The sequence below is a fragment of the Eublepharis macularius genome, chromosome 1 (assembly GCF_028583425.1).
Source record: "Eublepharis macularius isolate TG4126 chromosome 1, MPM_Emac_v1.0, whole genome shotgun sequence".
Lineage (NCBI taxonomy): Eukaryota > Metazoa > Chordata > Lepidosauria > Squamata > Eublepharidae > Eublepharis > Eublepharis macularius.
Window position 1 is genome coordinate 100,393,323 of NC_072790.1, and position 144,179 is coordinate 100,537,501.

Here is a 144,179-nt window from a genome sequence, read left to right on the forward strand (position 1 = left end):
TCTAATTGATCAAGGAATATAAAACTGAATAAAGAGACAGCCAAGACAATTGTTTGCCAAGTATACCTATTACATAGTTTATTCTGAAAGATATGTTAGAAGAAGTATTCAGTACAAGCGATGGACTTGATTCAGTTGCACTGTGGGCACAGTACCTGTGCATAAAACATCCCAACAGGTCTTAACAGAAACTGATCACAATCCTGTCCTTTGTGTATCTGGGCAGATACATGAGAAGTGCTGTGAAACTTTAATGGGAAGTACGCTTGCATCTTCCATATTCTCATCCAACTCCCCCCTCCATATGTTGCAAGTTATCTGGGCTTAAGTGTGCATAATTGGCTTTGGGTAATCTGAATGATATCAAACAAAGATCAGTTGTGAGCAGAGACCCATGTTTGAAGTACAGCTGCTGTGTCCCAAGACAAAAAAATGTCATGAAGCCTTCTGCTGCTGATTCAGGCAGCCAGAGAATCACAGTTCTCTGTCTAGTGCATGTCCACCTCTGAGGAACATATTCCTAGATGCTGAGCAGTGAGATCATATTAACCAATGACAGCAACTGTAATCTTATGCAGAGTTACATATTGATTTCATTGGGCTTCAGCATACTTGACTGCATAGGGTTTATAATCTTAATCAGTTGCTGTAATACCAGAAAGGGCTTCTATATACCTCAGGAACTGAGTGCATTGCAGAAAAGTAAAACAGAGTCTTTTATTTTTCTTGGCAGCAAACACATTCTCAGTAGTGATTATAAGTGTGTTGCTGTATCATGTATGTATACTAAGCAACATACTTCTATTTTCTTGGTATTAAATACAACTCAGCATCTGCTGCTTGGTTTTTTTCTTCAGTGCTGTACAGATCTCTGTAGCTTATCAACTTCTCAGGTGGCAGGACATGTATTGATGCTTACAGCACCACTGACCAGAGCTGCTTTACTGAAACTCACTGGCCTTTCATCAATTACAAAGTTACGAATACATCCATTGAAGGAATTACGTGTGGTCAGGCTGAATGTCAGGAGAGATTCTGCAGAAAGGTTGGAAAAAAATATAGTCATAAGTTGTTTAAAAACTAAATATCTACATACAGCAATGCATGATGATGATACAAAAAAAGGAACAATCAGGTGAAATGTGATTTTTTTTTAAAAAAAGTACTGCTATATGGCCAGACTTTTGACAGTTTTCTTTCTTTGACTTCAGTAAGATTTTTGAAATCAATTGCTGAATGATTCAGAAACATTTTCATTAAGCTAAAAAAGGATTAATGATTATTGAATCATTTTGATAAAAAAATCTAAATATTTTACAAAAATGTATAATCCTTTTCCTGAATGCAATGTAAATTTTAGTTCATTGATTAAAGAAAACAAAAGTGTAAACTAGTGATAACAACGTTCAAAAAATCTTGGGCCATGAATCTCCTGCCTGGATGTGCAGAGAGCAGGATGTGTGGTTCTTTACAGGGCTTCAGCATAGCTTTCCTCTTCCTTCCCTTGCCGCGCAACCTCTGCGCAGAATGCCCTCTGATGCGGCTGGTCTTTCTATGCACAACTGAGACTCTCTTGTTTTTCCTGTGGAAACACTTTGCTCTGTCCCACAGACCTGACCTGGAGGTCACTTGTTGCAAGGACAGGAAGCATAGCCTAATGGGTGTTTCCACTGATGTGCAGGAGAGCTTAAGCTTTCTGCCTTCTGTGGCTTGCCTGCCAGAGCAGCAGTGTTCTGGGGGTGGAGATGGTATGGTGAAGACAGAAAGCTTGTGCTGGAACTCTCCGAAGAACTGCCCTGTGCCCTGCTTTCTGCACATGGAGGAAACCAGATTATTTCTTTGATCTTGTAAACACCAAATTATAGAATTAAAAGGCAGAAATGGGACATTATGGCATATGTTGCATATGTTCAAATGCAACAACATACCATGTTTTCAGTGTAAAGGAATTTTCTATTAAGCAAATTTATATACTTACATTTAAACAGTTAATTAAAATGAATGATTACATTTCAAGCATATAAAATTGTCTGTTGAACGTGAGAAATAAATGCAGTGATCGTGACACACTGCTTCAGCATGAGTCTGTAAATCACACTGTCAAATTTACAAACTGCTATATTAAAAGTCACCTGAGAAGACTTCCCATCTTTTGTATTCAATGTTTAGAAAATTGTTGCACTGAGTGGGAGAGTTTAGTGTCAAATAAAGACACCAAATTATTAATTGGGAACCATGCTAAGTAAATGAAGAATATAAGGGAAACAATTTTATTTTATAGAAAAATGTATAGTTTAAAAATTTTGGGAAAAGGTATTACCTGGTACTCCTCCAACAAAAACAGGTTCCCTGTGATCAAGTGCTCTTGGATTAAGTGGTCCTACAACATGGTTCACTTCTGAATCCACATCCAGCTGTACCACGTTAGAATCTCTAATAACTGTCATGCAAAGCAAATGACACAAAGTAAACATGGATCACTGTTTTTCTTTCATTGCACTTGGAATATGCATTGGATAACAGCATGGTGCTCATACCTGCAAGACCAGAGTTCAAGCACCATTCAAGTCACTCTAACAAGCCTTACAGTGCCTGCTTTATAGGAAGGGACAACAACTAACTAGTAGTTGAAGGCTCTGGAAGTTAGGTAACACAGAACTGGGGAAAAGCTATGCTTGTGGCCTTGGAGAACAAACAGCTAGCACTGGGCTAGATGGACAATACCAATCTGTAACACAAAGCATTGCTCTCTGAGAGACATTTAAAGCAGTTCCTTATGCCTTGGCGCCTACAAAATTAAGTCTGAAATTAAGTCTAAAATAATAAACATTTTAAGCAGAAATCCTTGACTTTTGCCATGCTCCTAAATCTTTAACCTGAAAACACCTAATTGTTAAACCATTCAACAATTAACAGATGGCTCTCAGATACTGTGGAATTAGTTTACATATAACTGATATTGCACCCATGTAGCTAGGGTAAGTCAGTGTAGTGCAGTGGATAAAATGGAGGAGAGGAGAATTATATAAGCCACCTTGGGTACCTATTGGGAGAAAGGGGGAGTATAAATAAAGTAAATTAATACATACGTAAAGAGGCATAGATTAGATACCATAACTGAAGAAATAAATATTTAGAAGTAAGTAATGGTAATACACTATCCTTCAAGTATAAATTGCCTTCCTTTCTAAACTGAATATTTAATTCCCCCCCCCCCCCATAACATCTAGGATAATTTTAAGACATCACAGTATTATTCTCCCTCTCCACCTCCCTTGCCCAGAAATCCCAATGATAACATTAGGAGCATGGGAATGCAAAATGCTGTGTCGTCAAGAAACTGCTATGAAAGGCAATAAACTCAGGGCCAAACTACATGATGTTTTTTGGTGATTTAGATCTGGAGAACAGCAAAGATTGTATCATGTAGTAAGGCCCTCAGGATATAGTTAGAAGGCACATGATGCAGTAAATGTGTTGAAGCTAAGAAGGTCTGGCCTGTGCAGGGATGGTATATATCACAGTCAGGTATCACAATAATTCATTAGGCTTTAATTTGTGCATGTTGTCAAGATGTTTCTGACTTATGGTGACCTTTATAAATGAATTGTCTCCAAAACATTCAGTCACTGACAGTCTTGCTTATGTACTGCAAATTGAAAGCCATGGCTTCAATTATTGAGTTAATCCAAATATACTTACCTGCAATTCTGTGCCATCTGCCATCACAGAGATTCTGTTTTGGTGTAACTGAGATTGAGAAGTCTCTGATTCCATTGTTCAACTTCACAATTACCTGATAAATAACATTTTAGAATTCTTAATTTTTTCAAAACCTTTGACCCATCTTAAAAAGTTAAGGTGATATTAAAATCTTGACTAATATTTTATATTATCAGCATAGTTATATTGGTGCAACAAGGTGGCCAGTCACAGTTTATGGGATCTCTCTGTTCTGCAAGGTACTGCAATCCACCTTAAGGAAAAGAGTATGGCTTGTGGGAGCTCTTCAGCCTGGGGCTACAAATGGAAACACAGATCTTTGTAGCAAGAAGAGCAAGATTTGGGTCCAGTAGGACCAACTAACTAGATTAACTAGATTTCCAGAGTATGAGCTTTTGAGAGAAGCACTTTTTAACTATCCTCTTCTGTGTGCTCCTGCTATGAGAGGAAGCACCAAATACAGTGCCTTTTCATTACTTCCATCTTGTCTGGGTTCAATTTCAATTTGTTTTCTTTCAGCCAGTTGACAACATCTGTCAAGCAGTGACTCAGTAGTCGGTACATATACTGCATCACCAAAGGATTTGGATAACTAAATATGGACCTGGGTATCATCGGCATATTGATGACATCCAGTTCCATAGCTATGAATGAGTTCTCCTAAAGGCTTTACATAAAGGTTGAATAACATGGGGGATAAGATTATACCTTGTGGAACCCCATGAGATAGTTCAAAATATATTCTAATAAGAAAAATGAAAGTTCATAATGATCTACAAAGATTCATAAAAGGGTAAATCTTATCACATATTTAGTTATTTTATCATTCCAAAACATAATGAATAACACACAGTGTTTATTACATTTATCAGTCTTTTGAAAATTACTCCTTCAAGTAACTTGTTAATCTTTGAGTCTAGTAGCACCTTAGACACCAAAACAATTTTACTAAGTATAAACTTTTGTGAGTCAAAGCTCACTTCAGATAATTGTGTTAATCACGTCAATTAAAAAGTACACCAGATTTTATTAACCCATTCATTTATAGAAGGAGGTTCTGCTTTTTTTTTCAATTTGCTGCTGTAACTATTTTAGCAGTAGTAAATAAATTTAACACTAGCACCATTCTGCAGGATCCATATGGCCTTTCAAGTCCACCAACTAATTGGATCATGGCTCTCTAAAACACTGCAAATATCTTAGAGCATAGAATCGCACCTCAAATGTTTATCCTGAAACATATTATATATAAATGGTATGTGTAGTATGTGTGTGAGGGAGAGACCACTGAAAATGTATACTAAATTTTAAGAGTGTAACTGAAATCAATTTGTGATAACATTTTTCCAAACCCCTTCCAATCTTCCATTCTAATATTAATCTATAAGCCCTTCTTTGATTTTAAAATATAATTTAATTTAAAATATCATTTATATTTTAGCAATATAACCCTTAGGTTTTTGAGCACTCACCAGTAATTCAAAAGATAATTTCTTCCACCATATTTTCTCAATAATGTATATACCAATTGTTTGATCTAAAAGGGGAGTAGTCCTAATATTTTTGGAATAAACTATTATTAGAGAGGGCCTTTTAAATAGTGGCACAATTATGGAGCTGCTCCCTACAGAAGCTTACCTAACTTCCAGTTTATGATATTGTAGGTGACTGGCAAATCAGCTTTTCCCTAAGTCTTTTAGAAAAATCCTTCTTCCCTTGTGGAGTTTTATTATCAGTCTTGCTTGTATGCCTCTGCTGCTCTTTGTTTCATGCTGTTATGTTTTTGAAGATCATTTTTCTGATTTTTAGTCTGAAACTTAAATTTTTGTCTACAATTTTTTTAAAAATTGTTTCTGTTCTTACTATTTTTATCGTTTTATTTTTGCTTACTGTGTTTTAACCTGCCTCATGGACATTTATATGAAGCAGTATGGTATAAACATTTTAAATAAATTAATTTCTCCCTTGTGGACTAGATTGTGCTCATTTTCATCCCAAAAAGCATAAAGGTGAAATCGGCAGTTAGAGTGGTGGGCAGATTCTACTTTCAGTATGTGTGTTGATGTCCACCTTGAATATTTTTACTAACCTCCAATGTCTTTTGAAGGTTTTTAAATGCATTTTAATAAAAAGAAAACTTTAGGTTTACCTTACTGTACTGATGAAATTTGTAAGCTCAGTGAGCTGAAGCTGCACTTGTAGAAGGGCTGCCCAGGTCTAATACGCAAGTATATAAGATCAATTGGATTGGCTCCTTAGAATTTATGTATTGTATTCTGGGTGTTTAACCTACCTAATATATAATGCACCAGTAATTCTTGTAAAAGCTCTGTAAGCAGGTAAATAGGTCCTTTCCCCCCATCTCCATAATGCAGACAGGTCTGAGGGGGATGAGAAACAGAACTTTTCCTAATAGCTATATAGAAATCCTTTGGCTAAAGCAGGATTTGGACACGTAGTTCATAGTTTTTACCTTCCTAGTACAGCATTAAGCTCAAATATTTGCAGCAATCTCTTAAAATTAAAATTAGACTAACCCTCAGTCACAGTAGAAAACTCTTTAAAACCCCCAGGGTTCCCCCAACACAATTTTCTGATTGAATTTTTTTTTCTGAGGTAATTCTCTCTGACTTCCTCCCTAGAAAAGTTCACTAGCCTCTCTCTGAAACAGGCCTCAGTAGACCTCCAAAATTTGTTTCACTCCATAAATAAAAAGTAATCAGCTTGATCTGAAAGTGAACAAAAAGAAATCACATAACCTGTAACCCAAATCCAGAGGCTATCAATTTTTAATGCTTTGATAAGGTAGCAACACCAAAATGTCAACATTCTTTCCTTTCATTACACCTTGAAATATAAATGAAGTATGTTGATGTTATATTGATGGTACAGTCTTGAAACTGAGGAAATACAGTTGTGGTATGTTTTGCCGTTTGTGGTTAAATGGAGTCACTTGTTAAAAAAATTAGAATCCACTGATATCAAATGTGAATTTGGTTTGTATACAATATGCTTAAAAGAATGCAATACACTCAATTTGGAAAGATAAGAGATAAGAGTATGAAAGGGAATGATTAGTCCTTCATCATACCTGCCCTTGTTTCATATGTATGTTCAAGAATTCCCTGTTTACACTGTGTGCATGCATTAGGATTCCTGAACTGCTTCGAGGACGAATTTCAAAAACAATTTCAAATCTCAGACCCAAACTAAAGGATTCATCTGTAAGAAAAGTAAGAATAATCTTTACAAAATAATAATAATTATGAAATTAGTCACTTGTTATAATATATGAAGAACAAATTGCAGTTTATACTTCTGTATTTGTTCAATGTTTTTCATTTTGGAATATGAGACTTTAATGCTAGTAGCCTCTTCACTCTTTTGTAAGTCACTTTCTGAATATTTTGTAGGGTTTCCTTAAAGTGTGGAGGATGGATTCTATGGTATTATTATACCCTACAGAGGTTTCTCCCCTTCCCAAACCGTGCCCTCTCCAGGCCCCACCCCCCCACATCTCCAGGAATTTTCCAACCTGGACCTTCTAACCTTAGTTCACAGTGTATGTATTCAGAGAATCTCAATCACTATTAGAAAAAGCCAGCCAGAACACTGATTTCCTTGTTGTGTTCTATCTTACCAATTTTTAGGCATCATTTCTTTCCAGAAGAGAATGTCAAAGATTTAGTTTTACTCTACATAGGCCATGTAAACATCAAAGACTGCAATCCCTAAAAACATTTTGCTGGAAGTAAACCCTATTGAATAAAGTGGAACTTACTTCTAAGTGGACCTGCTTAGGATTTATTTACATTATTTATAGTCCACTTTTCTCACTGAGACCCAAGGCGTATTACACAGTGTGCATTAGTAAAGTCAATTTCAAGGGAACTTCAATAAATAATATTAATAGGGTTTATAACTAGACATGGGCACGAATGGGAAAAAAACCCCAAACAGGCTGTTCGGTGTTCGTTCCCAACGACGAACATGAACAGCCGACCGGAAGCGAACATGTCCCATTACCAAACGTGTTCAGTGTTCATTGGGGCCAGAGTGCCCCCCCAGCACTTAGAGAGCCCATATTCACAGGGAATGTGCAGTAGTCTCTTCTCCAGCCACCACCCAAGTTTGGTCAAGATTGCAGTATGAATCTTGGAGTTATACATCCCCAAATTTGACGCCCCCAGGAAACTCCAAATCAACACAAATGGAGCCACCCTCCCCAGTTCACCTGTGCCCCATGTGGTGGTCCTGAAGGTGTGTCGCCTCCCCTCTTGGGGACAGGGGGTCTGGCCACTTGCTGGCAGCACCCCCCATGTGCCCGCCCACCAGGCCTGCGGATCGGAGGCAGACAACACATTTGCTTGTGCAGCAAGGTGGGTTAAGACTGTGGCCACTGGGCCTGGCGGGTATGGGGAGGCGGTGGCGTGCTGCCTCCCCTCAGGGGGTGGGGGGTTTGGCCGCTCGCTGGTGGCACCCCTCATGTGTCCACCCGCCAGGCCTCCGGGTCAGAGGTGGACAACGCATCCACTTGTGCAGCAAGGTGGGTGAAGACTACGGCTGCTGGGTGGTCAGGGAGAGGAGGACCCAGGGGTTCCAGCCGCGATGACGAGCCGCACCTGGAAGATCCTGCAAGGGGGACGGGAAGACCCCAATCTGTCAGTGGCTGCTGTCTTCACCCACCTCCCTGCCATCACAGAAATGAGGGGACGGGGCGGTGCAAGTGTTGGGGAAGGGACTCCTGGTAGTACCTGGGAGGGAGAGGTATGGACCGGGAACTGGAAAGCTCCCAAGCGAGAGGTAGTTGGGAGGGGTTGGCGTGGTCCCAGAGAGGGAGAGGACGAAATAGGGCAGCGGCAACAGCTGCCATCACCCACCCTTCCTGCCTTTGCAGAAAGGACGGGAGTCGTGGGACACATTCCCACGCGGCTCAAAGGGGTCCAGTCAGTCCTATTGACAGAGGAGCCCCCATGCAGTGCAACCATGCCGTATCCCTATACGATACAATCGGCTGTGCGATCGCAGCTGAGCTGCCCCTCGTGACCAAGAAGGGAGTAGTAACAGGATAATCCCTCGTGAAGTGGCGGCTGACATGACCCGCCGTCCTGCCTTTGCAGAAGGAAGGGGATGGGCAGGATAGGAGATATTGCTTGGATGGGTCAGAGTGGTTCCAGAGAGGGAGAGACAGAAACGGGACAGCAGCAGCAGCAGCAGCAGCAATAGCTGACATCGGCCACCTTCCTGCCTTTGCAGGAAGGACATGAGTCAAGGAACCCATTCCCCCCTGCTTAGAGGGCACAGCGTTTGCAATAGATAGGGGCACTGTGCAGCTCAACTACATGTGCAACAGCTGCTGAGCTGTTGTGCAAGTGCCCAAAGGAGGCTGCCGCCAGCATCACCCACTTTCCTGCCTTCGCAGAAAGGAGGTGTCATGATGATCTGGCTGTGCCAGGAAGGCCTATCAAGGTCTCAGAAGCCTATTAGCAGTGGGAGTGGGCCTGGCTAAACCTGACCCAAAGGTGTCAGCCCTCATTCGAGATACCCACAGGACTCGATGGGCAAGGGTGTGCGGTGATGGCATGGAGAACCAAGGAGCGAAATGTTTTAGTAGCCTGCGGAAATCCACATACTCCACGATGGATATGGGCAAACCATGTAGGACAATAATCTCTGCCAGGACACAAAGGCCCGCCTCCTGAGCCCTCAACCTCGAAGTTCTAAGCGGCACTGTCCCAGACCCCGAGGAGACAACCTCCATGAGCGTGGCCTGCCTGAGCGCTCCGCTCCCACCAGCGTCACCCTCAGGGCAAGGTGACCCTCCCACTGATCCCTGCTCAAAAGAGCAGATCACCCTCTTTCTCCCCCCAATGGATGTTTCGCTGGGCGAGGATGGAGACCACAGGCTTGGGTGGTGCATCTTCAGGTGCCGAGTCAGGACCTTCGAAGACAGGTGCTTCGGGTTTTTGCCCCTGTGCACCAGGACATCACAGGAATGGCACCGCATCACATGGGGGTCATTAGGAAGGGCCCGAAAGTGTCTCCATACAGAGGCATTGAAACGTGGACCACTAACTGTCCCAGGGGAAGGAGGATGAACGGTTGCAGGCTGCACTGCAGAGCTGGCCATGGACGACAGGGTGAGGGGTAGACTGCAGGTGGGGACACCACCAAGAGGTTTGTGATGCGGATGGGAGGGATCTTTCATAAAACACAAACCATTCCTCCAGGGATCCCTCACCCAACCCCTCCTCAAAATGTTGAGAGAGATCCTCCCCCCCCAGCGGAAAGACCTTTTTGGCCTCCTCCACATCCCCCACAGGTGAATTTGGGGGAGCAGGAGGACTCTCTGCTGCTCCTGAGCCACACCCACTACTGCTTTCCACAAGTAAACCAGGAGGACTGCCATCGCACTTCACCCCACGACCACCCTTGATGGCCAACACAACAGGAAGACTCATTGTGCCATCAAACTAGAATTAAGGAGGACAGAAAAGGAGATGTGAGACCTCAGCCGCGGTGCCCACTGAACTTGGTCCCAGAGCCTGGCAGCAGCCCCGGAACCAGAGGGAGGGAGGGGGCAGAGCCCAAGCCCACCACTCCCACAGACCTGACCAGATCAGGCCCTAATAATACTGTGTGAGCCCTCAGCTGAGGTGCCCACTGAGCTTGGCCCCAGGGCCTGGCAGCAGCCCTGGAACCAGAGGGAGGGGGTAGGGTCCTAGCCCAACACTCCCAGAGACCTGACCAGATCAGGCACTAATAATCAGGGTGAGCCCTCAGCCGAGGTGCCCACTGAGCTTGGCCCCAGGGCCTGGCAGCAGCCCTAGAACCAGAGGCTGAGGCTAGAGCACTAGCCCAGCACACCCACAAGCCTGACCACCAGATCAGGCACTGTCTGATACTGATAGTAATAATAATCATAATCAGGGAGAGCCCTCAGCCAAGGTGCCCACTGAACTTGGCTCCAGGGCCTGGCAGCAGCCCTGGAACCAGAGGGGATAGCTCCCTATCCCACCCACCACACACAGAAAAAAGCCCAGCTCCAATGCAGTCTCCCACTCTTTCCTCTAAAACGCTATTAACAGCTCCCACTCCACTGCTTGCTGAAAGTGAAACCAGAACTGGGAGCGCAGTGCCCTTTTATAAGCTGAGGACTCATTGAGAAATGCAGGAGGCCTGTGGTTGGCAGTCAGAACTGCCTAACAGGGTTTGCAGGGATGAGATTGGAGTTCCCATGGCCACAGAACACCCCCCTCCTCCCTCCCTCCTCCCATGTTACCAATTGTAACCGATTTGCAGCTCCACGCTTGGAAGTTAGACCTGCCCATCAAGCTCAGTTGGGCTTTGATTGGGGTGTCCGGGGCAACAGAGGGAGTGTAGACAGAGTTCAGGCACTCCCCACCCCATTGCTGAGGCAATTGATTGAAGGCGCCTGAGTGTCTAGCTTCCCGAACGGCAGCCGAGCGCAATGAACAAGGCTTGCGCCGACCGCCTGTTCAGCATCACGAACGGCCTGTTCGCAAGCAGCCGAGCAGCCTATTCGGTGGTTTTTTTCATTCGTAATGCTGTTCGTGCCCATGTCTATCTATAACTGCCAATTTTCAAGATTTAAAACAAGCAGAAGTCCAATACAGAGTTGAGGAAATGATGAAACAGAGCACAAGGAATTCTAAAATTGACATATTAAACAACAAAGAACTTCCCAGTAGGATTGTTCCCAAAGATCCTTTTTTTCTATACGCACCTGTCTGATTTGTAAGATCTGTGTCAGAAGAACCCGTTCCTTGGGGGTTCCCTCAATCTGAGATCAGGCAGGTGGCAAACAGCCTTTTCAGTGGGTGACATCCTTCTGAGTACGGAATGGCCTCCCCAGATATTTTAGGAAGATTCCTATATTACTTATGTTTTATGTGCTAAGTTAAGACCTTTTTAATGATTGATATGTGCTTTGCTTTATGGTAATTTTATTGAAATACTGTTTTTTCCCCTGCTGTATTGACTATAATATGTTTATTTGTTTTACTGCCTCTAGCTGTTTTCATCTATTGTTTTATTTGTTCTTACCTTGTTTACCCTATGTGGATTTTTTAAGTTTAAAAAACTCTTTATTTTATTTGATTCACATACATCATTTATACCCTACCTATCTCTCCAATGGGGAGAAAACAGCTGACATTTATTCTTCTTTCCTCCATTTTAGCCTCACAACACCCTGTTTAGTAGGTAGGCTGAGATTGTGCTACTGGCCCAAGGTCACCCAGTGAGCTTCCATAGCAGAATGGGGATTTGAACCTGGTTCTTCCAGATCCTAGTCCAACACTCTAACCACTATGCTACACTGGCTGTCCAAGCAGTTCCTAATTTTTCAATTCACAGTGCTAGAATAAGGCCACTATATTCTACTAGTGGTGAAGAGGGTTGCCAGGCAGGAGTGAAGGAGCCAGCACTCACCTTTTTAAACTGCTCGTGTGTGAAGCACGGGAGCACTCCTGGGGGAGGGGTTGCAACGTGATGATGTCACTTCCTGGAAGTGACATCATCACACCACCCCAGGAGCATGCCTGGGAGGCCTGTTCCCCTCCCTTTCCCCTGCTAGCCAGGTGGGTAGTGGTGGTGGGTAGAGGGTGGGAGCAGGAGATCCCCAACTCCCACTGGGGGACCTGGAAGCCCTAGTGTTGAACCATTCCAAGGAACTGTCATAGAAATAGTGTTACTGTTACTGTGAATGTAAGATAGTCTTCCAACAATGTGAAGAATATGTATGGACAAGGAAGAATTCTTACATTGTCCCACTGTGAGCTAATATAGCCTCAAGATTGCCACCATAATTTTGTGCATAGTTTTTCTCATCAGTATTGGACCAAAGTGAGGATTTATCTGGTTAGAGGCATAGTTCAGTAACTTAGGTCTGTTTGCTAGACATATGATTTTTTTTCCAGCTGCAGATACATAAGTTTGAGCTGCTATGGGGTAAGACTAATCTCTAGGATCATGCTATCAGTTGAGGCTTTCAACTGAGATCCTTTATTTGACATGTTCTAATAAATAAGTAAAATATATTCTGGAAATTAGTTTTTGTTTTGCCTCCTCCCATAGACAAAAGATTTCAATATTGGGCATTGTTTGCTAATAGTATCACAATACACATTACCAAGAATAATATATCCTCCTTCAGATGAAAAATACGTTCCTTCTTCTGATGGTCCTTCAAAACAAGGAGTTACACTAAATGTCTGGGAAGGAGACGTGACTGGCCTTCCATTCAGCTGTAAACTGCCAAGACAACCACTGAAACTATAGACTGAGTTAATCTGGAAAAACCAAAAAATCAAAATGGAGATTAAGTTTCATGGCTATCTATGGAAGCTCTTTTCATGGCTATCTATGGAAGCTCCTTTGGTCCTTCCATTTACGTTAAGTCTATAATTATTTATGAATCATATGAATACAGGTCTCCATTTTAGCTAAAGGAATCCAATGCTAGAAAGAATGGAGGGAGATTAACATAATAACAGCACATTCTGTTTTTCTGTGCTTGATGTCAGTCAAAGTACCTAACTAATATTCTAACTATGCTATCCTACACAGAGATAAACCCTTTTATACCCATTAACTTCAGTGTTCTTAGAAGTGAATAACTCTGCTTAGAATATCAACATAAATTATGTATTGTCGAAGGCTTTCACGGCTGGAGAACGATGGTTGTTGTGGATTTTCCGGGCTGTATAGCCGTGGTCTTGGCATTGTAGTTCCTGACGTTTCGCCAGCAGCTGTGACTGGCATCTTCAGAGAGATCTCTGACTTTTGGTGCTACACCTCTGACGATGCCAGTCACAGCTGCTGGCGAAATGTCAGGAACTACAATGCCAAGACCATGGCTATACAGCCCGGAAAATCCACAACAACCAACATAAATTATGTTAACTTCTTCAGGGTTATTCACAGTATACTTCTAACACAGCTCTCAAATAGCAGTCAAACAGAAACTATCTACAGATTCAAATGCAGTATATATTCTGTGTAATTGCCAAGGCTTTCCAGGAATAGACAGCTTTGAAAAATGGCTCTAGCATCCCTTTCCCATAGACTTGTATGCTTGAGAGATTCACAGAATACTTTATTTGTCAGATCCTTCTGTTGTTTACCAGCTTTCATTCAATGCTTTGTAAAGGGCCAGAAGCCTTTAGATAAGGTGACCGCACGCGCGCACGGGCGTGTGAGTCAGTAATGTTTGCTGGTGATGTCTAGGTAAGACTGCCATCCTCCAGGAAGGGCCTGAAGATCTTCCAGAATCACAACTGATCTGCAGACTACAGAGATTAGTTGTCTTGGAGAAAATGGCTGCTTTGGAGGGCATACTGTATGGCATTATTCCCCACTCATGTCACTTCCCTCACCACCTCAGGTCCATTTCCATCTTCTCCAGTCTCCACCCCCAAATCTCCAGGAAATTCCTAACACAGTGTTGGCAACCCTGTGTGTAGGCAACTCTAAATGGTGGTTTGGATCTTGTAAAGTGGTCTCTCAAGTTTTTGGCTGTCATTCCCCAAAGTGCATTTAAAAAAACAAACAAATCCTGAATTGTCTGCATCTGTTCAAATGTTTATACTTATTTTTGTTAACTTCTTAAGAAATAATGCATGCCATTGTATAAAAAAGTCTACTTTCACCTGGATGTTTTTGGCAGCTTTTCCTGGAGCTACACCTCCTACATAAAAGGGTGCCGTGACTTGCCACACACTGTCAAAGGAAGGAAGATTTTCTTCTAATACTCTGAGACCATCAATTACCAAACGGCCAGTATTTTTATCCCGAACAAACACCACCTTGCAAATAAAAACAATAATATGCTTAACTTAAAGAGACTGGAAAATGTATTGTTGTACAACAAAATAATTTTGAAAGAACATCATGGGATTTATTTGGCAATTCTGAAGTCTTCCTTCTGAATAACTCTTTATCTAGTTGCTTACATGTAAAAGGCTCGTCATGATGATCAAACATTTTATTTATTCCATATGATAAAACAAAAGAACAGAAATGCTTGTTCTCTCAATGTGTCTTGTCTTCCCTAATTCTTATGCAGTCTGATCTTGTACATTTATGCAACTTAATTTTGAGAAAGCTTCCATAGAATTGGAACATTATAGTACAATTGTAAACAGTTATACCCTTCTATACCCACTGCCTTCTGTGTTTAAGATTGCACTGCTAGTCATACTTCTGCTTACCACATTTGAACTTCCAAACTTCAATTCAGTTGATTGGAGTGGGGGCTTCATAGAGGAAGGGGAAGGAGCAAAATCACTTCTCTCACCTCTTCTGTCAGTGGGGCTGCACTGATGGAAGGAGGAGGAATGGGCAGTTTTACCTCCTTCCTCCTCCATCGTGCACACCCTGACTCACATAGTGCACATGGGTCCCATGACCCTAGGAATCATCTTTCCCAGGGTCAGCAAGTACTACTAGTGAGAGGAGAAGAAGGAAGAAATTCTCAGTCCCAGTACAGATGGATTGCTTATTCCAATGCATAGCAGTGATTTGGTTTGCTATGTTACTGCAATAAATCCCCAAACAACCTAGCCTTTTTCTTTGTTGGAAAGGCAATTTTCTGAAATGTGTTTTTTTTTTCAAACTTACATTGTGCCACTGGTCATCATTGTATTTCTCTTGGCTTCTAATTCTTAATTTTCTGTAGCCACTATTAAACATAAATACTAGTCGGCCATGGGCAATAAAAAGGGCCATGAAATTTTCCTCTTCTTGATCAGAAACATAGAAGATCATTCCATGGGATGAGTGAGTCTTCAGACTAATGGAGAACTGAGATCTGTCAAATAAAAATGGCATTTTATTACGTGAATTAGCATCATTGAACATCTCCATATAAAATAGGAAAATATATGCAGTATACAAAAAAAAAATTGTGTAAGGTCAAAAATTACTCTGCATTACTTAGTATCCCACCACCCCTTAATTATAAAAGGTTTGATAAGCTTTAAAAGTATCTGTGCTAGAATTACTTGCTTACTATACCTTTCATTGAAATCCTTTGGTAAGTAATCAAATTCTTGCCGGCTGTTTGCCGTTCCTCCAAATAGATACATATATTCATTTGCCTTTGGGGTGTTCAAGAAATGGCAGTGTGGGTCTGCTTGAGTTCTCAGTTCTTGATCTATTTTTTTAATGTCAGATGGATACTGTGAGGGTTCTTCATTGTCTTTTCCAACCTTAATACAAAGAAAGCCTTAAAGAACTGACACAATTTATAGTCTGCCTATCTTTATTTTTATATGTCATCAATGAACATCTGAAGTTTACTGCAGTGCTGTAAGGGTACACCAGCTATATGTTACATGATCAAAACAGCACTGAGCCATAGAAAAATAACAACTAGTGTAGATGTCCTATGTTTTTAAAGAATTTTTTTTAAAACATAACCAAAACACACACGTGGTATTTATTTTTTTTAGGTTCAGTTCAGCACCATTAAAGCTAGAACTTAGAACATTTTTTATGAAAATGTGCAATAAAATGTCGATTCATCTATAAAATAGTGGATGTGGGGAGGGTCCAGGGTGACATGAGGGGAAAGTGCTAAACTTTCCTCCATGTGGGAGAGTTACACAGGCCACAGGTCCCTCCCTGTAATCTGTTCCTTCAGGCAGTTTTTTCCTCAGCAATGATTCGATGAAATGAGCTCAACTGGGAGAAAAGGGCTTGATGAGACGGGGGACAGATTGTGAGAAACAAGCACAGAGCATGGGAAATGTTCAGCTCACCTCACCTGTGTATCCCTTTTGCTGTTAAAAATGGGACCCTGTTCCCTGCTTCTTAGATGATTCGGGCAGACCTGTCAGCAGCCATATTTAGTTTAGATTCCCCTCACCACAGCAAGTGAAAGAAATATCTCATTCTTCTGGTTCAGCAATGCAGCAAGCAAATAGGAAATACCTTTAGAAAGTGGGGGTCACCTTCACACTTGGGCCACTAGAAAATATTAACTATATATATAAAGTTAATATTATAAGCAGGAAAAGGTGCCATGGGGGCTTTCAGGGAAGGGAAAGAAGGAATAGTGGAGGAGGGGAAAATGAGACGCCCCCGCAAATCCTTGTAGGAACTTGCTTGGACAAAATGTGTAAAACAGAATTGTTCAGGAGGGCACTTTTATAAAGGGAATAAGCTGTATGATAATAGAATGGAGAGCACTTTGGGAACATGATTGTAGTCTATTTCACTCTTTATGATATGCAGTATTATCTTACTGCCTTAAGAACCAGTATGGTGTAGTGGATATAGTGACGAACTAGGAAGATTCAGGTTTGAATCCTTGCTCTGCCATGGAAACTTGCTGGGTGACCTTGGGCTAGTCACACTCTCTCAGCCTAACCTACCTCACAGGGTTCTTGTGAGGATGAAATGGAGAAGAGGATGTAAGCATGACGTAATCTGCTTTTGGGTCCCCATTGGGGAGAATGTAAAAATAAAACAATTTCCACTTTTATGATTCTTTTATTTTTTGCATTGTTCATGACATACTTTTTTGGCATTGTTTCCAATGTTTGTGATCCTAGTCTTATTGCATTGTTTGCTGGATGTCTCATGGTATTTAACTACATTGTTTTACACTGCATATTCTGCCTTAATCGGAAAGGTGAGCTATAAATAAATAAAATAAATGTAGTCTTTGTAACCCACACTAACGCCCATGAGGCTGACAGTGGTGTTGTAAGTCTGTTCCCAGGAGACATCACTGCATTCCAGTTATGAGGAAAACAGGCTCCTTAAGGCTTATAAAAATACATAAAGTTAGCATTTGCTGGAGTGCAGCATTATCCAGAATGTTCATTGAATCTTTGAAGGAAATTCATCACACTTGGATAATTGACTGGATATTGATTAAAAATACATATTGCTTTTTTTCCTGTAGGGTTTATAGATTGTCTCTAGGAGAGTTCATGCATGCATGAATCATGCATGATCCAAGTGAAATTTCAAAATGGCTGAAGGGACTAACCTGCTGAACAGCAAACAGACAATTATTTTTGGATGCTATAATGACTACCCATGTATTTTGGAATATTAATCATGTTATTTATTTGATTGCATGTAATTATTTTAATGCATCTGGTATATTTGACTAACTCTTTTATTGTGGCTTCCTTTAGATTTGGATGAATTTTTTCTTTTCTTGTGCAAAAGAGCAACTGGAGGAGATTCAACAGGGCATCCATAAAGAGACACTTGGACCTTTTCAGAGTAACGTTGGAAGTCTTCTACTTCAACATCTCGATCCAACCTGTATTTTTTAAAAAAGGACAACATTATTACCAACAGCCAACTATGATTTTCCTTGTAGAGATGTTTACTTTTCCTTTATAACCCCCTATTTTTTAAAAAAAAAATGCTTATCAATAAGATCCACATATGCATAAACATACATTATTTGAGAAAAAGATCAATGGAACACAAAGCCTTTGCTTTTCCATGGCCAACAACAGAGCTGTAGCATAGTGATAAAGTGGTCAGGTTGTGAATCAGCACTCTGCTGGTTCAAATCCCACTAATGCCATGAGATCAGTAGGTGGCTTTGGGTAAGGCACTTCTCTCAGCCCCAGCTTGCAAGCTATATTGTGGGGATAACATTAACACTGACTTTGTTCACTGATCTGAGTGGGGACTAATCTGTCTAGAAGAATGTTATATAAGTGCAGTTATTATTATTATTATTAAAATATTACTGCATATGCAGCCTAGCTCTGCTGGGTCACTGCATATATTAATATGATACAAGCTAGATCTCATTTCTGTTCCAAGGTAGAAAGCTGTGAAAACACAGAGCTGGCTGTGAATTAGAAGCTTTGTGACTAAAAAGTGAAAGCCATTGGCAGGCTCCTGGTTTACTTTAGAGAAGTAATCTAATGTTTATCAGAATAGCATAGTATTTCTCACTATGTTTTATACCTTATAAATGCATTCATTATATTTTTCAGATCCATCCCATCCCAAAGGTGCTTAGCAACAGATTTAAAACCTTAGGAACAATGACCAAATCAGGATAATGGCTTAATACTATGAATTTACATGGGACACAAAGAATCAGCAAACAATAAGATTATCCTTAAAAAGGTTATAGGGTTTTTTAAATATATATCTATTGAAGTACTCCAAATTATACTTTGTGAGTACAATATGCTCTTTTGTTAGATTCCCTGAAGAAGAATTTAAAAATTACATTATATTACTTGAAACATTTGTACTATATACAATCCATAATGCCATTTAAAATGTCTGTATAAAGAGTGCCCAATAGGACTTTTCAATAACAACATAGAAAACAAATAAAATATTCTTAACCTGCTTCCATTGTATAGATGTTCACTGTTACACGATTGTATTCACAATAGATATGCCATCAAAAAGATATATCAACGCGCTGCTTTTATTATTATCAAAAGACGTTTTCTTTTTTGCTTATAGGACCAATTTGTAATTCACTGAAGCCTAATCCAGTCCAGGACTGCCACACTACTATATCATGGGCTGCTTCCATATGGGGATGTGTGGAAATGGTATTTGCACACCCTGTTGCCATGACACCTGCTGTTGATACCACCTACCAACACCCTCCTATCCCTTTTCCTTCTGATGCATTGGTGCAGGAGCACCAACATAACAATCCAGCCTCCCACAGCTTGGAACCCTCCTTTCAACTCCTCCCCAGTTAAGCGGCAGAGTAAAGCTTACTTTTGCTCCTTCCTTGTATCGTCTGCAGGCAGAGCATCCACATGGGCATTCCTCCCAAAGTTCCCCATATTTTCCCTGAGGAGCTAGATCAAAGAAGGTTTTCCTTTCATCCAGCTCAAAGGGGAAAACTGAATCTACTAAACATTCTCAAAAACACCAGGGACATCCTGCTGACCATACAGGGGGAAAGCCCCATGTGGAAGCAACCCACATGGCACCTGGCATGGGCTGTTAGACATACTGACAGTGCAATCCTAAGCAGAGTTACGCCAGTCTAAGCCCACTGAAAGCAATGGGGTTAGACTGGAGTAACTCTGTTTAGGATTGTACTGTGAGGATTGTACTCTATGGGAAAGGGTGATGGAAAATGAAGTGAAATGAATAAATACATTTTGCTGTATAGCAATAATAGGTTTTGGAACAGCATGGAAAGGAGCAGTATAATTGGTTCTCTTTTTATTTGTCTGATTGGTGACTTTGCTTCAGCTGTAGTGCTAAAGACGTGTCTTTGTACTTCTGCAACTAAAAGAACACTTTATTGGGATATTCTGTTTAAAACATGTCAAAAACTTAAAAGAATTTTTTTTGAAAAGTACAGCTAACCAACAGTTTCATACCAATAAAGCATCATTATGTAACAAGGCAAAGTATAATTTCAGGAATTCATGAGAATTTGCTGTCATGAATTCATATTATACAGTCAGTGGTGTGGTCAGTGGTGTCAGTGGTCTAACTGAAATGCAACCTGATCTATGCAGATTACAGTAAAATCCTAAACAGAATTATACCCTTCTAAATCCATTGATATTACATTGAAATGCACGTACCTTTTTAAATAGGCATTGCTTATACAGCCGGTAAAATTAGCAAATTCAGTACTGATGGGAGAGCCACCAAAGTAGAACTTCTTGAGCCCTACAAGCTTTTCCTCAGTTTTGTCCTTTGCTGAATTCTGTGTGCTCTGCTTTCTTTCATCTACCAAAAGCTCAAGCCTGCAGGAAGGAAGCATACTTTTTACAGGTAGGTAGTCATGTTGGTCTGCAGTAGAAAAGCAGGATTCGAGCCCAGTGGCGCCTTAGAGACCAGCAAGATTTTCAGGATATAAGCTTTTGAGAGTCAAAACTCCTTCATTCACCTGAAGAAGGCAGCTTTCTTTGATTCGTGAAAGCTTACACCTTTAAATACTTTTTACAAAGACCCTTAAGTGACTGATAATACAGTTTCTATGATGCTGAACTTTGATGAATAAGTCACTAGGTGGCACCATTAACAAAGAGTGTGTTCTAAAAGAAACAGTACTGTAAGCACCTCTGCAAGTCACAATATGTTTCGGCAGCGTCTTGTATAATGTGTATGCTGCAGGTGAAATCTCATTGAGTTACTATCATGTTTCAGGGAGTCATGGCTTGTGTTAATATAGCTGGCTGAAAAGGTATGAAGATGCTGTGAGGCTTCTCTCCCAGTCCTGAATTCATATTTCAAAAAGGCTCAGTGGCCTTTATGGCCACTGAGCTGCACCTCTTCTGGGGTGGAGGCTGGAGGTGGCGGAGATGGCTGCACCCAGCAAGTCAGGATTATTAGACTGTATTTTTACAGTCATCATGGTATACCAGCTCTTGTCTCTGAGTCCTTACATTGGTGTTATAATGAGGCATTGTTCTGGTGCTAAATAGAAGGTTAGTATGAATCTTACACTGCTGTCAAAGGTCCTACCTGGAAATACAGCTCGGAAAATCCACAACAACCATCATCCTACCTTTTATTCTTTAAAAATATCTGATGCATTGATCTCCTTAAAGAAGAGCTTACTCTGGAAAAGGAGTATGGCTTTTTGGTTTCCCAGCAACAACTAGAATAATGAACTGCAAATGTTTGTTAGACAAATCCCCTCTCATTTGTAGGCATTACCTTTCCAGTGAGATAGATGTAATGACAAAATGGGCTTTCCCATCATTATAAGCCTTGTCTGCTGCCTGAACTTTGACTCCCTTTGCATTTAAAACAACAGCTCCTTTATCCATTGAAATGGAGAAAACATCTGACTGAAAAAACACACAAAAATACAACATTGGGTCTAAATGGCATCAAAAGAAAATGCTGTGAAGATTCTTGTATTACTTTTATTTACTTTATTATTTATTAACAAGATTTTTACCTCACCTTTCAGCCCTCATGGGTCCACTAAGGTGGCTAACAAATTAAAAAACACAAATTAAAATGTTATCTTAAAAACCATTTAAACTAGCCTACAAATGCATCATTAAAACAATTTAAAACTGGAACTTTTAATGAATACAAAAGATTAAAAAACAGTTAAAACACTGGAGAGGAAAAGGACCATTTTTGAAATGCCAAGTGAAACATAAAAGTGGGTGGTAGAAGACAGCAATGGAAGGGGACAGGCAAATCCTCCTGGGGAGAGTATGATGCACGGTACTCTCTGCATTCCTCCCTGCCAGATATTCTCTCTGCATTCTTCCCTCACCCCAACAATGCCTAAGCTCTGTGAAGGGTGAGGAAAAAGAGGCTTGTTCCTGTTGTTCCTTCTGACTCCCCATGCTTGGAAGTCAGAGGAATCCCTGAACTCCCTGACAAGAACACCAGTTAACTTTCCTGGGTTCCAGAGTTTCCTGGGTTCCAGAGTTAACTTTCCTGGGTTCCTGAATTACTCACAAGTAAAGACAATTGAGATAAGAAAAATAATCTCTTTATTAAACAATTCAATTTAAGTAAATAATTAAAATTACATCCAGTTCAAAGTGTTGGTTCTTACCTTTAAAGCCCTGAGCGGGTTGGGACCGGCATATCTTCGGGACCGCCTCTCCCTGTATGTTCCCCAGAGATCACTTTGATCAGCGAATAAATATTTACTTGTGGTCCCCAGCCCTAAGGAAGCCCGCCTCGCTTCAACCAGGGCCAGGGCCTTTTCAGTCCTGGCCCCAGCCTGGTGGAACGCTCTGTCAATGGAAACCCGGGCCCAGTGGGACATATTATCGTTCCGCCGGGCCTGTAAGACAGAGCTGTTCCACCAGGTGTTCGGTGGTTGAAGGGGGCGGTGCCATGTCGGCCTCCCACCTTTGGGGTGGGGGAGGGTTCTCCCCACCACTGCACTTTGTTCACTTGTTTTATTGTTTGTATATTGATTTTAGTTCTTGTTTTTATCGATTTTAACTGTTCACCGCCCAGAGCCCCTGGGGATGGGCGGTATATAAATTGAAATATAAATAAATAAAATAAATAAAGTTCAGGTCTCCATAGTTCAGAAGCATAGAAAATAAGAAAAACCTAGCAAGATGTTACAGCTAGTTACTTGGAGCCTATGTTGTTCCTTAGCTCCTTGCACAAACGGTCTGAGTAACAGCTGAGCAAATATTCTCATGAGGCACCAACAGCTCATTAACCTTCATCACTCTGCTTGTCTAACGTTTGTCCCTATGCTCATATACTCTTTGCCAAATCTTAGGCCAGTTATAAGCTCTGGACCCGCTTCAGCCAATCAAAAGGTCAGACTCTGGTAATTTTCCAGAACTGTCCTTAGGGTCCTTTTTATCCCCCCCCTTCCAACTCTGAATCAGGCTGTAACACACTCTGGCTGAAATGACCTTGACTAATTAGTTGAAAGAACATCTTCTAGCTCAGGTGCATGGAATTCTGAGATATTTTTATTAACTCTTGATGCACCATGACTCCATGGCATCACAAGAGCTTTCCAAAGTCTTGGTGCCACCACTGCGAAGACCCTCTTCCAGGTTACAACCCATCTAGTCTCAGAAGGTGGGGGCACCAGAAGCAGGGCCTCAAAAGATGACTGCAGTTGTTAGATGGGTTCATAAGGGAGTAGGCAGTCCTTTACTTATCAGTCAATGAGCAAAATAACTTTTCAGCCACTTAACAGTAAAAAGTGGATGAGACATTGTTCTTGGGAAACATGTCAGTCAGGATGCAATGCAATCTCCTCATATATACCTATCTTTTTTCTTGATAGTTATTCAGAAAGTGCCCTGCCAAAATTTCTTTTTAAATCACCATTGCATTTAAAAAGCAGTCTGGAAATCAGGCAAAAGAACTTTTTATAAGAGAAGCCTTCATTGCAGTTTGCCCAGGGCCATGGAATACCTCACCCCAAAGAGGTTTGTAGATGCTTTTCTCTCTCTCTGCTTTTCATAAAGGACACAACATTTATTTTGTGTGGTGCAACAGAGTTTTTGCATAACAATTGTCCGTACCTATCCCTCTTCCTGGTTGCCACCCACCTAGTCTCAGAAGGTGGGGGCACAGGAAGCAGGGCCTCTGAAGATGATAGCAGTGACCATTCAGTCTCTGATTATTTATTTCTGTTACAAGGTATCAAAGTTGTGTATGAACTGACTATCTGAGGTGTGAAAATAACCTCACCCAAGGCTGACAGTTCAGTGTGAAAGTACTTTCTAAGATACTCTCACCTGGATGTGTAGAAACCTGTCATCTTGGATCATTATGTGCCTAATCCTTTGAGCCATGTTTGCAGAACAATAAAATACTTTTGAATTGTTACATTTTTTTCTATCCACGCTGTAGAAATAAAAAATAAAAGCAGTATGGCCTGAAGAATCTGTTCCAATTGACCATTCATTGTCCTTTGCAATGTTTCTGTGGTGAAAACTAGGGCCGTTTCCAGATGGCTTACCTTCCTCCGGAACGTCATGCCATGTTGCAGGGAAAACGCGAAATATAGCGTTTTCTCGCGTGAGTTTTACGCGATGTTGCACAAAACTCGCGTGAGAAAACGCGATATTTCGCGTTTTCCCCGCAACATGGCGCGACGTTCCGGAGGCAGGTAAGCCATCTGGAAAAGGCCCTGGTTAGTGAAGTATTGCTTGGGCATTTTTATAATTTTGTGAGAAGGTGCCATATATTTAAACAGAAGAAATTCTTTTGCTCATCTCTTTTTTCTTAGGTTGGACTTGAATAAGTAACATTTTTTTCCTTCTTACCGTCAAGAATCCAGACTCAGAACAGAACACAACTTAATTTTTGTGTCATGCCTATTATTAAACTGCACACAAGACATTCACTTTTCAGTACATAGCATTTTCATGTGTCTTTATCAGTCAGTAAGAGCTGACTATTATAGCTCTAATACAGAAAAAGCTGGCTTAGTTTAACTCCCACAAATCTATCACACAATTTAAGTCTTTTTGGAACTAATAAATGCAACTAACTTCCCCTCCATTGGAGATTTAGTACCCTGAAAACATATCTACAGATATTTAAAGTTCTTTACAAAGGAAAACAAAATCTCTAGGCAGTATTTATATGGGTATGTTCCTATGAAAGAAGTGTTAGAGCTTTCCTGCCCTTACCTTCTAGCCACCTGCGGCCTCCTGTGACTCCATCTCAAGCCACTTTTTAAGGTCAAGGAAGTCTCAGGAATAATTTGGCTGTGGTGCAGGAGGCTATAATGGGAGGAAGGCTCAGTGGAAATTGTACGTTCTCCTTGTGCAAAAGAAACGCCTTCTGCTCTTGGAAACAGCTCTTTGGATCTAGACCATTATAAACTTATTCAAGTTATAATTTATGTAAAAAGTGAGAAACTATACTTACTCCTTCAGCACAATAGAATAGCAACCCATTGGGTTGTAATGTTCGGAAATTAAATCCTCCTTCAAATCCATGAAAAGGAGAAATTTTCTGACTAGAAGCAATGTAACTCTGTCCATTGAAATATGCTTTACGGGACATCTGCACACCAAACAAACAAGGAAGAGTTACAGAAAATTTTGAATAAAATGACAGAATATTTATTTTTACAATTCAGGCTAGATTAGTTTTCACATTCCAAAGGTTCACCAAATCATCTTTTGTTTAGCATGTGATAGTGGTGCTATCACATGCTAAACAAAAGGTTACGCTCCTTGAGAACCTGAAATTCTAGTACACAAAGCACTGGTGCTGGGCAGTATTCATTCCTTTTATTGAAACTCATGCAAATGATATATTGTATAGTAGCTATGCTCCAGCAGCTCTCAGATCAGACCATGCTTGAACCATCTGTACACAGTCATACTGGGAATGGGTCTTTTCATCTGCTTTATTTTTTCCTCTTTATCTGAACTAGAAAATAACAGGGTCCAAAGCATGGGAATTTGGTTCACACAGGAGCACATTTAGGTGTACAATAAACACACCTGGGCAGAGGAGTGGGATTGCAGCAGCAGATAGCACCCCCAGCCTATGCCCATTCATCTGAAGGTTTGAAGAGCACCTAAGAATCTACATTTGGCACTGCTCCCCCACTCTGGGTGTTGATTATACACCCAGATGTCAACCGAAGAGGGGTGCAGAAGTTTACAAAGGGCCTTATTACCTGACCCAAGAGAATCATCCCATTTAGAAGTAGTACAATAAAGAGGTTACAGCTCTTGAAGGTGCCTTTCAATTTACATGATAAAATGGGCATAGTCAGTCTGTAGATTGGAATGGAGTGCTTCTGAAACGTTTGATATGTGGTATGTTTATCATGCACAATTTCAGGAATATCTGCTCAACTACTTTCAACACTTCCTCAGCACTATGGCCCTGGCACACATTGGGTTCCCCTAATGCACCTGCTTTTTAGGGTTAAATGGCACATCAGTCACAAACCTCTGGAGTCACATGTAATTTGGCCCAATTGCCAAGTAGCATGCAAAGGGAAGAGGGAGTGCATGTGTCTTGAGAATACCCAAGGCTCATTCCCTTAATGACAAACCAGTTTGTTATTTCATCTGCAATTATTAGAAATCATCTGCAAGTATGTTCCAGGGCTGTTTTGGCCTTTGAGGGAGCACTCATTGGGGTTAGGCCTGGCAGTAACCACTAGAGATGGGCACAAACAGCAATATGAACAAAAAAAAGTCACAAACAGCAGAATCTGCTGTTCATGAAAAAGCTGTTTGTGAGGCCCCATTCTAAATGAACAGGTGGTCATTGCAAGCCTTGTTCATTACTGTTCGTTGCTGTTCATCAAGCCAGACAGTCTGGCACCTGCACTCAATTCCCTTGGCAACTTAGGCAGGGATTGTCTGAACTCTGTCTGAACTCCTGCTGTTGCCCTGGAAACCCCAATCTGAGTCCAATTTAGCTTGACAGGCAGGTCTTCCTTTCAAGTGTGGAACTCCAAATTTGTTACAAGGGAGCAAAGACCAGGGGGAGGGGGGCTCCCAGCTCTGACTTTGCAGACAGTGGAGAGACAGTTGCTGTTGGCATTTTGATAGAGAGAGTGCATTGGAGCTTGAATTTTTTTTTGTGTGTGATGGGATAGAGATCTACCCCTACAAGTTCCAGGGCTGCTGCCAGGCTCTGGGCCAAGCTATTATTTATTATTGGTACTTTTCCTGGTGCCTGCTCAGGTCAGGTTTCTGGGAGTGGTGCAGTAGGGATCTTGACTTGGATGATGGCTGGAGGAGAGCCTGCTGGCCCCCAAGAACAGCCAACCACGAACATATTCGTGAACAGGGCCATGTTCATGGTTGTTCGTGAGTCCCTGTTTGTGGATGGCAATGAACAACAAACATCATGTTCAGGTTTTTTTCTGTTCGTGCCCATCTCTAGCAACCACTGGGCAACTTGCTGCCATGTGGCTTATATGACTTATCTAGGACTGGCTGCTTGCTACTGTTCAACAGCCACCACTGAATGAAAGCCAGTGTGGTATAGTGATTGGAGTTCCAGACCAGGATCTGGGATATCCAGGTTTGAGTTACCACTCTGCCATGAAAACTCACTGGGTGACCTTGCCCCAGTTATGCATTCTCAGCCTAACTTACCTCACAGGGTTATTATGAGGACAAAATGGAGAAGAGGAAAATGATGTAAGCTGCTTTGTGTTGTCATTTTGGAGAAAGGCAAAGTATAAATGAAATAATAAATATAGCTGGTGGGGGGAGGCTAGATAAAAGGTAAGATGGTCAGTAGGTGGGAAGGAGAGAAGCTGAGCAAAATGAGTGTATGGGGGTTGCCAAGAGAAGGGAAAGGGGAAATCACACGAGGAAGAAGATACAGGGGGGAAAGAACTGACACCATACAACTGGTCACAGTTTTCCCTGGTAGAGTCTACCACAGGTGGAAAAAGGTGAAAACAGGGAACAGATAAAGGTAGGTTGGCTGATGGGTGGAAAGGAAATAAGGTAGCAAGAAAAGGGGAGAGCCTAAGGGGGCTTTCAGGGAAGGGGGAAAGGAAAGAGAAAATAGTGGGGAAAGGGAAAATGAGATTCCCTCTCTCCCCACTCAAGTACTTGCAGTTCTTGTCTAATATTTTTTGGAAAGGTCCCTTGAAGAGAGAATGTTCTATCTAAAGAATGGTTTATTAAAAAAATCTCTGAAACTGACCCATGCTTCTGCTTCCACTAGAGACAGTAACCTTTTAAATTAAACAAATGTTATATGTTAACAACAACCAAAAGTTATAAAAGAGAAGCTTTTAAGTGGGATATACAAGTAGGATACTTACAAGTGACTCCTCTGGACAGCCATAGCCAATTCCCAGAGTTCCTTTCTCTTCCAACAAGTTGAAGTCTTTCTTTTGGAATTGGAAACCTTTCATACAACCTCTAAAGCTTGTGCTGATGGCTAGGTGTGAACTGACACCACTGCAAATATATGACATTTGTTCAGAGGCAAAGACTAACATCCCTGTAATAAATACATTCATAGTTGTAACATTGCACACCTTCATTAATCCCCTTTATAATGATATTAGAGTAATAACTATCCTTAATCACAGGGTTTTGACAGAAATTAAAAAAGGACAGGAAGAGGAAGGAGATTGAGAACTGGTTTACAGTAACTCTGAAATGTAGCCAAGTATTGGTATTGCCATAGTGCAGACTAGGAATGGGCTGAGGGTGAGAACGGAGGCTTTAATTTAGTCAGTATCCCTGTATTGCAGATTGGGGAAGAGGGAACTTTGAAACCATACAATTTAACCCAGGATTAATATTCTCAGCCCAGTGTTGTTATCCTGCTTTTGAACATTAGGGTGGGAGTTGCAATCAACATGTAGTACAATATCTGCACTATAGATCAGGTACAAGTAGGGCAGCCATCTCTGAGGGTGTAAATTCCTAGAGATCTGGGGGTGAACCCTGAGGAAGGCAAAATTTGGGAAAGGGAGGGAGCTCAGCAGAGATGTTATGCCATAGAGTCCAACCACTGAAGCTGCAATTTTCTCCATGGGAATTGATTTCTGTGGTCTGAAGATCTGTCATAATTCAGGGAGAACTCCAGGCCCCATGTGGAAGTTGTAAACCTATGTTCAAGGCTGATAGATAGTTGTTCACAGTAGTTCTTCAATAAAGGTTTTAACCAGTCCAGGTGCTTGGGCAATGAAGTTTGTCTTGGTCATTAACTTCAGAACCTTCTTGTTGTCTGGTGTAGGGGAATAGTCTTTTGGGGCAGCGTCTCTCAGTCCAGTTGTGGTATGTAGACAAGGATCAATGAGGAACAGCTTGGCTACTGGTCTGTGCTTGGAATTAGGGTGGGATTGCTCATATGCTAGGAAACCCAGTGGATATAAAAAGCCAAAAACATTGGATAGCATCTTAAGGTGCCTGTCTTAATTGAAGTGCTAAAGATGCATTAACTGGGATGCTTCTCCTTGCCTCCATTTAATCCTCACAACAACCCTGAGAGGTAGGTTAGGCGTAGAGTGTGTGACTGGATCAAAGTCACAGAGTGAGCTTTTACAGCAGAGTGGTCATTTGAATCTGGGTCTCCTAGATCCTACTCTGAAACTCTAACCACTCTACTACAGTGGCTTGGGGGTATGGGGTGGCTGTTGTTGAACAGTAGCAAGCAGCCAGGCAAGTTACGTGGTATCAAGTCACCCAGTGGTTGTTTCTGGGCCTGGCCCCAGTGAGTCCGAATCCTCCCTCAAAGACCCAAACGGCTCTGTATATAGCCCTTCCCCCTCTCCTTGCCTAGCAACAGCCACGGAGGACATCTGGTTATAGCTACAGGCATTCCCTTTGTAATTTTTAACACCCCCCCAATGTTTTTGTTTTTAAGATTTCAGATTTTTCTGCAAACCCAGGGCACTTTTTGGGTGTATAGGAAGATCTGTCTTGTCCATTCATGGCTTCGGTCTCCAGATTTAAATATCCACACATCTGGGTTGCTTGGCTATTAGTATATAAGATACTACATCATGTTCAATACCAAAATGCTACATTTCAAACAAAGATAACCAAATTATAGGAATTTTCTTTCAGTAACACAATGTAAGTGAATATGTATATATCTATATCTTTACTAGTATGACAAATAAAATGGGCAGTTAGTGTTTTTGGCACAACTTAGCAGGAGCAAGACAATCAAGTTAGGCTTAGTTGTAGCATTATATGGCTCAAACTCCTCAAGATACTGCAGGTTAGATTTGTACTGTATTGCTCACTATTTTGTACTTTGGGTTTGTCTTATGGTACAAATACCACAAAGGTTGGTCTCCATCACTGTAAGGTGCTGGATGCTCTGGGGGCTCCTATATCCCTGACTGGTAACTGATGCAGGGAGAGGGATATGGTATCTGGCAGGGAGGCCAATTGTACTAGGACTCCAACTAGTACTTGGCTGGGCAGTAGCAGAGGGGAAAGCTGGGGCCGAATGCTGCCACAGCTGTGCGCCCCTTTAATTGTTCTTCTGGTGCCCGGCTGATTGGCAGTGTGGAGGCAGGGAGCTACAGGCCTCAGTTGCAGGGAGGCAGACCTCAGGGAGGCAGGCTGACCCCTGGTGGGGTAGTCCTGTTCTGATCAGGAAGGATCCTGAAGAAAAACACCCAGTGGGGACCCACCTGAGAAACAGCCCCAGCCTTCTTGAAGATGACACATTAAGTGGAAAGCAACAGGAAGCCTGTGTAGGTAGCCTGTATATCTGCCTTCAGAAAGGGTAGGGGGCAGGGGTGATGAAGATATACCTGGCTTCTCTCCACAGGTCATACTGGAGAAAGCCAGGTGAGAGGAGGAGGACCTGGATGCGACCAAGTTTCCTGCCCTCTCACTTCTGAAGCCAGGCTGGCTAGTGAGGAGAAATCCTCCATGGTGTTGAGAGATGGTACCATTTGTACTCACTCTTTCATGTAAACCAGCCTGCATAAGAATACATTATTTCCTTGGTATTTTTTTAAAACATAGAATTGCATTGTTTATTTTACTTAGCAATGTGGATGCAGACAGCATACATCAATGTCTAAAACGAGAAATTTAACATAAATAGTGACTAAATCAGAATTACAAACCTAGATTTTAAAACCTCTGTAGGAGCTCCTCCAATATAGACATCAGTAAATGGCATATTTTTCTTCTCATTTTCCATGCTTTTCACATGTCTCCTATCCACTACCAAGATCATTTTTTTGGAATTGTGGTATATAACAGATATCTGAAATCAAAAACTGAAAAGTAAGAACTATGGTACTAAACTAAATATAACTATTCAAGAAATTTTCTTCAAGAGTTTGTAAAACAGAAGTCTTTTCATGAGAAAAGAGCCTTTATTTATTGTTCACCATTTATTTGCATTGTTTTTTTACAGGAATATCCAGATCAAATGGTAGAAATGATAAAGAATGGAGAACAACCAAAAAAAAAAAAAGCTCAGTGGTAGAGCACATATTTTACAAACAGTCTCACATTCAATCCCTGGCATCTCTAGTTAAAGAATCTCAGAGTCTCTCTACATGAGACATCTGACACGTGAAGAACATGTGTTAGGAGATGCAATGATAGTTGGGGAGGGTAGTTTAAAAAGATAGAGCTGACAGTAGGGCTAAGGCTTTGCTATACACTGGAGCTATGTGAAGGGGCTGTGAAATGCCAGAAGAGAAACTTCAGCCCATTATAATATCTCCAGGTTCAACCCTGGCTCTGGAAGGCAGCTCAAGCCCATTTCCATTCCTCGCTGCCCTCTGGTTGCGATTCCACAGTTTTAGACTAGAGAGGTGAAATTGACAGAGCCTTCTGTTTGGTGGAGATGAAATTAACAAACCCTGTGAGGAGTAATCTCTGCCAGCTCTGTCTTTTTAAACTACCATTCCTGGTTACCATTGCATCTCCCTACACTTGATGAACATATGCCAAGGCGTCTCATGTAGAGGGACACTCTCAGTTTGCAGGACTTCCAACTAAGACCACAGAGAATGGTATCATATTTAGTTAGTGAATCAATGGACTGACTTGGTATATGACAGCTTCATATATTTATTTTACCATAAGTGTCTATAGTGAGATAGTTAAGAATGCTAATATTTTAAAATATTTATACAAATAATGTATATAAGTAAAAAAATAGAACTGGTTGTGAAGCCTAATCGTTGCCCACTTAATTTAACTGGTCAATAATTATTGAAAATATATTTGCTTTTAAACTTTTAATTGTAAATTAAAATTGTAAATAATTGTAAAAATTGTAAAATAAAGAAATAGAATTGCAAACAAAAACATTTCATTGTAAATGGAAGCTGATAATTTTAGGAGGCCTTTACAGATAGGTTATAAGAATACTTGTGAAATTCGTCCCATCTGATTTTCTCCTCAGATTTTGTGGAACCCATTTACCCATTCAGTATAAAGTTTTATTATGATTTCAGAGAGAGTTTGCTGGTACCTTACATCAAAGAATAAGGTATTGGGACTATCAGAGTAAACAGGGTTTTTTTGTTTAATTAGAATGACATGTTGTCTTAGTGAAGGGGAATCTCTTATTTCTACTTCCATTTGTACCTCATGGAATTTTGCATCATTAATCTGAGCCTTTTTCAAAGAATCTTCTAGAATCACTGGGCCACTGCTGAAGCCAAAGTCGTACTGTAGATAAAGGTATCCATTCTGCATCTCTAGGCTGAAGAACATACTCTGCACAAGATAACAGGAAGGTTTTACAGCATGCACTTATGTTCCACAAATTTTACAAAAACCAGTGTTTGTCAGGATAAACCTACTGATCATTTGTTTGAAATGCCTAGCTAGCAACATGTCTGTCTTTGGTATAGCTTTCAAAGATGTCTGTATAGAATAATTACTGATTAATGGAGAAGGAAAACATAATTTGCAGAGAAGCAGAAATGCTGACATTTTTCCTTCTGCATAACTAAAGGTCCTATGAGTAAATACAAGAAGGGAACAAAACATCTAGGAAATATGATCTAAAACTTTCTGTCCTTAGTGCAGAACCACACCACAAAAACATCTTCCATAAGTACCTGTACAAATAAACTAGGGTATACTCTGAGGACATGTGATACAACAGCCTTGCTGAAACTAAGCAGGTCTTGGTCTGGTTAGGGTTTGTATGGAAGCCCTCTTGGGAAGCCTATGTACATTAACTTGAGTTCTATGACAGAAGAAAGGTGGAATAAAAATAAATATACAAAACATTAACAGTGCTGATTTTTACATCCCTCTCTATTTCCAAGGTGCCAATTCATAGGCTTCATTGTTCTAAGGAAACTTTTTTCCACGTTTGTATTCTGCCTTTCAAAATACCTCTGTCTGCCTTGAAAACACTATGGGGCTGCCATAAGTTGGCTGCAACTTGATGGTATATATCACATATATACATATACATATACATACTGTCCTTCAAGACAGTGCCGTCGTCATCCCATTTTATAAAAATAAGAGCAATAACAACTGGCCTGAGAACACCTAGTGGATTTCCATCTAGTGGAGCTTTGAATCTAAGTTGCTTTGGTTTAAGTCCAGCATATTATCTGTATAGTCCAGTATACTATACCTATTAGCTGAGATGTAATTCAGGTCTCACTGGGTGGTCCAGCTCTAATCTACCACTGTATCCATTGACAATACCTTGGCTCAACTTCATGACATGAAAAGGATTTGGGATTGATCCATATCATTGCATATAACTGGATAATTTGCCTTCAGAGTCAAAATTTAGGCTGGAGTTAGCTGATTTATTTACTAAGTGACATCTTCAGTTTTACTTCAGCACAGAAACCATCCATGCTGGAAAGAATTTAGGATTTTGGAATGGTCTATCAGAGTGGGTGTGAAGGGCAATTTCACATGCTGCATGTAGGAAAGGTATGTGAATAGTTTTATTTCAGAGGGCATAGGGTGGAGGGTAAAGTGTTTGGGCAGTTTGGGCTGTATTTTTAAACTATATGCTGTTTTTACTTTGCGAATGGACTGTTATATTGTTTTTGTGTCCTTGCAAACTCTTGTTGTATTCATCTTATTAATAAAATTATTGAGCAAACAATGACTGAAAATATCTCAATGAGTAAAAAAGTGAAATCATACACCACTGGGAAAGAATTGCAAAACAATTATCAACTTATCACTATCAAGATTATTTTGTCATCACTGCCAATTAGACATGGGCACGAATGGGGAAAAAAACCCCACGTGGTTTGTGGTTCGTTCAGTTTCACGAACCACAAACCACAAACTTTGCTGAACTTGAGCCAGTTCATGAACTGGTTCGTGGTTTGTGGGGGCCCAGAACGGCCCCCTTCATGCTCAGAAAGCTGAAACTCACAGGGAGTTTTCAGCAGGCTCTCCTCCAGCCACCCTCCAAGTTTGGTGACGATTGCGATATGGATCTCCGAGTTATAGAGCCCCTCTATATGACCCTCTGGTGAGACAGTTATAGAGACCCAAAGCTGGTGCCCCCAGGAAAGTCCCATTCGATAGAATTGGAGCCATCAATGCCAATTGCCTTATGCCAAGAGACCCGAGTCCCCAAAACCACTTCCACCCAGCACTGGCTGTAGAGGTGCTCAAAATAAAAGTAAAGGGCACTGAACGGTGGCCTGAGCAATGTATTCAATGGCACCAAAGTGTCTGGCTTCCCAAACTGGCCACGGAACAGTAGGAAAAAGTTGTTTGTTTCATAAAAACGCAACCCCATGGAATGTGTGTTTCTTTGCCTACAAACCAGCCGTTCTGTCTGGAATTTTGTTTCATGGTTCGTTTTGTGCCCATCTCTACTACCAATACATAGAAGTTCAACAATGAGTGCAATTGTTAGTATCTTTCAATTTCTTTCTTAACATGATTTTATATTAAAACAACAAAAAAGCTCTGATTTACACTGTAGAGGCAGATCCATTTAAACAGTCTACATTTCTGTATTTCCATTTAATGCTTCCAAGTAGAGGTGGGCACGATCCCAAAAAAATACCGATCAAGCCGTTCGTGGATCCGGGCTGCCGCCGAACCCAGGTCACCAATTCTAACCAATCAAGTCCCATTTCCAATCCGGAATCAGGAATCGGGGAGGCCAAAGCGGGAGGCGCCCCGCTGTTTCCAGCAATATAGGAATGGTGGTTGGTGGCAGCGGCCGCCAGGCCTGGCGGGCACGGGGAGGTGGCAATGAGCCGCCTCCCCTCAGGGAGAGAGGGGACGTTCACACACACACACACACACTTAGAAGAGAGGGGGAAATTTTTTTTAACCCGGCAACGAGCCACCTCACCTCAGGGAGGGGACATTCACACCAGGGCCGGATCTACAGTTGCCAGCGCTCAGGGCAACCGTAGTCAGGCTCTTGTGCTCCTGGGTCGCCCCGCCCACCCATGCAGCAAGCTGGCTGTCCCAGTGCGCTGCGGAGCTGGCGGCAGTGCGAGTGGCTCAGAGGCTGCCCGAGCCATTCACCTGCCCCGCAAGACAAGGGGTGGCCGGCTTGCCCGCGTGCCCCTTGTCCTGGGGAAAGGCGAACGGCGCAGGCGGCCTCCCAGCCTCCCGTGCTGCCTTTTGCCTTTCCCCAGGACAAGGGGTGGCTGGCTTGCCCGCATGCCCCTTGTCCTGGGGAAAGGCGAACAGCCACCCGTGCTGCCAGCCACCCGTGCTGCCTTTTGCCTTTCCACAGGACAAGGGGCAGCCAGCTTGCCTGCATGCCCCTTGTCCTGGGGAAAGACGAACGGCGTGGGCAGCCTCCCAGCCACCCGTGCTGCCTTTTGCCTTTCCCCAGGACAAGGGTTGGCTGGCTTGCTCGTGCGTCCTTTGTCCTGGGGAAAGACGAACAGCACGGGTGGCCTCCCAACCACCTGCGCTGCCTTTTGCTTTTCCTGCAAGCCGGCCGCCCCTTGTCCTGCAGGAAAGGCAAAAGACAGCGCGGGTGGCTGGGAGGCCACCCGTGCCATTCAACTTTCCCCAGGCGTGCTCCTGGGGCTGGCAACCGTGCCCGGTGCCCCCTCTTTGGCGGCGCTGGGGGCGGACTACCCCCTGCCCCCCATCGATCCAGCCCTGATTCACACTCACACTCACACTCACACACACACACACACACACACACACACACACACACACACACTTAGAGCAGAGGGGGGGATCTATCCCTGCCTCTCCAAATAGAGAAAGACACCCCATCAACATGTTTCAGCCAGCTTTTTAAAAAAAGCAGGGACGTAATCCTCCGTTCCTCCCCACCCGATTTTAAAAGCAAGCAGCCAGTCTTCAAAAAGCATATTTGCGCTTCAAAAGCATATTAAACACACACAGAGAACCGTGAATGAGGTTTCCCCACAAAATACAGTGTTTTAAAAGCAGGTTGAAAACAGAGAGTGACAGACAGAAAAACACCCATTCCTCCTACAAAGCCCCGTTTTTTTAAAAAGCAAAAAACCTTTGTGCCCTTGGCTTCAGAACACCCCCTTCCCCCTCCCTCCCCTGGGTTGCTGCTCCGTGGTTGGAAGGAAGCCTGCTAATCAAGGAAAGCTGGGCTTCCATTCGGTTTTCTAGGGTGACAGAAGGAGGGCAAACACAGCTCAGGCATTCCCTTGGCTCCGTTGCTAGGGGAATAGATTATTGGCACCTGAGTGTCTGGCTTTCCGATTAGATCACGATGGCCACCCCGATCAAGCCCCCCCCCCCCCCGAACGCTGGATCGGTCACCATGGACGGAATCGATTTGCTGAGTCCCGATGGCACAAATGCCATTGAGGTTTTTTCACATCGTGATTCTGATCGTGCCCATCTCTACTTCCAAGTAATTCAATACAGTCATTAAGCATTCTCTTCAGGAAGAGCATTTAAACTACATGTGGAGTTATTTCAGGGCAGATATTTTGTAACTGGGAAATGAACAATGGGGTTAGGATATCTATTTACTTACTCCATTAACCATCAGGAGGAGAAGTCCATTATCTGTCGGTGTTCGAACTTCTATATCAAAACGAGTTACGAGACTGAATTTTCCTCTTTTCTCAATGTTCCTCACCAAAGCATAGCCAGAACCATCAAAGAAATAATTTATGGCTCGACTCTGTGTGAAGGCCAACTTATCCCTAGCATGATGAAGGAGAGAGGCAACCAAAACTCAGATACTGAATCAGAAGTCCTATTATCCTGGAGAGATAATATCTAGAAGCAACTCTTTAAAAAAGAAATCAGAAACAAAGTAGATGATGCGAAAGAATGTATTTCCAGAGGGGTTTGTGTTGGTATATTGTAGCAAAATAGAGCAGAAGTAGCAAAATAAAACAGCATCTTAAACACCCACCCACAAGGTATACAGAAATTCATTGTTTACTGCCATTCACAGCTTGAGTAATATTATGTTTGTTATTGTCGCTTGAATGTTCTGTAGGTTGTACAGATTTGTAAGTACCAGTGGTTATACTATTTGTGATATTTAATATTAATTTTTATGCAGGAAAGTTTTGTAACTAGTATGTGGATATTTTGCATGAGAGTTGCAAAATACTAGGGTTTGTGCAGCTTCCTTTCATGTTAATTAAATTTTCTAAAATCAGAGGAAAGAACTTGTGTGAGGGAGAAAAGAATTACGTAGATCATTTTTCTTTGTTGCCTATTGAGAAGGCTGTTCTTGCTTGTCTGTGGTAAAGACAAGGTGGTCAACTGAACAGGCCAGTGATGTAGCCTTTGCCTTTGGGAGTACCAGCTATAAACTGGATAATATTACATGATAGCATTTCTGAAAATGTTTGTAAAATATGGTGTATGCAATATGAAGTTCTAGGCATGATTTATAAAAACGAGGATTACTGAGGTAACAACAAGAGACAATTCATCCAGTGGTGACTTGTTAGGTGTAAATGAGCCATCACAGATCAGACAGTAGTGGAACTTTGAGGAGGACAAAATCAGCTCAATCTTTTATAGTTGCACACATTGTCGGATAATCAAGCAATATATTTGTATTGACCTGGCTCTCAGATTGTTGCATATAAAGGCCTAAACATACACGATGCTGTGAGACACATGAATATATAGCTGGCTGGTTCTGTGCAAAGAGAAATGGCTAAGTCTTTGTAACAGTAAAGCAGCAAAGTGGGGAGAATGGAAGAAAGCAAACTGCACTTTCAATGACTTTCTCCACATATGTATTAGATTCACATTTCCTCGACTTTTGGAGTCACATCATATATTAATGTGAAATGCTATAATAAAGAATCTGTAAGTATGATTAATACACATTAATACAACACTTCCTACCTGGCACAAGGTACTGATTTGGTAATATTGTAGACATTTTTGAAATTATATAAACTGATGACATCATCATTCAGCGTGGCAAGTTCCAAGCAACCAATGAAGCCTGGAAGATTCAAACTAGGAGGAAGCTGTGGAGTGAAGGAAGCCAAAGAAATGCCATTCAAATCAATGTTGCTAAAGTCAATGTCATAATCTGAGCCACATCTTCAAACTGGGTAGTTTCTGCATTGTTTAATAAGTCATGTCAAATTGCCTGTTTTGTATAACACTGTTTCAGCCCTGTATTCAGATTTATGCTTGAGGTTGCTTATGTTTTGTTTCAATATTGTTTGAACTCTGTATTTGGATTTACGCTGTTTTTCAAAATTATGCAACCCATACCCTACTGTATTATTTATTATTGTATGTCCAAGCCGGTGATCATTACAGTATGTTATCTGTCTTAAGTCTCAGTGAGAAAGGTGGACTGTAAATAACATAAACAAATGAACAATTTCATGCAGCAGCTCCATTCATGCTCCCATAACTTCAATAATTTCCTTACTTTGTCTTCGCTCTCAGTTGCCAATTCTTTCTGCATCATTTGCAAACTCCTTTAAGGCTCTCCACAGTTCTGCCCCATTTTTATTTTCCCTCTTACTTTTTCTACACTAAGAATGCTTGCTGTTCCGCTTTCTCATTATATTGCCTTTGAGTCTTTAATATACTTTCCATTCATGCCTGAAACAGTTTCCTTCTTAGTCTTTCATAAACTGATGATGCATCTGATGAAGAGAACTGTGGTTCTTGAAAACTTATGCAACAATAAAGTTGGTTAGTCTTAAAGGTGCTACTGGACTCTTTACTATTTTGCAACTACAGACTTACATGGTTAACTCCTCTGAGTCTTTCACAGCTATTTCTGCCTCCTTTAAATGTCTGTTCATCATGTTTCTTTCATGGAACCTTTGCTGAATTTTGTGCTGTCTTCTTACTGGCTAATTCTCCTCAAACCCCTTGCAATCTGGCTATTCCTTTATCAAATCTTCCTTCATCCTTGTCCTGCTTACATTGAGTGAGACAGCAGGTGACATGCCCAGAACTGCACTAACTGAAGACATTTCAGTATTTAATACTTCCTTTCCCCTCCTAATGGGTGATCAGTGTTGTCAGAAGTCAACTGAATGGCTTACCTGTTAGCTAGCAATAGAGTTGCCAACCTCCATGTGGGGCCTGGAGATCTCCCAGAATTACAATTGATCTCAGGACTGCAGAGATCAATTCCCCTGGAGAAAATGGCTGCTTTGGAGGCGAGACTCTATGACATGATACCTTGTTGAGGTCCCTCCCCTCCCCAAACCCAACCCTCCCTAGGCTTCACCCCCAAATCTCCAGTAATTTCCCACCCAGAGTTGGCAACTCCAGGTAGCAAGGAAGAAGGTTTACCCTGCAATGCAACCAAACCAAGTTCAAGGCGGGGGAGGGGGGCTCAGCAAGACAATTTCCAGTGGCTCCTTCACTCACTGTGCCACCATCCTATCACCACTTCCTGAAGAAGATAGCAAAGCTGGATCTTTCATTAAGGTCCACTGGGATGGACAAGGAAAAAAAGGAATGTCTAAGAGTTGAACTCCATTCCATCCAAGTACTAGTCCCCACATGGAATGGTAGATCACCTTTAGGACTCTGTGACATCAGAAAGGCTTACGGGGGCAGGCTCACATTCCTGGTGTGAAAGCATCTCTGCCAGGCTGCAGCCTTGGCAGTAGCCCCATCACTGCTCCATCCCTTGATGCCACTCCTTACTGCAACCTTTCGCGATGATTGCATATTGTATAAGAACATAGAAAACATTTTCCTTGTTCAGCTAAAATGCCTCCTGATCAGAGCTACTCTGAGCTACCTAAATTAAGTTAAAAATAATTTAATAGGATTTTTACTTTTGTGAGGATCCTTAGAATTCCCTATTATAGTTCTCTTCAGAGAGTTTATTTTGAAATGTGTGTTTGGATAAAACTGTTTGCTAAATCAAAGCCAGAAAAGAAGAATTTTGCTATATAAAGCAGAACCACATACAAACAGTTATTTTCCTACCTTAAAATTAGGAGGCACTCCTCCAACATAGAAAACGGTATTTTTAGGCTCCAGATCCAACAGTGAGTCATCACCAGGAACCTCTCCTTTTTTGATGAATTTTTCCTCAGCTGTGCTGCTGGGACTTGGTATAGTCAGAAACACTTTCCCATGCTTTCCAATCCTATTGAACAAGAGCAGGATAAAAAACAGGATCTGTGGTCATATCTTCAGCTGAATTATTAAATATAGAAGATGAATTATTTTATTTATGTCATTTATAGCCTGCTGTTCTCACTGAGACTCGAGGCAGATTACATAGTGTAAGATTATTACAATCAGTATCAAGGACATTTCCATACAGTGTCTAGGACATTTCCATAAACAATATCATAGGATAAATAAATACAAGTTTACAAAGACATAGCATTAGCAAGGATCCAATACAGAGCTGAAGAATTGCTGAAATAGAGCATAATCAATTCTAGGACTGACATTAGATAACATGAAGCACAGGTAGGATATAGACAATTTCTAAGAGAAAGTGGCATTTAAAGACTTTATTTTTACATCTGTCTTCCCCACCCATCTATAATTCTAGTCTTCCAAAGAAACAACTAAACTACAGAATCAAAAAATGATCTTTCTCTCTGAAAAAAACTGACCCTTCTATAGGCTTGATAAATTAGGGCCAAACTGGACATGACAGGGAGTTCTAGTGTTTTTAGATCCAGAGGATCTTTATTCATAGATAATTAGGAGGATCTTTATTCACATTTTGTTAATATATAAAGGGGAAGGAGTTTGAATAATAAAATATAATATAAAGGGGGGAGTATTTGTGGGTCAATTTTTAAAATTAAAAAATGGATCATGAAGAGATATTGTCTGTCCCCTCCACCACCACAGCTTTGTAGTTGCTTGAGACATTTTTTATCCTATCTTAGTTCATTTCTGGTTCTGGAGCCAAACTCACATAAAAGGTTACAAAACAACAGAACATAGAAAGGCAAGGCAGAGGAATGGGCAGAGTAGACCCATCACCTCATGCTTTATGTGAGAAGTATATGTGGATCCTCATATCATCTAGTTTGGTTTTCAGCCTACAATAATAACTTCTGAGCTCCATTCACTGTCTGAGATGTTTCAGAACATTCTATGAAAAAGAAAAAAAAGCTCTATAAACCATTACATAATTTGCAGTTTCACCATGAGAGGTGCCTTAGAACACACCAGATATTCTTCTGCATCTGTGCATTTTAAGGGATGATGGGTAGCAGTGAAGAAGGGTTACCTGACACAATTTGAAAACCATTGCTATATTAGTTAGGAACCTCCACTTCTGATTTCTTTTTGCAATGAATTTTAATAACACGACAGTGTTTATCATATGTAGTGCTCAGAGAAAGAAACAGACAGTTCTAAACTCATGGGTGATTCCACTTACACCCCTCCCTGGATCCAGATCCCTATTCCCATTATATATAAACAGTCAGAATGAAGTTCAGAAGATAGTTAGGAGGGATAATTACCTCACCATTTTGTTTAAAAAGTGTGATTAACATCTTTCACTTCAATGCAATGTCAACAAATTATCCTTTTTGTTTCCTTCTGAATTTACTCAGCCAATCTTTGTAAGAAATGAAGCAAATGTTGGGCATTTTACCTCTCTATTTTAACAAGGCTGAAGTAGGCAGGCCAAGTGCTGACAGGCTTGGAGTCCAGGGGTATCTCGACATCATTATCACCCAAATTGTAAATGTACACCAAGTTATTATTCTTAATTGCAAGACCCAGATAATTTTTAGTCTGAAGAAAAAATATACAATCTTCAGTGGTCAGATACATTAAAGAAAAATCAGTTAATAGAGACAGAACAATTAATAATTAAAATATGGCTGTAGAAGTAATCCTTATACCTTACTGAGAGTAAAAAGAATAAGTGGAAGAAATGAGGACTCAAACCTAGACGGTAAAGGAGGAGCCAGGAATGACAGTGGCCATTGCCTGCCTGGGAGCTGGCAGCACCCCATGAAAAGTCACAAAGAAGGTTATATGAAGATTGGCATAAAATGGGTCTAGAATGGCATTCCATGATCAGTTGTCTCTTTTTATGCCAACCTCCTTAAAACTTTCTCTGAGTTATCATGGACCTCAAAAGGCTGATAGCAACAACTAATTTGCACATCTTTTTTTGCTGTTATCAAGTCACAACTGACTTATGGCAACCCTGTGGGGTTCTCAAGGCAAGAGACGTTCACAGGTAGTTTGCCATTGCCTGCCTCTTCATAGCAACTCTGGCCTTCCTTGTTGGTCTCCTATCCAAATACTGACCAGGACCAACACAGCTTAGCTTCTGAGATCTGACAAAGTCAGTCTCCCTCAGGGCATTTGCATGCTTAGGCGCATGTAATGTGCAAAATTTATATATGATTTTCAATCTGAAGAAGTATGAATTTAGTGAATTTAGTAACAGCTGGTGTGGTATAATGGGTTCAAATCCCACTGTGCCATAGAAGCTTGCTCGGTGACCAGTCATATATTCTCATCCTAACCTACCTCATTCAGTTGTAGTAAAGAGAAAATAGAGGAGAATTATGTAAGCCCTTTTGAGTCCTCACTGGATAGAAAGGCTGGGTGTAAATAAGTACATATGCTTTTTATGCTGCCTGGTTCCTGAGCATTTAGGACATATTTCAAGCTAATCTCTAAATTTCTGAGAACTGAAAATGTAACTTTTAATAGTCATAAATTGGGACTCTCAATTAGAGGTGGGCACGATAAAAAAAAATACAGATCAAGCCGTTCGTGGATCCGGGCCACCGCCGAACCCAGGTCACTGATTCTAACCGATCAAGTCCTGTTTCCGATCCAGAATCGGGAATCGGGGAGGCCAAAGCGGGAGGTGCCCCGCTGTTTCCAGCAATATAGGAATGGTGGTTGGTGGCAGCAGCCACCAGGCCTGGTGGGCATGGGGAGGTGGCTCATCGCCACCTCCCCTCAGGGAGGGAGGGGACATTCACACACACACACACTTAGAGCAGAGGGGGGAAAAAAGTTTTTAACCCGGCAACGAGCCGCCTCCCCTCAGGGAGGGGACATTCACACCATGGCCAGATCTATGGTTGCCAGCGCCCAGGGCAACCGTAGTCAGGCTCTTGTGCACACGCGCTCCTGGGTCGCTCCCCCCGCCCATGCAGCAAGCCGGCTGTCCCAGTGCGCTGTGGAGCTGGCGGCAGCGCGAGTGGCTCAGAGGCTGCTCGCACCATTCACCTGCCCCACAAGACAAGGGGCAGCCGGCTTGCCCGCGCGCCCCTTGTCCTGGGGAAAGGTGAACGGCGCGGGCAGCCTCCCAGCCACCCGCGCTGCCTTTTGCCTTTCCCCAGGACAAGGGGCGGCCAGCTTGCCCACACGCCCCTTGTCCTGGGGAAAGACGAACGGTGCGGGCGGCCTCCCAGTCACCCGTGCTGCCTTTTGCCTTTCCCCAGGACAAGGGGCAGCTGGCTTGCCCGTGCAACCCTTGTCCTGGGGAAAGGCGAACGGCGCAGGCGGTCTCCCAGCCTCCCGCGTTGCCTTTTGCCTTTCCCCAGGGCAAGGGACGGCTGGCTTGCCCTCATGTCCCTTGTCATGGGGAAAGGCGAATGGCGCGGGGGGCCTCCCAGCCACCCGTGCTGCCTTTTGCCTTTCCCCAGGACAAGAGGTGGACAGCTTGCCCATGCGCCCCTTGTCCTGGGGATAGACGAACGGCGCGGGCGGCCTCCCAGCCACCCGTGCTGCCTTTTGCCTTTCCCCAGGACAAGGGGCAGCTGGCTTGCCCGCGCGCCCCTTGTCCTGGGGAAAGATGAATGGCGCGGGCAGCCTCCCAGCCACCTGCACTGCCTTTTGCTTTTCCTGCAAGCCGGGCCGCCCCTTGTCCTGCGGGAAAGGCAAAAGACAGCGCGGGTGGCTGGGAGGCCACCCGTGCCATTCAACTTTCCCCAGGCGTGCTCCTGGGGCTGGCAACCGTGCCCGGTGCCCCCTCTTTGGCGGCGCTGGGGGCGGACTACCCCCTGCCCCCCATCAATCTGGCCCTGATTCACACACACACACACACACACACACACACACACACACACACACACACACACACACACACACACACTTAGAGCAGAGGGGGGGGATCTATCCCTGCCTCTCCAAATAGAGAAAGACATCAACATGTTTCAGCCAGCTTTTTAAAAAAAGCAGGGACGTAATCCTCCATTCCTCCCCACCCGATTTTAAAAGCAAGCAGCCAGTCTTCAAAAGCATATTTTAAACACACACACAGAACCATGAATGTGGTTTTCCCACAAAATACAGTGTTTTAAAAGCAGGTTAAAAACAGAGAGTGACAGACAGAAAAACACCCATTCCTCCTACAAAGCCCCGTTTTTTAAAAAAGCCAAAAACCTTTGTGCCCATGGCTTCAGAACACCCCCTTCCCCCTCCCTCCCCTGGGTTGCTGCTCTGTGGTTGGAAGGAAGCCTGCTAATCAAGGAAAGCTGGGCTTCCATTCGGTTTTCTAGGGTGACAGAAGGAGGGCAAACACAGCTCAAGCATTCCCCTGGCTCCGTTGCTAGGGGAATAGATTATTGGTGCCTGAGTGTCTGGCTCTCCGATTAGATCACGATGGCCCCCCCAATCAAGCCCCCCCCGAACGCTGGATCGGTCATCGTGGACGGAACCGATTAGCTGAGTCCCGATGGCGCAAACGCCATTATCGAGGTTTTTTTCACATCATGATTCCGATCGTGTCCATCTCTACTCTCAATGTTCTCATTAGAAAACATAATATACCTAGAATGATGTTGTTCTTACTGCGGCAGGGCTTTTGTGGCAGAATCAATCCTCTTATTGTGGAAATCATAAATGTTCAGTGTTACAAAACAGGCTCAGCTTTTTCTTTAATTTCTACGAAACTAAGTTGCCAAGTTGTAACCCAAGAAAGTTTGCTGATTTGATTCCTCCTTTTCACTCTTCCTGATTTTTGAAACTTATAATACCTTTTGCTCTCCTAACCAGTCACCAACTACTGTTCCGCATGTAAAAATACATATTTTCTTGAACATAGTTGTGAGAGTGAAATCTAATGCTACGTGCAAGTATGGACTAGGGCACTAATCCAATATTTGCTTTCACAATAGGACATTTCCAAGATGGGCTAATTTAGAGTAGCATTTATCCCACAAATCAAATCTTAATACGGGGAAGTTCTTTTTAAAGGAATAATCAGCTAATCAGCTGAATAGGCTCACAGAATGGGAAATACTCCACCTATCTCAGGATCCTTGTTCAAATCCTTGGTTCCTTTCAGGGGTTCCATGTCCCTCAAGAGGGGTCTGCCCCACCTCTTAAGAACGACCTTTAGAGAACTAGCATCTATCTATTGGCAATGAACTGTCTGCAACCCTACTATGGAACAATTAGAAGAACCACTTGAAAACCAAGCTGCAAGTATGCCCCCATTGCACTCAATGGAACTGCAGCGCAGAATTAGGCTGCACATCTAAATGCCAAGGAATTTCCCTACCATCCTATGTATAAATTGTTCTGCAAACAGACACTGGCTTTTGTTCTTAAATTGCATACTTGTAGATGTAGGCCTGTCTACTGATTGGAATGTGTGGTCTTTGAATTCAGACCAGGTTGCAGCACAAAGCTCAGAAGAATTCTAAATGAGAAATGTGTAGGTATACTGTGTATACTGTTACTGTTTGAAAGAAAGCATCAGATGAAACAAGAAATGTGACAAATACCATATTTTTAGAGCTATTGAGGTCACTCTAAACCTACCTTTCCTCTCCAATGATAATGAGCTCTGGAAACCCCTCCTCCCCAGTGTTTCACATTTGTGCATGATGCTGACTGGACTGATACTAACCCCCATATCATCAACCCCTAGAGTAATTTTATACTTAAAATATTTCCTTTGAAATTAATGTGATAAAATAAGACATTAATATTAATGCAGCTTTTTTTTAAAAAAAATGAAAGACAGAGAGCCTTCCTGAAGTACAAGGTGCAAAAACGAAAAGGCTGATGGCTGAGCCAGTATTTAATTGATTGCTATGTACATCTAGTGGAGATACCCTTCGCTAGAAGGTTATCTGATGGTATGTTTCTTGATGAACAGCTCTACCTTGTTTCAGTATACAGTCAAAGAAATATGCTATATTCTCTTTTAATTGTTATAATTTAGCCTTCAGAACATCTTTCACTAATAAGTGTGTTTAAAATTTTTTCAGTGATTGTTTTCATCAATAAAAAATGCCATGCACTTATAGCCAACATGCAAATGAGACTCTTAATCTTGAAAATCTTTGAGCTGGAGGACTTGATATCTACATGGCTAACAAGTCAATGCTGATTAAACCTTGAAAGCTAAAATACAATAATTGCTTCATTACATTTAAAGTCTGCGAAGAGTTGATTGGAACTGAGATTATATTAAGGAAACTCAGTCTTGCTCTGCAGCAGCTGACATAACTTGCTATTTGAACAGAATGAACTGAGGAAAAGACAGTAAAAGGAACAGAAAGAAACTGTGATTGTAAGAAGTCTGAAACTGTCTCAAAACAAAACAAAACAAAACAAAAAACAAAACAAAACAAAACAAAACAAAAAACAAAACAAAACAACCTACTATGCTAAACTGTAGTTTACCCCTTTGGTTTTGCTTCATATATTTATTGAACCCCCCCTGCCATTTGTAAAACTACCATTATTTCTGAAAGCATATTTCTATGAGCAAAATCAAATGAACAATTCTCTTACATTTTTGCTTCCCAAATACAGAATAAACCTGTCCTGAGGTGCTGCCCGTTCTGGATTGTCCTTTTGAAGCATCATATATAGGCTCAAGGATGTAAAAGCCTTTAAGTCTTCCATATTTGTTTGTGGATTGACTTCGACAGCCGATTGACCATCAAATGACATTGAGACTTGAACCTGAGGAGGAGATTTATAAAGCTAGATGATAAGCTCATCTCTGTAGACAAGGATTAGCAGTAATTTGCAAAGGTCCCAAGCAACAGTTACCCATATTATTAGCAGAGACTGAAATTTCCATTGAGCATATGTTTTGTTCTCATTCTCCCAGGTCTGTTTAAGCTGTGATCCAACAAGCTAAACACAGCCCACCGGATATATATGCTGGGTTGATAGAGACTCAAAAATTCCTTTGGTACTGCTGCCTGTGTCAGACTGCAGAATACCATCTATTGTACTGTGAAATATAGTATAAGGTGGATAGGCTGATTCTGTCTTGCTGGATCGCATGTAGTACACACATGGTGTAGGATATAAATGAGATTAATAAAATGTAATCAAATTTGCAGTTCCTATGGGGATAACTACATGCTAACCAAAACAGTATCAACAACACTATTACAACAACAACAACAACAACAACAACAACAACATTTGATTTATATATTGCCCTTTAGGACAACTTAACACCCACTCAGAGTGGTTTACAAAGTGTGTTTTATTGTCATCTTCACGACAATCGCCCTGTGATTTAGTTGGGCTGAGAGAACTCTGAGAGAACTGTGACTGACCCAAGGTCACCCAGCTGGCTTTAAGTGGAGGAGTGAGAAATCTAATCCGGTTCTCCAGATTAGAGTTCAGCCTAGAGATGGGCACGAACAGCATTACAAACAAAAAAAGGCCACGAACAGCCCTATCTGCTGTTCGTGAACAAGCTGTTTGCGAGGCCCCATTCTAATCGAACAGGTGGTTGTTGCAAGCCTCGTTTGTTGCTGTTCATCAAGCCAGACAGTCTGGCACCTGCAACTAATTCCCTTGGCAATTTAGGCAGGGATTGTCTGAAGTCTGTCTGAACTCCTGCTGTTGCCCTGGAAACCCCAATCTAAGACCAATTTAGCTTGATAGGCAGGTTTTCCTTTCAAGTGTGGAGCTCCAAATTTGTTGCAACAAGGGAGCAAAGAGCAGGGGGAGGGGGGCTGCCAGCTCTGGTTTTGCAGACAGTAGAAAGGGAGAGGGACAGCTGCGGTTGGCATTTTGATAGAGAGCGTGCATTGGAGTTTGAATTTTCTTTGTGTGTGGTGGGATAGGGATCTACCCCTTCAGGTTCTAGGGCTGCTGCCAGGCTCTGGGCCAAGCTATTATTTATTATTGGTACCTTTCCTGCTGCCTGCTCAGGTAAGGTTTCTGGGAGTGGTGCGGTAGGGATCTACCCCTTCAAGCTCCAGGGCTGCTGCCAGGCTCTGGGGCCAAACTATTATTTATTATTGGTACCTTTCCTGGTGCCTGCTCAGGTCAGATTTCTGGGAGTGGTGCAGTAGGGATCTTGACCAAACTTGGATGATGGCTGCAGGAGAGCCTGCTGGCCCCCACGAAAAGCCAATCACGAACATATTCGTGAACAGGGCCATGCTTGTGGTTGTTTGTGAGTCCCTGTTTGTGGATGGCAATGAACAACAAACATCATGTTCAGGTTTTTTTCTGTTCGTGCCCATCTCTAGCAACCACTGGGCAACTTGCTGCCATGTGGCTTATATGACTTATCTAGGACTGGCTGCTTGCTACTGTTCAACAGCCACCACTGAATGAAAGCCAGTGTGGTATAGTGATTGGAGTTCCAGACCAGGATCTGGGATATCCAGGTTTGAGTTACCACTCTGCCATGAAAACTCACTGGGTGACCTTGCCCCAGTTATGCATTCTCAGCCTAACTTACCTCACAGGGTTATTATGAGGACAAAATGGAGAAGAGGAAAATGACCAAACTTGGATGATGGCTGCAGGAGAGCCTGCTGGCCCCCGCGACCATCCAACCACAACATGTTCATGAACAGGTCATGCTCGTAAGTGTTTGTGAGTTCCTGTTTGTGGATGGCAACAAACAACGAACATCATGTTTGGGTTTTTTTTTTCTGTTCGTGCCCATCTCTAGTTCTGCCACTCTTAACCACTACACCAAACTGGCTATTTACTTATTCATTCATTATTTTTATGAATCTGCATTTGAAGCATATAATGAACAGGTGCTATCTTGCTATGTGCAGAGCCAACATTAACATAAAATCAGTTTCATTCTGCAGTTCAAATGGATAACTTGTTATGGTGTCCAATTCTTAGAATCCTCCAGTTAGGAAAACACAGTTTAATTTTGACTGAGGCCATTTCTACATATGTTGAATAATGCACTTTCAATGCACTTTAGCAATCCTTTGGAAGTGGATTTTTTGTTCCACACATGGAAAAGCAGTTCCAAATGTTCACTAAAGAGTATTGAAAGTGGATTATCCAACATGTGTGGAAGCAGTCAGAGTTAATGATGCTGTCTTAATGGAGATATTAGGATGCTACACTAACAGTGTAGTCTTAAACAGAATTATCCCCTTCTAAGCCTACTGATGTTAACAGTGGGATATAGCTCTGTTTAGGATTTCAGCCACTTTACCTTGTTTGCTACACTTCTTGTCTGTGCAATGAGCTCCCTGATCCTCTGAATGCTAGCTGAAACATTGTTTGCTGGCCACTTTTGCTCCACTGTCCGTAGCTTATCCAGAAGTTGTGGCACAACTTCTGTGAGAGTCTTCACTGTAATTGAAAAAGAAAGAAGAGGCTGAGCGGGTTACTTGGCATCAACACAGCAAACTGCAAAGTAACAATAGTGTCATCTTGACAGAAGTTGCTATGTGCAGTTCCCAAGGCACAAATGCAAGAAGACATTATTGATACAATCAATATGAGACTTCTAATAAGCAATCTACTAAGACCAGGATTACAGAAATCCTAGACATGATACAGGGTGCAGATACAATGCAGAAAAATGGCTTTCTTATGACTGTTTAAAAATGTTATGATCTTTTCTCATTTTTTTCCTGTGAACATTGAGGCTAATTCATTACATTACACAGGAGGAAAACTGGGTTTGTTGCTCAGTATATACCCAACAGAGAACCAAATTCAATCCTGGCTGTTCAGTGTACATGGTTTACAGTCATATATTTGTCGCAACTGTGTACACTAAAACCATCTTAGCTATCCATTTTAAAATTAATATATGAAGCCACCATGCAATGGCTAAAAAAACCTAAAGACAGACAACCTAGTATATTTTTATGATTCCTATGAATCTTATGCTGCCTTTGCACTGGTGATACTAGTATTTATCAGTATTTATAATGCTATTATTGTAGCCTCACAAAACTCTGGATCTCACTGATTTGGTATTGTCAGCATTATACCTGTATCCCTTGTTGTAGTTGTGGCATGGTCATAAGCTGCTGATTCAGGCTTAAAGTTATGTAGATCTTGAGACCATTTGGTTACATTCTGAGTCATTGGTACAGCAGTTTGGGTTACTGTCATGGCAGTATTTAGGGCTTCATCAGTAATGACTTTCAACTCGTTCAATCGTTGCCTTGCATTACCTGTAAAGCAAACAGAGAATGGTTTTTAATAGACTAACTGTGGTGAGAGACAAAATACTCTGTGGTAAGGAAATCATGAAAAATGAAACAAAAATTACTGTGGAGACTTTATGGACAACTTAATTGTATGCTGGTTATTTGGAAGTAAATCTTAATTGTTTTCATTTTTTTAACTTTATTTATACCCTGCCTTTCTCTCCAATGTGGACAACAAAGCAGCTTACATGGTTCTCACCTCCATTCCATCCTCACAACAACCTTGTGAGGTAGGTTAGGCTGAGAGTGTGTGATTGGCCTAAGATAATCCAGTGAGCTTCCATGGCAGAATGGAGATTCAAACTCAAGTCTCCAAATCCATCTCCAACATTCTAACCATTACAACACACTGGCTTTAGGTTCAGTGCTGTTCATTCCCAAGTAAACACACATGAGACTATAACTTAGTAAATATGTATGAGATTGAGTTGTAACTGATTTATTATGATATGGACTTTTGCGGGGAAATACCCTGCCTCAGTTAATCCATGAAGTGAATTGAAATATTCACTAGTGCTTAAGATGCCAGAAAAAATGTACTAATGTGTACTTGATTTTGTCTCTTTATTTCAATATGCAGATCCTAAAGAAATGCACACAATGATGGCACACAGAATAGCACTGTCACAGCAGCATGTATTCTGCAACACTACATGTGAGTTTCATTCCTGACAACTTACTACCAGACAGTTACATACGGGGATCCATCAAAATAGCTGCATGGGAGTTAAGGGTGAGTCATGGCATTAATGCGGTGGAGCCATTTTACTCTGGCCCCACATCAATGCCAATGGGGCATGAGACATTGCTGGTGGGGGTTAAGGGGTCTCAGCCAATTAAGAGATGGAAACAGGAAGCTATTTGCTTACCTGTGCCTTCTCCCCAGCAGGCATTTTGCCACCCTCCCTCCCAAAGTACAGTGCTGGACTAGTTGGTTGCCATTGTGGAGCAATTATGGAGCAGGAATTTGAGGAGAGGGCAGTGTTCATCTGATTAGCAATGGGGTAGCCCCCCCCCCTTGCCTGCTCAAATACACCTGGTTGAAATACTGGTTAGTCCACAACTAGCTGGTAGGAATAGGGAGGGTTGTCCAGGACAGGTAGGGTTAATCAGCAAATATCTGAGGTATCATGGTGATGGAACGGGTGTTCAAAACAGGCCATCACATGATGTGCAGCTATAGGGGACACTGTGAAGAAGCAAAACTAGTTGAACCCAAAGTCAGTTGTCTTGGACTGTCTCATGTTGTATTTGGGGGGTGCCGGGGCAAATGCTTTATAAGCACATAAGTAAATTGTCTGCAGTCTTGCCCCACCATCAGTCTTCTCTGCACTTACATTGCAGAGATCACCCCATTATAAACATTATTATTTTAAAAAATGAAACAGAAAGATCTGAAGTATCCAATAAAAGAAAAGGCAGGCATGCAATCCAAATTTAACAATAATCAAGCAGGATGAAGTTTTAATCTCGCCTCGCACAATCACTAAAGAAATCTCTCATATATATTTCTTCTTTAATCAGTTTTACAAGATTGAGTTTTCTAGCATTTTTCTTCTGACCTTGCTCGGACGCCTGAATTTTTGTAATTATTTTCATCAAACGGGTTTTAAAATCGTTCTTCTGGGCAAGCGTTCCGTTAACATGTTGATCTGCATCTCCAACAGCGAAATAATCTGTAAATCAGAAAAAATAAAGTGTAAGAAGCAATTTTATTGCCACATAACTTAAATACTATCAATGCAGTCCTAAACACACAGCATTCAAAGGCCACTGAAGTCAGTGGGCTCAGATGGGTGTTTCTAATAAGGATGTCTCTGTAGATCTAGCAGTGGTATTAATGCATAAAAAATGCTTACTGCTATTTCTTTAACAGAGATTAATTAATTACAGCGTTTTAATTGGGAGATATTTAATGTCACATATAGTAGCTGAGTTTCAGGTAGAATTGCCAACTCTGGATGGGGGAATTTCTAGAGATTTCTGTAGCCTCGGGAAGGTGAGGTTTAGGGAGGGGATGGGTGGGAACTTAGTAGGGTATAATGCCATACAGACTCCCCTCCAAAGCAGCCATTTTCGGCAGGGGAATGGATCTCTACAATCTAGAGATCAATTGTTATTCTGGGAAATCTCTGGGCCCCACCTGGAAGTTGGCAATCCTAGTTTTAGGTGGTATGAATTTGTAAATTATCTCCTGGAGAGCACTGAATACCTCCTCTAATTAAATCTTGCAGAACCGTATAGTTCATATGTATTTCTTCCACTGGAGATAGGTGCCAGTTCATGATAGGTGCCAAAGCATGACTAAGTTTTACTTCTGACTGGTTAAAAGCAGTAATCCCAATTGTTTTATATTGTTTTATATTTTGGTACAAGAAAGTACCAATATGGTATTAAATCTCTCTCTCTCTCTCACACACGCATGCACGCATACACACAGGCACACAAAAATGTAATTATATAGACATTTGCTTTAGTGCTACTCCCAGAGATGCAAAATTGATAAAATGATATATCTTTATTAGACCAGTTTCCATCAGGATTGCAGTATTCAAACTTCTATATTACAATGAGAAATAGGGGTTTATTCTATTGAGTTAATCTCTTTCTTCTTCATGGACTCTTACAGTTACAGAGGAGTGTATGAAAATGAATTAAGGAAAAAGATTATGTTTACTAGCATGTGCCGTCTGTTGCTGTTCTTTGACTTGATTGAGAAGTCTTTTGCTTTCCTCTTTATGGTAAGTGATCTGTGTGTCAATTCCGACCACAGCCTACAAATTGATTTAAGAGAACGTCAAAACAAGTCTTTATGAAAATAAGAGCTTCTGCTGTATTTGGTTTCTATGAGTCAATTGGCATGATCTAGGTGCCCTTCATACGTGTAGGTACAAACAGTTTTCATGTACACAGTCTTTTACTATGATTCAGCAGAATAGCTCCACACGTGCATTGCACTGCATGCAGCAAGGCTTCTGGAGCTTTGCAGTACAGTCATTTATAAAATGCAGAAATTATTATGAAAAGGCATTCATGGCACTAAAAGTGTGGATCAGTTGTCCTGGATCCTTTGAGACATTGGTCAGAACTGGCAGGGTTGTAAACTGCCAGCAAATTGGAGGAAGAGTTATGGGAGGTTACTTAAGGGCATTTGCCACATGCTGCTGACCTACTCTCAGTCCTGTGAGATATCATGGTATTAGCCAGCTGCTTCATGGCCAAGCAAGATTTTTTTTTTTGGTTTCCCTGATGGGCTTGTTGGAGCATCTTATGCCTGTTTGACAATGTCCTTAGGAGGTTATATAAATAGGCCTGGTCTATCAAATGGTTAAGTCATTACTAGTTTAGAGAGCTGCTCAGGATAGGTAGGGAGAATTGGCAAGCATCCAGAGACACTGGGTAGGATGCCTTAGGAAGAATTCCTTGGTGCTGCTGAGTGGCATCGTCCCAAACCTGGTAGTTGCTTACAGCACATCAGGGGAAGGTGATCAAGTTATGCACCCATTGGCACATTGCACATTCAGACAAGGGCAAGCAAGGTTGGTGTAATCACTAAAAACTGTTAAACCCATACTTGTATGTCTCATGTCCTTATTTGGAAGGAAGTGCCTGAGACAAATGTTGCAGGAAAGATTAGAAAGTAATTCCAAAACACAATTCCCTTGGGAATGTCGCTGAAATATTTTGCTTTGTGTTATTTGGAGAACAGCAATATTTTGTTGAATTTGTATGGTGTGTTTTATACATGGCCTAATTGGAAGATTTGTAGTACAGAGGGATCTTAGGTTGCTTTCAGACATCACAGCTAGATAGTGCCTGACAAAGTTGTATATGACACTGCTTGGAAATGTTGCATACATTATGCTGAAACATTTTCAGTGGGGGAAAGCCCCACTGAAATGAATGGGAGCTGACAAGAGCTAGGGATGCCATATTCCCACTAATGGTGAGGGATCTCCTGCTCCCCACCATTTCTGCCTGCTGCTTAGGTAGGCAGTGGAATTAAAATGGCTGGCTAGCTGGGGAGGCATGATCAGCATCTCTGAGATGATGATACAACTTCTGGCATGATCTGGAAGGAATATTGTCATGCTGGGTGAAGCTCTAGCATTCACCCAGATCTCTATGGGTAGTAAGTTTGGGATGAATGCTAGAACATTGCCCCTGGTGTGATGACATCACTTCTAGGTCACACCAGAAATGATGTCATTGCACTGGGAGTGCCAATTGCCTTCCACCTAAGTGTAAGTTCTTGCCTCCCCATCTCCTGTCAATTGCCTGGCAACCCTAACAAGAGTACTCTGGCCTACAGTATACTATTGTGTTTGCCTAGCAAGTCAAATGAGGCAGCTGGAAATCAATACCACAACTGTTTAACATTAAAAGGCAGCAACTAATCAACCAGTCCGGAATGTGTTCCAAAGTAACTTGCCCTCTTTGGGGCAATTGTAGGGAATTTTTCACATGGCAGAATTTTTCAGGAAGTGCCAATGGATCCCAAAATCACAGAAGAGTATAATGGTACTACACATTTTGTGACTATGCATATATGTACAGACACATACACACACACACAGGAGCAGGTGGGCATATGGAAAGGGTAACTTTTACTGAGGAAAATTCACAAGTTTCCTGAACAGCAAGGATAAAAGCAGATGTGGGTAGCAATTTCTGGTGGGGAAAATGTATGAGAGGAAACAGATAAACAATCCCTCTTCCTCCATTCTGCCTCTTCATATTGCAGAAGAGAACAATAAATAGCAGAAGAGCACAATAAATAGTCCCACCCTTAGTTAAAACTATATAATGATGTTACCTACATCACTGACTCGCTCGGTAGTGTTTAATGCCAAGACTGATGCTTCAGTGGCTTCATGAACATAATTAATGATGTTTTCATGAACATTGGAAGCATTTAATGCTTTTTGTACTAGTCCATTTGTATCAATACCATGCAAAGTCCTGTGACAAAGAAAGAAAAATACAGAGTTATTTACATTCAGTAGAAATATGTATTTGCCAGAGTTGAATCAAACAACATACATAAATTGGCTTGGGATAAGGATATCTGAAGGACTGCCTGCTTCAAAACATGGGCCTTGAGGTTTTCTAGTTACACTGCCATTAGAGATTCAGTAAATGGTATTTTATTTTATTTATAGTGTGCCTTTCTCACTGAGCAACAGAAATGCAGTTTAGATGTAATGTTGATCACAAAGTTTAATTGTACAGCTGATGTTTAGTCTGATCATGAATGGTGGGTGATATGGATGTATGCTAAGTTCTACAGACTTCAGACTGGGAGCATGGAAATCTCCAGCTCAGGTCTCACTTTAACTACTAACTTAAGCAAGCCAGTTTCTCAGACTCTCTATCCTCTCATCTATAGTACTGGGATAGTAATCTACAGACACTGTTGCCAAGTAGGCCCCCTCTCCTGCTTTAAAGCCTGCCATGAACTGTGTTCAAGTTTCCTGCGTTGCTGTTTTACTGCTGCACCAAAGACTGCCCTGCACGTGTGTGTTCTGGTACACGTGTCAGTTTCCTGTCTGCTTGTCAATTGCCTTGCTGCTGCAATAGGCTGTGTAGTTTACTGACTCCATGCTTGGATAACTGCACAAAGGACTCTTTTTCTGGGCAACCCTGCCCTGACCTGTATCTGGATTTCCCAGTGTATGTTTGGACTTTATTACAAGTGTGCCCCGTGCCTGCATTGCCATCTGCCACGGACCGTGCCTGTTCCCTGCTTTGGACTGTGTTTTACGTGCTGTTCCCCCTGCCTCCATGGAAGCCTGCCTCATATGGGCCCAAGCCGCTGCTAGCAGCCGGGCGCCTGCCGGGGAAACCTCCAGCGAGCCTGGCTAGGCGCTCCCTGGTCAGTTCCCACCTGGAGACTCCCGCGAGCCGGTCGCTGAGCTTGCCCTCGCTACCGGGCAGCCTGCTATCCAGCCCCAGCTATGCCCAGCCGGCAACCATGCTCTTAGGCAGCCAGAAGACCCAGGGAAGACGACTGCTTTGGGAAGCCATTTCGGCGAAGCGGGCACACCACGTCCTCAGCGAGAGTACCTCACCTCGCTCTGCATATCTTAGGAGCCGCCCCGGAGAAGGAACTAAGTGCCAACCATCCCAAGCACTTAGAGAATGCATCTCAAAGAAACCTCCGCATTCCAGAGCTGATGACATCAGGACAAGCCCTGTCTGCTGGAACATCCTTTCAGCCCACTCGGATTTCCCCCTCCCTCTTTTGTCCCCTCTTCCTGAGGTGTCACTTATCACAAAGTGGCCCATCCAAGCCATTCAGTAACCTATTAGAGCCTTTGTTTTAATCTGTGAGAACCACCAAGTACAGCACCAGCCCCAGGGTACGTTTTGGGGTATTTAAGCTGGTCTCTCAGACCGCATGGTGCTCGTGCCATTCCCGTCCTGTCCCAGCCAGGCGCGTGCCATCCTATCCAGAATCCCTTGCTGTCCGTCTGTGGTCCCAGTGCTGGCATTGGGTCACCTCGCTGTTGTGTCTCTGCTTCGCTCCAGGATTGTGAGTATTCCCCACCATCGTTGGGAACCCGCTAATGCGAAAGTCTCTGCATTTCCTACTCTGTATTTCTTAGATCTTGTGTGTTCTCTTGTATGCTTGTGCAAGTTTAGGCTTACGCCACATTGTTAGCAAATACACGTGATTGAACCTATTTGTAGTCTGCCTCTTTTTTCACTAGAGTGTCTGGGATCGGGACCTCCGTAAACATAGGTTAAGATCCGCGCTAATTTTAAGTTACAGACTGCTAAAGCTAATTTCCCCCTTTAATAAGAGCAGTTCTGGTAACAACACAGAGTTGTTGTAAGGACTACTGAGAAAAAGTATAAGCACTCTACCTAAATGCAAACTTGTAGTAATTTTATTATCAGTGTGATATTTTGCTTGCTCACTCATCAGTTTTAAAATCAGCATTTGATCATCTGCTTAATCCTGACCCTCTGATTTCTGGGTCTTAAAAGTACTTAACTTTGGCTAGATTGCAGCACAATTGGATCTAATTAAAATTACCTTTCCAGTTCATCAGCAAGACCCTGAAGTTTCTGTGCATGCTCTATGGCCGTTTGTACCATATCATCATCAAACCTCGATAGGTTGGCCAGTTTGTCCTGTAGTTGTATTTTAGCTCCATCAATTTCTGCATAGAAGCCCGAAGTATTCTGACCAAACAAAGAGAGTTTTTTTAAAAAGTAGAATTTTACAAGGTATTACGATTTCAAAATGAGGCAGATAAAGAAAATTATGAAACATATTTAAGCTTAGTTCTTCCTTGGATGGTAAACCTTGTCTTCCATAACAAAAAATCAAAAACGAAACCCCATTCCTGAACACAGGAAACTAGCATATAATGGAGAAGGCTGGACAGGAAGCTTGCTCTCTGACATGCTAATTTTCTAAGTGCAGGGAATATTTTTGTATGGAGAAGTATTCAATACTATGAACCCCCACAAGCAGTCTTAAAGTCATAAAAACAACCTAAACAACACTTTAACACCTCATTAAGGGCCAAACATGTTACAGTTTTTGGCACATCAATCTGGGTTGACCTGGACCTGACTTGCTTTCCCTGCAGTCACACTGCAATTGCTTGGAAAAGCATTTTTATAGACCCGAGGAGCCCAAGTCTGCTCAGAACTCTTGAATTGGGGGGAGGGGGGCAGAGGCAGAGGAGCTCCTACCTTCTACTCCATGATGTTTTCCCCCAAACCAAAATGGCCCCATAAGGGAGATATTTGCATAACTTTGCATAAACTCTTCCCTGGGGGCTGTTTGGACTTCTGAAAATAGTGTGGAGGGGCAGGCAGGGACCCCTCTTCCCCTCTCACTTCAGTTCTGAGCAGAACTGGGCTCCTGCAGACTTTAAAAATGCCTTTCCCTGCAGCTGCCGTGTAATTTCAGGAAAAGTGAGTCCGGGCTGGGGAACCCCAGTCTGACTCACCAAAAATGTAACATTAGTTTGGCCCTGAGGATGAGGTCTTGGATGAAATATCATGCATCTAAATTCTCCAAGAACTAATAGGTTGTATACTACGGTTGTTTTCTAGTGGTATGAGGACATTTCTGTAGACGGAGGGTGATTTTCACTGATTGCTCCTCCCACTGCAGACTCCAATATGGTGGCCATTGCTGTTCCTGAGATTACTGGCTCCACCCCAAGAAGACTTTATAAAATGTTGTTTATGTTGGAAGTGTTATTCAAGGTAATCATTCAGTTTCATGTCTCACTGATTTCAAGGTTGGCTAGGGTTCAGAGATAAAGCCTCTGGTTGGCATGTAGAAGGTCCCAGGTCCAGTCCCTGGCATCTCCAGTTTAAAGTGTCAGGTGGTAGGTGATGTGGAAGATCTTTACCAGAGACCCTGGAGAGCTGTTGTTAGTCTGAGTAGACAATATTGACCTTGATGGACCAATGGTTTGATTAGTAGAAGGCAGGTCCATGTCATGTGTATAAGATTCTGAGGAAGGAAGAGGATTCCCATTTGTTTCCAGAATAATGTACTGATTATTCATGTAATGAGGCATGTAATGTCAGAAATCTTATAACCATCACTGTGAGTCCAAGAGCGCACTCAGGGATCAACATGCCTCCTGCCTTCATTTCTTCTTTTTCTGTGCAAGTTCCTGCCCAATTTCAACTATAGTTACCAGCATCATTAACTGTTCTAGTGCTAACTAGGATTCCATTTTAACCAGAATTTGAAACTCTGGATAAGAGTGAATCTACTGAGTACTGCTGTGACACCTGTTTTAGACAAGCAGGCAATATATTCAACTTCACATGAGATCTTACCTTTATTCCCTCACCCATTTCAAAGTTGATTTGGTGTTGCACATTTAAAATATCTCTGGCTATCAGCAGAGTACTGTTGACATTGTTAATTTGTTCACCCAGTATTTTCTGTTGCCTCTGTGAGAGAAATTAAATCAGCTTTCAGAAATGTTAGATGCATACCCAAAATGATAACTGGAACAATGCTGCATTTTTGTGGATTATTTTATAGTTGCCTTGATCCATGTGTTGAAACTGATAAATGCATTGCTGGATGTGACAAATGAGGCTTCCTCCTCCTTATATTTGCTCATCCCCAAAAGCATCCTCTGACTTGCTGCCAGAAGCCTGGACATCCAGTCTGATATTAAACCAAGGACCCCTGAATTAGCAGGAATATCCCAAGACATTCTCACATGGGAGTTGCCCAACTGCTGGGATGCTCCGGACAGCATGCTGATTAAAGGGTTTTTGTCTGCTGCACCCAAAGCTTCCACACACCCATGGGCAGAAGAAATTGACTCAAGCTTACTGGTTAGTAATATGAGATTCCAGACCCCAGCTTGTGTGTGTGCGGAAAGGACCACATTTTCCTTCTTTTGCCCCCTGGACCACAGAGCAACATTCTCTTCTCAGGGCATTCAATGTATGATATTACTTTCCTACCTTAATTCTCTTTAAGGGAATTTGCACCTAAAATAGGCAACAACGAATGGTAGCATCGCTAGGATTGTGTTGCTTTATTGAAATGTTTTATATTACTGCTTTCTCTTGCATTTCATTTCTAGTATTGTATCTTGTTACGGGGATAAATATTTTCTTATTTTAGCTTCTCTCTGTTTCATTTTTCTAAGGGTATTGTTTGAAAAAGGGATCCATGTACGCAACAGATAGGAATGGTCCCAAATAATTATCCCAGAAACCAGGGATCAATTTGGGAAACACTGACCTTCTGTCTCCTAACTGCCAGAAGCCAGATACAGAGAAAATTGGAAGGGGAAGTGAAGATATTGAGGAAAATTCTGTGCCCTTGCTTTTTGAATATGGCAGGATTATTTTGAAATTGGTGAAGCAGAGGAGAGTTTAGCTTTCCATTACTAGTCTAAGGTCCTGCTTTTCATTCATCAAATAATCCTCCTTTCCCCCAATTTACTGGACTTGAAATGATGAATGTATTTTAGACAGATTCCAAGGAAATACCAGAAGAACTCAACATACATACAGTCCCTCTGATGTGGCAAATAGTAACAATGGGCCAAGCAACAGCCCCTGGGCCATTTTGGTTCTGGAAAATAGCATGAGGGAAGTGAAAGTCTGTCCTCTCACACTGCTATGGTCTCAGACACAATTGGCCATTTGTGGTGCTTTGGAGTTGAGTAACCACAGGGAACTTACAGTTGCTATTTCTTTGCAATTCCCAGTGGCAAGCATGTGTCACATGTAACATGCAGGTTGACTCTTAGAAGGGTGTAATTCTACTTAGGATTGTACTGAGTGTCTCTTCTAACTTGCTGCATTAAAAAAAAATTGTGTAGGGGAATATCAGCCAGGGACAGAGACCTTCATTGTCTTCACATTACCTTAACTGTCAGCAAACACAGGTGGTGACCTACCCTCTTCAGAAATCTTACTTTGAACAATAAGTTAAGAACAATAGGTCTCTAATCTGGAGAACCAGATTTGATTCCCCACTCTTCTGCTTGAAGCCAGTTGGGTGACTTTGGGTTAGTCACAGCTCTCTCAGAGCTCGCTCAGTGCCATCCACCTCACAGGGTGATTGTCATAAGGATAATAACACACTTCGTATACTGCTCTGAGTGTAGTCTTAAGTTATCCTGAAGGGCGGTATATAAATCAACTGTTGTTATTATTATTACAGATGAATCATAGTTAACATTTCCATGTACAAAATGTGAAAAGTTCTGTACCTTTAAGAAGTACATAATTACCTGCTTATGGAAGGTACAGATTACTTCATCCCTGCTGCACTGTAATGGTAAAGCTACAGCTGGTGAAATTTTCTGTTATATGCCACATTTAAAATTACATAATTGAGTCTGATCTTTCTCATCTATTTGGCATCATTGTGCTCTTAAACAGAGGCATTTGGGGCAAAAGTATTCAAAATGCCCAGCCCATGGGTGAAGCTGAAAGCTGAAGAATTTGGACGTTTGTATTGTACAGAATCACTAAATTTGTCAAAGGAAACTGTCCGGGGCTGGGCATACCGACCCCTCACTCACCTGTACATCCCTCTCAAAAGGCAACGATCCCTGAATGGAATCAGGGATCAGGGGAGGAACAGTGTCAGGGGAGGTAGAGAACTGAAGAGGGATAGCACCCAAGAGGCAAGCTCTGAAGACACCCGCAGAGGAGTTGGAGCAAAATGCACTAACAATAGTGCCAAGTAGGAGAGCAATGCTACCTACTAGGCCATATGGCCCCCTGGCTTGGAACAACCAGTGGAACTGTTTAAGGATCCATGTAAGGGGGAGTTCCTGCTGGGGGAGGTTGGAAAAGGGGGGGAAGGACAGGGAGAACAAGGAGCCTTAGTGGGGGAGAAGCAAGTGTTTCACACAGGGTCTGGGGTGGGCCTAGCCCTGGCAGGACCTTTAAAAGGCAGCCAGGAGGATGACCAAGGAGGGAGAGCCAGACCTCTCAGGAGCAGGGAAGAGAGGGACCCAGCGGTGGGTGCCTGAACCCTTCTCCAGCCCTAATTTTATTCCTCTATGGACTCTTTGGAAGAGGGCAGGCTGGAGAAGGCTGATGTCCCAGGTTTAGACCCCACCAAGGGAGAGTCTGACAGATACCACTGATCCAAAGGTACACGTTGTTTACTGATAATATATAAGAAAACCATAGAAAGATATTTTCCTGATACATAGTTAGGTGTGGTAGGAGCAGAGTGTGTCTAACAGAAATACAATGACATGTTGCTTGTTTTCTCACATACTTTCTACATAAGTCACAGGTCTTTTTAATGTAATCATCCAAGCCTTCTACTGTCCTTATCAGAGGAAAATTGTTGCTCACAGATTTAAAGTACACATTCTGCGCAGTACCTCATTTTCTTGTAGGATGTTAGTGCTTTCCTTATTTATATTTTCTGATTTTCTGATGTAATTAACGGCTTGGTCCAGAGCTTCTTGCACATCTGTTAGTTTGATGTTGTATTCTCCAAGATGGTCCACTACAACAGGAATGAGAGATCTGGTTTCATTATGCATCTGCTGCCATTTTCCAGCTTCTCCTAACACTGGGACAAGAATCAAACAAAGTTGTTTAGCTTTTGTAAATGATCTTCTTCTTTGTCTTAACAGCATGTGCTGTAAGCCTAGCAACATTTCAAATAAGATCAAAAGAATTAGAGTAAACAGAAACCATCTTCATGGTGACACTAAGATGTGACTTAGAAGGTTGTGACTTTCCCCTCGGTTAGGTCCACCACCTGTCCACACAACATCATGTGGAGTCAGTCCCGAGACCCCCAGGCCTCAGAATAGGGAGAAGAGGGAGTGGTGTCTCCTGGTTCCTTTCTCTTCCCTCGTCTCCTACTTCATAGCCCTGGAGCAGAGTCCAATGCTTCCTTCCCAATCAGTTGTGGGATCTGCCTTTTATTATGGGTTTGGTTTGGCTCTGCCTTTTTCCTAGCCTACCTCAACCTCCCACCCTTCCAATGGTCTGGCTTATCAGAGGTGGAAAGACTTGCCTCCTTCTTCATGACAGACCCTCCTTTTGATTTCTTGCCCAGTTCCAACTGGCTACTCCAGGAGGCCTATTATCTTGGGCCTCCCCACCAGCTGGCTCAAGCCTGCCTCCTGCAGACCCACCCTTTCCCTGAGACTCCTAATGCTGCTGACTCTCCCTTCTCCTTGCAGGCTACTTGATTGTCCCTAGCAAGGGAAAAGGCAAAAAGCCTGCTGGAGGAACAAACCCAAATCCAAATATATTATTTTTAATTATATAATAAAGTGTAGAGTGCCAAAAGTGCTCAGTGAATGCATATACAAAATTTAATAAATATAGAAATTCCAATAAATATAGACTGTAATATACCATGTAAGATCCTAGGGAAAGGTAAGTATACTATAGTAACCATGTACAATGCAAACCATATATACACCACTTATACACCACTGGATACCAAAAAAAATGCTATATAAATTCAGATCAAATGCAATAATGCATATAATGTCCAATCCAATAATTGGAAAAAGTTCCAGAATGCACTTCACAGATGAGAAACTTATCTCCAGCTTTTGTTAATGTAGCTGTTTCTTCTTTTTTCAGGTGCACAGATGAAATGCCAGGATTCTTCAAGAAGAGCACAAATTTTACTATCCCGTGGATGTTGTAGGGTGGAGCCTAATGGGCATTGCCAGCATTAATATCCTGTTTCGTATAACAACTTTATCAAAGGTTCAGAACAACCATGATAACAAGCCAGTATGTTGCCAAGAAATTATATCACCTAGTTGGCGGGTTGACGACGGAGAAATTCCTGGGATAAAGATTGATAAATGCATTATTGCATTTGTTTAAGCCTTTAAAATAGATCATAGACCAAAAGGTAACATGTAGTTCTGCCCTCAGAAATTTTTAACTTCATGGTGGAGCACAGAATTCAACACCTTGTTTTGTGCCAGATTTCTCTTATTTTTGTGAGAAGGAGAACTCACATTTCTGTGCTGCATCAGACTCCTCCTCCGCAAGGAATGTCTGAGTGGTGAATGGCTTGGGAAGCCTCATGTCTTTCACCATCTCTTCTGCTGCCTTGCGCTTCTGAATGATGTCCTCAGGCCTCAGGTCATGTTCTACACCATAATACTCCACATCGCTTTCAAGTTCTGTGGACAAATAGACCACTGTCAGGCAATGAATCAAGATGTCTAAACAGCAGTTTATACATTACAGAAAGTTTAATTACCTAGCAAGCACTCCTGTCTCAGTATTAATGGTGATCACTTTTCAATGCTTTTTCTAGACTAGTTTTTGTTTTTTCAAAAACCTACCTACCCATTTATTTATTTCATTTATATCACTATCAGAAACCTCACTGGGGCATATTATTCTCCTAATTATGAAACAGACAAAATGAAAGATTTGCTTTGCTTTACCTTTTTTTTTTTTTGCCTTGCCTTGGTTTTCAGGAAAAAAGAACACTAGCTTCAGCCACAGCACCACTACCCACAGCTCTTATTTTATTTAAAAGTACAGTATGTGATTTACACTGCAATTCTACACTTAGTTAGGGGTTTAGGATGGGTAACTCTACATAGGACTGCACTAAGGAAGGAGTTGCACATCCTCAAGAGGTGGGCCGTTGCAGACAGATTATGTGACATTCTGCAGTCCAAACAAATGTCAAGGAAATAGATTATCTTTCTATTTCTCAGTGGAAGGGCAGGCAAGACAAACACTTCTAGGATAGTCCACCTTTAGTGGCCATTGGCAGAACAGACACTATTCTTTTCCCCAAGAGAAAATGTAAGACTAAGTGCTGAGCTGAAATGTGAGTGGGCACTTATTGTGAACTGTGAAAAGTGCTATTACTTTTCTGTTAGCTTGAAAACAGGTGTTCTTCCCACAGCTAGAATGTGAGTCCATCTGTCCCTATATCTTGGATAGTAGAGTGATTGCAGAAGCCGAATGATAATAGCCAGTGAATGACAATGGCAGGTGTGAATGAAAAGGGTGGGGTAGGCAGAGGAGTAGTGGGTGTGGAGAAATTAACATTAGTAATAATGAGACAAGAAGCCTATGTCTCGACTCAGTCCCGGTGGATGCATTGTCCTGAGCTTCATTACCTACGTAGACAGCATTACAGTAGTCCAGTATGTATGGCTGGTTTCCTTCTCTTAGCATAAAAAAACCTTTCATATTCTTTTCCAGTACACCAAAATAAAAAGAAGGGGGCTAAACTGGAAGGAAGGTTTTGGAGAGAAAATTTACTTGCTTTTTGCAAGGACTCATACAGCTTCCCTAGCAGAAGAGAAATTGCCATTAAATAAAGTAGCATATTAGCCTTGGCTCTGCTAAACTAACCAACAATAAATTTTAAAAATCTTCAGCTTATGGTGGCTGGTAAGTAGGAAAACAATCACAACTAGTTCTTTGATCAGGAAAATGAAAATATTTTTAAGTTGAAAGCTCGAACAGGGCAGATTTTCACCATATCCTCTCTCAGCTACCCGGTCAGCATTGTTCAAGGACTCCTTAATGAGTCAAACACGGGGCTCGTTTTGGGTGAGTGATGTGCCATTTCACTGTGCCATTCTTTTGACATTAAGATGAACCATGAAAAATAAAGATTTACCTCGGACATTATCTATCATATTTTCAAGTGTCTCTACAAGATTACTAGCACGTTCGATGGTCACCATGGTTTCCTTCTGTATTAGTTGGCCATTGCTTGATTCTTGATTTCTCTACAAATAAACCATGTGAGCACGATATTAGTTATTTTAATATATATATCTCCACAGGCATGTGTCAGTTGCTCTAGTGTAAACATAAATTTACTTCTGGATGATGAAGGTTGGAAAGTCTATGGAACATATAAATGATATTTGACAATGCTGGAGGAAAAGAGCTGCCTATGAATAGGTGGCTGATACTTACAATGTGGGAAATTAAAATCTGCTCAGCATTTCAATGTTTTTTGATGCAGTTGACTATCATACATCCATAGTTCTCATATGTTATCTTCTAAAGTTCAAACTGCCCAGGCCTGGATGGTCCAGGTTAGCTGGATCTCATCAGATCTTGGAAGCTAAGCTGGGTTGGTACTGGTTAGTTCTTTGGTATGAATGACCAGAATTGTTATGCAGAGGCAGACAATGGCAAACCATCTCTGTTAGTCTTTTGCCTTGAAAACCCCAGCAAGGATTACCATAAAATCAGCTGCAACTTTATGGCACTTTACATACACATAAAGTTCAAACTAGTCACTACCTAAGAAATACCTGGCAACTCTTCTTTATAGTGTTGTCACAAAACTGCCACATTTCTCCCCACAATTCCATAAACAGAGGATTAGAAGTCTGCTTTCCCTGCCCCTCCAGTAGCAGCCAATGATGTGGAGCAAAGTGCATATTATGATGAAGTTATATTACATAATAAAACTAGTAGGGAGGATTTGGGGAGAATTCAATAATTGGATGCTTTTGGGTGGTAATCTTGTCTAGCAACATCTATGCCTTTCTTCTAAGAGCAAACAAGTGTAATCATTGGTTTAATCATTGACTCAGTTCATACATTGCACAAAACGGAAGTTTAATGTAACATAAAGGATGCATATCAGTTATGGACCATACTGCCTCAGCCTCACTTATCTGAATCATATAATATTCCTGTAAGTCAGAGCTGTGGCATACAGAAGAGCAATTAAACCTAATTCCCTCCTCCCAAGTCATGCAGCATCTCCAAAGACAATGGTGGACGTCTTTTATTTTTCCTTCCTCTAGCCACAATGGATGGATATATTTTTGCAACAGTTGTTCGAGAGACTGGTTACTTGGAATGTTTTCAGATGTTGGTGCTCTTAGTAATCTTAAGGACAAATGAGATTACTGAAAGAGTCACTCAAGACTTTCACAGCCAGGACGGAAGGTAAGGAAAGGAACAACTCTTGATCATTCCAGAAGCATCATATAAAAACATTATCCACAAACATACAGAGAACAAACTAGAACCCCCACAACATGATGAGAGAACTACAATTCATCTCTGCTTCTGATGCTACCCATCATACTAACCAGTCAAATTAACAGCATTTTGCTTCCTTTGAAGAGACATACATATGAATAATAAGGTAGGAAACCACCATTGCTGAGTATTCTAAAGAAGGCCACTGCAAAGCTCGGTTAATCAGATTTAGTTTGATGCATTGCAATTGCTGTGGTTAACAGCCTTATGAATTTAGTTGTTTCATGGATAGTTTTAAATGTCGATAAGTAATTTCAGGCTACCTAAGAATTAAATATACTCTGACTCAAATCTGAATATAGTTATTATGAAAAATCTGCTTCCCCCCAGCCATATTGTATATGGGGCTGTCATCAGACACTCTAGCAAGACTTGTTGCTCAGGTAGAAGCATGCATTTATTACCTATCTTTACTGAATTTCATAGCAACAATCCCAGAGACATTTTACAAAGCTTTGTACTAGGACGCTTCCTTGAAGTACACTGAAAAAGTGAAATTGCACCCAAACCTTTTGATCAAGTATGTTGATTTCTTTAAGAAGCTCAGTTATTTCTCTCTCAGTATTATCAATCTGGCTTGTCCTCAGAACAGAATTGTTATCCTTCTCTGACAAGTTAGTCTGCAAAAAAGTTGTTTTAAAAAAACCTCTTCAGTGCACTTGAAAACCAATTTACTTTAAAATGCAAATTTTAATGAACACCAACAAAGGAATAAGTAATGAAACACATAGTGAACATCATGGAGTCAAAAAGCTGGAAATGACCTCATGGGGTAGCTAGTCCAGGCACTGCTGTGAGGCAACAGACAACAGCCCTAAATCACCACTGACAGATGCTTATTTATTCAAAATTTCCATTGAACAAAACTGCATAAATTCCCTGGGAATCTGTCCTATTATTTAAGCTTAACATGCCCTTTAGGGGTTTTTCTCTTTCCATACCACACGTTTCTCTTTGCTTACCTCTGTGTTTGCCATTCCAGAGAAAAATGGCTTTGGGGTTCCTTTTTGCTGGCATGGTTCATGGAAGCAATGGAAGAGGGTTGCTGTATTTAGAAGTGGCATCCTCCATTGCCCGTATGCATTTCTTTCAGAGGAGAGCAGTGCCCACACAGAAATAAGCCCCAAATGTATGCATGAATCTGACCTAATTGCTCTATATAATTTTAAGTCAGGTCCAGCTTACTTCATCTAAGCTTGTTTGTTTGTTTATACCCCAGCTTCCTACCCAGTGGAGATCCAAGGTGACTTACCTAATTCTCCTCTCCTCTATTTCATCATCAAAACAACCCTATGAGATATGTTATGCTGAGATTGTGTTGACTGGCTCAAGGTCACCCAGTAAGCTTCCATGCAAAGTGGGGATTTGACCTGGTTCTCCCAGATTCTAGTCCATCATTCTAATCACTACACCACACTGGCTCTCCAGCTTTCACCCTGCTCTCAGTGTTGATGGGGTATAATTGTCTTCCTATTGTGAAGGTTGCAGCTCTGCATATGTATGTGTGTCTCACCATCAGGACTGGTGATCTCTCTGGTGTCATTGAGTGAAGAAATTTGTTCATTTGATCTGGCAGAGCAGTTAAGTAATGGTGTTGTGATTGTGAATGTTGATATCCAACAAGGTGTACAAATAGACCAGGCCAAGAGACAAGTCTTGCATCATAATGAAACTGCATGATTAGCAACAGCTCTGCTGGTAAGTACAGGAAGTGCTACATGGTGCTTGAGTAAATTTCCAGAGAAAGCAAACTGGGAGGCACCACTGAAAGGTACTACAGCTGCAGGTAGTCTGAGATACAAGTGGTAAGAACTCCACTCTCAGTTTACAATATGGGCATTGCAGGCAGAAGCTGATTGTGTCTGTGGATGTCACATTCTAAATGGTAGTGAGGGTAAGAACCAAGTGGCCACAGAAAATATCTATTATGGGGATTATAAGCCTATAAACCAGTGATTCTCAGTGGCTTAGGAGCCACATGTGGCTTTTTGACATGCCATCCCTTCTGAGCACTTTTCTCCAATGTGGCATCAACCCGATATTGAGAGTTGCCAAAAGGCTTGGAGAAAAATATCCTCTCCCTTTAATAAATGAGCAGTTGACACTTTTCACTACATGGAGGTAAATAACATAACCTAGTAATCAACATCATTAAGCCACTATTTAAAGGACAGGACATTTTTTTATCCAGGTCAGTTGGAAAATCATGCTTCTGGAAAGTGGGAAAGGCCATTGTTGGATAGGGCGGTGGTTGGCATCTTGAAACAGCCGCTAACAGAGGGAATGGAAGATAGTTAAGTGACATGCCTATGTGAGCTGCAGGCCTTGTGCCAGGCATGGAAGTACAGCTACTGTGCTTCATGCTGAGAAGAGAGCAAGAAAGCAGCCAGGAAAGTCCTTCACCTCAGTCCCAAGGCTCAAGGGCTGGTTAACTTTCAGCAGTGGTGGGGAGAGACCACCCAACATTTGGTAATTTAAATGGTTATTTAATGGGTATATCTTTAGCATTAATATTTATATCTTTGATTATTTGATTATTGAAATTGTGTGAGTTTGATGGGGTGGCACATAGGACATACAGTGGTCATGTAGCTCTTTTGATTGATGGTAATAACAAATGTGGCTCTCTGAGTACTATTGCTATATACAATGTAATCTAAATGGATAGTTTTTGCAACATTATGATAATGAATTATTAATGCTGAAATAAAAGCAAAAAGATGAGCAAATGGAATAGCTCGTACCTTAAGGAGAAAAGTAGTGGAGTTGAGGTCATGCAAGTGTCTGTGAGCAGCAACCCCAGTGGAAATGCTCAGCAGAATGGCTTTGCTTTCCTCAGTGGACTGAACTGCCAAACTAATATCGTCAGTCAAATCCCAGATGCATTTGTCACAGCCTGGAGTTAAATGAAATTGTGGTTATTTGTTCCTCAACCCTGGGGCAAACCAACTAGGGCTCATACTCCTATTAAAAACCAATAAAAACTCTCTTTTATAAATAAAAAGGAAATTTCTGCTCGCATTCCAAGTTGTTAAAGTGAACTTGAAATCAAGGTTGCTTCCATACAGATTTTGGGCCTACAAACTAGATTGTTTTTTTAAACAACCACACAATACTGTCCCCTAATTGTCTGTGGTGCACATTTCCCCTTGTATCTCTGTAATAATCAGGACTAGAGACAGGTGGTGTGGGGGTGAGATGGGGTGGCGTGGCCAAGGGAGCTGAGGCAACAGTGAAAATTATCATGTGGATATTCCAGGACTATGAGCTACATGGAAAATAGTTGCCATGTGGAAGTATTCCAAGTTAGCAAAATGGTTCCAAAAATATGGGGGAAAGGAAGCAAATTCTCAGTATTTTCCAGTTCTTTTTAATAGTCTCATGAGTCAAGATTAAAATCTAACTCTTTATACTTGGAAATAACAATAAATACACAGTTCAAATACAGTATCCCCACCAACTGTAATATGCCATGTGTACAAAACATCTATCATGTTAATTACATTAAACAAAATATGATTCAAAGAACTAAAACACTGTGGGAAATGTTTGCTCAAGACAAGCAAGACAAGATTTTTTAAAACATGGTTTAAATGTGTCGGCTTGGATCCAGTGATGCACAAGCAAAAACATAAACAAACTTAGCACATTTCTGTGTGCAAAAGGTCTTCTATTCTAGTGCCTAGAAATTGGTTGCACAAGACCTTATGCAAATGGACATGCAACAAGGGATAAAAAAAGTTTGACTTAACGCACGTGACTACCTTGTTATTTTTCTTGAGTTCTGCTTGCACAACAGCTCTAGTGCAGGCAGAAATTTTTGTGGTAGATCCAGCCTATATTCTGCAAAAGAATATAGGCCACTCTGGTTGTCAAATAGTGATTTCATAATTGGTTTTATTTTCTTATAGTTAGAATTTTTATGTGTTTGTTTTACAGTTTTATTCCTTTTATGTTTTGCATAAAGAGAGCCCAGGCAAGTCAGATCTTGTCAGGTCTCAGAAGCTAAGCAGGGGCATTTGCTGAAAGTTACACATATAGAAAGAGAAAGCCTTCTAGCTTATGATGTGCTTAGTGCTTAATTTCTAAAATAAAGTTGGGGATAAAATTGCCTGTAAGGGTATATGCTGGTTGGGTTCTGCCACTCTACTCTGAATCTTTCTGTGAGGATTCCTTGTGCTGCATGGTGAAACTTCCTACTTAGCTTACTAGAGTGAGAGGACCAGCCCTGTAACTTAGAATTCCCTATATTCCTAAAAATATTGCGGGCAGGGCTTTTTTTCAGCGGGAAGGCGGTGGAACAGAGTTCCAGCACCTCATAAAAATGGTCACATGGCCAGTGGCCCCGCCCCCTGATCTCCAGACAGAGAGGAGTTTAGATTGCCCTCTGCTCCGTCAAGCAGCCCTGTATTCTAAGTTACAGGGCAAGGGGGAGGAGGCATCAGGGGGCTCATTCTCAGGGGGCGGGGCCACTGGCCATGTGACAATTTTTGCCGAGGGCAATTTAAACTTTAAAAAACTCCCCCCTTGTTCCAGCTGACCCAAAGTGATGTCATTGTACGGTCCTGAGTTCCACCACTGAGTTCCACCACCTCTCCCCCCCCCAAAAAGCCCTGATTGTGGGTAACAATCATGGATCACATAAAAGGAACTACAGACTCAAAGGATTGTTTTCCTGATTATTCCTCACTTCTGAAGTACCATCTTCTCCCATATGTTCTTGTCTAAGATCATAGGAGACCCTCCTGACTATCCCATCAACCAAAGAAGCTCGATTGGTGGGTACACAGTGACAGGAGAGGGCCTTTTTGGTGCCAGTTCCATGACTGTGGAAGAATCTCCCCATTGAGGAGTGCCTTGTCCTCTCACTTTCTATCTTCAGGAGGCAGCTGAAGACTGTTTTATTTAGGATGGCCTTTGCTTAATCACATTTAATGTATTTTAACTGTGTGTTTTAAATCTGTGTTTTATCCGTTGTCCTTTATATTTATGTTTGTTTATATTCTATACTGTAAGCTGCTTTGAGCTCCTTTTTGGTAGAAAGGCAGCTAATACATGTTTAAACTAAAATAAATAATCTCCTAATTCCAAAGAACTCCAAAGCCAACGCTTACTGAATCCGGTATCAAACAAAGCCCTGGGTATACTTCTGTTTTAGCTTTCAGTGCCAATTATACTGCCTACTTCCTGTTCTGACCTAAGCAATAAATTCACTGATTCCATAGTTTCTTCTGAACTTATCAGTATTGTCAATTCATGTGTTTATCTCACAGTGTAAGTTTTGTCTACAAGTCTTTCTTTACACAAAGTTTTTCCCAGTGTTTGGCTGCTGAACTGTAGCAGTTCTTCTCTGAGCTTCCTCATGAGGTTGTTTTCCATTTTTTGCCTTTCAGTGGTTTCTTTGTGGTTTCTTTATGCTCTCTCAAATTGGATCTGAGGTGGTTTGAGAAAGCATGGAGAAATGATGAGGAAAATGCAGAAATACAACAAATGAGAAATGAAGAAGCTCAGAAACTTGGAGTAAAACCACTGCAGTTTGTCATCCAAACCATGGGAAAACCTCTGTGTGAGTAACTGGAGCAGGCAGTGTGAGAGTCATGGGCAACATCTGGCCTGCCAAGCCTTTTCTTTGGAAAAAGCTTCCTGCCTTTCTTCCAGAAACATGCTGTGACATAAAAGTGTGATAGGGTTTTGTGAGCCAGGGGGAAATTAGTTCATAGGCTGGGCAGGGAAAAGATGCAACCTTTCATCCTGCTGGTTAAGTAATTGGCTGCCCTGGTTGTATGTTGCACCAAATAGGGTACAATATAACAAACAGAGGTGTGAGGTGTCCATTTTTCACAGTCCATTTTCTTGGACTGTCTGGGAGAAGTGGACTCAAAATACTGGACACCTGGAGGGGAGAGATGAAGGGGAAGGCAAAGGCAAGGAGGGGGGGAGCATGTGGGGCACAGGAAGCCGGCCCACTCACTTCCATGGAACAGGTGAGACTTGGCTGGGGGGGGGGTCAGCGCTGCTTGCAGACTGCACCCACAGCACCCTTGCCTCTCTGCTCCCCATCAAAGAGTTCCCCCAGGAGGGCTAGGCTGCCCGGGCTGGCTCCTCACCACTGATCCCCAGCTATGCAGCCCTGCTGCTGAAAGACTCGGGAGTCTTAGGCCTGTGCAGCCTGGTATGATAACATCACTTCCAGATTTGATGTTATCACATTGAGACCAGGAGCATGCACGAGTGAAGATCATTCCTAAAGTGAGTCCTGTGGGCACCCCTCTCCCCAGGGCCTGGTATTTTTCCATCCGGCAACCCTACTACCAAATATCATTTCACATATGCTTTCATTGTTGCCTCTTTTCCACTTGTTAGATACTGGCAGGACAGCCTAATGTTTGGAGGGGGGCTTTAGAAAAAAAACAATATCAAATTTTATTCCTCAGTCTATGCCCTACAAGAAAAAGATGTTCAGTGATGGGGTGCTAGCACTGGAAGGTGGTAGTAATATAGTAAGCATAATTGTTTGCTATTCTTACTGATAACTGGGCAATCTGTGCCAGGAGGAGGCATCAGTGGTTCTGCTAGACATTGCCCTGTTCGTCTGTCACAAGGTCCTCCTCTGCACTTGCATGCTAGGAAAAAGAGAAAGAGAGAGGGTTATAATAATTATTTAAATTCAACAAACTGCCGTTAACATAGGTGAGGCAAAATAAACAGTTCTGTTTAATCCCACATCAGAGAAATAATTATTGCTCTACAGTAATGATGATGATTATGATGATAACAACAACAACAACATTCAATTTATATACTGCCCTTCAGGATGACTTATGGTCTAGCAGTCTGAGCCTACCAATCTTCCTTAGCTGCAGTGACACAAAGTCTTTTGTGCGACTGCAGCTAAAGTGGGGTCGCTAGTGACGGAAAGAGGCAGACTCCTCCAGCTCTACTCCACCTCTTAAGCAACATCCTCAAAAGAAGGTTTGACAAACACAGACATAAATCTTTCAGTGGTATTTAGCCCTAATAGCCAAATGAACCCTCCACATCCAGAGGAAGTATACCTCAGAATACTAGTTGCTGGGGACAAACAAAGGAGGGTGGCCATTTCCTTCATGCCCTGCTTATCAGTTTGTCAGAGGCGTTACATGGATGATGTTGGAAACCGAACATTGAACTAGATGGACTGTTGGCCTTATCTGGAAGACTTCTTATTAATTAAAAAAAAAGCAAATACATTGTATGCTGACAATTTAGTATTCTGATTGTGCAGCCTTTAATTTGTCACCTACATGAAGCACTTCCAGTCCTGGCTGACTTGTACTGTTACTTTTACATTATAGCACACTAGAATGATGCTACACTAGAGTTTCAGGTAGGTTCTGAGCCCAGAACAAGGAAGTCAGCTATCTCAGGCGCACCAGCTGAGGCAAGCGGGATGAACAGCAAAACTCTTCTACGTATGTTACTCATGTTTATCATGGGAGAGTTTTCCAGTTACACTGATACCTATATGAGTATAGGAATCAGAAAGCTGTTGCAATGTAGTGGTTCAAGTGCCAGACCAGGATCTGAGAGACCCAAGTTCAAATCCTCACTCTGCCGTGGAAGCTCCCTGGTGATCTTAGGCCAGTCACACTCTCTCAGCCTAACCTACCTTTCAGTGTTGTTGTGATGATTAAATGGAGGAGAGGAGAATGATGTAAGCTGCTTTGGGTCCCCATTGGGGAGAAAAGCAGAGTATAAATGAAGTAAATAAATGAATAAATAAATATTCATTTCTCAAAATGTATTTATTTATGCTGTATCCACAACATATTCATTGGGCTGTGTCTCATAATAATCCAAACTGCAGGCTCATGCTGACAGTGAATTCTCTGGTCAAAAACTGCTGCAGGAGCCTTTGATATTTCCTCAATCTCTGGAAAATTAATATAGTAAGTACCTGTACAGTTTTTAGCAGTTTTGGCATCACCATAATAACCGGGAGCGCATAATTCACAATTAAACCCAGTGGTATTGGGTAAGCAGTTGCGACATTGACCAGTCACATCATCACAATCCTCAAAGATCAAGTTAGGATCTGAATTGCCACTGCAGTCACATTTCTTACAGGAGCTGCCAATCAGCAATGGGTTTCCGTAGTAACCTGGGGCACACCTGGAATGAAACACAAACCCAACAATGATTAATACCAACATCCTTCTGACCTTTTAGCCTTGTGACATTCTGCCTGGCAAAGTCAACAAAATCAGCACAGAAACTTGGAACAGATAATTGGAAAACTGTTCTACCTGTAGCTCTTGATAAAAATCGTATTGTCTACCTCAAATCAAAGTAGTAATATTTAGTATTTAATTTTTTGTCTAACTACCCATATTCTGAAACATGTTGCTGAAGTAAACGTATTCTCCATGGCTGTAATTCTAACTTTCACTTTTCTTTGATGCTCCACAGGTAGTGAGTGAATATGTGCTTGACACTATCATTCATGTACACAGCCTATAAAAGTGACAGTCTGAACTAGCTTCTTACGGTAGCCAAAATCTGAATTCCTGACTAAAAGCCTGAGTTTTCTTTATCTAGTCTTCAAATAAGTTCCTTGCAGCAGAATGTAAAAGCCCATTTTTTTTCTTTGCTGAAAACAACCCACTTGATCAGCATTGCAAAAAATGAATCAAGTGATAGCTTTTACGGAAAACACTGAAGGTTTGATTTCCAGGTATAGGCCGTTTCCATACGGCTTACCTGAAGCCGGGCCATGGCGCAACGTTGTGGATCATGCCAGGGAAAACATGAAATATCGCTTTTTCCCAGGCATGATCCGCAACTTTGCGCCATGGCCCAGCTTCAGGTAAGCCGTGTGGAAACGGCCATGGTTGTGGTGAGGATATGGTGCAAGAAGGTGCTCTTTGCTGACCATCTGTCTTATTTTGTTAGCCATTACTAATCAGCAGTGGGCAAAATAAGTGTATACCATGAATAGCAAGTCTCAGTGGAGAACATAAACGTGCCAGTTTAATTTTTCTCAAATTATCATCCTTGAATTATTTAGTCATACCATGTTTTCTCAGAGTGCATTACAACTCTTCCCAATGGCTGGCTCTGCATGAAGCAAAGAAACTATCTTTCCTTTAAAAAAAATACCATTTCCACTCTAGTTATCCCCCAAATAAAGGCTCTTCAATGCTTAATAAAAGATGTTATTTTCTTAACTGTTTTGATATTGTTCATTGTAAAAGGGAGTTTTAAAAGGATGCTATAATAACATAAAATGAAATTGGGCTGAAATGGGATTATTGTAGGAACTCCCTCCCTAGCTGAGTATGTTTGTATTATTTATGCAGACTTCCCATGAAAAATATATATATAGCTCAAAAAAGATAAAACAAACAAATACAATGTGAGCATAAAATCAATCAAAGAAGGCCCAGCTTCTGTGAGAGATTCAAAATCTTACTCAGTGGGCAGTGAGACAACAGTGAAAAGCTGCCTGGGGCCCGGAAATAGTTGTCAGGGAACAAGGAAATGCTGTTCTAGGCAGATCCTGCAGCTGCCTCTGCTCCAGTTGCTGAAAAACATCCTCCCCACAGCAGCAAGAGATAAATGGGGGCAGAGGTGATGGGGTAGTTTCAGGGGCAACGCCCCGACATGTATCAGTACTAGCCAATACCAAATGGGCTACATAATTTACAATTTATGTTTGCTTACAAATGGCTCCAGGACTGAGAATGCTTTTGTAAACAGATTCTGTTCATGAAAAAAAATTGCAAACGCATATACTTATTTTTTTTACCTCAGCATCATATTTTGCACTGCACTCTAGCTATTAAGAATGGCCTATGAATATACTCTTAATTCCTTGGATACTGAAAACAGGTAACAGAGTCATATACGACAGCATTTGAGAAAGGTAAATGAGTCTCCTCAGTTTTAGGTTAATGTTACTTAAGATAGAGAGCTATGTAAACCAGCATCTTGTATGGGATCAAGTGGTATGCCCCGTCTAGAGCTGTTAGGCAATTCCTGAACATTTAGAGTAGCCTGGGGACAGCAAGGTTTGGGGAGGGGCCTCAGCAGAGTATAATAATTACATTTGATTTATATACCGTCCTTCAGGATGACTTAACACCCACTCAGAGTGGGTTACAAAGTATGTTATTTTTATCCCCACAACAAAACACCCTGTGAGGTGGGTGGGGCTGAGAGAGCTGTGACTGACCCAAGGTCACCTAGCTGGCTTCAGGTGGAGGAGTGGGGAATCAAACCCAGTTATCCAGATTAGAGTCCTGCGCTCTTAACCACTACATCAAAATGAAAACAATTATTTGAAATATTTTCAAATTTCTCATCAATTCATTTTCATGTTTGTAGATTATATAAATTGTTCCTAATCCCAAAGTACCCCAAACATTAATTCATTCATTTCTTATTAGTTATTAATTGCTTTGCCAAGAATTGCTTGAAGAAATGTCCGTATAATCAAAATGCAAGCACAACAAATCCAGTATAAAGCCATCAGTCATTTTTACAGCAGAATCAGCAATATCAGGATCAATACAATTATTAAAGCCGTTGTAACAATAGATCAATATAAACCATAGCAACAGCTATTGAAGACATCAGGTCAAAACTAAACCAAACCAAAAATTTTAGATTTTTAAAAAATCCTCAGAACCCAAACAGATCTAGCACCCAACAGGGCATTTTGATACCACACAAAATAAGTACAGTTAGTAGGTAAATACAGGCATGTGAAAGGATAGGATTTGTCTTTGTTTTTAAATTGATGGTATGTAGAACTCTTTTTATGTGCTTTTATGTGTATTTGACTTCTCTTCAGCCTGTGAAAACACTATACTGTCATCAGGGCTTTTTTTCAGGGAAAAGAGGTGGTGGAACTCAGTGGGTTGCCCTCGGAGAAAATGAAGCGGCACGGAGGGCAGTCTAAACTCTCCTCTGTCTGGAGATCAGGGGGCGGGGCCACCAGCCATGTGACCATTTTCAAGAGGTTCCGGAACTCCGTTCCCCCACGTTCCCCCTGAAAAAAAGCCCTGACGGTCATTAAAAAAACCATGCGAGTGATCTTGCATCAGGATAATACCTTGTGCCCACAGCTCTATATCTCATTATCCAAATCACCATGGGAGGCAGTATTGAGTCTCTGCTAGACTGTGGTGGTCAAATGGCTGAAAACAAACAAATTGAAACTGAATCCAGACAAGATGGAAGTGATGCTGGTTGGGAAGGAAGAGATCTTGAAAGACATCATACTCCCCACTTTCGATGAAGTTTGTCTAATACTCGCAAACTCAGTTAAGAGCTGAGGAGTTATACCAGATCCAGCACTACTGACAGAAAAGCAAGTTAAGGCAGCCACAAAAAATGCTTTCTACAAATTCAGACTAGTCTGGAAGATAGTCTCCTACCTTAGCATGGCTGATCTGGCCACTTGGATCCATGTCATGATAATTTTGAGAATTAACTAATACGCTCTACATGTCTTCCCTGTTAGTTAACTTGACTCCAGTTGGTGTAAAACGCTGCACCTTGGCTATTATTAGGAGCAAGGAGGAACACCATTCTGCAGTTGTTCCATTGGCTATCTATCAGTTATCGGGCTCAATTCAAGGTATTAGCTATAATATACAAAGCTCTTCATGGCCTTGATCCATCATATCTATGGGACTGCCTCTCTCCCTATGGCAGCTTTGCTTATCTGAATAGGGCCTGTTGCAGGTGCCACCTTGCACATGGGCACATGGACAAAACAACAGCTTCCAGTACACATGCTGTCATGATAAGGGCATATGTTGGCAGGTTTTTTAGATATTAAGCTAGCTTGTGACCCACCTTTTCAAGGCCATCCTGGGAAAGCATCTCTTTGCAGCAGGGCAGGAAACAATTTCCCCTAACTGACCCCTCCTTGGGATGTTTGTTATAAACTGACATTCTGGGATGGATAAAGGGATGTTGTTCTAGCCTTTGGGTAACATCATAAAACCAGAAGCAGGAGAGATGTGGCCAACATAACAAGGGGCTAGCTAGCCATGGAGTTTGAGAGAGACTGGCTTAAAGAGCAGAACCACATTCCTCCTCCCTTGGGAAAGAGGGTACAAAAAAGCTCTGCAGCATATTGTGTGTGTGTGTGTGTGGTCCAGTGGGATGGAGAATGGAGGGCCCTGTAGATGGGCTTGCCCCCACTTCTCCAAGCCCTGAACATCCACCCCAGCAGCAGATGCCTCAGGCACTATTTGGTAACTCTCAAAGGACAGTTAGATATTATACTTTGGGTTTTTTCTTTCTCTTATTAGCTGCTAAGCCTTGTGCACTGCTCCTTCTGCATATATGCTTGTGTTCTGTTATTTCATAGTCTACTGCAGTACAATAAAAATCTTACTTTGGTTCAGTAAAGCTGTATTCAAGCATCACCTACATGCTTGGGTATACTTACATAAGCCTCCTCCATTTTATCCTCACAATAACCCTGTGAGGTAGGTTAGTCTGAGTGTATATATGCTGAGTGCCCATGGTCACCCAGCAAGTGTCCATGGCAGAGTGGGGATTCTTCCAGATCCTAATCAGACACTCTAACCACTATACAACACTGTGCTATCATTTGCCAGATACCTACCTTCATTTCCATTGCATGAAGAGCAAACATCCTTTGAGGTAACTTGAATAATGGCAAGATATGTTTGTAATCTCTAAGGAAAACATTTGCTTTCTAGACCAATTTATAATTTTTAAAGAAGCTTTTAAGCAGTAACAACCTTTCCTCAATCCCTGTGCAAATTGGACTGTCACTGGAAGCAGCTGACTAGATAAAATAAAGCATACATGGATGATCACACTTGCACACAAAAATATGTGCATGCAAACATGTTTACATGTGCATGTGCACGCCCACAAACACACACACAGAATGCTTTCCATAACCTATAGTTAACTCAAAGGTTAAATTATGCAGAGGCTCATAGTCCTAAGAGTCTAAGTATATAAACATATGGAAATCCTGTGAACAGAAGGATTTTATATATTTTAAATACATGACTCACCCACCCTCATGTATCTATACACACACACACATATATATTTATTTATAATTTGTACCTCCAGGATTTAAAAGGAAGAACAGTTAAGATATATTTGAGGAAAAGAAACCTGGGAAGCAGAGGAGAAAGGAGCAGAATAAAATGGGGGGTCCTGCACAAGCAAAACTTGCATTTAGAAAGTTAATGTATTTGTATCATAAAACATTGAGTAACTGGGTAACTTTGTGTCACTCACACACTCTCAGCCTAAACTGCCTCTCAGCTTTGTTGTGAGGATAATATGGAGGCAAGGAGAATGATGTAAGCTGCTTTGGGTCCCACTGTGGAGGAAATAGTGTGGGGAAGAAGATACAAGGAAAAGTGGGAAAAGACCCACCATGCAACTGGGTCTGGCTCAGCTGGCACCATACAACTGGGCCATCGGGGAGAGGCTGCCTGGAGTGGAAGGGAGAAAGGTGAAAACAGGGGGACAGACAAAGGTGGTTGGGCAGGAGAAACGGAAGCAGGGAAAGGGGAGAGGCTATGGGGGGCAGGGAAGGGAAAATGGTGCAGGAGAGGAACATGAGATCCCCCCTGCAAGTCTTTGTGGGCCCCCCACTTGTAATAAAATATAATTTAGTATACACTGCATACACTAACGTTTTCAACCATATGCAAAATCATTTTATAGCAATTGCTTGCCAGTAATGCAGATCAGCATTTTGCCTACCTTTCACAGTTTGGCCCAGCATAGTTTTCTTTGCACATACAGCGCACCATTCCAGTTTTTCTGTAACAGGAAACTGCAAAGCTAAAATTGCATTAAAAAGGCATTATCAGGGAAGATAGTTATTCATCAGTGAAATTATACTTGTATATATTTTATGAATTAATCTGCTCCAAGTCTCCCTCGCCTCTGCCAACTAGACAATCTTGAGGGATAGTGGCTGGAAAGCGTCATAGAAATTCTTTCTTCTCCATATCACCTGACTAATTATTACAGATGGACAGGGTTGCCAAGCTCCACATGGGACCTGGAGATCTCCTAGAATTACAATTCTATCCAGACTACAAAGGTCAGCTCCCCTAAAGAAAATGGCTGCTTTTTGGGGTGGTCTCTAAGTAATTATACCCTGAATTTCCAAATTCAGAGTTGGTAACCCTACAGCTAGACCAGCAGGGAGGGAAGAATTGGATATTCCATTCTCTGCTAGGCATCTTGGGTCCGACTCCTTATACCCTGAATAGAAAGAGAAAAAATATTTAAAGAAGTAAGGTGCCTACCCACCTAGATAGCTCTTTGATATAGACCCTGGTCCATGAAAGCTTAGAGTCACATCATGGTTCTAATTCCATTGAAGCCAATAGGCTTAGAAGGGTGTAACTCTGCTTAGGATTGCACTGTTAATTTATTAAGGTACTATGATACTCTTCATTATTTATGGTAGAATTTTTGCCAGTTATTTGACAGGGGATAGAATACACACAATCTGATCTGTGTATTATTTCTCCCAAAACAAAAAGGCACCAATGAATCTGGCTTATTTTCAGTTTCCATCTGCATTTCTAGGAGAATAAAAATGAGTACATTTGTTTGCCTTGTTTGGAGACATTTATAGCGTTGGTAAGAATTCAAAATGAGATCTTCATGAAAAACGATACTCTCACACTGCTTTCTGAAACATTTTAACGACACTATTCTAACACTGATTCAGCATTGGAGAAATCTGTCATGTTTGTTTTACATGAGTTAAGATTTCAACATCTGTAAAGAATTCACCCTTTTGGAAATATAAAAGTGGGCCAAAAATCTTCTTAAAGATTTTATAAGAGAGTTAGTTAAAAAAAAAACTGGCCATCAAATGTCTAGAGGATAAAAATCTTAAGCACATCTGCTAGCATTTGGAGCAGCTGGTGTCCAGTTGTTCTAATAGAAATGATAGGTTCTTTAATAGGAAGTCTTCTACAAGTTCCCATGATATCAGATATGAAGATAGTCTGGCCAAATGGGAAAAAAAACAGTCAGATGAATCCCAGAAACAACTGTGTATATAATGAATCCGCCAGCTTAGAGGTTTGGATACAGTATTGGCGGCTTTATAAATCCCTTGTTGATTATTCACAGGCTAGTTCCTTTGTTGCAGATTGGAATGGGAAACTTCACCTCTCCCACACTTTCAAGATATTAAATCAAATTCTATTTTCATTCTAGCAATACCCTCATACTATAAAGGGAAGGGTGAAAAAAACACCCCTTTGTGGGAAAAACCTGAAATCCTATTGTCTAGCTGTTTGGTGGAAAGAAGGTACAGAATCTAGTCCAATATCCCTCTCCTGAACAGTTGATGTCAAATATTTGAAATAGGCTCAACTCATACATTCCCAACTGTTGGGTTGATAAAGGGAATTGTGTGTGCAGCACACATTGCCAGTTCAGCTCTTCATCCAGCTAGGGATATGAACCCAGACAGGGGACAACATGATGGTAAGCACAGAGTGGACTCATCTGGATGAGCCACAGCCAATTATGATTCATAACTCATCATCTCCTATCTTCTGCAAGCCAGCTGGTATTTATACACAAGAGTTTACCTTCCAGCATGACGCATCTTAGTGGACAAACCAAAATGATACTGGGTAAACCTATTGCTTTATAAAGTATGGATAGGTCTTGCATTTAAAAGAAATGACTAAAAAAGACTAATGTGCAAATAAAAAGTAAGCACAGGTACAATTTCCATTCTTTGTCATACAAGAACTCTGAAGTTTTGTTTTCCAAGTGTTTTTCTAAATGCTGTAGTTTAAGGCAGGGAAGCATCTTATTAGTTATTTCACAGCAATATATGGCATCATTCACAACCCCAACCTTCTTTGCTATCATTTTAAATGGGCCAAGTTGATCCAACTTCATTTTGTCTAAGCAGTGGTTCTTAACCAAAGTGCTGGAGGGGGCATTCAGAACTTTTGGGGGCAAATAGGGGTATCTGGGATTTACTTCCCAACCTGCAATAGCTTCTGACAGCAAGCAGAAGAGAGTTGATTCACTGCTCAGTCCTCACTGTGGATAAAAAGTGGTTTCCAGTTTTCCCACCATGACAGGTGATTTCATGCAGCCACTTCCCAGACCCCACCACTACTCAAATGCAAAGGGCGGGGGGAGATTGGGGAAAAAGAAGAAGAAATTATATCACCAGTGCCCAAAATCAGTGAAATCCCAATGTCAGTTACATCTCTCTCAAGTTTTAGACAGAAGTGATTTTGATGTGTTGATAATCTCCCCTCCCTCCGCCAAAGTCTCCTGGGCGTTCCAGGCATGCACTTGGCAACATTACACACAGAAAAGTACTTAAACACAGTATTAAGGAAGGAGTTGACTAATGGTCATCAGACTAGGGGTGCCAGTCCCCTAGCTGTAAACCTGGCAATCAGTGTGAGACCTGTTGGGCATGAGGACATAGGGGGAGTGTTGGCCATTGGCAATGGCATAACATCACATTTAGGTTTTCATGTCTCTCTAGGATTTGATGGAATGCTATGATAAACCAATGATTCCTAGGAAGTTATGAAGTCACTTCCAGGTTTTCCCAGAAGTGATCTCAGACTGCTGGTGCAACAGCCATTTTTAATTTTCCTTCCACGGCCACTCCAAGTAGGAGCTGGGGGAAGGGAATCCCCTGCTCCCACTGATGGGGCTGGCAACCCTGTTTACCAACTTTTATGCAAAGTTGGGGATTTTTTTATTGTTTCTGATCAGGTTTGAATTCTGTAACTGCTAATAACATTACAACCTGGACCTTTCTAGTGATAGAGGTTATGCTGAAAGAGTTATAGATCCATTCCATTGCATTTATTTATATGAGTAAAGGAGGTGGTTTATATCACTGGATCAGGTCTATGAAACTGAAAATCCCTCTGCTTGTTTAGCATGCCAAGCATATACTTCATCTCACAACAAATGCATGATAATCTCTCAGATCTAGCATCCTGGCTGGAATTGAAAAAAAAGGAGCACGTTTATACTGTGATTTATACATATCTCAAATAATGATAATAAATACATGCATGACTAAAATAGGCTACAAATATACCATTTTAATGCCCACAAATGTAATGTTACTTTTGCTTTTACTTGGAGGCTGGCATGGATATGAGGCATGCAGGATGGTAAATATTCTTGGAACTACATGCCTAACTATGCTGAAAAGTATGCCAAGGGAAGGGAAATGAAAAATTACTTTTGTTTTACACCTAGCCTTAACACCTGGCCGTCACAATGTATTTTTGCAGTGCTAGCAAATTAAATGGATTCATGGAAGAAGCAAGTTGTAATAAATGACTTAATAGCAAGGGTAAACAGCAGCAACGACATCCTTGAAACAACATGAACTACCTTGCAATTTATGGATTCAGTGGGATTCAGAAAGATGGGAACCCACAATTTCATTTTGTACCTCATAAATGCCCAAGACTGAACCAGACAAATGACTGTGGATTCTGGGTTGCTATTGCCTGAAAATTCAATTTGCTGTCAGACTGAAGGGACTATCTTCCTCCAGAGGAAAGATAATGTGTTCTTTGCAATGTGTTTCAGCACTATCCAGAATTTTGTATGATGTTGGGAAACGTGCCATAGTTCAATAACACTGAGCACAGTCAAAAGTGGAAAAAGTGCTTTTGAAAGAACCTTACTAAATATATATTTTTGGCAGCAGTTTCTGCGGTGGTGGGAAAAAGCTCTGTGCATTTTTTCTCATCTGTCTGAAAAAAAAAAACAATAGGGTAAAATGACCTTGCTCCTTTGTCTTACCACTCTACCTTCCATCAGGAAGGACAATGGATCACAGCAAGAGGGACAGCTATCACAGCCAATAACATAAAATGAATAAATTCCATTTAGCTTACTTGGCAACCAATGGCAAGGGGCAAGGGCAAGGTTGACAGACGGTAGGTGGTCCTCTGGTAACATCCCCAAGATAGCCATCAGGACATTTTTCACAGTGGTCTCCAGTTGTGTTTCTCTGGCAATCCTGCAATAAAAAAGGAAAAATATCAAAGAGAGGTAAAGTAAGGATCAGCTTCTTCATTCAAATTTAGCAGAAATGATTTAGGCTTGGCAAGTGGAATGAAAAGGCCTAATGCCAGACTGAAACCTTTCCAAATATTGACTGCTTGTAACTGGCAATGCATTGGGAATGAAGATATTTTGAACAGCAATTGTGGGCTGCAAGACGGTATTGACAAAGCAGTCTACAAAATTCAGCTATCACTGGAGGCGAATCATGAAAGCCAGGGCAGGCTCTCACAATCCTTGCATTTCCTTTAATAAAAGGCATCATTGGCTTTCAGAGCTGCCCATCAGTGAAAATGCTTGAAATAAATCATTCCTTTACTTGCCACCCACTTGGAGACAAAACTGCTTACTGATATGTGCATGTTGGCTACGGATAGAGGGAGAGGGGGGTCATACTTTGTAAGATATGATTGACAATTTAGGGGAAAATGCATGTTAGAGGTAATTGAAAGGCTGTTGTTATTCATTTTATTCAAAAATCAAAATATTCATGATCTCTGACACACTTATACATCACAGATACAAAGTTAACAGGCCTCAGGAATTTAGAAAGAAGAAAATTAAATCCAACAGCCTAGTGATTGCTTTAGTATTATTTCTTATTCGTATAAAACTTGCATGCAACCTTTACTTATTTTTCTTTATTTTATTTTACCTCATTTATATCATACCTTTCTCCCTAATGGGGACTTGTCACAATTTGTTCTAGCTATTTTAAAGGACAGAGTATACCACTTACCTGTACTTTCTATCATTCCCTAAAAATAAATTTGAAAAATCCAGCTTCTATGGGGAAGGAATTAGGGGTTCATTCTATTACCTGTTGCTGCTATGCAATCCCCCTGAAGTTTTAAAAGATCATACTTTGGCTGATACATTCATATGCATCTTCTGTGCACATTTTTCTCTTCTAGCTTTTCTTTCCAAAGACTAGACTTCCCCAGCGTTGTGGACTTGGCACATGAATACTTTAAAAGGAAACATGCATATGTGTGGGGGGAGCACCAAGCACCAAACACATTTATAAATTATGAGCAATCCTCTTTGGCCTTTTGCTAGCAGGAACACACATATATCACTTCTGCCTCAACCATTGTTAAACAGAGCACCTAGTTCTATTTCAGTTTAGAGCAATGATGGAATTCAGGTACAGAGTGTAGAAGTTCTGGCTTGCTGAAATGTGGAGCTTGCCTAGATAATTTCTCGGTTAAGAATAGACATGGGCACGAACCAGAAAAAAACCAAACCATGAGGTTTGTGGTTTGTGGGGTTTCCACGAACCACAAACCACGAACTGGCACAGAACCGGCCCAGTTATGAACCAGTTCATGGGTCGTGGTTCGTGGTGGGGTTTAAATGCCCCTTTCCGGCAGGGAAAGAGCCCTCCTGCTGTACAGCGAGGTGCTGCAGGCTTGGAGGGGGAACCGTTTGCCTGGCCTCTGGGTACAGCCATGCGTTTGTATGGCTCACTCCTGGGGCCAACGTGACAAGTTATGTTGTATTCAATAAAGTGGCCTAATTTTATTCCCAAGCTTTGTGTCTGCCTTTCATTTTGACTGGGGTGGGTGGGGAATTAAGGTTATGTAGTTAACATGTCTCTTTAGAAAAAAAATGAATAGCAAAAAGCTAGATTCCAATCTGTGTTTGGTGAGAGAAAGCCAAATACACGTAAGATATCTTCAGTGTTTGTAGATAATGCTACTCTAAGGTCAGAATTGAAAGCAATCCCTTCCTTTTTATATCCTATGGATGAGTTATCAATGTGCCTGACACAGATGATTAATGAACTTTTTGTAGGTGAAGCAATCTGGCTTTCTCTAACCGCATTAAAGCTTATATGCAGCTGAAAATGTGCTGACTACTTTCTTTGCCAGTAATATCTAATGTCCCATGTATTAAAAATAGATTGAACATTGGTCTAATTTTAATTAAGGAACCAAGCACTTGATATATGTGCCATTATTATAGCTGCATATAGAAGACTTATGTTCTGTAGGGGATTATTCCTTGTCTGTAGGAGCATTACAATGTGGTGATTTATCAGCTAGACACAGCTCTTAAATTTTTTGTATGATTGATCTGTATTTTTCATTTAAAGTCTATCTATCTAATTTATAGATACACACACACACACACACACACACACACAAAGAATGATATTGGTTAAGGCTGTCTTAAAATATTTTGGATTGCCTCATATTGACAAATTACAGTCTTAATTTATATTAATCCAGTTGATTACTGCCACATCCCAACAGGTTGCAGTGACAAAAATAAACTTTTCTCAACCGCCGTGGTCAATTTACAGGAGTTCTTACAGGTATATATATGAAGGAAAGCTGCCTGGGCATTCGCTCAGTCAGGCTGGGATGCTTCCTTGAGCTTTGTTCTTCCGGACTCTGACTAGCACAAGGATCATGCAGGTCTTTGTAGTCTTACCAGAGGTATGAACATCGGGTTCTAACTTGAATCGGGCCCAATTTGGAATGATTTGGTATTTCTGAATCGGCCCCAGCATTGCTGCACCTGGGCCTGCACCTGTAGACTGGTAGGAGAGTCACTGAATCACAGGGTTCTTTTCTCTTTGGGAAGAGGGGGTTGGTTGTCTTGGTGGTGGGGGGGAAGGGAATTTTTTTAAAGTTTTTATTTTAATTATTTTTTTTTAAAAAAATCTGCTTGTTGTTCTTGCAGCCTTCAGTAAGTGTGTGTGGTGGCCTTCCTTGGCTTGAGTGGCTGGGGTGTTTGATGGGGGGTGGGGGGTTGCTTGTCTTGAGTTTGTTAATTTTGTTTTAATTTTGTGTCCATTTTCTTTGCTTGTTAACAGTTTCTGCTGTGAGGGTGGGGCTTGCTGGGCTGGAGTGGCTGGGTTGTTTGATTTTGGGGGGTGCATTCTTTGCTTTGCTTGATTGGGAGATTTTACTTGAGTGGAGACTTTGCTAATTGCTTTGCTTTGCTTGATTGGGGGGGCTTTGTTTGAGCGGGAGGGCTTTGCCAACTGATTTGCTTGCTTTACAGATAGTTCTTGTTCCTTTTTCTGTTATTTTTTGCTAGTTCTTTTTTGGGGGGGGGTGCTGTTGTTGGCTAATTTTACAGTTGGTGTTTGGAGTTGGTGTTTAGACTTGGTGTTTAGAGTTGGTGTTTACAGTTGGTGTTTTATAGTTTGGGGTTGTTGTTGTTAACTATTGTTGTTTTATTGGGCGGGGTGGTGTTTGTAGGTGTAGCAATGTTTGAGCAGTGTACTTTGGGTTTCCGAGAGTGTTCTTAGTTCTAAAAAGTGTTTTTTAAAGGTAGGCTAGTTGTAGGACTGTGTTATTGTACATTTGCCCTCTAAACTAAATTATTAGCTGTTAGGGACCAAAGGCTACCTTTCCCTGTTTAATAGGCTTGTGTAGGAAAGGATTTAGTAAGAGTTCAGGTTCTTTTCAAATTATATTCATAAATAGGCTGCCCACCACTACTACTCACTTAACTAGTGTTTTCCTGCCCACCTCTGGCACCCTTGGAACCTGGCCGGGCACATTTTTTGTTATAGGCTTACCTGCATATTGGGGTTCACGGCCAGCTTGATTCCTGAAGAGGAATTCAGTTGTTTGCTAGTGTAATGCCACCACAAAACTAAATAAGGTCTTTAAAAAAGAGATTTCTGTACCATCTCCAATATCAGAACCACAAAAAGTAAGGCTCTAGAGTAGGTAGGTAGGTTTTAAAAGTAAGCAAACTCTACCTTTTGGCTAGGTGCTTTAGGGGGGTGGGCCTATTAAAAAAAGGTTACCGGATGGCAGTTAGTGTAAGTTCCAGGGGGCAGAAGAATGAGCATTAGGAAACCTGAGAGGGCCCTGGGGGAAAGGTGAGGGATAAGAGTAGAGGGGTGGAGGGGAGAGGGAGGGGGAGAATTGCGGCTCTCCCCCGACCTGAGCAGAGGAGGCTGTCCTCAGCACTGCTGCCATTTACCAGCCTGGCTTCTGGTGATAGTAAGAGGGTTTGCACCCCTCATAGGGGTGTGATGGTTGGCCTTCATAGGGAACAATGGGGCCAAGCCAATCTACTCAGGGGATGCTTGATGTTTTCTGGGTGGGGTGGGGGTTCAGTTTGGCTCTGTTGGGCTGCTTGGGGTGTAGCTTGTAAGTGGGAGTGGGGCTGTGGCCACTGGAAGCCATGATCCATGTGTTTCTTGTTTTCCCCACAGTAGAAAGAAATGGGGTGGCTGGGGGCACCTCCTTTGGGGGGACATAAAATGCCCCTCCAGGGTACAATCTCTATGAAATTTAGGGGGGTGATGAGAGGACAGTTAGGAGTAGGTCCCCTGCTAATTGGGTGGATTTTGCTTGCAAAATGCCACCCCAGCCACCTAGAAAGCCCCCTTGTTTTTCTCCATAGGGAATAATGGAGATTGGAGGTGGATAGGGGCACCTTTTGGGGGGGCATAACATGCCCCCCCAAGTCCAATCATTCTGAAATTTGGGAGGTCATGAGAGGAGTGTTAGGATAAGGTCCGCACAAACTTTGGTATGAGTCGGAAAGCAAATGGCCCCCAGGAGGAGCATTTTCCCATTTAAAACAATGGCCGAATCTTACCGAAGCATACCAGCTTGCCACTTCAGGATTCGAGTTTTTCCTAATCTTTTTCCTGCTTTGGTAAACCCAAAGTGGAAAACCCAAATCTTTTTGAGGAGCACACCCCTAAGTCTTACAAAATGGACTTTGGCATTTTCACATAGTTTTCTGTGGGCCCTGCTTTGTGTTCAGGATTTCAGTTAAAATCATGAAAGTGTTGGCATGCTTAGGATGAGAGCCAGTTTGGTGTAGTGGTTAAGACTGACAGGATTCTAATCTAGGGAACTGATTTGATTCCCTGCTTCTCCACTTGAAACCAGCTGGGTAATCTTGGGTCAGTCACAGCTCTCTCTCAGCTCCACCCATCTCACAAGGTGATTGTTGTGGGGATAATAATAACATACTTTGTAAACTGCTCTGAGTGGACTTTAAGTTGTCCTGAAGGGCGGTATATAAATCAAATGTTGTTGTTGTTGTTGTTAATCATCATCATCATCATCATCTTTGCTCCTCCAACAAGCCTGTGAGGTAGGTTAGGCTGAGGGAGAGTGGCTGGTCTGTCACCCAGCATGCATCATGGCAGTATGAGGATTTGAATCTGGGGCTCCCACATCCCAGTCTAACCACTGGAGTTCCCAAATTCCAATCTAAATTTTGTTCTTTTGTTGCATAATTATTTGAGAATCAGTGACTCAGAAAGTTACTAAATGTATAGATAGCAAAAATGTATAGATAGTCAAAGGCCAGCTTTCCACCCATCCATCTGTCTAAAACAGAAACAGAACACAGGGCTTGGCATGCAGATGATGTGGCAGGGACAGGAATGATTCTTAGTAACCGGGCTCAGTAGAGGCAGTGAATCTTCAGCCCCATCTTTATAGTATCTCTAAGTACTTTACTTCCGCTCTGGGAAAAGTTAAGTGTAGCACTTGAGAACAATATTGCAAAAAACAGCAAAGCATACCCTTCTCTTCTAACACTGGGATTCTGGACCCTCATTAAGCCTCATCCACCCATCATAAAGGCTGGCTCCTTGCTGGTTTATTTCTATTAATCAGAAATGATCTGCAAGTCCAGGATCTAACAAAAGTAATTACTGGAAAATCCACCCCTCCCCCTCCTCTTGAATGGAGATAGTGAAGGGGATGACTTTGGGGATTTGGATATTAAATTTGTAATTAATGGAATTACTAAGGATACAAGGACTAGAACTAGGAATTATGAAAACTGTATGAAGTTTAGAAATACCATTTTCTGACCAATAAAATTTCTATCTAAGTTCTCCAAGTGCCAAAAGGTAAACTTTGTAAGGGGAGAAATATCAAGAGGAACCTTTGGAATCAATAGACAATCTGACCTTGCTAAAAAAGTCCTTCCTGTCCCCCTCCTCTAAAATGTGGATTTCTCTGGACCCTAAGGGCTGAGTCACATAACTTACAGTGCCATCCTATGCAAAGGTACTGCAGTCTAATGCCATTGAAATCAGGGGCCTTTGACTGGCTTAGCTCTACACAGGATTGTATTGTTTTCTGAAGTGATATGAAAGTTTTGCCTTTGATGTTTATCTGTGATAACAATATTGTGGCTAAATGGAAGTCAGAGGCTTTGTTCCTTGTAATATTATTTATTTATTTATTTATTTATTTATTTATTTATTTATGTCATTTATAGTCCGCCTTTCTCACTGAGATTCAAGGCAGATTAGTGTGAGATCAGTACAATTAATATTACTGGGGATAGTAGCAATAACAGGGGGAGACTTCATCATCTATGCTTTGTCATTTGGGAGCGTAAGTAAGAAACAGGATGCTGGTTTAAATGGACTTTGGCATGGCATAGCAGAGTTGTTCTTATATTCCATGATGTTGCACAATTTCTACATATAAACATATATGTATAAATTGTTCCCTCAGTGGAGAAAATGGGAAAATGTAGAGATTCTGTTAATGATTTGATTTTCCTGTCTAGATGTTATTAAAAGCTTCTTCTGCTGAGAAAATCATTTAAAGATTTAGTACCCAGGAAATATTACTTACGAGACAAACTCCTGATCCATCAAGACATCTGTATGCATTGTTGTTGCAATTACAAGGTGTGCATTCTCCTGAAAATGCTCGGAAAAAACCTTCATGGCATTGCTGAAAGAAAATATGAGATAAAGCTTTATAGACAGACAGACTTACAGATATCAAGCTTGTAAAGATGATTAATTTTTTGCAAAGTCATTCTGCATGTGTAACCCGTTCATTGTGGGGGATACATTGATGGGTGAGAAGGTGACTAAAGATCTACAGATACATGATTGATAAGAAGACCTGGGTGAGAAGGTGTGAAAGAAAAAGATGTTAAAGAAAAAAATTGACAAGAAAATGGCATGAAAGAGACAAAGAAGAGAAAAGACGGGTTATCCCATGGTTCACTGATAAAGTTCACTGAGATGGTGGTTTGGAGCAGGGAGGGTTGTGTGCATTGAAAATTGCCAGTTGTAACATTGACTTCAGGTTTCCTTTAATCTCAGGCAAGACAACAGTTTCAAATAATGGGCATTCTATTGTAGGTCTATGATTAATAAAACAAGACACACACTATGGTTTAAATAAAGGGCACATTAGGCAAAAATGACAAGTCACTGATGTAGAGATGATTTGAATGCTTCAGTTTCACTGGTTCCCATTATGTTTCCTGACTCAATTAAAAGTGTCAGTTTTGATCCTGGAAGCCCTAAAGGTCTTGGGTCTAGAGTTTTGGAAGGGCTGCTGTTTTTTTCCATGTAAATCTGGCTGAGTTTTGAGATTCATTTATTGTGTCTTCCTGCTGCTGCCGACCTTTGTTAAGATTAGATTGATTGGAACTATGGCAGGTCTTTTCATCATCATTCTCAGATTGTGGAATTCCCTTTCCCTGGAACTGAGTTTGTCGCTGCCTGTACAGGTCTTCTGGATGATACGAAAGACATTTGTTATCTGAAGGCCTTTAAATTGGATTGAAAAGGGGATGGTACAGGAATGAAATAGGGGTGGTATACGCTTGAATTTGTTCAGTGCTTTTTTTGGTTTTATGATAACGTTATAAGAAATTTAAGGGGAAAAACATTTGATCGTGCTTCTTAGAGTCTCTCTACACAAAACATCTGACATTTGATGAACACATGTCAGGAGATACAGTGGTAGCTGGGAAGGGAAGTTTAAAAGACAGAGCCGGCGGCAGGGCATATACGCTGGAGCTATATACTGGAGCTATGTGAAGGGGCTGTGAAATGCCAGAAGGGAAATGTCACCTCATTATAACCTCTCCAGGTCCAAGCCCAGATCTGGAAGGCAGCTCTAGCACATTTCCATTCCTTGCTGTCCTCTGGTTGTGATCAGAGTTTTAGACTGGAAAGGTAAAATTGACAGAGCCTTTGGGGAGGTGAAGAAATGAACAAGCCCTCTGAGGTCATCTCTGCCAACTCTATCTTTTAAAACTATGCTTTGTGGCCAACATTGTGTCTTCTTACACTTGACGAAAATGCACCGAGGTGTCTCATGTAGAGAGACTTGGTCGTCTTCTAAATATTCTAATAATATAAACTCTTTGTACTGGTCTCAGGTAACCTTGGGAGCTTGATAGATTTTCAAGCAAAATATCATGAGTGGGACTGACTTTTCAAAAGTTATGTACCTACCCTGTGAAGAGAAGGAAAAACTATTTCTATAACCAGTGAAATGTATGAAATACAGCTTATTCATTCAGGGCAGTATGTAAAACTGAAATATAGATCTCTGTTCCAGATATTAGCTGTCTTAAGTACAAAGGCTTGAATTTCTTCCTGCAGTCAATAAAACCAGTAGTGCACTGTTGAAACTCCTTCTTGCTGAGACTCAAGGTGGATTTAGATGTACAACACTGTAAATGAAAGAAAAATACCGGATCTAGAAAGCTGCTGGCTTACTCACGCTTTCTTTGTTACAACATTAAGGCAGTAATAAAAAGATGCACCACCCCAGCATCTGGCTAATTGAGTGATCTGAGTGACTTTATGTTCCTTGGAGCATAGAAAAAATTATTGGAGTGTGTATGGAAGCCTGGAACACAATCAATCTGGCAAGCCACACTGGGTCTCTTTGTTGTTTGAACAACATAAACCACCTCTCTGGTCACTGGCCTTTATCTGAACTTTGAAAACAGTTGGTGGGCTGAAATGTGAAGTCTATACTCCAATACTTCCTTTAGGATTAAAGCATTTGTTAGCTACTGGCCATCAGTTCAAGCCTATGCCACAATTCTTTTTCCAGCCTTAAACTGGAGGAGGCCAGTTTGATTAATTTTACTAGTCAATAATCCAAAAACATATTTTGCATGTTGTTTTTAAAAACGCTAAACATCTGGAGCACTGTAATGCTGAAGTTATGATGTTCAATGCATTCCTAAGAAGAGTTACTCCAATCTAAGCTCATTGAAATCAATGGGCTGTTACCCTTCCTTTAAATGTTACTATACCTAATTAAGACTATGAATGGAATTACTCCCTCTTCCTCTTTAAAGTCACTGTCCTTCAGCAACTATTTTAATGGCATAGTGTGAATCCGAGAACTGGGAGATAATAAAATATATAATTAAAATGAAAGGAAATGTCATAATCAAAGTAGACACAAAGCAGTACATAAAATGGTAAGTGTGTAAAAATATGTAGTGCTGTGTGGGCCAGCCATACTCCATTTCTGCCTCCTCCCCCCAGTTTACAGCACTTTCACTGGAAGACCGACGGAATGACCGAACCTCATATTCCCCAATGCCCTTTATCTCCCCGTTACTGGCTACTGGAAATTCCACTTCCTTCGTTCACTCAAATGTAGGCTGCTGATATTCTAGTAAGAATAAACAGGACTCTTGAGGTATGTAACAGACTAACAAGTTTTTATGACAGCATATGATTTAGTATTAGAGCCCAGAGGCTCTATTTCATGAAAGCTTAAGCTATTGTAAACCTTTCAAAAATATTTTATTATTAGTCAAATAATTATAGACCACTTTTGCTTATGCATCCAGTTTAGAAAATACTGCTATCTTCTAGAGTAGGTGATTTCTGGAGATACCCTGTGAGGAGCTGCGTGTGAGGGCTGGACTGGTTCAGTCTTGGGAGAAGAAGAGAGAGAGAGAGCACACCTAAAGGAAGAAGCTTATATGAGACAGCTGAGATGCTTCTGATGGAAGTGCTATGATTTGTTTTATAGTTCATCTAGAAGAGAAAGAAACCTGTGGAGTGGCTGACAGAAGAGGTGCCACAGTCTGGTGTGAGTCTTTCCCCCCAGCTCTTATTGAGCTGCTTCTGCTCTGAGGAAGGCTGGTTCCTAAAAGCTTTTTTAAAAAGGAAACCTCTGCAAGCATCCCAGCTCAGCAATGACTCCGCTGGGACATTTTGCACCTGCACTTAAACAAAGAGAACGTCTGGACATTTCTGGAGTTTGTGAGTTGGGCCCAGAGGATAAGGAGGCATTTATTCCCTCACACTGGGAATATTCAATATATTATTGTGTTGTAGTTGCAGTTAACTCCCCCCAGTTTCTATATCCTTTTCCCACCTGAAATAAAAATTGTATTTCGGGTGTTTCTCTTCAGGCTTGAATGCTGGCATTAATAACTCAGAGACCACTAATAGCATTACAACCTGGCCATTTTTGCTGATATGGATTAAGCTAAAGAGGTTAGTCTACAGTGGCCATTTCCACACATCCTTAACATAGCACAAGATTCACGAAATGCTGGCAGCTTTGTAGCACGATTTCTGATGTCACCCGGATGCAGGCAATTACGAGGGCACCACGAAAACGGCATCATGACAGGGTGATGTCCAATGTTCCCTCTAAGCTTTGCAGTGTTGTGAGCTAAAAATCTACTTTGTGAGCCAAAACAACTACTTTCATTAGTTTTGAGTGCACCTCCTTAAAAAAAAAATTACAATCAAATTGTTTTGATTACAATCAAAACAATTTAACAATAAAAGCCATTAGGTGAAAGGGCCACAAAAATCAGAGTATACTTCTGTATAAAAATAGATATGTCCATGCTGATTACAAAGGGGTAGTTGTATTAGTCTGTTGCTACAAAATAAAGCAGACACACAATGGCACCTTAAAGACTAGCACATTTTTTTTCAAGATGAGCTTTTGTGAGTCAATGCTTACTTCTTCAGCCTCCTTCTGCACCAAGGCAAAGTTAAATGACGCCTTCACCATGGTGGCGGCTGAGGCGCTACCTCCTCTCTTCAGCTCTCTGGGGCTGAGGGGATCCTAGCGATTTCAGGCTGCATGGGTCAGGCCAGACCTGATCACTCAGCTCTGCTCTGTTCCCCAGCTAGAGAGCCAGCAGTGGCTGGAGGCGCTCTCTGGCACCACCCTGGGAGCCAAACCAGCCACAGCCAGGAAGGGAGGAGAGAAGTGGGATGAGGCTCCATCCCTGCTCCATCCCTATAGGGCCCACCTGCAGATGCTGGCTGACTGGGAGGGCGGGGCCCCCTGAAGGTTAGTATCTGTGAGCTACATCTGAGAAGCTGTGAGCAGAGGAGTCAGAATCTGAGCAATTGCTCACGTGCTCACATTAGCGGGAACACTGAGAAATTGTGTAACGAAGCCACCAGCATTCCATGACTCTTGTGCTATGTTAAGGACATGTGGAAATGGCCAGTGCTATAAGATTCCTGTTTATATTGGATGCAACTGACTAACATGGCAACCTCTCCAGAACAGGAATTCAAGGAAACCAAATGAAAGCTTGGTGCACATAAACCCTTGGCATGTGAGGATTGTTTTAAAATTGATTGCATGAAAACTCCAGTTTATGGTGAACAACTGGCATAAAGCATCCATGGAGCTAGATAGCTTTTCACAACACATCAGACTGCCTTGGTGGGTCTATAGTGGCTGCTACAAAGACCTACATAGCCCAGTAATTGTGAGCATTAGCCTCCAGAGTTACCTCATCCAGTAATAGTGATTTTCCATTCACCCCAAATATTGAAAAACATATGGGTCAGGGATATATATCTTTTCATGTTTTCACCATGATAAATAAAGGAGTGTTTGTACTTCGTCATGATGAGACGTGTAAGTTCCACAATTATTCAGAACCTGCATTTCTGTCTAAAGGAGAGGCTCACATGTTCTTTCTTTGCCTGTTGTATCAGAAATCCAAAGCAACTCTAATTTACTGATCTTCCAGCAAGCATTCAAGAGAATAGGTACTTTGGAATGTTGTTGAATTCTTACTCCTTTTATATTGCATCATTCTGGAAATACTATGTTTTATTCTATTGAAATAAAATAATAAATATCCAGTGCCTAGCGAAAAGAAAAAGCTTGCTCTAGTAATTGAAAAATAGCCTGCAAGCTTTTAAAAGTGGACACTGATTATATTTACTCAGTTCTGTAAAATACTTCACATTCTTTCAGGTTCCAAAACAAGTGTGCTTTAGTACTTTTCAAGGAATTTTCACATTCTTCTGCTGCCATACTGGGATCATGAACCAGTCAAAGTATTAATAATCCTTACCTATAAGCAGACGCTACTCAAGATAGGATATATTTCTTATAATTGAATCTCTGTATATACTCAGATACACAGTGGGGCAAGCAGGTATGGGATCAAACCATGCTATACCTCTTCTTATGATCTCTATTCTAGTGACGCTACCAGTGGAACCCAGGAAAATTAGCTTGTATGCCATTTCTAGTACATAAGGACTGCCTTTAATGTTCTTCAAACAATCTTTGCACTCTGTCCATTCTTGAGTGTTAAGATCCCTCATAAAATGTATGGACATTTTGTTCTTCGCTTTCCTACCACTATTGCCCAGCAGCCATCAATGAGAGAGCTGAACCTCAGGGACATATCACATACTCTGTATACAGAAGGTCCTAGAGCTTCAGCATTTCCAGTGAAAAGATCCTAGCAACTATTTTCAAAGACTATTCTCTGATATCTTGTCAAATGGCTGCCAATTAGATCAGAAAGTAGAATAGATAATTCTGAGCTAGGTGGACTAATGCTCTGAATTGCTCAAGAGAGCTTCATAGGAGCTGGATGCTTATCACTTTTCTTTCTGAAATGCTTCTAGTGATCTTAGATTCAGGTCTTGCAGTGGAATATTTAAAGAACAGACTAGAGGCTCACTCACAGTTATGCCTAAACCATGTTGTAGCGACTTAACACTTCTGCATGCACCATTAGGCAGTATTCCGTGTAAAGTAAATTAGTTTTCACCCAGATTATTTGAAATGCTCTACTATGTTATACTATTACTATAGATGCCTATGCTAGCTGTAATTTATAACAATAACAGCACTTGTATAGCACTCTTCTAGAGTGGTATATAAGTGCTATTTTCCTACTCAGATCAGTGAACAAAGTCAGTGTATTATTATTAGAGATGGACACAAACAGCAATATGAACAAAAAAGAAGCCACGAACAGCCCAATCCACTGTTCGTATGCAAGCTGTTCGTGAGGCCTTGTTCCTGGTGAACATGTGTTCGTTTCAAGCCTGTTCCTTTCAATCAATTTCCCTGGCAACATAGGCATGGACTGTCTGAACTCTGTCTGAACTCTTTCTGGCTTTCCTTCTGGCTTGTAACCCCTCAAAGTAGCTTCCAGCAGACAGTCCAGTTTTTGCCACTGTGAAAAGAAAATGACAGGAAAGGGAGGGACCCATGGATCATGCCTTTCCCAGGGTGCAATCTCTCTGAAACTTGGGGGGTCTTCGAAGGACAGTGAGGACTATGTCCTCTGCAAATTTGGTGGGTATTGGACATTGGGAAGGTCAGTTTGTAACCCCTCAAAGTAGCTTCCACCAGACAGTCCAGTTTTTGCTACTGTGAAGAGAAAATGACATGAAAGGGGGAGACCCATGGACTCTTCTTTCCCCAGAACAAGTTGGCTAAGTCCCAAGGGGGCCATTTTGGCTCCCATGAACCTCCAACTATGAATATGTTCGTGAACATGTCATGTCCATAGATGTTCGTGGATCCCTTTTAGTGGATGGCAATGAACAATGAACATCGTGTTCGTTTTCTCCCTGTTCGTGCCTATCTCTAATTATTATCCCCACAATACAGCTGCAGAGAAGGGGCTGAGAGGAATGGCTTAATCAAGCCACCTACTGAGTTCATGGCAGTAATGAGATTTTCACAGCCCATCCATTTGACCACTATGCTACAGCAGCTGTAGTAGAATGTTCTTTAAGTCTAGTGAATGATTGGTTGCTGCTGCTTAGAATGGACTGAAAGCATGTGACATTGTTTTATTGTTGAAGCTAGCTAGGTCTGGCTCTGAATTCTTTGGAAAAAGAGCTGTGCCTTGGAGTTAATAACATTAGAAATATATATTTGCATATACCACAGTAAATACCTCACTTTCCTTCTTGGGACAGCAACTGAGGTGGGGGGGAACCCTCAGACCTCAGCTGGAGGTGGGCTAATGCAGCCATTCAGTAGCCAATGCTATGTAATCCCCAGCAGTTTCCACAAAGGAGTGGCATGACCAACCAGTGCACAACATGGACATTTGGATGCTTTTGGACACTCTGGTATAAATGAGCTGTCAAAGCTCCTACATGACATAAATAAGTAAATGACATAAATAAATGCCCAGTCTCGTCTAAGTTGAAGGCACTGGAATAAAGCTGCTTCCCATTTTGTCAGAAAGGTATGATATCTCTTATGTTGGAAAGAAAAGCTTTCTACTCCTTGGAAAATGAGCATATCTGTTTTTTATAGTAATATCACTTTGTTCTTCTACTTGTATGGCAATAGTTGCTAGATACTGTTTGTTTGGTTCTTCAAAACAAAATGAGACGCCAAGCCCATTTCCTTCCCAAAGGCTTTTTTTAAAAAAAAAATCCTCTCCTGTTCTTGTGTGTAAATGTACTTTGAAAGCTTGCTTTGTTACATCCGTATTTATAGTGTGAGATGAACTGTGGTATATGCTTGAGCATGCTGTTAGTTAGTTAGTTAAACAATTACTTCTTGAAGCTGACATGTCTGCCTTATGACAAGACAGTGACAGAATTCCCCTGTGGCAATCCAGTGGTGGTGGTGGTGGGGGTGTCAATGATTTACAGAGTACACAAAGTCTGCAGAGTCATGCAATCCTTTGTTTTAAAATATACTAATAGTTACTGACACTAAAATATACTAATTATATCCATATTCAGAGGACCTATTCTATGAACAATACTGAAGCTAACCATCTAACAATATCTAAAAATACAGCAGTAAATAAATGTTAACTAGGATACAAGAACACAGAGCTCCCAAGTATCAGTCTAGGTAAAGAATATACAGAATAAAGTATGAAAATTAGATTTCATACTTCAATAATATTCATCCATCAAGAAAATTACATTGGTTATCTTCCTGATGGTAAGTGATATGATCTGGATCCTGGATAGATGTGATAACCTTAAAATAGCTGCTGTGCCACTTAAGCCTTAAATCAACATCTTGTTCCTGATAATTTTGTTCTTTATTGAAGTCTCAATAGTCACAGTACAGCCTCTTCACCAAAATATTATTTATTTATGTATTTGTGTTATTTATAGTCCACCATTCTCACTGGTTTCAGAGATAATACCATGTCAATTTAATAGTCACTCAGACTTTTTTTTTGAGGTTCAAAATGTAACAGAAGGTTTATTTACAGAAGGTTAAAATCAAAAGGCAGGTAGGCAGGTGTTTGAACGGAAGAAACAGAAAGGTTTTTGTACAGGAGCTTCACTGGTGTGAGGCACAAAACACTTGGTTTAAGACTAGGTTGCTGGCTTCGTTCAGAGGTTGACACTGCTTCACAGATGTTACACTTTATATACTCAAACACAAACACAGCACGACTTTCCCTCATCTCTAGACTTAAGGGTGCTCCACTGAGACAAACCCTTCCTAGATACTGGGCAGGCGTTATAGTTATGAGTGATAACCTTGTTCCTGGCACTGAAGGGGAGACTCCTCTCTATCCACTTCCTTGGCCCTCTATAATTCCCAGATCTCTTGAGTCTAAGTCTAAGTCTCTCAGACTTGATCATCATACTGTCCTATCCACTAAAGGTAAGTAGAGAGTTAGTTATTTTGTTCACTCTGACCTTCAAATTTCTACAGGGAAATTTGGTCTTAGCCCTGCCCTAACTTGCAAGAGGGATTCTTATACTGAATGCAGTGATTCTCCATTCTTCATCCTATACCACAACTTGCGGTCTAAGTTGCCCAACTGATTTAATCACAATATGAGTTATTGACATGGTTCTTTTCAGTGCTGGGATCATTATTATAAAATGATTCATTAGCACATCATGTCTACATGACATGCCCTGGAACAAGACTTGCACCTGCAAAGTATTTATGGAGAAGGCTCATTTATTTATTTAAAGAATGCATGTCCTGCTTTCAGCTGTAAATGTATATAAAAGGCAGCTTACAATATTCATTAAAAATTGCACTAATACAATAAAAGTAAAAATGGAATAGAAATACATCGCATTATAAAAAGACTGGATTTTAGGTATGTCCCATTGTTTTTGTTTTCATATTATTTCATTTTAATCCCATTCATGTGTATTACAATCACTTCCTTTTTATGTATTTATGTATTTATTTATGTATTTATTTATTTTATAGTGTACAATTCTAACTAAGACTCTAGTTGGATTACACAGCACAAGTGCAAAATTTTTACCAAACTCACTCTCAAGTTGTTGACTGAGATGTATACCTGAGATGCCTCCGAAATGGTTCACTGACCGTCTTTCCAAAATCATGGCACACAGAGAGCCAGTTTGGTGTTGTGGTTAAGAGTGGCAGGACTCTAATCTGGAGAACCAGGCTTGATTCCCCACTTCTCCGCTTGAAGTCAGCTGGGTGACCTTGAGTCAGTCACAACTTCTTGGAGCTCTCTCAGTCTCATCCACCTCACAGGGTGATTGTCATGAGGATAATAACACAATTTGTAAACTGCTCTGAGTGGGCTCTAAGTTGTCCTGAAGGGCAGTATATAAATTGAATGTTATATTATCATTATCATTATCATTATAATTTTTCCTGGTTCTCTGGGCAGCCAAAGACATTTAGCACAGTATGTCACTAGCCTCATGGTTTTATGATTTTGGTCTCACACACCCCACCAACAGATAAATCATCTTATGGCTAGCTAACTTAGGAGATGCATCTATTTTTAAACCAAGGTGGAAAAGTTTTGACCAGCGTTGCCATAAATCCATCAAGTCAAGCATGATATTGGATTATACTGGAGTAACTCTGTTTAGGATTTCACTGAAAACCATCTAATTTGCTATCAAGGCCATGGTGTTCATCATTCTCTGGCATTTTTCTTGCATTTCAGTGACCTGAATTAGTCAGAACTCTGACCTTCCTTTCATAGGAGGAAAAAATCGTTCAGTTCATGGATGATGATGATACCCTAAAAGTGCAAGTGGCAATATTTAAGCCAAGGGAGCTGTGAAGTACTTGCTTCACTTTGTAGTACTCTCTCTTTACTTGTGAGGTGGCTATGGTGCTTCAGTCACCACTGAATTTTTAGATTAAACAGATGTACTGGTAGACCTAATTTGGCAAATTAATCAGAAAGATGTTGATAGAGCTTTAATCCAAAGCTGTTTGTTAGATGTGGCTAAACTTCCACTTCTCTCATAGTTTGGATAGTATCAAAGACCCATGTGTAAAAGTGTGTTCGTAACATCCTTTACAGCACAATCCCTTGTGCTATGCACACTGCCTCACTGCCTCAACATTGTTCTTGACTCTTGAATTATTTCAGGTGTTCACCACCTTAGGACCAAAGTAACATTTCAGATTGCAAAGATAAGACCGGGTTCACAAGTGCTGTTTTGCCAACACAAATGCAAAGGCCCGGTTTATTTGAAGATCAAAGAGGAACATGCAACAATAAGAGCTACTGAACTATTTCCCAGTGTTTTGATCTTTGTCCATTCTTTGTCTTGTATTTCAAGAGCTTTTCTCCTTTTCCTTCACTAAAAAGAAAAACAGATATATGGGTATTGTAAATTCAGGAACAGAGCTCCCTTCCTCTGACAGTTCCTATGGCAAAGGCCGTGTATATGATCTTCCATGATGCTTTGCTTCCTTCCCTTATTTGTCCTTTCACACTTTCTCATGTGCATGAATAAGTCAGTGTCTCCTTGCCTTGTGTGTAGCTGGGTGGGTTTTTGTGTATGTAGATTCTAGTAGAAAAGATAGATCCAGAGGAGTTAGCCATGTGTGTAGTAGCAAAATAGAAAAGAGTCCAGTAGCACCTTTAAGACTAACCAACTTTACTGTAGCATAAGATTTCAAGAATCACAGTTCTCTTTGTCAGATGCATGGAGGGTAAGAAGAAACTGGTCAGATATATAGGTGGAGAGGGGAGGGGGAGGAGATGCAATCAGTAGCTTCTGATAATGGGATCAGTTTGCTTCTGACTTGGAGCAATGCTTCCTCAGGTCCCATTCACTGAAGCCACTCCTGTACTTAAGATTCTTGGATGACATCATCATTTGGACCCATGGGAAGGAAGCCCTTGAGAGATTTCATCAGGACTTCAACAACTTTCACCCTACTATCAACCTGAGCCTGGACCACTCTACACAACAGGTACACTTCCTGGACACCACTGTACAACTACATAATGGACAGATAAATACCACCTTATACTGGAAACCCATCGATCAATACTCATATCTACATGTCTCCAGCTACCACTCTAAACATACCACTTGGTCGATTGTCTACAGCCAAACCTTACGTTACAATCACATCTGTTCCAATGCTCTTGATCGGGACTCCCACTTAAGAGATTTACAACAAGAATTTTGGGGGCTACAGTACCCACCTAATGAAGTGAGGAAACAAATCAACAGGGCCACACTAGTACCCAGAAACAGCCTGCTCCAGGACAAACCTAAAGGAACTAACAACAGAACACCATTGGTTGTCACCTACAGTTCCCAGCTCAAACCCATCCAATGTGTCGTCAGTGACCTACAACCCATCCTGGAAAATGATTCCTCACTCTCACAAGCCCTGGGTGGAAGACCTCTCCTTGCCTACAGACAGCCCCTCCCCCACCCTTAAACGACTTCTCACCTGCAACCATGAATTGGCTAGCAGAGTCACCAACACAGGCTCCAGACCCTGCAACAGACCCAGATGCCAGCTCTGCCCTCATATCTACCCAGGAAATACAATTACAGGACCCAATGGCATCAACTACACTATCTCTGGCTCTTACAGCTGCTCATCCTCCAATGTGATATATGCCCTCATGTGCCAACAATGTCCATCTGCTCTGTACATTGGAAAAACCAGCCAACCTCTGCGCAAAAGAATAAATGGACACAAATCTGACATTAAAAATGGCAACATCCAGAAACCAGTGGGAGAACAATCTATCATGACATTCCATCAAGGACTTAAAGGTCACTGTAGTTCAACAGAAACCTTTCAAAAACAGAATCCAATGGGAAGCTGCTGAATTGGAATTCATATGTAAATTTGACTCAGTCAGGCTTGGATTGAATAGAGACTATGAATGGTTATCTCATTATCAGAAGTAACTGATTTCATTATCAGAAGCAAACTGATCCCATTATCAGAAGCTACTGATTGCATCTACTCCCCCCTCCCCTCTCCACCTATATATCTAACCAGTTTCTTCTTACCCTCCATGCATCTGATGAAGAGAACTGTGATTCTCGAAAGCTTATGCTATAGTAAAGTTGGTTAGTCTTAAAGGTGCTACTGGACTCTTTTCTATTTTAGTAGAAAAGATAGTTACCTTGATAGTTGTTGTTGGTTTTCCAGGCTGTATTGCCGTGGTCTTGGCATTGTAGTTCCTGACGTTTCGCCAGCAGCTGTGGCTGGCATCTTCAGAGGTGTAGCACCAAAAGACAGAGATCTCTCAGTGTCACAGTGACACTGAGTCTCCTTGGTCCTAGTCTGACACTGTAGCCACTACACCATCCATTTTTTCATATCGTTTAGCACAACAAGGCATTATGATAACACTTTTTGCCCAGGCACTATAATGAAAGCATATTCTTATAACCAGACCTAGATAACTAACATTTTTTAAATAAAACTGTCAAAGACCAAACAACAAAAATTCAACACTGAAAGCTTCAGGTCTAGTAGCACCTTAAAGAGCCTGGAAATCTAGTTGGTCTTTAAGGTGCTACTGGACCCAAATCTTGCTCTTCTACTACAGTCCAGCATAGCTGCCCACCTGAAACAATACTGAAAGCTATGCATTAAGAATTGTCCAAAGTCATGCCTATCAACTGCTGATTTTGCTTTTCGTTCTTCTTCAAGATACGCAATTTACACAATCATGTGCTTATTATTTTGGTGGTTACTATGGAAACTTGTTAAAGATTAGTTGTTCTAGTTACATGCTGCAGCTAATTTAATTTATTTTTTCTGCTCTCAGAGGCTACTTTCACAATGACCTTAAGTGCAATGATGCACCTTCAGAAGGGGGGGGGGGATCTCCTGTAAAAGACAGGCACTGAAATTTGACCCACAAAGCAATGACTTATTATAGAACAATGGCAGTGAAGTTACTTGTGTGCTGTTATGGTCTACTAGCAATGGAAAGGCCAAATTATGTGAGGTCAAGCATTAACTCACTCTTTATTTTCTCACAGGTCTATTTCTGACAATTCACATTGTTATTTATTGGTTACCTTTCAGTCCTGCCTGTCCTGAATGTTTTCCTTGTTGATTAAAGGGAACAGAATGCTATTTAGCTTTGCAAACCTCACAATTGCTGCTGACACAGTGAAATGGCTGGTGACTGGCTCATCACAGGGAAGGCCCTAATTTTTCCTATGGGAACTTTTGATTAAATTGGGGTCTATTACCTTGCATGGTCCCTCCCCATTTCTCCCTGAAATAGATACAGCACTGTATTCACTTCTGAAAACAAAAATGTAAACATACCAGTTCTTTGTGCATAAAGGCTGTCCTACAACATGTACACAGATGGTCCTGAAAATGATTATCATTTTAAAATACCAGCATAGTATGAAGGAACCCAAAACAGACATAGTGCAAACTCATTAGAGGGACAATTGTGAAAGAAATAAGAACAAGGCGGCAATGGAGATACAGGAAAGGTGTTTCAAGATGGGTAGCCATGTTAGTCTGTAGCAGCTGAAAAGAGCAGGAGTCCAGCAGCACCTATAAGACTAACAAAATTTGTGGTATAGTATGAGCTTTCGTGAGCCACAGCTCACTTCTTCAGGAAAGGTGTTGTTGAAGGTGAAACTGTAGAGACTTACTTATTTTATTTATTTATGTACTTTGCATTTCTATTCCGCCCTCCCCACGAAGGGCTCATTGCAGAGAATAACAAAGTTATTCTCTTCTATAGGGCAGGGCCAGAGGCAGAAATGACATTGTACAATGTGTGCTATCACATCTGGCTAAAAAGCTGAATGTAATGTAAGCAGAGATACCAGCTCAAGGCTGGCAATTGGTGGGAGACCTACTATGGGAGGGATATATGCCAGCAATGTAATGATGTTGCTGGCAATGCACTGACATTGTTTCTGGGCATGTGGGGAGTGACTTCAGTGCATCAGGACACTGCCCATCACCCCTGCCATCTTCCTCCCACTGGCCAGCTGAGTTGCAGTGGGAAAGGCCTGCTGGCAATGGGGGAGAGAACCTGGTAAGTCTAGACCTAAGCTTGTTGGGCGATGTAGTGACCATCCCTGAAAATTCCATGGTAAGTACCATGGAGTTTTGGAGGCTGGACAGAGCATCTCCTGATGTGATCTGTTCTCTAATCATTTGGTTAATTCAATAGATAGATAGGCTTTAATGGTGATTGTTGGCTAGGATACATTACTTTGAATGGTTTGTGATGGGATACCCAACTTGCTTGGCTGAGGGCAGGAGGCCAATTTGAATGTAGTCTACAATGTCTGAATTTTTTTGAGAAGACTGCAGCTTGCGAAGCTCCTAAAGCATACAGATTGATTTGGGGAGGAACTGATGCTATTCTGAAGACTAGCACTGAGCGCATGTAACTGCTTGTGTGATCCCCCTTGTTGAATCTGTTTATTTGTAAAGAATGCAAAAGGCTGTACTATCTTTTCCCAAGAATCTTGATCCTGTCAAAGGTTGCTCCTGGCATGCCTACCACTTGGGAAAGACTGGAATGCAAAACAGTAGGCAGCCTTTATTGAACAAAAGGCGTAGCTATGGGTTCTTCATGCATCTTTAGTAATGTTTTTATCCTGACTATCAGATGTGTTACAATGACTGCATGCTGTTGAAGCAGAGGGGCTGGGGAGGGGTGCTAGTGTTGCATTTAAAGCAGAATGTCTTAACTGTTACAGTGGCCAAATTCAGTTGCACTTAAATTTGAAACTCTCTTCTATTCCACATGGTTACACCCTCTCCCCACCCGACTGCGGAACAAAATACCATTCAGCAACCGAGCCTGATTTGGAGATGGAGTTGATTCCAGTATAAACATTTCTCAGTGAGGCGATCTTCAGAAAAGTGCACACTCATATTTTCCATATACAGTGGGAAAGACACTTCTTTCCCACTAAGGCAAAAACACTGTTGCAATCGGCAGGCATCTGAGAATATACATCACTTCTGGCAGGGCTCATAATCATAAAACAGGTCATCCATTTCAGTGCTCCCCATCTCCTCCAGGCTACCAGGTTTGGCAGTGCTGGTAATCTCTTACCTCTGATTTTTATACACACTTAGTGCTCTGTTATATAAAAGAAGATGGTAAGCTACATACGTATTGGTTCTTTTATCTCTTCAGATGTTGTTCTAATGAATATGTACTGCAGGCTGGTTTTGCTCATATCCTTTCAGAGAATATACTGAATGCAAAATGACAGTTGGGTGGCTTGTATTTAATTAAACATACTGTTCCCTAGATATCAAGAGACTTTGATGTAAAATAACAGAAACTACATTAAAAGAAGCAGACCCCTACAGTCAATAGTATGCTTATTGTAATTACAGAAGGCTTGTGACTTGGCTGCTTTCAAAGCAATATGTGGAATTTAGGGTCTCCTAGTCATCCTCGTCTCATCTGCTACTGAGAGCCAAGCTACAAGTGATGCCTGATACAGGTTGGACACTTGTCAGCTTCCCTCAGGTTTTGATGGGAAATGTAGGCATCCTGGTCTTGCAGCTTGGCTCTCCATTTAAATTGAAGTTTAGAGAGCAGCAGTCTATGAGAGGGAGAACATGCGGTTGGGAGGGGAGTTCAGGCATCAGGCTCTTGCCGGGCACCCCCCCTTCCCCTCCGCTGGGTGTGTGTGTTTCTGTAAACTTCAATTAAATGGAGAGCCAAGCTGTAAGACCAGGATGCCTACATTTCCCATCAAAACTTGAGGTAAGCTGACAAGTTTCCAACCTGTGTCAGGCATCACTTGTAGCTTGGCTCTGAGGTCTCCAGGACCTTCCAGGTTACCCTTTGCCCAACAATATTCAGTTGCATCTTCCTGTAGTTCCTGGGTTACATTTTCCTTCATCCCCAGCTTCCATGGCCTGGAATACTTTTGTAAGTATTATATTTGTAAGTATCTGGAATTTGTAAGTATCTGGTAGACTTTTGCATAGGAAAGAAAGTTCTTTCCTGTTTACAAAATATTGCCCTAAATTGGCCTTTGTTGAGGATCCACTGACCCTGATGTTGGCATCCCTGGGGCACCATCAGCTGTAGGAGCCACCTGTTCACTTGGGACAGCCACACACCCAAGTTGGGAGTCAGACACTACCACAGGAATGCTTGCCACATCTGGAGACAGGTGGCAAAACCAAGTGAGTGAGAAGGGCTTGCCCATCAGCTGGGTGAAGGGATATTCAGTTTGGAAATCAAATGGAGCAGGAAGCCCTACTTGACTGGGGATCACATAGGGCTGATTGCAAAGGTCATGGGGGTGAGCCTGGAAGTGCCAAGACCCAGTTGAATACAGACAGAATGTGAGGGGCTATTTAAGCACTCTTTGGTGAGGCTGAGAAAGCATTACCTTTCAGGTCCTGGAACCTGAGCACCAAGGAAAAAGAACAACCCTAACTGAGGCCAGAAGGATCACCAGGGCACGGAGCAATAGCAGAGTATGGAAGCCTCTTCGCCTCTGGGAACTGAGGTCTTTGGGAGAAGCTGGGTGAGAAGCATATGGAAGCACCATCCCAGAGGCATAGACCTATCCTGAACAGCCATACTTCTCCTTGTGTTCTTGATTGGTTAGAATCAGTCACATGATTAGTGCATGGCTGTGACTCAAACAGTACAATCATGTGCAGAGATACTCCAGTCTAAGGCCACTGAAATAAGTGGACTTACTGCACTGGAGTAACTCTGTCTAAGATTGCACTTTTTCTTCTTGCTGTCTATTACCTTTGGTATGTATGCAAATATGATTGCCTGTCTAGCACTATGATGACATTATATTCACTACATGATCTCCTGGGCTTCTATGAGGAAGAATGGGTTTGTAAAAATATCTATTTACTAATTATGTTCAAATATGCACCATTTTGGCTCACATCCTGCTTGCCAGTCATGAACAGGGAGTTGTTTGGGTATATCCAGATGAATTTGGATGTTACCTGTTTGCATGATTATGACAGTTTTCACACTAGTAGATTTCTTTATCACTTCTGCTGCTCCTTGCTACATACATGCCACTGCCTCCATTTTTTAAAAGGCCACATAGTAAAAAGACACAAAATTCAGCGTAAGATTTTTTAGTTTCAACTTACAGGAAAATCCACTTGCAAATGTATTGTCAAAGGCTTTCACGGCCCGAGAGCAATGGTTGTTGTGGATTTTCCGGGCTGTATAGCCATGGCCTTGGCATTGTAGTTCCTGACATTTCGCCAGCAGCTGTGACTGGCATCTTCAGAGGTGTAGCACCAAAAGACAGAGATCTCTCAGTGTCACAGTGTGGAAAAGATGTTGACAGGTAATTTATATCTATTCAGGAAGGTGGGGTTGGGCTGAGTCATCCTGTAAGAGTTTCCCAGGGTGTGGAATGCTAATGGAGGGAGGCTTCACTGTATCCTGAGGAGGTTCTTTTGCATATGGATTGGTGCTTGATATGCTAATCTTCTCTGCAGGGCTGTTGTAGGGTATAGAGTATTTAGTTAGCCTGGTGTTTTTCAGGACTGGAAACCATGCTCTATTCATTCTTAAAGTCTCTTCTTAAGCAAAGAAGCTGTGATGCCAGTCACAGCTGCTGGCGAAACGTCAGGAACTACAATGCCAAGACCATGCCTATACAACCCGGAAAATCCACAGCCACCACCACTTGCAAATGATTACTAAAGTGCATTGAAAGTGCATTATTCAATGTGCATGAAAACAGCCTTACTCTGTGTGCCTTCAGTGTCTGCCCATGAACCCAGTTAATCTCACAATCGTGATCACCTCTGGCTGCTCATACAAAAAGCAAGCAATGCAATTGTGTTGATGCTGGTTGTTTCAAGAATGCGTCTGACTGTGCAGGAGCCAAGAGGGGATGAACTGCAAGTGATGCCATGCTTTATACAAGTCAGGTACTTTAATGACTTGTATGCCCAGGACTGTCTCTGCTCTGGTAAAGGAGATGATTTAGTGCTTCAGCTAGGTGAGAGCAGGTGCAGGCTGCAACAACCAAACAGCTATTACGTAGGCACAAAGCTGCTTAGCGAAGTACTGTCCTCAAAACAAACTTTACCAGGGAACGATGAGGCAAACTTGTTTGCAGCCAAAGCCCTTCTCCTCACTGAAAGGGCAGTTTATGAATATGGAATATCATAAGCCCCTTCCTCCTGTGCCATAAACACAAAATACTACCTGGCCAGGCAGAACAGATGCCAACCTCAGCTGGAGTTGGAAAATTACCAGAACATGTGTCAGACTGACTAGCTGCTCCTCCACGCCCTGGAGAAGCACTTAAGTGAAACAAAGAGGTCTTCCAGAAGTTCCTGCTTGATCTCATCAACATCCTTCCATACCTTCCTCACTCATCTTCCCAATCAGGGCAATTCAGGGACCACATAAGCCCTTCCCATCCAGCAGTTGCAGGACATCAAGCATCTTTCTCACCTGTAGTTCCTCCCAGATATGTATAATCAAGCCTTTCCCACTTTATTGTTTCACCTCTGAACAAGTAATTACGCTATTGTACTGCCCCAGGATATATTTTGCTCTATAATCAGGCTGTCCCCAGCCATGCGCCATGTGTGTGTTCTTTGGAGCCATATGCACATGCTCATATGCATGTCTGAGCCTCCTCCTTGCTGCAAAGCACTGGCCACTCATGTTGCTGCCTCGATGGATGTACTCTCCCTCTCTCCTAGACTAGTACATTTTACACTACCCTGAACCTCTCTCTCTCTTCCTTCCTGATTTTCTAGTTAGCCCTGTGTGTGTGTGATTTTCTGTGTTTACTGTTCCTTTAATTCCTATTGAACACCCATCTGGTTCATTCAACGAGTTCTCTAAGGAAACAATCCTGGTACACATTGGTGGAGACATCCTGGTTACCCCCTCTTGCTTCATCTCCTTGAATGCTAATTCCCCCAACTCACAAAGAGACCTCCCATTTAGAGTAACAAACTGATTGCCTTGTGTGTAATTGACTTTGAACAGGACACAGTTGCTTGATAATCATGTTAATGCCAGAGCTTATATGCACAGTATTTACTATAATAAAATAAACACCTCCTATTGGCTGAGATTGTACTGTGAAGAAGAAAGAAGCCTCAAATAAGGGTAAAACTGGCACCCAACCCGCAGCAGAGTGGAGGAAAGTGGCTGAGTAAAAAGTTCTTAGCAGTAGGGGTACTGAGGTAACCTTTTAGTACAGGCTTGTTTTAGCAAGTGCTGGGGAGCAACAATTTTACAAGTGTTGGGAGCCCTATTGGCCATGCATGGCTTGCCATGTTTTGTTTAAAAATGCCTGGGAAACAAAAAGGGAAGTAGTGTTAGCTGCTCTGGCTTCTGGGCAAAGGTGGGAAGAGTTAGGGATGTGATGACACTACAGCCCCCAGGATCCATCACCAGAGATCACTGCCTTTCCTTGCTTCACTGTAGTGTAAAGACATGCCAGAGTGCTCTCATGTTCATTGAGAGTTCTAAATTGGATCACAAATTCTTTGCTTGTCCTCATGTTTTTGCCTGGAAACACTTTCTTCAGATATTAATAAATGACAGTGATCTTTAGGTCATATTGTTTTGTCAGCTAATTTCATTTGCTTCCCATGATTTAATGGGTTTAAGTCTGGCTGCTTGTACATCAGCAGATGATTTCCATTAAAACTTTGATGAGTATCACAAGTTGCATTTGCAAACATCTATGGTATAACTTCCTCTCCACACAAAACAATTTCTCTAAAGAGAAAAATAACATCAACATTATGAAATGCCAGATTTTGAATGTATGTATTAGGATAGGCAAACAACTCAGTGGTTTTGGCTACATACAGTTCTTCGAACCTTTCTCTTTTATGTAACTCCCTAGAATCTAAACCTAGAATCATGAATCACTAGTACCATTATGAGGAAATCATGGAGTTCCCCATATTATTTTCCCTATGTCATGTTTATTCTGAGAAGGAAACAATTGCTGGGGAGAATCAGCAGGATGTTAAGGGTCTTTTAACACTAAATGGTATTTTGGTAAATGTCCCCTTCCTTGGTTGTTTAAAAGTATTTTATGAAACTAAAAGAGAGCCCAGCTGGGGAGAAAGCAAGCAGGGGGCACGGGTGGGTGGGTTGTAGTTTATAATGAACTGTAGTTGATAAGGACCTCTCTCTCCAGCATGCTGATTCTCCCTGATAAATGTCTCCACCCTTGTATATAATAATAATAATAACATTCGATTTATATACCACCCTTCAGGATGACTTAACACCCACTCAAAGCGGTTTACAAAATATGCTATTATTATCCCCATGAGAAAATACCGTGAGGTGGGTGGGGCTGAGCAAGCTAGAAGCTGTGACTGACCCAAGATCATCCAGCTGGCTTCAAGTGGAGGAGTGGGGAATCAAACCCGGTTCTCCAGATTAGAGTCCTGCGCTCTTAACCACTACACCAAACTGGCTCTCATATATTCCATTATCCCAGCGAACATGGAAAAAGTCTATTGAAATAAAGTATAGTGCATTCCTTAGTATTTGGGCTTCCATTAAAAGTAAGAATTGCTTCAAAGGTTCACATAGCATATAGTTCTGGTTGCCAAGTCTTCATGTTTGACCTCAAACGATCAGACTTGCTTCTTCTCCCATGCACCACTGTAGTTAAATTGGTGGTGGTGGATGGAGAGAACATCGGCCATAATAGAAGTTTTTTAAAAACTATTTATGGTAAGAGCATGTGCATAACACACACATGCATAACAATAGCTGTTGGGAGTGGGGTCAGGAGCTTGTCCTAGCTACCTCTTTTGCAGGCTTAGACCCACATCATTTGCTCAGCTCCTTTCCCTTTAAAAATGCTAAGAACTATCACTTTTGGAAAAAGAACAAATATTAAGAATTGATTATTGTTAATAAGTATTCTCCTCTATTTCCTCTACAGTTTCCCCCCCTATCTTAAACAGGCTCATACTTTCAAAAGAATGAAAGTATAACATGTCCTAGCTAACAAAATGATACATTGCTTAGATAATTTCATACAAGTTACCACATTTCCAACATGTTTCTTATGTCCAATGAATTTGTAAGGAAAGTTCTGCATGCATTAGTCTACTATGATTAAATGCCACAATTGCTTGTGTATGTTTCCAGTATGCATTCCTCCACTATATAATGCTACGTTGTCCTAGTGGCAGTCTACCTCAGAACATTCTGTGAACTGATTATGTGGTTCTCATGAAACCACTCTCTATAAAATCTGGCACTGCTGAGCATGACTAATGCTCTGTGTCTGCTTGGGAGAGTAAGAGGCCTAAGTCAATATTTGGAGTATGAAATAAATCAGCAAGAATATAATAGAAAAGTTCACTCTGATTTCTGAGTAAAAAAAAAAATTCTATTAAACGACTTGCTTTATGAACTTCACATATTTCTCTTAGGGGTATTGGTCTCAGTCATCTGGAGATCAGTTGTAATTCTGGAAGATCTCCAGGCTTCACCTAAAGAGTACACAGGTCTGGCAGATGGTACTTGCCTGTCTTCATAGTGCATGCGCACACCAGCATGCATCCCATGTCCCCAGCCTGCCTTCTCCCACTGAGGGCATTTTCCTGGGCCTGCCTTCTCCCACAAATCAGCTGGCAATCTTGGGCACAGGCAGGGGTTACTAGGAAATTGCTTGGCATTGGTGGGCATCTGGCAAGGCTAGGATCTGGCCAACTGGGAAGCTACACCAAGATCAAGAATGTAGCCCATTCTCTGGGGACCAGCTGTTTACCCCCCCTTTCTCTGTGGACCCCCTTTTCTTCTTTGCTGAGTAATTCAGAAGAAAAGTGTGTTTCCTGTGGCCATAGGATTGTGGCCCATGCATAGAAATAGAAACACATGCTCTTCCCACTTGTTGCCAGAACCATGGCATAGCAGATGAAAGGCATGAGATTGGTTACTATACAAGATGTTTTGGAGGCTGCCACATTACACTTCACACACTCATCCCTCTTGCTCTTTTATTGCTGCTTAGCAGTGGCAGTAATGGTTTCTCCTATCCTGTTTGCTGCTTGGTTGAGAGAAAGGACTACATTTTATTTTGGCTGTTTGTAGTACCCAACACGGAACATGGCTAACTGTTCATCAGACATGACCTTGGTTTGCAAATACTTTAACATATCATATTTTAATATCTATCTGTGAAGACATCTTTGAGGCAGCAAAGGGAAAGAACTTTTTAAAACCTGTGCATCAAGAAGGCTCAGCTATTTAGTTGGGAAAAAACCAGGCGCTTCAGGCTCTTTAATTCTCACAGACTTCAACAGGAGAATTAAATATTTCTTTTTAAAATCAACAGAACCTAAACCTTGGTGGTCTTGTTCTCTATGTTTCTACTTTAATGTGAAATCAAGGCATGTCTGCACTATGAGGTTATTATGGCTCTGTATCAGCTTGAAGCTTGATTTAGATTCCAGATAGCCTGTCATGACGAAGATATCTTTGAATTAATGCATTTGCTATTAGAACAGTCCATACGTATGTATGGTTCTAGTTGTACTACTTAAATGAAGACTTACATTTCCTCACCAAATATAACATGTGCATCATAAAAACATGCTTAAGTTTCCCCTTTAGTTTTGGATAGATTGGGTCTATTATTCCGGGTTAGCCACGGTTTCTTCTGATTGCTTTGTGGGGTTTTCTGGTTCACATTGAGTAGTAGAACATTACACTGTAATGGATTTTTGTAAATGAACTAGTTCATTAAAGTGATCGATGTAAAACTGTTCATTTGATCGATATTAGCTGCAAGCCCCCGAGCTATAGAACAGATTAATCTCTTAAATCGAACATTTTTTGTCAACTGGCAACAGTTGGTGATCCTATTTCCCATATCTGATCCCACTAAGTTTATGAAAAAACAATTTTTACCCCCAGACTTCTCTCCCACTACCTCTGCCTCATTGTTACAAATGGTTAAAGTCAACACTATCATAGGCAGGTCATGTTCTGAAAAAATGTAAGCTCCAGGACATGGATGTTGAATTCAACAATCCAGCAAGAAAGCCTAACCATGTTAAGTATGACAGAGTGCTAAAATGTTTGTACAATACCCTGAGCCTGGGCTGCCAGACTTGACTTGGGGTGGGGTAGAAACATGGAGGGCTATCAGCATGACAGTATGATGTTACTTCTGGAAAAATATGTATGTGACATCATGCACTTCTAGAAAATTCAGAAACTTTACAGTAAAACTATACAGTTTTTGGCAATTCCTAGAGAGAAATGACTGATGTCATTTCTTGCTTTTCCCTGGAAGTGATTACAGTCCTCTCGAGAAATCACCTCAAGCTCTATGGTTTTACCATAATGTTTCTGGCAATTCCTAGAGAGGTGTAATGTCATGAATGTGTTTTCTTAGAAGTGATATCATGATGCAATTTTGTCAAAAGAATTTTTTGCTGGCCGCTAGCGTGCAAGCAGGCAAGGCCCACTGAGCTGATGCAGATAGGGTTGCCAGGTCCCCTGGAGCCCAACCCAGGGGTTTGCCCGGTTCCTTTACTCCCTTGGCAGAAGGTTGGAAGCTTGGCACTTACCTGCTCAGGGTTTTTTTTTTTCTGTGTGTGCGCTGTGCTATGACTTCACTTCTGGAAGTGATGTCATTGCGCGGCGGTCAAAGGCCAGCCGGGAGTGCTTCTTCACTCACCAAGGGCTGGATTGGGGCCTGTGGGGCACGATTCTCCCCCAAATGGGCCTGCTGTGGGCGCAGGAGCATGCGGTTCAGGGCACGCAGCTTGGCTCAGTTTGGGGCATGTGATGCAGCTTGGCTTTGGGCGCACGGCTTGGCTCACGCCATGCACCCCAAACTGAGCCAAGCCGTGTCATGCGCCTTGAGCCACGTGCCCCGAGCCAAGCCACACCATATGCCCCGAGCCGAATTGTACCGCATGCCCTGAGCTGAGCCTTGGCATGTGGCTTGGCTTGGCGTGCCCGGTGCAGTGTGGCTCGTGTGCGGTGCGGTTCAGCTCGGCTCAGGGCATGGGGTGCGGGGCACAGCTCAGGGGGTGTGTCTCAGGGGAGCGTGCCCCCTCCACCCAAGTATTGAGCATGGGGGGCAGAAGGGGGGAGCAGGGAATCCCCCGCCCTTGGCAGGGGAATGGTAACCCTAGATGTAGAGGAAAAATTCAGCTTCAAACTAAGGTTCTTCTGTGGTCAGAAACAATTTTAAGATTGATGTAGTGGGCTATGAAAATCAAGGGTGTCATTCTTAAGAGGTTGTTAGGCTAATCTCTTTCATTTGCTAGTTTTATTGCCAAAGCCCACTCTCCTCCTTTTCCATGATCTCCATTTTCTCTGTTTGCCTCTTACACTCCATCACATACACAGGAGATACTACTTTTCTTTCCCTATTAGCCTATTATTTCTTTCCCTATTATTATGTTTTTCTCTGAGTTATAACTTTTGTTTAAAAAGAGTAGTTCATCCCAATAACAACCAAAACTAAACCAACCAATTTGCAGAATTGAAGATGTCAAATATACAACTGTCAAAAGAAAGCCTTTAGTAACTTCCTTGTTTTCAGAAATGCTAAACGTAATCTCATTATTTTCTGCAAAGTTGGAAATATGTTCTGAGTTTCCCTTCAAGTGTTTCCTCAGCAAGCTGTTTTCTATAGGCACTTATTTGGAAGTGAGCTGAACTTTGCAGAAACTACTTCTCAGTAAACATTCATACAGTTATCACCATTGGGCTGCCCACTGCAATTTCATGCAGATTTGAAACAGGAATACAGGTCTAGATCTTGTACTCAATTACGCTCATGAAAGTCCCTCTGAAACTGATATAGTGTGCTTGTAAGCCATGGATATGCTCCAGTAAGTGACACTTCTTTTTAAAAAGCAATACAGCCAGAGGTAGAGCCCTAGATGAGTTGCACTGTTCATATACAGCCCATGGTCATGTGGGATTTCTAATTCACATTTTTAGAGTGTGCAAATTTGTACTTAATAATATCTCTTTGCATATACAGAGTGCGCTCCTTTCCACAGAAGTAAAATAGGAATGCTCCAGTGGTTGTGAGAGTTCTTGAGCTTCCAAGGAACTGCTAGATTAGCTAATGATGCAGGGAGGATATATGCTATGTTTCTAAGGAGAGAAAGGTATGCAGAGAATACAGAAATACCTCCTTCATATACCCATGACTTTCTCTTAGGTGTGTACACGCCCCTTATTATAATATTATATGGGAAAGTGACTTGCCAATAAAGTGACTCCTGACAGATACAGCTAAACGGTAGGGTCTATGGATGGATCATAATTCATCCCCAACTGAACACATCATTACAGTAAAAAGTACTGAGAACCATCTTAAACTTTGCACCTCTGGGGGAAAAAATCCCAAACCAAAAACGTAACGTCCCCTTTCAAAATCTTGTTGGAAATATGAAGGCCTGAAAAATCTCAGTAAAAAAATGACAGGGAGCTCTGAACGAGTGAACTGATAAATGAATCCAGTTGAAACAGTGCTCTTTGGATGGGCCTCTTTTGTTGTTCTTGCAAGAAATCCAAGCAAGCTGACATGATTTTGTAACACTGCTGCCTATTCAAAGCAGGCAGAAAGATATGTATATTTTGGAAAGAATGGAAACATATTTTCTAGTCTTACATGAAATACCTTAAAACCCTCAAAATTCCACATTTACGCTACAGGACATTCAAAAGATTACATTAACTTTAACCATATGGAGACATTAAAAAAACAGAATGGGAGAAAAGAAGCATACACAAAAGGAGAAAGGTCAACAGACAGAAGAGTTACTGTACCTCTACAAAAGGCAGCCAACTTCCAATAGCTACAGTCTCTTGCTGCCCTCTGATAAGCGTGTCTTCTTGGCTACCGACCGCTGAGCTACCTTCAATGTCAAAATGAAAAACGTTCCCCTCTGTTGAGGCAGAACTTAAGGAAAAATATTCCAGGAAGAATATAGGCAAAACCAGGGGCCAGGCCAAGATCAAAGCCATCTCCTCCCCTTACATCCAGCAGTGATCTTGCAGCTTCTTAGTACTTGCTTCTTGTTTTTGCTTCTGCTTTAATCAACCCCCCCCCCCACCAGCTTAGTGGCGCCTCAGTTATTGTAACTTGCAGCTTTCCAGTTTCCAGATGTGGCACTTCTCAAGCAATTTTTAAGCAGATCCTTATTGAAGGAGTGCCTCTGCACTCTCCCTCCCTCTCTTTCCCTCCCGCTCTCTTGCTCTCTTTCTGTGCCTGTAACTCCTCTTTCTCCCTAGAGGCTCCAGCTGAATAGCATACAGATGGGCAGTGCTTAAATGGAGAGTGTCAAAATGCAGATTGTATTCCAGGAAAAGCACCACGAGCTGCACGGCCACCTTATCTTCACTCAGTCAGGATACAGTCTGCCTCTGTATTCAGAGCTCTGGCTTCCTTCAAGGTTTCCTTATCATCACTCCTTTTTCACCTTTCCACTTGAGACCTACCCACTCAAATGTGTCATACTCTTTTGAAAATCAGACTTTCCCACAATTGAAACCAGATTACTCCGAGACAGCTATCATAATGATATTTAGCACCATCAGTCACAGAAAAAGCTGAATAAAACTTTATTAGCCATCTCTGATGCCAGAGAACAGTAGGAAGAAGAGATTCTTCATACTCCAAGAAGTGTCTTTTTTTGAGTAAGAAATCAAGTTCACAAGAATCTCTAGACCCTGCTTTATGGAAATAGGTGCACTTCAACACATTTAATTAGTCTGCCCAGTTTTCTTCCGACCAACTTCTCATCATCATGTCTGTCCATAAAAAAAGAATATCATTCAGCAGCACAGTTTTGGAAAGTGACTTCATTACTCAAACGCATGAACTTTTATTTACAAAGAACATCTTGTTTTCTTGTTCAAGAGATGCTTTGTGAGATCCTTCAAACAAGGCTCTCAGTGTTTAGGAGGCTGCTGAGTATACCAATTGGAGCAGACCCCGTATTTTTCTGAGTAAAGTCTTTTGCAGATGGTGTTGGCATAAGTACAGTAATGTTTCCAAGGCTTCTGAGAACGTTGCCACCTTTTTAAAAATTAAGAATCCCAGTAACCACCGGGATCTTTTTGTTACCGCTTCTTTCCCACAAAATTCCTTCCATCACAACTGACTAGTACTGTGTGTGGACTGCCCTCTCACCATTCCGTGGAATGGTATTTTATGACAGTCATACGCATAGCATCCCTACCTTTACCCTACCGGGCTTACAGTGTAGACCAACAATTGCAGCTGACCCTGCCCAACATATTGGGTCATCTTTTTGGCTCCTTGGAGCAGGGCCCAGAAGGACAATCAGGCAGAGATTTTCCAAATTAAACTGAAAACCAAGGGTCATATTACTCTAGTTGCAGAGAAGTCAGCCGTGTTAGTCTGTGGTAGCAAAATCAAAAAGAGTCCAGTAGCACCTTTAAGACTAACCAATTTTATTTTAGCATAAGCTTTCGAGAATCAAGTTCTCTTCGTCAGATGCCTGCTCTGCCTGCAAAACTGTGCCTCGAAAACCAAAACAGTACCTTATTGATGGTAGCCAAGTCACTCACAAGATGGTAGCCAGATGTGGACACTAACACTTCTTCCTAAACAACTATACAACTTGTGACCTTTTGTTTTCAAGTTCCAATGTAGCAGAAAGTATTTTTGGTGCAGCACCAACTTTAATAGTCACCCTATGTACGTCCATGATTCCAGTACTGATAGTTGTTGGGGAGAAAGAAGTTCAGTCCACATGCCCTCTCACCCTCTTGTACTTGCCATCACCAAATAGTGACCAAGTATGTGCAGGCGGGATCTGGTCACTGCTGTTGAAGTGTGTAGGAATTAGGGAGACCCAGAATAACACTCAGCTCAGCCATCCAGTTCAGTGTGCAATCTTGGGCCAGAAAGTATTTCTCAGCCTAAACTACCTTATAGGGTTGTTGTAAGGATAATATAAGAAACAGCCATATACATTGCCTTCATGTTCTTGATGGAGGGGAAGGATACATGAGATGGATAAAATGGTTTGTGCCTAACCATTAAAGGCCTTGGTGTAGGTTTAGGTTTTAACAATAGGTCGATAGCTTTAAAGTATGAAGAAAGGTTTGAAGTTCCAGCAGCAGAGGTCTGACAGGAGAGCCAAGCAAGGATCTAGACACATGTGGTGCTGGAATGGGTGCAGCAAGGAAGCCAGAACTGAGGGTACATAAGTGCAGAAAGCCTTAAGATCCAAAACTGAGTACATATTTGGAATTAGGCTGTCTCTGATATAGGAATGGAAAAATCATAGGAAAAAAAAAGGTTGGGAATTTCCCAATCTTGGAGGGAGATGGGAAGGATTCAGTTACTGTCAACTAATCAGTCTTCTGATTAGTTATGGGTAAAGGCATTATTGGGCCCTGGGAACTTTCCACACATGGGAAAGGTTTTGGGGTTGGGAGAAAGCACACCAGAAAGAGTTTCCATGATAGAAAACTTGCAAAGAAGGAGAGCTTTGGGGCCAGAAAGAGATGTATCAGAATCAGACTGAGTTGCCTCAGAGATAGAGCACATGTTTTGCATGTGAAAGGTTTGCAGATGCTTTTGTGTTTTTTCTTAAGTTGGTCTTTTGTTTTAGTAGGTAATCTCTCTTAAGATTGTTTCTGTTGTGGGTTTTGGTGTGATCTTAAATACATAAAGTTCAATCACCACCAGCATCTTCAGTTAAAAGATGTCAGTTGCAGATCCTGGGAAAGATCTTTCTGTGCTTAAAACTCTGATGAGCCACCACCACATCTCAGAGTGGAGAATGAGCTGAGTGGACTGACTCTGTATAAGGCAGGTTCATCTGCTTCATCTGCATCCATCTTGTGCACTGGCTGCTACTGCTCCCGAAGAAAGACTTAGATGAGTCTTTCTCTTTGCAGCACTGTCATTGGCATGGTTAACTCTTTGGGAGATAGAAGAGAATGCCTGAAGCAAATTTGCAGAGGAGTTAGCCGTTAGTCTGTAGTAGCAAAATCGAAAAGAGTCCAGTAGCACCTTTAAGACTATTATGCTACAATAAAGTTGCTTAGTCTTAAAGGTGCTACTGGACTCTTTTTGATGAAGCAAATTTGTGCGCTCTCTTTCCTCTAGAAAATTATTGTGACAGCTGCTGCATTTGTTGTCACATCACTGATCTGTTACAGGGAGGGAGGAAGCGCCTCAATGGACTCAGGTTTTTGGGCTTTGCCTGAACTCATTAGGGTGGAAATATTTGGGGGGAAGAAATTCTGTTCTGTATTATACTTGTGAGCCACAATGTGCTCATCATCATGACTATTATGGTTCATTGTTTCTCAGTAGACAATAGCATAGGGTTTTAATTTTCCTGTTTTAAGAAATACAAACATGTAATTGTTTTAGGACATTCTGTCTCTCATGTGAAAAGATAAAATTCAGGCTATAGATGGAAATAAATTGTCTGTGCATATTGTTTTTTGCCCTATGGCACATACAATTTGGAATTCACTGTCATTGGATATAGTGATGGCCACAAGTACTGATGGCTTTAAAAGGAAGATAGACCAATTCATGGGTTTTAGCCATGGGGACTAATGAGATCCTCTGTATTCAGAGGCAGCAAACCTCTGAATACCAGTCCTGGGCTCTAGGCCCTCTTTGTTTGACCCTCCAAGGCAACTGGTTTTAGGTTTGCCAGCCTCCAGGTGGTGGCTGGAGGTCTCCCAGAATGACAACTGATCTCCAGGCCACAGAGATCAGTTCACCTGGAGAAAATGGCTGATTTGGAGGGTGGGCTCTATGGAATTATACCATGCTGAGGTCCTTTCTCTCCCCACACCCTGCCACCTCCAGGTTTCACCCCCCAAATCTCCAGGAGATGGCAACCCCAACTGCTTGGCATGTGAAACTTATGCTGGACTAGATGGACCACTGGTCTGATCCATCAGGGCTCTTCTTATATTCTTATGCACATGAAGCTTGCAGCTTGAAAGTGGATTATACTTCCCACCAAACACAGGCTAAGTGCAGCCCAGGTCCATGGACCAAGGCATCAGAAATGGGGGTCATGGAGGAATTCAGCACTCTGGAAGCATGGATGGGTCTCCCCTCACGCTGTGCATAGGAAAAGTTACTGAGGCTTGAGAACAAATGGATTCTGCTAGTCTCATTCTCCCCCTCCTTGCTTTATGGGCATGGCAATTATATGTGCTGTTCAGTGTAGTTGAATCACTTTTAAGGGAATAGAATGGACTCCCATGCATACCCTTAAATAGCCTGGCAGATCTTCGAGTTTGATAAGAATCTCTGTTACTTACAACTTACACCAGTGTATACTGTGTTACTCTGAATTATTTTGTACATAAGGCTACAAAGAGATAGTGATAGTGAATAGCTACCAGGGTATAGACTTCCTTCCCTTAGAACCTGCTCAGGATATCATATCCAACCATGTGTTCAGCAGAGTCCTGTCACTAACAATCAAGGGTCTATGTTAAGGGGATCTGCTGACCCTAATGCTCAGGTATCCAGACTTCTGTTTCCTTTCAGCTCCAGTATATCTAATCAATCACCTACCTCTTGTTTTCCCACCACATACTCAATGATCCAAACTTCCAATCCTAGTCTGAATTAGTCCATACTGTCTTATTTGACTGAAGACACATACCAAGTGTCCATATTAATGAGTTTCACTTACATTTTGAATAGGTACCCTTTAATATGAAGGTAGCACCCCAACAGTTACTGTTGGCTGATTTACTCATTCTCTGTGATGTGATTTTTATGCATCATTTTTCTGTCATGCACCCTTTTTGTGTACTTTTAATACATTCCCATGGTGCCATAAGCACTTTGCGTACCCTTATGTCAAGCACCTTTTCAGCAACCACTTTTTGGAATTCCTTTTGGAACTCCATCACTCTTCAAGACAGGTCATATGTTTTATTATTGCACTTATACATACACTACATATTTAGGAACATCTAGAAACTTTAGATCAATCAGAAAATCCATAGGCATCTTGTTAGGTATGGCTGTGTATGTTTTGTAACTGTATGGCACAGACTGTATACAAGTGAATATTCCTTCATTTTGTTAAGTGTTCTTTATTGAATACCTTCTGGTTTGTGCCTTTGTAGTGATTCCATTGTTAGTAGTGATTCCATTGTTTGTTTATTTGTTAGTAATAAACACCCATCACATTGGGTCAGCTATTCTCCACAATTATGATAGATTACCAGAGGCAGTCCATCCTACCTGCCCCCTTCATTCAACTCTCTTTGCCTCTGGGCTGCAGTACAAGATAGTGCTACCCATGGGACCCTGGTATATGTAAGAATAGACCCCATTTCATCCTTTAACCCTTTTTGGTGCCAGTCTGCACTCTAGACATACTCAGAGGGCTGTCTCTCAGGGCTAGAGAGTTGACGTATGTAACCAATTGGGTAACATGGCACTGCCACTGTTGCCAAGTAGGCCCCCTCCCCTGCTTTAAGGCCTGCCATGAACTGTGCTAAAGTTTCCTGCATTGCTGTTTTACTGCTACACCAAAGACTGCTTTGCACGTGTGTGCTCCGATACACGTGTCAGTTTCCTGCCTGCGTGTCAATTACCCTGCTGCTGCAATAGACTGTGTAGTTTACTGACTTCATGTTTGGTTAACTGCACAAAGGACTCTTTTTCTGGGCGGCCCTGCCCTGCCCTGTGCCTGGACTTCCCAGTGTGTGCTTTGGACTGTGTTACAAGTGTGCCCCGTGCCTGCATTGCCATCTGCCACGGACCGTGCCTGTTCCCTGCTTTGGACTGTGTTTTAAAGTGTTGTTCCCCTGCCTCCATGGAAGCCTGCCTCATATGGGCCCAAGCCGCTGCTAGCAGCCGGGCGCCTGCCGGGGAAACCTCCAGCGAGCCTGGCTAGGCGCTCCCTGGTCAGTTCCCGCCTGGAGCCTCCCGCGGGCCGGTCACCGAGCTTGCCCTCGCTACCGGGCAGCCTGCTATCCAGCCCCAGCTATGCCCAGCCGGCATCCATGTTCTCAGGCACCCAGAAGACCCAGAGGGAGAAGACTGCTTTGAGAAGCCATTTCGGCGAAGCGGGCACACCACGTCCGCAGCGAGAGCCCCTCGCCCCGCTCTGCATATCTTAGGAGCCGCCCCAGAGAAGGAACTAAGTGCCGACCATCCCAAGCACTTAAAGAATGCATCTCAAAGAAACCTCCGCATTCCAAAGCTGATGACATCAGGACAAGCCCTGTCCGCTGGAACATCCTTTCAGCCCACTTGGATTTCCCCCTCCCTCTTTTGTCCCCTCTTCCTGAGGTGTCACTTATCACAATCTGATTACCAAAGTGGCCCATCCAAGCCATTCAGTAGCCCATTAGACCCTTTGTTTTAATCTGTGAGAACCACCAAGTACAGCACCAGCCCCAGGGTACGTTTTGGGGTATTTAAGCTGGTCTCTCAGACCACTCGGTGCCTCGGCCATTCCCTATCCAGACCTCCTTGCTGTCCGTCTGTGGTCCCAGTGCTGGCATTGGGCCACCCTCGCTGCCGTGTCTCTGCTTCGCTCCAGGATTGTGAGTATTTCCCTTATCATCGTTGGGAACCAGCTAATGCGAACGTCTCTGTATTTCCTACTCTGTATTTCTTAGACCTTGTGTGTTCCTTGTATGATTGTGCAAGCTAGGCTTACGCTACACTCAATACACGTGTTTGGACCTTACTCCTTGTCTGCCTCTTTTTCACTAGAGTGTCTGGGATCAGGACCTCCGTATACATAGGTTATGATCCTCGCTTAATATTAATAGTTACAGACTGCTACAGCTAATTCCCCATTATAATAAAGAGCAGTTCTGGTAACAGTTTACTGGTGGAGAATATGCGGGCATAACCCAGTTCGTGTGAATACACGTGAGTCGACACGCGTGTCTTCAGCGAACTGACTTAGAGGAAAATTTTCCAGACCTCAGTGTAAAGAGCGCAATTTTAGCTCAGGGAATTAAAAGTGTGAGTGTGTGTGGCTCTAGTGAGCATTTCTATCTTGTGGGTTGGCTTTTCCCCATTTCCTCCTTCAGCCAGCTTTGGACTACTTGCCTTTTGTGGTGCACCGCGAGGCCCTCCAGCCGTTATAACCGGTGTACTGTGGGTGAGGACCTCTGAACTGGTGAAGTTCCTGGCCACCTTCCGGGCCGCCTAAACGCGTCTATGTGGGTGGGATCCCAGAAGTAGGCTCTATAGATTTATATATATCCTGAAGCAGCACATATAAAATTCTCTTCCGCCCTCCCCCGTCTCTCCTAAGCCCGTCCAAACCCCCGTTCCTGCCAGCACTTAGGCTTCAATCCCCGCTCCGGAGGAAACGTGAAGGGATCGTTAGTCCGTTTGGTTGTTCAGTCAGTATAGCTTTGGGAATCTAAAGCCAGGTTCCTGAAGCCCTGCGGCAGCCGGCCGCACCGTGCTTAAGAGTTTTAAGTTAGACTCTTGGGCGCCTTTCCGCTTGCGAGTTGTAAGTCAGACTCGTGGGCGCACCTCGTTTGGGAGTCAGTGGGACTCTTGGGCACACTTTTGCTTGGGAGTTGTTAGAACTCTTGAACGCACCTCGCTTGGGAGTACAGTAAGCTTTACTCCTGAGCAATTTTGCTTGGGGACGTGCAGAGGCAGTCCTTGAGCGCTTTTGGTCTTTTGGTCGAGGCTTGGAGACAGTTTAACCGTTTGTCTCTGAGCACGAGGCCTGGGGACACTTTGAGTTTAGTTCTTGGGCTTAGAGAGCTTGAGAGCATTTTGGCTTCTGAGCAGAGGCTTGGGAGCATTTCTGGTTGCCTGAGCAGAGGCTTGGGAGACCCCTTAATTGCGGCTTCTGAGCAGAGGCTTGGGAGCACTTCAGTTTCCGAGCAGAGGCTTGGGAACACTTTCTGGTTTTCTGAGCGCATAGGCTTGGGAGACCCCTGAGCTTTAGCTTCTGAGTAGAGGCTTGGAAGCACTGAGTGTTTTTGGTTCTTGGGCTTAGAGAGCTTGAGAGCACCCTCTGAGCCAGTAAACTTTTCCTGGTCCCGTGGCTTGTAGGCAAGCTTGAAACGGGAATAGGAATTTTCCCCTCTCCCCCAGAGGAGAAGGATTGAGCGTAGGACCCTAAAAATACCCTTGTGAACCTAAAAGTAGGACCTTAAAACCCCCTGGTAAAAACCCTTGAGGACCTGAGGGAAGGATAAACCTCCCAAAAGGGACATAGAGAGGAAGAAGTTGTTAAAACCCTTGAGCACCTTTAATCGCCCCACCCCTGGTGTCGCTGATCCACTCTTTAACCTCCCCCGAGATCAGCCTTAAACTAAAAAGGAAAAAAAAAATGTACCGGGCAGCCCCCACCGTGCCCCGCCTGGAGAAGTGGCTAGTTAAGAAGGGAGATTGCCCCTGGGAAGCCGGTTCCTTCAAGGGACCCGACCCACTCCAGATAGTTAGAAGCGCCTTCCAGGACTTCTGTGACAAGGAGAAACCTAGGTCTAGCAAAAAGGACAGATATGGAGCCTGGGCACTTTTCACCGCCCTGCAGGACAGTGTGTCCCTAATTAGCAAGTTGCAAACAGCTCAGGAGGAGTTAGAGGAGAGGTCAAAACGAGAACAGGACGCCCTGCACCTAGAAATCCAGAGCCTCAGGGCCAAACTAGTCGAACAGGAAAGAGACCATGAGGAGAAAGCAGTTGAGTGGCGCGCTGAACGCGTCAATTTCATATTGGAAAAACAAGGATTAACCACTGCCCTCCAAGACGCTCAGCACAAGGCTGAAATGGCCACCGCTCGTGCCGACATGGCTGAGCATGCAGTAATTGAAGGACAAGAGAAAATTGCAAAATTAACCCATGCTGCCCAGTTCATGGCAGAGCATAACCACTCCAAGGTGACCTCCGCAGACCACTCCGCTTGTAAGAGGCAGCTAGAGGCCCTAAAGCAGCACCTGGGAATGCAGCAGGCCGTAATTTCCGCCGTGCATCCCGCAGCCCTCTTGGCCCTCCCCGAAAGTAGTACCGACAGTTGGTCACCCCCTTCGCCCCAGCCCGAGGAAGCCCCACAGCCCCTCCATCCAATAGCCACTAAAGAAATTGTCTCCATGGACGAGGACGGCAAGAAGACAGACCGGGTCGTTAAGGAAACCCGCAATTGGAGGCCCGATGAGCTCCAAGCCATAGCAGATCGTATGGGACCCCTAAACCGAGACACAGCCATCCAATGGTTCACCCATGTGACCACCTCTCAGCCCTCCGCTAACGGTGCCGATGTAGCCCAGCTGGCCCGCCAATGCGCCGCCCCTGAGATAGTTTCAGCCCTGAACGCCTATATTTCTAACCGAAGGTTAGCCACCCGTAGCCAGTACGGAGCAATTAAAGAACTGTGTGCGTTTCTATGGCCCACCAAAAGTTTAAAAGCCCTGTATATTGCAGAGTCCCAGAAACCCGGAGAGGACCCAGAGGCATATTTAGCTAGAAAACAGCTTCTTGCTGAGCTAGCAGACGAAGTGGACCTAGATGCAAGCGATGTACCCGACTTTGACGAGTTAGAATTCAGGAGAGCAGTCTTAGATGGACTCAATAGTACCACTCGCCTAGCCCTAGCAGGAGTAGAGCCCGGGAGCATTACATGGGGAGAGCTGGAATCCCGCATCAGGAGCATTGCTGGCCTGTTGCGAGAAACCGGCGCCATCCGTCATGTGAAGTCCCCGGCCTCCCATAGGAAAGAGAGTGAGCCCATCAACACAGTCACGTATGCCAACCATGGTCCCCACTCCCAATATCGGCCCCAAGGACATAGCTCGTACTCGGAGCCTAGAGGTGGCATCTTGCGTGGGAGAAGCGGTAGCTTCACTCGGGGCCGCAGCCAGAGGGACTCCCATCCAGGAGTAACCTTTGCGCCCACCCCCAGTCGCTACCCTTCCTCCCCACAGGGACCCTCTGAGCCCTGGAGACCTGCGCTGCCCTCAGCGCCCCCGCCCCCTCGGGCACCTCACCCCTACAATCACCAGGTCTACCCTCCCCCAAGTCAGGCTGACTCCTGGAGACCGCAGCCAAAGGACCATGAGGAGCCCTCTGACCTAGGCGGCCCACCGCCAGCCAGGGACTCACTCCGCTGGGAACTCTGGAAGCGGCTCAAGGATCATGGGGCAGACATGGAGCTCTTCCACCAGCAGCCCACTTCAGTTCTTCTCTCCGCCCTTCTAGACACCCTTGCGAAAGGCCCTCCCCAACATGCACAGCCAGTGGCTACAGTAATAGGAGAGCCACCACCAGCTGGGAACCCCTTTTTCCAATAGGGATGCCCGGGGGTCACACATGCTTCTCCCCACTTAACTGCCCGTGGGAGAAAACCAAAGGTTGAGGCTAGCCTTCGACCTCCGGGAACTAAAAATAGCTTGGAACTTAAAAGAGAGAAGGAAAGATTCCAAAGGGTGATTCGCACCCAGAACCCAGCACCAACTTTGCCAGACACCTCTAAAGGAAATCTGGCAGAGCTGCAAAATAAAATCCATGAGCTCATAAGTGTAAACAGGGAACAGAATTTAAAAATAAATGATCTTAATAAAGAGAATGAGGAATTAAAAGAAAAATTAAATGCTTGCACAATAGAGAAAGAGCAGCTCCACAATAAATTCCTTAGCATGCAGACTTGGCTGGAGAGCCAGAATAATGAAACTGCCTCTTTAAAAACCCTGATGCAAAATCTCCTGGAATCCCAGAGACTCACTGAAGCCAGATTAAAGACTTTAGAGGAACAATCAGTGATTGAATCAGCACCCCGCCCCGCCAAAGGCAGTGAAATGAGTAGTCAGTCACCTTTGCCTCCAATTTCTGCCTCAGCCCCCATGCCCAAGAAGCCAGAATTCACTTTAGCCTCTGAGCATGTGCAGAGTTTAAAAGTAATTCCCCAGGAAATTGTCTTGGCTCCCATAGAGTGCCCCCAGCCAAGCTATACACAGCCCACTGTGACTGTGCCCTCTTGCAATGATCCTGAAGAACAGGTAAACAAAAGTAAAAATGCAGTTCCTTTAAAAGAATTAAATTGCTTTGAGAATCCAGTGCTTGCAACTACACACCAAATAGCTTTCTCTCAGCCTTCCCTGACTAACACCCCTGGAGAAAACCTTATGTTATGCCTGTGTGGTTTAATAGTGCTTGAGCTAATTCAGAGATATTTGTGTATCTGTTTCCTCATTTTAAAATGCTCAAGCCCAAAACTTAATGAAAAGGTAGAGCCTCCAGCAGTAAGTGCAGTCAGGAATGTAATAATGCAAGTGAGCAAATTCCAGAAAGAATCCCAGTTGCTAGCAGCGTCTGAAACAAACTGTTCCCACTCAGCGCTACACCCCCACCCCTCATTGAAGTGGAAAAACTGGCCAGACCAGGATTTTGACCTCCTCCCAGTTCGTCCTTTTGTCCTCTCCCAGGCTGAAGTAAGCCCAAATAAATATAATCACTGGTTCCCTGTCAGAATTTGGAAGGGATTGGAACCAGGAGTGGAAAAGCCACCTTAAGGAGACTTGAGTTCAAGTCCCTGCAGCCCCCGTCCCTTTTCGTTGTGCAGTCTTAACTTTATGTGTGTGTGAACCTGAAGCCCAATCCCCTTTTGAATTTAGATGTAAAAGGCCAACGTAGCTTCCTATAATCATGTAAAAAGCCAACTTAACTTCCTATAATCATTTAGTGTTTTTGTTATTTCTTGTCAGTTCTATTCTTTAACTTCATTAGGCGGGCCCCACAGTTGGGACCCTTGAGGAAGACACGGCAATCAAAGCCAAATAGGACCACCACCGAAAGTGATTCTCAATTGGATTGTAAGCCGCATGTTCGGAAAAAAATTGCACAGGCAAAAGAGATTTGCTGTGTGTGAAAGTGGTTGGAGAGGCTTTAGCCCAGAGGTGCATACATTCTTTCGAACATAGTGGAATCACCAAATAAGGTGATCCCTGTATTCGAAAATATATCACCCGCCGTGCTGGTGAAGATCCCGCATCTACGTAGATTCGGGGTCTCACCTGCCAGACCCACGCTTTCGCATGATGGTTGGCTTTGGCTTTGAGGGCCGTGCCTCCCCTGGAAAAGGATCCCCAAATAGCCCAACATCCCTCTTTTACTAATGTTCATATTCGTCATGGTGAGTTGCTATATGGCGCCACCACTTAGTACGCTTTAGTGCAAAAGGTAAAAGACCCGCCAGTAGTATGTAAATATGTTACCTCTGGAATATGTTATTGAGGTGCGTTTGCTACGCACAAGGGGCAGCGTGCCTCATTTACATAGCCAGAATCCCCCGCGCCAAGATGACCCCCGAACAACCCAGACCCAGTGGCGCCGGCAGATCTCGGCCGCCTCCGCCGCTTTTCGATAAACGCCGCCGAGCGCCTTCGGCCCCATTTCGGCCCTTTCCGCCAGCAGCCGCCCGCCCCACGTAATCTTTTCCCTTGCCCGTACCGTATAAGGGAAAAGAAGGGGGGGAGACATATTGAAGTTGTAATGAAGCCATGCCAGGCCTTCCAAGTGAGGGCAACCCAAAAGTACCCCACACCCGTATGCCTCTTGCTCCATGTATTTTTATTTTTGCTCAGTGCATTTTTCTTTTGCTCAGTATATTTTTCTTTTTGCCCGATGTACCTTTTTTCTTTTAACTAGAAGATGGGGCCTCCCGAGGGAGTCCCTCCAAAAATTGCTAGTCCTGCAAACATATGACGAAAGCCCATTTTTAGAAAAATAGAACGAAGGTCTCCTTTAGCAACAACCCTTATAGTTAATGGAAACCGCTCTTTAGTTTTCTTTTCTTTTTAAAACGGCAAGGACAGGCCGAGCCGGACCGATAGCTCTCAGCCCGCAAAATAAAAATAGCCCGCCACCGAGCAAGGGGCACCTGAAGGCCACATAGCCTAGGCACCCAGGGACCCCCGGGGCGAGTTTGCATAATCCCGCCTAACGCACAGCCGACCCTCGCTCGACGTAAAGACGTCCCCCCTGAAATACCTTCGTACAGGAGTTCCCCAGAGCAACAAGCTGGAAGGCTCGCTTAGTGCCCCTGGGACTTCTCGTTCGAGCCCCACCTAATAGACAGTGCTGGCAGAAAAACGCTCTCCCTTTTTCTTTGTCCCCCTTTACTTCATTTATTTTGCTGCAATAAACTCAGGGAGCCTGTACTTATATCCGCAGGTCTCCCCAGGATATTTTCACTACAGAAAGGAAAGGAAGGCCAGGAGATGAGGCACCTGGCTACTCTGTGTTTGCTCGTGCTGGCAGGCACCCTAATAGAAGGACGCCCGTCCAAATTAATGCCCTACCCCCACTGGAGATGTATCAATACCCTAGCAGGGAATGAAATGATGGTCTGCAAGGTTGTGCAGCAGATTAATATGACCACCCCTACGGATCGCACAAACTTCCGCAGTTGTGAAGAGCAGTGGATCCGACCCCCAGAGCTTGTTATTTTATGTGTGGGAGTGAAAACCATGTCCCAAGAATTAGTATGTTACTCGCCTACTGATACGGTTTCACCTCTCGCTCCTATTCCTTGTATGTTTCTCCCCCGCATCAGGCCAGCCCCCACCGCAGTCCCGGTGGTAGACAGATATACCACCCCTGCCAACTTCGAAACCTCGCCATTTGTCACTGAGGCTTTTGGACCATACTGTGAAGTTATTTTAGTGTCGGCCGCAGTATGGAAGGCAGGAGACCCCTTTAGAATGACCATCCTACTAGGCACTACCACCACTGAGTCTGCATCAGTCACTATCACGCCCCCTTCAGGCGCAGTTCTCTCCTTTGCTATAGAACGCTGGGAGAACCTGACCTGGATTGTAAAAGAGGAAGACCTAGCCAAACATGGCCCACCCGATTGGATTCTGGTTCAACAGACGCCCGAATGCCAAACCAAGCCCCTAGTAGAGAAATTTCACCGGCTTGGGCTGCTCTTTGTAAATTTGACTCATGAACCAGGCAATTATTCCCTGCTGATCCAGACCCAGGAGACCCACACCATCCAAATTGACCCTTTGATTGCTAGCAATGAACAATTAAGCCAAGGCGGCACGCATATAGTGGGCTCCCATGTTTTGAAAACTGACATTCGAGAGAGAGTTCTAGTCCGCCCGCAAATGTCTTTAAAAGAGATCCGCATAGACTTAGCTGAACTAAATGTAACCCAGAGGCTGCCGCAGTGCGCTCCCTATCTGGAGGCCGGTAGCAAGGGTTGGAATGCATGGCTACAACTGTGGATCGATCCCTCCCCCTCTCTCTCGCGTGCCAGACGAAGCATTGCCGACTGGACTGCTCCTGCAGCCGGAGCAATCATGGATTCGGTCAACATTGAGACTCTCGCTAATAAGTTTGCCCATGTCACGACTAGCATCTCCGACTTAGGTAAACCGGTGGTGCAGTCCCTAAATTCCATTGCGAATGGGCAACACGAGATCAGCTCCATTTTAGTTAACTGGGAGAGTCAAATTGAAAGAGATTTTTCTCTGCTGCTCAAAGGAACACAGTCTTTTGAACGCAACGTGTCAATAGCCATGGCATGTATGCAAGCCCAACAATTGAATCAGGCTGTGGCCATGGGGCTAATTCGGCAAGCCACGGACGGGCATTTGCCCCTGGAAATTAAAAGATTGATTATGCCCAAATTGTCACCCATAGAACTGGAGCTTGAATCCTGGTGGTCTCTCGTAAATTCCTCATTCTCGCCGACCACCCAGGAGCTTAAATTATTTTTATTAACGGCCAGTGCGCACGAGTCATTCCATGTGTACCCAGTCGTGCCTCTGGGACTCCAAGTCAGCAACGCCGAAGTCCTCTACGCCCGACACCCCAACCATTGGGCCCGCTTCACCCCGACCGGATGGCAGCTCGTCAGCCTCCAAGGGTGCCAGCATCGAGACCAGACCGGCTTCATTTGCCAGGACCAAGCCTTTGCACCCCATCACCCCTGTGTAGCCCCGCAAGTCGACGCCCTCAATGAGTGCTCTTTCGAGGTCGTCCGGGAGAACAGCTCCGCTGTGGTCTACATTGGGAAAGGATGTGCCTGTGTGCAAACGGCCTGCGACTTTGTGATCCTGAACTCGTTCCAGCTCAAGCCTGTGATCCCGGGAGTCAATCGCTGCTTTTGCAACCTGTCTTCGGTGGCAGCCTGCGACTTGACCTACACGGTACCGGTCTGGACCCAAGAAGAGATCCTGGTGGCACCCTCCATCTATCGGTATGTGAAGCCAGTCTCCCTTGGCATCGGTCTGGAGCTAATCCATGAGCTCCTGACCCACCCCCAGCTCCACCGCACCCTCCAGAGCATCCAGAGGGACGGGGACACCACTGCTTTGGTTGTGTCCCACAACGGAAAGGAGATTTTGGATCTGGTCCAGCGGATTAAGACCACCGGCGAGCATTCGTGGTGGGAAACCCTCTTTGGCTGGAGCCCCACTGCCACTGGAATTTACAATTTGGCTTTGCACCCGATCGTTGTGATTCTGGCCTTCCAAGTTTTATTATGTGCCTCATTACTTTATTTGGGCTGTTGGAGCCGCCGACAGCTCCAGCAACTCCAGCTGTCTTACCGCTTGGATCACTATAACCCCGACCTTCTTTTGCCTTAAGGGTCGTTCTTGGCGCCCTCCTTTAACCCTTGTTTGTTTTATTGCTTATGTTGTTATAAACTATGACTATGTTTTATTATGTGTACGGATCCTGCACCGGCCCCATGGACGCTCTGCTGCTGGACTCCGCTCCGAGGCCCTCTTGTGGACTAGGGGGGGACATATCTCTCTGCCTCCCAGCCCACGGCCCGTCTCCAGACGACCGCCAGCAGCGCCACTTCCATGAGGACTAGAACTGTGTGCCTGAAGCCCTTCTCGCCGCCTGCCGACCCTGCTCTGCGGATTGACACAGACAGCAAGGGGGGGGTGGAAGTGTGTTTTGGAGCACATGAACTAAGCTTGCTTGTTCTTGTAAATATGCAACCCAGTCCAGCAGCTGTACTGCGGACTGAGCCGTCTGTGATCTTTGTTGCTCTATTGTTTTATGAATTTCTTTCCACTGCTTTTATGAATGTTAACTCCCATGAATTTAGCCCCGAACTAGTCCCTCTCTCTATCTATTGCAAGTGCGCCCATGAACTTTATCCCTATGAATTTGATTTTAACCTTGAATTGCCTTCCTAACCCGACTCCCTCCGCCGAGGCAGTTCTAGTCTATGAATTTGATTTTAATCCAGCCATATTGAATCGGTCTTTTAATTGCAGAGTTTATTTTTCTGTCCCCCATGAGCCCTTCCGCCGCTCACCCCCCATGAATTATTTCTCCGCACTTGCTTTTACTATTGCTGCTATCATCTATGAAATTGGTTTTAACTTCCTGAATTATCATTTTAAACCCCATGTATCTATGTATTTATGATTTTAACCATTTATGAATTAGCCTACCCTCAATGAATTATGCCATGCTTGCACATTTCACTTTACCCTGTATGAATTGCTTTTAATTGTCCCTGCTTTAATCCTATGTATCTATTTATGATTTTAACTATCCATGAATTGATTCATGTATATTAATTGCTCCTGGTTTTTAGTGCTTTTAACCCATCATGAATTCCGTATGAATTACCTTCAATCATGAATTAATCAATGTACACAATTATGAATTATTGCTATTTATATGCATGAATTGCTCATTGCTGCCTATACTACTATGAATTGCTATTACTTATGAATTATTGCTATTTATTCTGACAATTGCACTTAGCACACCCCCTGGTGTGAACCCAGAGACCTGCAGCCCATTGGCTGATCTAAATTGCACTTATTCGGTTAGGTGGTTCTCCAAACTAAATTTTTGAGTGACGCCTCCCCCTCCTCCCCTTCCCACTCCTTCTTCGCTCGAAGCTCGACCACCGGACATTGCCGACCACCTCACCTTTGAAGCCAAGTTCGGAGACCCGCGCGCCTGACGTCCCGGGGTCTCCGAGGGGGGGAATTGTTGCCAAGTAGGCCCCCTCCCCTGCTTTAAGGCCTGCCATGAACTGTGCTAAAGTTTCCTGCGTTGCTGTTTTACTGCTACACCAAAGACTGCTTTGCACGTGTGTGCTCCGATACACGTGTCAGTTTCCTGCCTGCGTGTCAATTACCCTGCTGCTGCAATAGACTGTGTAGTTTACTGACTTCATGTTTGGTTAACTGCACAAAGGACTCTTTTTCTGGGCGGCCCTGCCCTGCCCTGTGCCTGGACTTCCCAGTGTGTGCTTTGGACTGTGTTACAAGTGTGCCCCGTGCCTGCATTGCCATCTGCCACGGACCGTGCCTGTTCCCTGCTTTGGACTGTGTTTTAAAGTGTTGTTCCCCTGCCTCCATGGAAGCCTGCCTCATATGGGCCCAAGCCGCTGCTAGCAGCTGGGCGCCTGCCGGGGAAACCTCCAGCGAGCCTGGCTAGGCGCTCCCTGGTCAGTTCCCGCCTGGAGCCTCCCGCGGGCCGGTCACCGAGCTTGCCCTCGCTACCGGGCAGCCTGCTATCCAGCCCCAGCTATGCCCAGCCGGCATCCATGTTCTCAGGCACCCAGAAGACCCAGAGGGAGAAGACTGCTTTGAGAAGCCATTTCGGCGAAGCGGGCACACCACGTCCGCAGCGAGAGCCCCTCGCCCCGCTCTGCATATCTTAGGAGCTGCCCCGGAGAAGGAACTAAGTGCCGACCATCCCAAGCACTTAAAGAATGCATCTCAAAGAAACCTCCGCATTCCAAAGCTGATGACATCAGGACAAGCCCTGTCCGCTGGAACATCCTTTCAGCCCACTTGGATTTCCCCCTCCCTCTTTTGTCCCCTCTTCCTGAGGTGTCACTTATCACAATCTGATTACCAAAGTGGCCCATCCAAGCCATTCAGTAGCCCATTAGACCCTTTGTTTTAATCTGTGAGAACCACCAAGTAAAGCACCAGCCCCAGGGTACGTTTTGGGGTATTTAAGCTGGTCTCTCAGACCACTCGGTGCCTCGGCCATTCCCTATCCAGACCTCCTTGCTGTCCGTCTGTGGTCCCAGTGCTGGCATTGGGCCACCCTCGCTGCCGTGTCTCTGCTTCGCTCCAGGATTGTGAGTATTTCCCTTATCATCGTTGGGAACCAGCTAATGCGAACGTCTCTGTATTTCCTACTCTGTATTTCTTAGACCTTGTGTGTTCCTTGTATGATTGTGCAAGCTAGGCTTACGCTACACTCAATACACGTGTTTGGACCTTACTCCTTGTCTGCCTCTTTTTCACTAGAGTGTCTGGGATCAGGACCTCCGTATACATAGGTTATGATCCTCGCTTAATATTAATAGTTACAGACTGCTACAGCTAATTCCCCATTATAATAAAGAGCAGTTCTGGTAACACCACCACTCAACATACTTTTGCCTTCTTTCCTTCATAAATCCTTCATAAAAACAACAGCACATGAGATACCACATCATTGGACTGCCCTGTTGAACTGCCTTACATCATTGCCTGTTGGAGGTGAGGGGGAGGAAAGGCAATGAATTGATCCTATGACGTTAGATTTGCTGCTTTTAGGGTTCCAGTAAAAGCTGTGGAAGATGAGCTGCCCAGCACTACTGTCCCCTTTCCTAAATAGTAGAGTCCAGTAGCACCTTTAAGACTAACCAATTTTATTGTAGCATAAGCTTTTGAGAACCACAATTCTCTTCATCAGATGCATTCCCCTTTGTTGTGTACAATATGAGAACCTCTGTCTGGGGAAAGGACTGTCCTGCCTGAAAAGTGTTATATGTGAGACATTTTAATTGCTGTTTCAGTTGTACTGTACTGTCTCGATGTGACTTTTGTTATAAGTCACCTTGACTCTTACTTGGCAGAGTGAAAGCATTTTAAAATGAAATGTCCTGCCTGCATTGTGTTACAGGGAAGAGGGGTAAAAGGCACAGAATGTTGCCTCAATGTATCTTATAAGGTCTAGTTAAGCCCCAAGGGACCTGTTCCCAGTGTGGGCAATGCTGCTCAGTGTGACTCTTTATTTAATGCATCCGGAAAGGGTGGGCTACTGTTTATGGAATAGGGGTGGGACTTATGCTGAGTGTTCTGCAGTTAGAGGGAGCTAAGGAGGAAAAAGCTGCCTGTCTTCTTTAACTGATTCATTGTTTGAAAGTGCAAACTTAAACTTTCAAAATCATCTGTAATGGGGCGCCTGCTAATAATGGGGCTGCTTTACAAGTTTCCTGCCTTAGGCTAGTTTGGCAATTTAACAACCAGAGTGATTGGAGTGCAGGGATCCTCCAGGAACACTGTTCAGATGAAAGACACTCGCGAACAAAATGTTCATTTTGCTTCATCATCATAACAACCCTGTGAGGTAAGACTATGTTACAATTTTCAGATTAATTAGAGAGAGACAAACTGACTTACACACAGGCACAAAATAAATTTATTCTTTAACAAGAGATCCCCCTAGGGTGGAATTCAAACCACTATATTCTGACCTGTATAGACAGGCTCCCCAGCCTTGTGTTACATACAAAGAGGACATATTCACATGAAAAGTATCCAGTGAGAGGGGCTGTAGAGGGAAAGTGAAAAGTGAGAAAGTACTAAGTATTCTTTGCACCCACTTCTTCTCCTGCAATAACCTCCCCCCCACACACACTTTGCATGTTTACAGCCAAAACAGGGATGGAAAATTCCATGCTTGACAAACATATCATCCCATCTTCAGGAAGGAGCCAGTCCTTTAAAAGTTAAAAGACAAGATAAACATGACTGACTCTGCAGACACAGATAGCTCAGGGCCAAACTAGACATGACAGTATCGTTGTGGTTGCTATGAGGACACTGCCACCATTTTAAAGTCATGTGAAAATGCACAGCTTGTCAGGCTGAGGTGCTTCCCCCAATGCCTTATCAAGTGCTGAAACAGCATACCCCTCTGTGACTATTTTGGCACTTGAAAAGGTGCATGCTGGGGGATGGGAGGGACAAGATTGCTGCTCTCTTGTGGCATTTTTAAATGACTTTAAAATGGCAGCAGCATTATGGTGGCCATGAGAACTCTGTCACATCTAGTTTTGTCCAGAGTTACATGTTAATACAGACAGCAGAAATGTTCACAGTAAAGTAGCTACCAGATAACACCAGAGTAGCTGTGTGAGAAAATACAGCTCTTAAGCCATGTTTCTATTCATGTGGGAATTTTGAAAGATTTGTGGCTGTCCCAGGTCTCCACATAATGAGGCTCCACTTTCCTTTATTCTGGAGTTACCTAATTCTCTCTGGTATTTCCATTGCCACCTACTAGTCTTAAAGAATATCTATCACCTGCTGAAAGACTAGCCCTTCAGCCTCCTCTCTCATGGCTTTCCCCCCCTTTGCCATGCCTCACTTGCTGTTCACTTGCTGCTACTGCACTGACTAGCATGCCCACTTGCACGCTCCAGGGATGAAGGGCTCCACAGCCAGCCCCTCCCCTTGCTCCTCCTGGATCAGCATGGCTGAATTAGGCATGGAGTGGGTTTAGAGATTAGGCTGCTGGCATTCAAGTGACAGGGAGTTTAACTATGTAATCTAAACACACATCTGGTCTATCTGCACAGAAAATTGAACAAGGATCAAAATGAAAAGCGATATAACCTCAAATTCTCTTTCCTTGTGAGGAAACCATATGAGATGGTTAGACTAAAGACAGACTACTTATTCTTGTAGCTGCAAAGTTCAAAAGCCATCTATTACTCTCAGTTTCTAGGTCGGGATTCTTACCTTTTGTTCAATCACATGTACTCAAGATGGCATCAGTGGCTTAATCCTTCATGGTAACTGGACAGCACTTCAGAGCTGAGTAAAACAGATCTAAAAAGAGACGATACCTTTGTCTGACCTTCCTCTTGTGGGGCATTCCACTCCTTCCTCTGCAAAAGGAAGAGATACAGTCCAGCTGTGGTTTCCCAAATTTGTTTCTTTGGAGTGACTCTCTGACTGAAGTGTTAGGTGGTAAGGCAGGTACCTTTTCTCTTCCTCCTACCAGAGCTATCTGTTTGTCAATGACACTGAACTGCCCTGTGTCTCTGAAGCTGACCCCTTCCCCTGTAGCTTTTTCATTGCTAGTGATTAACCTGTGGAAAGGTACTTACCAGGCATGTAAGACATTTCTCCACTCAGCCCAATATTCTCAAGCTATATAAAATTTCTGTCATGAAAGTTGGAAACCCCCCCACTGTGGCAGCTGCTTGTCCTTTCCATCATTTGTTTGAGTACAGCTTCTCTCCTCCCTCCCTCTCCAATTATTCATTCACAGCTAAGGATGCCACAAATACATGATGTGCCAATTCTGATGCTAATACAGCTATGAAAAAACGAATTCTTCCCTATTTTACCTAGATAAGAAAAGTACCCAACTGCTCAAAGTCACAAGTTACCCAACCTCAATGAACAGATCTCCTTTCTTGGCCTAATTCTACCACCTACCAACCTCCCCACCCCACCAATTCATTCCCAACTGCTTTTTTGTTGTTGCCACCACTAGAAGTAGAAAATCTAACTGTCTGGATATTATATGTCCTCTCATTTGATGGAGGTTTCATGGGATTTGGTTTACCAGATGATATTTATTTATTTATTTACTTAAATTTTTTATTCTGCTCTCCTCATGAGGCAGGCCCAGGGTGGATTACATTAAGTAAAAAAACATGCCATATAATTTACATCCCAAAAGACAATTTAAAACAACAGTAGCAAAAACAGTACAGTATAAAATATAAATATAAAACAGTTGATACACAAAATAGCAGCAGTCAAATTCACCAGTCAAATTCGCTAGTTGGAGTTGGTCTGACAATTGGGAAAACTAGATGGTGGATGATTCTAATAGGGAGGGCTTAGATCTTCACTTGTCTTCTACCAGGCCGGCAGAGGCTTGGCCTAACCTCAACCATATGCCTGGAGAAACATCTCTGTCTTACAGGCCCAGCGAAAAGTTTCAGCTGCCCATTGTCTCCATTGAAGGATTAGGACATTTTTTCTCCAGGACTGTTGGCAGTCTTACAGAAATTAAACTTTCCCTTTAAGTAATGTTTTCCATCCTGAAAATGGATAAGATTGGCAACTGCTCATTCCCCTGAAGTTTCTGTGATGGCTCCCACTGCGTGGAATGGTCTGTCTGAGGTGGTCAGGAAATCTCCCTCAGTTCTATTATTGTTCAAAATGTGCAAAACAAAAATGTTCAGGAGGACATTTATAAAGGGATCAAAATTGCAGTATAATGGAACACTCTACAAGGGCACTTTTATAAGGGAATATGATTGTAGTCTATTGCATCGCTTACTTATGTATCATCTTGCATTCATGGCAATGTCTTTCTGCATCATTTATAGTTTTTGGTTTCTAATGTTTTCTAATTCTAGTCCTGTTGCATTGCTCATTGGATGCTTTATGCTGCCTGAATTATTTACTTTTTAATAGTTTGTAATCTGCCTCGATTTTCTGTGAGAAAAACAGTGAGGCTATAAATGCAGTAAATAACTAAAACAAATGAGCTAGTGTGGTGTTAATTATCAGTTACTACGATCTGGGAGACTCAGATTCAAATTCTCACTTTGCTATGGAGGCTTGATGAGGTGTTAGCAGTCAGACCCCTCCTCCCTCTGAAGGGCAGTTTATAGATATGAAATCATAAATACTCTTCCTCACAACAGCAAGACACTGCCTGCCCTGAAATATGCCAGCCAGGTAAGAGCCTGGGAAAATATTTTTAAAAAAGAAGTCAGAGTGGTTGGCTGTCTAAAGACCGCCTCCAAGCCCCAGAGAGATGCATAACTTAGGACAATGAGGTCTCCCAAGAACTCCTGACTAATCTCATCCATGCCTTACTTCCCCTCACCCATTTACCCTGATTAAGCACCACCTAACACTACTCACCAAACCTGGTAGCTTTTTCCAGCCAGTCCTCACGGGGTCATCAAGTACCATTTACACATATAGTCTACCTCTGGTGGACCCATCAAGCCTCTCTCAACTCATTATCCACCTCCAGAAACATCTATTGAATAATTGTTTTGGGGGCGAACACGTCTGCTTGCCCCAAGGAGCATTTTGCCCTATATCTGGAGCCCCTAGCCATCAGAGTGTGTGTGTGTCTTTGAACACATGCCCCCAAATCCATTTGAGACTCTCCTCTTCTTTTCCATGAAATGCTGGTTGTTTTGCTGCTTCATCTGTGGACATCTGCCTTCGAGACTGGTAACTATCACTTTTGCTGACACTGCCTTCTCCCTCTCTCCTCCCTGATTTTCTTAGTTAGCCTTGTATGTGTGCTGGTGTGATTTTTGTATGTTTGTCCTTTTATTTATCTCTTAATAATAAAACATTCTGATTGAACATCTGGCTGACTTTATTTTGAGAGTTCTCTAAGGGAATAATCCCCGTAAATATAAGTGGAGAATTCCAGTTACCACCTCTCACTTTGTCTCCTTTAAGCCAATTTCTCCAACTATTTAGGAGACTGCTTATTTGGTAACAGGATGACTTGGGGGCAGTCACACACTCTAAGCCTAACCTACCTCATAGGTTATGAGGATAAAATGGAGGCAATGAGAACAATATAAGCTACCTAGGGTCCTAATGGGGTAGAAAGTTAGGGATATAAATTGAGTATATAAAAATGTAAGAATATTTTCATGTGATTTATAAGAGTTTTACCTTTGCTTCCTTCCCAGATTCAGATCAATGTAGGGTAAACTCTTGGGAATTAATTCTGTCTTAGTAATAAGTGCATATTTATATATTTGGTCTGAATTGTCCCTCTGCCTTAATTTTCTTGTTAACATAGAACAAAAGAGACTTTTATGTGGAGTGTAGAAAGATCACAAAGCTCCACAGAATTAATTTTAAAAAGAATTTATTTTTTGTTTAGCAGATAACAAAAGGAAACAAACAGTGCAATCCTAAGCAGAGTCTAAGCCTATTGATTTCAATGGACTTAGACTGGGGTAATTTTGCTTCAGATTGCACTGAAAGTGTTGAACAAGGTAGAGAGCCATCCCAACCAGGTCTCCTTAGATGCGAACTTCTTTTTATTTAGTAGTGGTTACTCCCAGGAAAGTATTCTTATAATTGCAGTTTACATATCTATTTACAAAAACTGAGAAAAGGATGAAATAAAGGTATGGAATAAACACACTCCTTTATCTAAAGATAAGCTTATGTTATATTTGGAATAGTTATGTCAATAAAGTGGAGCACCCCGTTCCTTTCCTCATTATCTTCAATCTGGCATGTCACTGGGCCTGGAGAAAATCTTCTGCCCCTTTAATAGAGGCTTAATGTGTGGAAATGGGCAGCTGAAGCTTTCATGGCATAGCAATAAATAAGAACCCATTAAGCCTTAATTAAAGGGAAGGACATTTTTCTTCTAGGCAATTGTCAACCCTATCTCTCATTTTCTTCCATCCACTAGCCTCTAATGGAGTTTCCACCACTTCCTGAAATGTTTTTTGCTCTAAACAGAGATTCCTACACTTTTTAAATACTACCCTTCTCCTAGTAGAACTGTTTAGGAGATTCTAGTTTTTTCTGCATTGTGACTGTGATGTTTTGTTACCATTCTCTGGATAGGGTTGTCAGATGGGGTCCAGACTAATACCAGACCCCGAGGAGAGGTGGGAGGGAATTTACCTTTTTTTGCAGACAACAAGCATGAGCAGTGAGAATGCACACTTAGGATGGCATGATGACATCACTGCAAGTAGTGACATCATCATGCGGTCCCCTCACTTCTAGGTGCCAGTGCTGGGTGGCACCAAACAGCTGCAGACCAGCCAGGCTGCTGGCTGCTCTCCTGGGCTGTGAAGCACTGCTGCAGGAGGCTGCCTGGGCGCCCAAACTAACTGACCGCTTCTCCAGGCTTGTGGTAGTGCCATGCAGTGCAGCTGGAGGAGAGAGGGGAAGGGGAAAGGGGAGCAGCCAAGTGTCCAGTTTTGTGAGAATGTTTTTCCTGGACAGTCCTCTAAAATACTGGACTGCCCGGGTGAAAACCAGACACTTGGCAACCCTAACTCTGGATGTTGTCTTATCTAACCCAGCCCATAACTATAGCAATCCACTTTCTATCCCAAGGAGCCACATTTCTAGGTGAAATGTAACTTTGAAAATCTTGATTCACAGCTGCTTGTGAAACAAGCTCGTGGAGAGGTATTTGGTTATCCTCTGAATATTAATAGAATGCAAATTAAAAATGTTTCCCCAAAGATTTGCATCAAAAGTTACTTGAGATTTGAGATGCCATTTCATCACATCTCCACATTTGCTTTTGTGTAAAAGTGCCCTAGATATAAATCAGGTTTTAGGATACTTTCATTAGGCTTACCATGTGTTCACTTATGGCGCAGATATCTAGAACCAGCTCCTACCTACTGAGGTGGCCTTCTACATGGAGAAAATGAAGTGGCAGATTTGGCATATCACTGTTTGCACGCAGCAGGTCATCTTCAACCAAATTTTCTACCATTACTGCCTACCTTTCTCAGAAGCTTCTGGTTATCTAGATACTACTAGAATCTCACTTCCACTCTGCCTATGATTCTTTCTTGGGATATCACAGACTGCAGAAAAACAACATCTTCTTTGGTCCTTGGCTCCCTTGATCACAGCATGTGGCTGCAAAAATGGATGTGAAGGGTTGAAGGGCAGCCTCTGGTACATGAATAAAGCACATATACACTAAACGTTTCTCTGAAAACTGTTTTTAGAAGGTCTGTTTCAACAGGAAAAAGTGAGAAAAAGCTTTTAGTATTATTTGGGGGGAAAGAAAAAAGTACTTCAGAAATATTATAAAACAGAGAAAGTGCACCAAAAATGACATTTTCGCTCTCTCTCTAGTCAGATATTTATTTACAGCCTTCCTTATAAGATTTCAAAGCATTGGCAGTTGTGGTTCAGAGTGAGAATAAAAAAAAACATAATAAAAACTTAAGTCCCTGTAAGAC

General features: G+C 42.4%; 1 protein-coding gene across 2 annotated transcripts; it reads right to left on the reverse strand.

Moving 5' to 3' along the window:
• Positions 1-697: 697 nt before the first annotated feature.
• Positions 698-118,385, reverse strand: LAMA4 (laminin subunit alpha 4). Of its 2 annotated transcripts, XM_054977530.1 has the most exons (38): positions 118,037-118,385; positions 91,615-91,716; positions 84,856-84,980; positions 80,684-80,764; positions 74,865-75,079; positions 73,456-73,551; positions 69,673-69,824; positions 67,438-67,548; positions 65,538-65,649; positions 63,901-64,068; positions 62,284-62,477; positions 59,243-59,359; positions 57,465-57,613; positions 55,243-55,384; positions 53,100-53,196; positions 51,985-52,098; positions 50,201-50,386; positions 49,411-49,550; positions 46,758-46,931; positions 41,629-41,771; positions 39,984-40,146; positions 37,911-38,038; positions 36,568-36,739; positions 32,211-32,342; positions 30,728-30,870; positions 27,947-28,085; positions 25,060-25,197; positions 21,385-21,518; positions 20,304-20,468; positions 17,875-18,028; positions 15,763-15,956; positions 15,367-15,556; positions 14,397-14,552; positions 12,878-13,037; positions 6,815-6,945; positions 3,703-3,796; positions 2,321-2,440; positions 698-1,035 (listed from the first exon to the last, which is right to left on the reverse strand). In XM_054977530.1, the coding sequence occupies exons 1-38, from the start codon at positions 118,232-118,234 to the stop codon at positions 890-892; spliced, it is 5,475 nt and encodes a 1,824-aa protein (XP_054833505.1). In that variant the 5' UTR covers positions 118,235-118,385; the 3' UTR covers positions 698-889. The 2 variants fall into 2 exon arrangements, with proteins under 2 accessions (XP_054833505.1, XP_054833514.1); XM_054977539.1 differs by lacking the exons at positions 69,673-69,824; positions 73,456-73,551; positions 74,865-75,079; ... (2 more) ...; positions 91,615-91,716; positions 118,037-118,385 and adding an exon at positions 67,891-67,932.
• Between the last annotated feature and the right edge of the window lie 25,794 nt (positions 118,386-144,179).

Bases quoted from the DNA above. Each gene is read 5' to 3' on its own strand.
- LAMA4 (XM_054977530.1), bottom strand. From the start codon at position 118,234: ATGGCTTTGATCTTGGCCTGGCCCCTGGTTTTGCCTATATTCTTCCTG. The intron at 50,387-51,984 runs GTCAGAAGAAAA...TTTGCTTTACAG, and splicing joins AATTCAGGCGTCCGAGCAAG to GTAATGCAAGGCAACGATTG. The intron at 25,198-27,946 runs GTAAGTATCCTA...TTTGGTGTGCAG, and splicing joins GCTGTCCAGAGGAGTCACTT to ATGTCCCGTAAAGCATATTT.